Source organism: Bos mutus, chromosome 1, assembly GCF_027580195.1.
Source record: "Bos mutus isolate GX-2022 chromosome 1, NWIPB_WYAK_1.1, whole genome shotgun sequence".
Lineage (NCBI taxonomy): Eukaryota > Metazoa > Chordata > Mammalia > Artiodactyla > Bovidae > Bos > Bos mutus.
The window spans coordinates 143,423,321-143,567,499 of NC_091617.1; the positions used below are offsets into that span (position 1 = coordinate 143,423,321).

Below are 144,179 nucleotides of genomic sequence, written 5' to 3' on the forward strand. Positions count from 1 at the left end.
CTTCCTGTTGGTTATCTCTCTGTATATCATAATCAATAGTGTTTATATTATTATAACTAGTATAATATATAGTAGTGTTTATATGTCAGTCTCAGTCTCCAAGTTTATCCCTCACTCCCCTAACCCCTCGGGAACTATACGTTCATTTCCTACATCTGTGACTTTACTTCTGTTTTGTAAATAAGTTCCTTTGTACCCTTCTTTAAGATCCCAGACATAAGTGATGTCATACATTTGTCTTTCTTTGTCTGACTCACTTCGCTTAGGGTGACAGTCTCTGGGCCATCCATGCTGCAAACGGCATTACTTCATTCTTTTTTATGGCTGAGTAATATTCCAATGTGTATATGTGCCACGTCTTCTTTATGCGTTTCTCTATCAGTAAACGTTTCGGTTACTTCCATGTCCTGGCTATGATAAATGGTGCTGCAGTGAACAATGGGGTGCATGTGTTTTTTGGAATTATGGGTTCCTCTGGGTATATGCTTAGGAGTGGGATTGCTCAGTCGTATGGTAGTTCTATTTTTAATTTTTCAAAGAGCCTTCATATTGTTCTTCATAAAGGCTACACCAGTTTATACTCCTAACAACAGTGTGGGACGGTTCCCTAATAGTGGCTGCTATTTCCTGAGGCTGACTAAGGGCCTGAACATGTGTTATAACAAACTTAATGCTATGAAAACCCTAATGGACGCACTTAGGGGTCCCGTCTACAGGTGAAGAGTCTTCAGTGGCGGCACTCGGCACCATGTGGAACACAGACAGAAATAGTGACCTGAGCAGAGTCTCCGCCCCAGCCCTCTTTCCTGTGCAGAAGAGGCTGTTTTCACCCTAGGGTAGCCCTAGTCAGTGTGACTTTCTGTGACACATGAAAGTGTTCTACGTTAGCACGGCCCAGCCTGGTGGCTGTTGACCCTGTGTGGCCACTGAGCGTGTAAAACATGGCCAATGACACTGAGGAACTACAATGTTTACTAGTTAAGTTTAAAGAGCGTACCTGGCTGTGGCTGCCACGGCAGATGGCACAGCTGCAGAGGGTAAGTGCCCGGCGCTCAGGTTCCCAGAAGAATTGAAGAGACCCTCACACGCTCCTTTGTCTTAGCTCTGCCATGGCTCAGTATCTGGGGCCGGGCTCGTTAGACTAGGAACTGAGGAACGGGGAAAAGGATCAGGGTCTTTCTTACTCCCTTTATTCAAAGCTAATTATCTATAGGGAATTCCCTGGTGTCCCAGTGGTTAGGACTCTGCACGTTTTGCTGCTGAGGGCTCGGGTTCAATTCCTGGTCCAGGAACTAAGATTCCGAAAGCGATGCTCCTGGCCCCAAACAAGCAAAACCGTAAACATTTAAGTGCTCAAACACTGGTTTTACATGTTCGTTTATTTATTTATTATCTACTACATCCTTGTGGAACTCCCCCCTCAGGCCAGGCGTATCTGCTTATTTTAAGTCTATGCACTGGCTCTGGTTAAAGCGGCAGGCAGGCAGGACTGGAGATACAGACATTAATTAAATCATCACACAAATGCATCCTTAGAAACTCAAATAAAGGGAAAGTGCCAGGAGTCATGAATGCCTCTGACAAGGTCAGTGGATTCGTGTGAGGCATCAGAAACGCTCTTCTGCTGGCGCTCAAGTTCAGCTTGTGGAAGTGATGTTTTGGCTGAGAAGCTAAGAATGAATTAGAATCAACTGAGTGACAAGGAGGGAGAGTCATTCAGAGTGGAGGGAAATACATGAATAGTCCTGAGGTGTGCAGAGTGTGGCCGTGTTTAAGGAACTTTCAAGAAAGGGGCACTACTCCTTGTTCTGCTTTTAAAAAATAAGGGATATGGATTTGTAAAAAAAGAAAAAATACTGTATATATATGTGTGTGTATATACACGTGTATATGTGTGTGTGTCGAAAGAGAAACATCTCCTGATGACCGCTTTTTAAAGGCTTCAGATCAGATTGGGTATCGTGTTTTAACCACATTTTAAGATTAATGAGGGACTCGTAGAAGGGGTGAACACTTGCTACAACTATGCAGATTGTATAAATGTGCGATAAAACCATTTGTTTCTTTAAAAACAATAATAAAAAATAAATACAGGGACCTCGGGGAATTCCCTGGCAGTCCAGTGTTAGGGCTCAGAGCTTCATTGCCAGCTGCCGGGGATCCCCCGTGGTTAGGGAACTAAGATCCCACAAGCTGTGTGTGATGCAGCAAAAAAAAGAAAAAAAAACACCTGTTTGTTTGTTTGTTTGTTAATTAAAAAGAAAAGAAAAGGAGGGCTGGGCGAGGAGGGAGGCTGAAGCTTCCCAGGCCCTTCATCTCCCACATGGGGGCTTCTGACCTTTATCCTGAGACCAGGGGCTGCGTCCTGGGAGGGTTCAAGTAGAGGAGTGATGTGATTGGGAAATAAACTTAAAACCCAAACCAACCAGAAGAAGCTTGGCTTTTCACGAGGGCGACCTGTCCCCTGTCCTCCCGTCCTTCCCTCCTGGACACGGAGAGCTGGGCCGCCCCGGCGGCTGAGGGGTGCTGAGCAGCTCTGCCCTCTCGCTCTGCGTGTTCTCTCTGAGTGTTTCTGCTGTTCAGTAAATACTGGGCTTTTATAGAAACTGTCAGCAAACTGCACACTGCATTTTCCCTGCCTGGGGCCCAGAAGGCCTCGCACACTAGCAGGCTGTGCCGGAGCTGCGATGCCCAGAGGCCGCTCCTGGAGGACCGCTGGTCTAAAGACCACACAGGCCAGGCTGCAGCCTCGCTCTTACATCCAGGAACCTGAGCTGGACAGGCGCTTGTGCCGAGCCGGGGTGGGCGGGCTGGCTTTCGGCGTTCCCTTCTCTGGCCACCTGTCCACTGAGCCGTGCATCACTGACCGGCCCTCATGAGGGAGAGGGACAAGACAGAGAATTCACTCCGGTGGGAGAAAGGCAAGGAGAAGGAAAAGGAGAGAATAGGACTTTCGAGCGTGTTTGGACTTCACCTCGACGAGACTCCAACTGACTCCACAAAACAAATCCCTTACAGTCCTCTTCTTCCAAAATGAACTGATACTATACCTCCATCCCTGGCGCTGTGGAAAAGTTACCCATGTTTCTGGCTAACTCTCTTGACCTTGATGCTCAGCTCTGCCACTTACTGTGGGCGAGGTCAGTCAGCGCGCAGAGATCCCAAGTCCTCGTCCATGAGACAGGCTGAGATCCCGAGCCCTCGTCCGCGAGGCGGGCTAACAGCGCCTGTCGCAGGGCTGCGGGGCCGTGACGCAGTGTGCTTGGTTTGCTGAGAAACAGGCCCCAGCGGGGACTTTCCCTGGCAGTCCAGTGGTCAGTACTCTGCACGTCCACTGCAGTCAGGGCAGCTTCGATCTCTGGTCTGGGAACAAAGATCCCACAGCAAAAAAGAAAAAGACAGAAAAAGAGAAAGAGAAAGAAGCCCCGCTTGGTTATCTTCTGTAACACGTCTGTGTGACTCTCCCCCGGGACCCCGAGCTCCTCATGTGCAGAGAACCATCACTGGCCTCTCCCTCCAGCCCCGACTCCTGCAGGCGCTCAGGATATAAAGCCGAAGACTGAAGGGATCCTCTTCCCTCCCAGATCCTCAATCTTTTAATTTCCTACAACCTTTACTGTTTTTTACTTCCCTGGTGGCTCAGACGGTAAAGCGTCTGCCTACAATGCAGGAGACCTGGGTTCAGTCACTGGGTCGGGAAGATCCCCTGGAGAAGAAAATGGCACCCACCCCAGTGTTCTGGCTTGGAAAATCCCATGGACGTAGGAGCCTGGCAGGCTTCAGTCCACGGGGTCACAAAGAGTCGGACACGACTGAGCGCCTTCACTTTCACTTTTCACTTTACTGTTTATTTAGACATGCCTTGGGAAAATTAAACTATTGGATATACTGCCAGAAAGATATTTTCCTACAACATTTCTACCTACACATACACATATGTGTTTTAAATTACCTTTATTTTTAAACCAGTTTCAGGGTTACAGGAAAATTGAGCAGAAAGCACAGAGGCTTCCCACATGCCCCTCACTCTCTCCCGTGACTTATTAACATCTGCCGTTAGCCGGTGCCTTTGTTACAGCCGGTGTTGTATTATACATGATTATTGACAAAGCCGGTAGTTTAAAGTTTACTGTGCTGTGTAGTATATGAGTTGTTTTTTTAATTAACTAATTTTACTAATTCATTCATTTATTTGGCTGCACTGTGTCTTTGCTGCTCTCTGGAGGCTTTCTCTACAGGCAGTGAGCAGGGGCTACTCCTCGTTGAAGTGTCCGGGCTTCTCATCGCAACGGCTTCTTGGGACGCAGAGCACGGGTGCTTAGGCTCAGTGGTTGCAACTGCCAGACTCTAGAACAGAGTTCATACTGTTTATATTGATACATATTCTGAATTCATCACTTCAGTTCAGTCACTCAGTCGTGTCCGACTTTTTGTGACCCCATAGACTGCAGCATGCAAGGCCTCCCTGTCCATCACCAACTCCCGGAGTTTACCCAAACTCATGTCCATCAAGTCCTTGATGCCATCCAACCATCTCATCTTCTGTCGTCCCCTTCTCCCACCTTCAATCTTTCCTAGCATCAGGGTCTTTTCAAATGAGTCAGCTCTTCACATCAGGTGGCCAAAGTATTGCAGTTTTAGCTTCAGCATCAGTCCTTCCAATGAATATTCAGGACTGATTTCCTCTAGGAATGACTGCTTGGATCTTGCAGTCCAAGGGACTCTCAAGAGTCTTCTCCAACACCACAGTTCAAAAGCATCGATTCTTCAGCTCTCAGCTTTCTTTATGGTCCAACTCGAACAACCATACATGACTAGTTGAAAAGCCATAGCTTTGACTAGAGGGACCTTTGTTGGCAAAGTAATGTCTGCTCTTTAATATGCTGTCTAGGTTGGTCATAGCTCTTCTTCCAAGTAGCAAGCATCTTTTAATTTCATGGCTGCAGTCACCATCTGCAGTGATTTTGGAGCCCAAGAAATTAAAGGCTGTCACTGTTTCTATTGTTTCCCCATCAATTTACTATGAAGTCATGGGACCGGATGCCAAGATCTTCGTTTTCTGAATGTTGAGCTTTAAGCCAACTTTTTCACTCTCCTTTTTTACTTTCATTCAGAGGCTTTTTAGTTTTTCTTCACTTTCTGCCATAAGGGCGGTGTCATCTGCATATCTAAGGTTGATATTTCTCCCAGCAGTCTTGATTCCAGCTTGTGCTTCCTCCAGCCCAGCGTTTCTCATGATGTACTCTGCATATAAGTTAAATAAGCAGGGTGACAATATACAGCCTTGATGTACTCCTTTTCCTATTTAGAACCAGTCTGTTGTTCCATGTCCATTTCTAACTGTTGCTTCCTGACCTGCATATAGGTTTCTCAAGAGGCAGGTCAGGGGGTCTGGTATTCCCATCTCTTTCAGAATTTTCCACAGTTTATTGTGATCCACACAGTCAAAGGCTTTGGCATAGTCAATAAAGCAGAAATAGATGTTTTTCTGGAACTCTCTTGCTTTTTCGATGATCCAGCGGATGTTGACAATTTGATCTCTGGTTCCTCTGCCTTTTCTAAAACCAGCTTGAACATCTGGAAGTTCGAGGTTCATGTATTGCTGAAGCCTGGCTTGGAGAATTTTGAGCATTACTTTACTAGCGTGTGAGATGAGTGCAATTGTGCGGTAGTTTGAGCATTCTTTGGCATTGCCTTGCTTTGGGATTGGAATGAAAACTGACCTTTTCCAGTCCTGTGGCCACTGCTGAGTTTTCCAAATTTGCTGAAATATTGAGTGCAGCACTTTCACAGCATCATCTTTTAGGATTTGAAATATCTCAACAGGAATTCCATCACCTCCACTAGCTTTGTTCATAGTGATGCTTCCTAAGGCCCACTTGACTTCGAATTCCAGGATGTCTGGCTCTAGGTGAGTGATCACACCATCATGATTATCTGGGTCGTGAAGATCTTTTTTGTACAGTTTTTCTGTGTATTCTTGCCAGGTCTTCTTAATATCTTCTGCTTCTGTTAGGTCCATACTATTTCTGTCCTTTATTGAGCCCATCTTTGCATGAAATGTTCCCTTTTAATGTCTAATTTTCTTGAAGAGATCTCTAGTCTTTCCCATTCTGTTTCTTTGTATTGATTGCTGAGGAAGGTTTTCTTATCTCTCCTTGCTATTCTTTGGAACTCTGCATTCACATGGGTATATTTTTCCTCTTCTCCTTTGTTTTTCACTTCTCTTCTTTTCACAGCTATTTGTAAGGCCTCTCAGCAGCCATTTTGCTTTTTTGCATTTCTTTTTATTTGGTGTAGTCAATAAAGCAGAAGTAGATGTTTTTTTCTGGAACTCTCTTGCTTTTTCTATGATCCCATGGATGTTGTCAATTTGATCTCTGGTTCCTCTGCCTTTCTAAATCCAGCTTGAACATCTGGAAGTTTTTGATTCATGTACTGTTGAAGCCTGGCTTGGAGAATTTTGAGCATTATTTTGCTAGCGTGTGAGATGAGTACAATTGTGCATTCATCTGAATTTATGCACCTTGTCAATTATACATGCAATCTGAATTTATACACCTTGTCAATTATACATGTCGTACATATATTCTCCCTTTTATGGTGATATCTACATAATATTGTTTTCCAGTCCAAAACACAGATGAGTCTGCCTTTATTCATGTTTTCTTTCATGTTCTTTTATTTTTTATAGTTTTTTCATATGAATTTTTTCAAATTAATTTTTATGCATTAATTATGTAATTCTTTGCTAAGTTATCTTATTTTTTTGTTTATATTTGGGCAAACAGTACATGTTGTCATTTTAGAAGACACACACACGATACTTTCAAGAATATTAAAGCTTCAGATTCTGAATTGCTCTGCGTCATGCTCCCTGCCTGCTCCCTCTCTGCCTTTAGAATATCTGTTCATTGATTTGGCCGTTCTGGGCCTTGGTTCAGCATGTGGGATCTGGTTCCCTGACCAGGGATTGAACCCTGGCCCGTTGCGTTGGGAGCGCGGAGTCTTAGCGCTGGACCACCAGGGGAGTCCTCTACTCTCTACTTTAAGTTGCTTTTTAAACGTGTGTGTCTGTGTACATACGTGTGTACATATCTACATGGGTGTGTAGGTGAAGATGACATGGAGCCAGGTTGATGAGAAAAAGCAAGCACAGGAGGCCCGGAAGTGAGCAGAAAGAAACCGGCGAAAGCGTGTCGGGGGAGTGGATTCAATGGACGCACACAGGCCGAGGAGCGCGGGGGACTACAGAACATTCCCGAGTCAGTATTCATGATGACGGCAGGGGCCTGGTGAGCATCTGTGCTGTGCGGCGCTCAGTGCTGGGCAGATGTCGCTCATTTCACGTCAGTCAGCAAGGTTCTGAGAAGCACCTGCTTCAGCGCTGACAAAACTGGGATCCAGAATAGCAAGATGACCTCAGAGACCAGCCAGCCAGCAGCAAGCTGGGAGCTGAGTGCCGCCCCCGAGCCTTTGCCCTTTCCGCTCCATGTGTCGACTTTCCATGGCTGGACATCCATGTTCATGTTCATTGTGATGTTATTACAGCAAGCAAAACAGAAACAGCCACTTCCCTCGTTAGAGGTAAATGGTTAAATAACCTAGGTAGCGTCTTTATATTTGCTGTGGAGTATAATACAGCGTTAAAAAGAATGGGGCTTCCCTTGTGACTCAGCTGGTAAAGAATCCGCCTGCAATGCGGGAGACCTGGTTCAAGCCCTGGATCGGGAAGATCCCCTGGAGAAGGGAAAGGCCACCCACTCCAGTATTCTGGCCTGGAGAATCCCGTGGACTGTGTAGTCCGGTGGAGGGAAGTCCTTGATGGTTCAGTGATGAGGGCTCTGTGCTCTCACTGTCGCTTCCACAAGACATTCGGCCAAAAAAAAAAAAAAGAAATGGGGAAGGTTGGTAGGTACTGAGCTAAAAAATCATCACTGCCCACAAGTGACGGCAAACGTTTTTAGTTCAATACTATGATCATGTTGCAACCTTATTTTTTAAAATATACAAAGCAAAACCTCATGGAGTCTACAAGTGTATTCCTACACAATTCATCAGGCTGTACCTTTAGAATTTCTGCAACTGACCGTACACAAATTAAACCTAAATTTCAAAATAGATCATGTCTATGTTTTTAGGTACACATGTATGAAAATACCTAGAACCCAGCCTGGAATAAGTCACACCTAATTTTTGGCAGTAGTAACTTTGGGGGAAGAGAGACCTTTATTTTTCCTTTACATACTTCTGTATCTTATAAAAAGAAGTACATGTTTTCATTTTTCAATAAAAGAAATAACACAAAATAACCAGTTGATTATTAGACACAATGGACATGAGTTTGAGCAAACTCCGGGAGATAGTGAAGAACAGGGAAGCCTGGTGTGTTGCAGTTCATGGGGTTGCACAGAGCCGGACAGGACTTCAGTTCAGTTCAGTCACTCAGTCGTGTCCAACTCTTTGAGACCCCATGAACCACAGCACACCAGGCCTCCCTGTCCATCACCAACTCCTGGAGTTTACCCAAACCCATGTCCATCGAGTCGGTGATGCCATCCAACCATCTCATCCTCTGTCGTCCCCTTCAACTCCTGCCCTCAATCTTTCCCAGCATCTGGGTCTTTTCCAATGAGTCAGCTCTTCACATTAGGTGGCCAAAGTATTGGAGTTTCAGCTTCAACATCAGTCCTTCCAATGAACACTCAGGACTGATCTCCTTTAGGATGGACTGGTTGGATCTCCTTGCAGTCCAAGGGACTCTCAAGAGTCTTCTCCAACACCACAGTTCAAAAGCGTCAATTCTTCTGCACTCAGCTTTCTTCACAGTCTAACTCTCGCATCCATACATGACAGCTGGAAAAACTATAGCCTTGACTAGACGGACCTTTGTTGGCAAAATAATGTCTCTGCTTTTGAATATGCTATCTAGGTTGGTCATAACTTTCCTTCCAAGGAGTAAGCGTCTTTTAATTTCATGGCTGCAGTGACCATCTGCAGTGATTTTGGATTTAGTGAACAACAAAAACAGAACAGACAGCAAATATACTTCAGAAGAAAAGAAGCTACTGAGAATCCACGTGGATGCAGACCCATCTTTTCCCTTGCAGAGTATTTCAGGAGTATGTTTTCTCTAGTTTTGCCTCTGGAAATAAGCTGCTCTTAAGTTACTTTTGTAAGGAGGGTTTCCTACAACCCTAATCACCAGCAGGCTTGAGGGCTGCATGTGGAGATATGGAGAGATACCCGACCCCGCCCAGGGGCTGGAGCCCAGGGGGGCCAGGACTTGCTTGAAGGCGCCGCCCCAGAAACCTTCCCACCCGAACATGGCCTGGGGCGACGCGGCTGCTGGGAGTGCACACGTGCACACCTGCACATGTGGTGCGGATTAAAGAGCAACTGAAGGCCCAACTGAAAACAAAACAAACAAACAAAAATCCCCCCCAAAAAGTTGAAGGGACTTCCCTGGCAGTCCAGTCATTAAGATTTCTCCTTCCAGTGCAGGGAGCACAGTTTCTATCCCTGGCTGGTGAGCTAAAATCCCACGTGCCTTGCAGCCAAAACACCAAGACAGAAACAGTATTGGAACAAATGCAATAAAGACTTTAAAAATGTCCACATCCAAAAAAAAAAAAACCTTAAAGCAACCTAATTGAACAGTAAGAAATTCAGATTAAAATAACCAAATGCCATTTCTTCCTAAACCAGGAAAGAGTTAAGGAGGGGGTGAGGGTGCCAATGATGCCGAGGAAGCTACACGAGTTACCAGGAGCCAAAGCTAGACGGCACGTCGAACAGACGGCACGTCGGACAGACGGCACGTCGGACAGACGGCACGTCGGACAGACAGCACTTTGCCAACAAGGGTCCGTGTAGTCAAGGCTAGGGTTTCTCCAGTGGTCATGTATGGATGTGAGAGTTGGACTATAAAGAAAGCTGAGCAATGAAGAATTGATGCTTTTGAACTGTGGTGTTGGAGAAGACTCTTGAGAGTCCCTTGGACTGCAAGGAGATCCAACCAGTCCATCCTAAAGGAGATCAGTCTTGGGTGTTCATTGGAAGGACTGATGTTGAAGCTGAAACTCCAATACTTTGGCCACCTCATGCAAAGAGCTGACTCATTTGAAAAGCCCCTGACACTGGGAAAGATTGAGGGCAGGAGGAGAAGGGGACGACAGAGGATGAGATGGTTGGGTGGCATCACCAACTCAATGGACATGGGTTTGGGTGAACTCCATGAGTTGGTGATGGACAGGGAGGCCTGGTGTGCTGTGGTTCACGGGGTCTCAAAGAGTCGGACACGACTGAACGACTGAACTGAACTGAACTTGAAAGAGGTGGAGCTTGAAGGATTTTATCCCAAGAAGAAGGGCAAATCGGTCACAAGGCTCAGGGAGCAGGGTCAGCTCTGCGAGCTCCGAGGGGTTGCGCTGAGGAGCAGCCAGACTGGAGGGGGAAAGGGCGGTCCCCGCCCAGGGGGGGTCCTGCAGGTTGGGTGTTTTGTTGCCGAGAGGGGTGATCGCGGCGTGGAGGGGCCACGTGGGGAGTCGGGAGTGTGATCGCGGTCCTGAAGGGGAGGACAGGTGAGATGGTGGTGCCCGTGTCAGCTCGGGTTCAGTCAGTAACGCTGAAGCCCACGAGTGACGGAGTGAAGATTTTACTGTTGAAATCTGACCTTACACAGTTTGTGGAAGGAGCTGGGCACGCGGACCTCTGGGACAGGGAAGGGACAGAGGAGTCCCCGACAAGCCTGAGAAGCCGAGAAGGCCCAGCCGTGGAACAGGGATGCTGGCGGATGAGTCTGCGGGGAGCGTCCACCTTCAGGGCTCCAGAGGCAGGAGCTGCTGCGGATTCATCAGTGCTGAGAGAACCGGACAAACGGGATGCTGCCAGGCGCCTCTGCAACTGCGGTCGCCTCGCTGAGCCATCATGGTGCTCAGGGGCGGTGCCCCCAGGCTCCCTTCTCGCCAACCCTAATCTAGAACCACAGGGAAAGGGACCCAGGCCAACGTTGTCTCCAGCCTCAGCAAGTTAACGGTGGAAGGCAATTCTGGAGGAAATGTCAGTGTGTGCATGCTCAGTGGTGGCTGACTGTGACCCCATGGCCTGCAGCCCGCCAGGCTCCTCCGTCCATGGGCTTCTCCAGGCAAGGATTCTCCTCCTCCAGGGGATATTCCCGACCCAGGGATCGAACCCGAGTCTCCTGCATCTCCTGCGTTGGCAGGTGGATTCTTTACCACCACGCCACCTGGGAAGCCCAGAGGAAAGGTAGTGAGTTCCATTTTGGACGCGTAACTTTGGGTTGACTGGGATATGTGCCTGTAGTGATGTCAAGTAGGTAGCCAGGCTTGTCCAACCTTCAATATGCAAACAAGCTCCTCTTGGACTCCAGTTCCAATCCAGCTCAGGGTGAGAAAGTGGAATACACCTAGGGATTAACAACCTAGGAAACAGGACTTTCCTGGTGACCCAGAGGTTACAACTCCATGCTTCCACTGCAGGGAGGGCAGCTTCATAGAGCCTAAGAGCTACAGGTATCGGCCAGGGAGAAGGCAGCCTCAGGAAGCAAGCCCAGAAAAAGAGGGGTAGGCTATAACTTTCAAGCGAAGATTTGCAGCAGCAGGATGGAGCAGACAGGCCCTCCAGGACAGGGAGGAAGGCATGTCCCGGAGAGATGGCCCAAGATACCTTTTCCCTGAGTGGGAACACAACTTAATTGGCAGTCAGTTAACTGACATGAATTGATAGGCACTCCTTTCATTTTTTGGATCTGATCATGCAGGCATAAGGCAGTATATTCAGTGAATGATCCTTCTTTCAGAAATTTCAAAGACAAGTTTGTTAGTTAGCACAATTTGTGCCCTTATTGCTTCATAGTCCTTCAGAATCAGAGTCAGTTCTGACTGAGGTTCCAGATGATGCAGGAAACATTCCACACGAGGAGGTCTGTGACCAAGTCAGGGGACCGTCCCCCTGCCGTCAACAGCATCCCCATCACCCCACTCCTACGGTCACCATTGCCAGGCAGTTGGAGGGACAGGGGCCGCGGAACACTGGCGAAGAGAGGGCGAAGGAAGGTGGCGATCCCAGAGGAGCATGGAGGCGAACAGTGCTTTCAGGTAACTTTTTTTCCATTTGTATCGGATAACAAATGTAGTTAGTGAACAGTTATACCTGCAGTTTTCTTTTTCCTCCACTTTCTCAGTCATCAAACGAAACTGCGACTTCCTGGTAGACTATGTTCATGGACGAGTGCTATATTTGTCTGACTGCCTTATGCCAAGCGCTTCTGCTTCTCTGCCTTTCCTTTTTTGGCCATGCCACACAGCACGGGGGATCTTCTCTCACCAGTGACTGAACTGGTGCCCCTGCATCGGAAGCTCAGAGTCTGAACCACTGCACCGCCCGGAAGCGCCTCTTTTGTCTGCCCTTATTCTTTTCCTTAACAGTGTTTTTATCTATTTTTAATTTATTTTTGGCTGCACTGGGTCTCACTTCTGCCTGTGGGCTTTCGCTGCTGCAGTGAGTGGGAGCTGCTCTCTAGCCGCGAGCAAAGGCTTCTCCCTGAGGCGGCTTCAGTCACCGCAAAGCGCGGGCTCCAGGCGCTCCTAGCTGTGGCCCACGGGCTCAGCTGCCCAGCGGCAGGGGGTCTTCCCCGGCCGGGGATCAAACCCGTGTCCACTGGCTTAGCAGGCAGATTCTTAGGCACTGGGCCTCTGGGGACGTCCTCTCCACCCTTATTCTGCTCTTTCATGCTAGTAGTTCTCTCTGTCTGATGGTACCAGTTTCCATGATCCTTCAGTCATTGCCTGTTTCCATATGAGGCTATAAGCTCCATCGCAGACAATGCCTTTGTTCACCACTCTGTCCCGAGCAAATAAAACAGTCCCTGGCAAATGGCAGGCCCCTACTGCATGAACGAATGGGCATGTTGCTTTCCCAGAACGGCTCCGTGTGAGAGAGAGTTGTATCATGGCTATCCTCTGTAGATGGTCCAAACAGTTCAACGAGCCTCAGAAAAACTGTATTCTTTACATGAACATTATGCAATAATAGCAGTTAAAAGATACTTGGTATACATTTTGGTCAGAAGAGCTGAAAAGCTTTGCCGTTTTCCCGTACGTCTCTGCTTGCCTGTCCAGCTCCTTGGCTGGGCCCTCCTCCCGCTCCTGCCTGCTAACTGGTTGCCCCGTGGGTTTGCCTTGGAGCCCTTGCTGCTTTTCCTCAACTGAGTGTTTCTCGAGTCAGCTCAGCTGTCACGGGCCCCTTTCCCGCGCAGACGAAGGGCTGGGCCCTCGGTCGGGCCTCGTCACAGGGCTCTGCTCCGGCTCCAGCGGGCTGTCTGGTTCTCCGTATGAGCGTGTGGATGAGGCCACAGACTCCTCCCGTCGTCGCTGCAGGCCAGGACACCAGCTTGATCCTGCAGCCGGCCTGTGGTAGACACTGAAGAAGTGGATGTGAGCCGACTAAGTACTGAAGTGATGGGTGAGATTGATAGAACTGGAGGATGTGCTTTAAAATATTCTGGTAAAGAAATGAGTAAAATGAAATAATGTGTGGCTGAGGACACAGAAACGAGAGTGAAAAAATGTTAATAATGGTTGAAGTTGGCGACGGGGGCTCATTACATATTTCCATTCCTGCGTGTTGTTTAAATTTTCCATTAAAAAAGAAAAACAAAAATTGGTTGGTGAGGCAAAGCCAGGAGAGTTTGCTAATAGGCTAACAGATCAACGAGCATTTATGAGGTGAAAACTGGTGATTGAAGTGTTACCGTAGGGATGAGTGGCTACATCCAGCAGAGCTGTGCACGGCAGGGATTTAAGTACACATAGGAGGAGCAGCACATTAAATGCGCCTGCATGAGGTACATCTCCCACCCATTTTCCTGAGAATGCTTTAGTTAGGACAAAAGTATTTTAAACAATTATTATATCTCTTTACATTATATATATTATATAATATAATTATTTTATTATTAGGAAAAATTTAAGTACAAAAGTAATTACGCTCATACTTGAAACCACATTGCTAAGGCTCAAGCGCATACCTCCCCCGCCCGGATAAAGTATTATGCTGATTTCGCTATTTGTTCTTAGAGGTCTATCTGGCTTCCTAGAGATTTTGCCTAATTTCGCTCGGGCCTGCACAGGCCAGTCACCAGTTCCCTGGGTTGGTACTCTGTTTTGGAGGAGGAATCACAGAAAGAGCAATCAGAATATGTTAGATCAATATTAAATCTTGAGGAGTCAAAGCAAACTGCAAATTGCCTCATTTCAGGCCTGTAAATATCTTTCATCCTGTTCACAGAGTGTTTTGGAAAGCAAGGCAGTTGTACACGAGAAAACCAACAGCTGATTCAGAGTATGAAGTCCCACTGACATGGAAAAGAAAGCATTTTAAAAGGAAGAAGAAGAGACCATCAAAAGAAGTCTCTGAGAAACACTCTCTAGTGCAGGACTACAATGCGATGCTCACATTCCCCTGCTCCATTTGCAAGCGTGAGGTTGGCCTGCCTGGAGTTTTCTCCCACAAGAAGCAGCACATGGCTCTGAGCACGCTGGGCTTGCAGTGGACGGGAGGGAAGAAACCAGGGCTCTCAGCGATCATAGGCCAGAGACAGTCTGTCATTACTAAGCTGCTGTCATCTTTTGTGTTCAACGAGAAAACCTTGCAGAGCATTAATAATGCTTTTGAGCTACTGTGGAAGAGACAGATACCAGCATACTATAAGATTATGCAGAACATTTGCGAGAGCTCCATACATCCTCAAAAAATCGGTCACCTGTTAATTAAAGGAGCAGCTGTTTGCAAAGACAGGAATTCTACATGGAGAGTTGACATGAATAATAAATTCATTGTCATGAATAATTTTGGCAGTAAACCCAACGTGTGTTTTTTTGGTTTGTTTGATGGACATCACGGAGACTCAGCAGCCGACTTGACCTCAATGGAACTCCCAGTTTTACTACTCCATCAACTTTCCAGACTTGATCCTTCCTACCAGATGACTTCAGAAGAGCAAAAAGTAATCAATTCTTTCAACACAGTGTTTAGTGAAGACTACAGAGCTATAGAAGAGTCTTTCTCCTCCAAAAAGAAAAGGACAAAAGGAATGAAAAGCGTGTATGAGAACATACACAAAGCCTTTGCCAAAGCGTTCTGGAGAATGGACAGGCTTTTACGTCTTGGAAGGAGGGAAGCGTCCAGGGTCCGATGGAGTGGCTGTTCCGCAGTCACTTGCATACTGGAAAGCAGTGTTGAGAGTCCCGAAGCCAGGAGGTCTTGGGGAAGAATCAGTGACCTTGCTGCTTTGGCAGATAGGCACCTTTTCCCGGGGATGCCCCAAATCACCACTGGGGTGCTACACATCGCAAATGCTGGTATGTATATTGAATGTGGCAGACTACATCTTAATATGTTTTATTCCTGGCAGCAAAACCTCTCATGCTTCCAGAATTATCTGCTGATCTATTATTTAATGACTTTTTCATGCCTAGATATTTCATTGACCAGTTTAAGAAATGATCAACAACCACAGTTTAGATTCAGATTGCAGGCACAACATGAATTGTAATTATTTCTCAAAGAGGCGCATATGTGAAACAATGTGATCCAAATATGAAGTTTTCTAAATGGGGCAGTCACACAGCAGCTGATAAAGGCAAAGCGAATCTATTACACTTGCTTAATCTGAATGGAGCCAAAACATTTCCCACACTCCCCTCTTTGGGAGAGAGGACAGTTCTCTGAGTGGTGTTAATATAGCTGCTCAAAGTGGTCAGTTACTCCGCTAACTAACACATTTGCAAAGGTCATTCTTGTGCTTACTGGCCAGCCGCATCAGCTTCATCTTAGAGGAAACAGTCGTTCACGACTGTGTTATAGCTGTGGGTTTTTTCTTTTTTCATCTTTTTTTGCTGCACCACTTGGCATATGGGGATCTCAGTTGCCCAACCAGGGATCGAACTTGCGTCTCCTGCATTGGCAGGGGGAGTCCTAACCACTGGAACACCAGGCCAGCCCCTAGGCATATATATGCTTCTCCAAAAAATGTGGCTGGAGTCTTTTATTTCAAGAAGCAATTCTTTTAAACTTTTATTTTAATTTGTATTTATTCATGCGTTTATTTGTGGCTGTGCTGGGTCCTCTCTAGGTGCAGAGAGCAGGGCTGCCCTTCACTGGGCTGCCAGGCCGTCTCACGGCGTCGGTTTCTCTCGTTGCTGAGCTCATGCTCAGCAGTTGTGGCGATCGGGCCTACTTGCCTCACAGCATGTGGAATCCTCCCAGACCAGGGATCGAACCTGTGTCCCCTGCATTGGCAGGCAGATTCCCAACCGTGAGGGACGTCCAAGAAGCAACTCTTTCGACCTGCAGTCTAAAGTTCTAGCTAAGGAGCTTGCCAAAATGGAAAGCCTGGAGGTCAAAAAGTTTCAGCCAAGTTAACCTGAGTTCCATGAGATGCTTAACCAGGGTTCCGCCACCCTTTCCTGGGTAGAATTATTACTAATGACAATGTCCACTTATTTAATATTGAATATAGAGTGATTTCTCACATGGTCTTCCAAGAATTCTCATATCTAAGGATATCTAAGTACCGCTTTTAAAAAATACATATTTGACATGTAACATTCTGTCGGTTTAAGAGGTACGTGTTAATTTGATATTTTTATATTGTAACATGACTGCCATAGTAGCAATAATTACCACGTCTATCACATTACATAATTATCATTTCTTTTCAGTGGCTGGAAGTTCTAGTCTCTTCGCAAGTTTGACAATTAAAATATATATGTTCTCTCTCTTCCCAATACTGTGCATTCCATCTCTAGGACTGATTCACTGATAATTGTAAGTCTGGATCCTTAAACAACATTGGTTCTCTCTCTTTCTCAACCCCTGCCACCATTTCTAAGTGGTGTTGACTCGATTTTCCAGATGAGAGAATGGAAACTCGAGAGGTGAAATTATCTGTTTAAGGTGTCAGAGGTAATAGGAACTGGAGATGGAAATCAAGCTGCCTCTGAGGGGATTGTTCTAGAGCCTGAAGAGTCTAGGCCTCAGGGAGGAAGACTTTGACTCCAAAGCAGGGCTAGATAGACCCACCGAGACCACTACATGCCAAGGCCCCTGGAAGCTGGCCTGTTTCTGGCCTGGCTCTGGCTGTGTGCCCAAAATGAAGACTCCAAATTAAGCAAAACCAAGGAGGCAAGTGCGATGGCCAGTTTCCTTAGGGTCTTTGCCATTTCCCAGGTTCTACCCTGAGGTTCCAAAGTGCTTCAGAGCAGGTTTCCTTCAGGGGTGGAGGATTTTCAGGTTTCAGACTTACCTGGGAACTGACCCATATCCTTGGACTTGGGACCTCTGTTAGAATGTATCGTTTGATATCAGGGTTCTTGGAAAATGAAAGGAAAATTTATGAGATATTCAGTAAGGAGATGCCATCGTCAAATGTTGAGTTTACTCTGATTCATTATTTCCAAGCTCACTCACTGCTGTTTGGCAGGTTCTAGTCTTCAGGTCAAACATTTGTTGGCTCTAACTTACAGGAATTGTGTTGAATAATTGTGTTAAAATGTGTTAATTGTGCTAAAATGGTTTCATTTGAGCATCTTTCATTTTAATAGAAACAAGTAGATGAAAAAAATTCAACGAGTGAAAGGGAGGTCATGATTTATAATATAAAAGTGCTCCTAAAAGAAAGCAATTTAAGTGAGTTACAAAAACATAAATTTGGACACAAATTTATTAGGAGCATATTTTGTATTTTATAAAATATTACCTATAAAGCTAGCAAGGAAATTCATTTTTCTTTGTTTGAAATTTACCAAATACCAGTATCACCATTAACTCTGAAATTAAAACAAACAAAAAAACAAACCCACTTCACTTTATAGTGAAATGCAAATGTGGTGATAAAGCCACTGAATAAATGTTGAATTTGTGCATGTGGGAAGAGTCTTCAAAAGACATTCTTGGTTTTTTGTTCTTAGCACTTCTCATTTGCATTGCATTTTATAATTTCCCTTGGTACTCTTTTACTTCAATTAATCCCCATAGGATTAGAATACTAATAAACATATTGATATGGAAACATACACTTTTTTCATAATATCAAATAAACCACCAACTTTATGTTTTTAATTAACCACACTAGTCCTTATAAACATAAGGGATTTTCATTTGATCTCTTAGATCCTTTTCCCCAATACTTTCATTTTTAATAGCTCTGCTGACATATAATTCACAAAGCACAGAAGTCATCCAGGTAAAGTGCACGTCTCCGTGGTCTTTAGTACATTCGCTGGTAGAGTCCTTTCTCCCCAGCCTGTACTTTGAGTTTATTTGTCTTTGAATCAAGTGTCTTCTTAGACAGCTATAGTTGGATACTGCTTCTCTTTGTTCCCTGTGGCTGCTATTACAAATTTATCATAAACTTGGTGGCTTAAACTACAGAAATTTATTCTCTCAGGGTTCAAAACCTTCTGCCTCAGCATGACTGGCCCAATACCTTCACGGCAGCGCCCCTCCCGAGGGGGTGGGAAGGATCTGTTTCCCGTTTCCAGCTTCGGTCTGGCTGCCAGCATTCCCTAGATTTTGGTGTGCCTCCACATTTCCCTCTTCTGTGTCTATAGCCGAACCTCCCTCCTGGGATGGCATTTAGAGCCCACCCAGACAACCCCGTGTAAGCATCTCAGGGTCAGAGTCACATCCTCAGAGTCTTTGCCCTTTAGGTAACACTTCCAGGCTCCAGAAGTTAGGTTCTGATACCTCTGGGGACTTTATTCAGCCTGCTACTGGGCGTGTTCGTTTGTCGTTCCATTTTGCTGATCTTTCCCTTTTGATTCAAGTTAGTAATTCATTTAGATTTAATGTAATTAGTTGCAGGGTAGGATATATGTCAGATATTTTGCTGTTAGCTTTCTATCTCTTTTTCCTATCATTATTGCTTTCCTTTGTATTAGATATCGTCTAGTTTTCTATTTCGATTCCTGTGTTTCTCTTCCTGTATATTAAACAAATTTAGTGGCTATCCTGACGATTATAATAAAATCTTAAAAACAATTTGGCTTGGATTCATGCCAATTTAATTTCAAAAAGACGTATACAACATCTTTCCTCCAGGATAGCTCTGTTTCCTCCACCCTTCTTTGTACTTTATAGAATTACATCTTTACACACTACAAGCCTAAAAACGTTTTATAATTTTTGTCTCATGCAGGACAGGAGAAGAAGAGTGTTAAAAAGTAGTTTTTACTGTTTTATATTTAGCTATATACAGCTGTGCCTTGACAACATTATTTGAACGGTGTGGGTTTACTTCTATGCAAAACTTTTTCAATAGTAAATACCTATTACACAATCCACGGTTGGCTGAATCTGTGAATGTGCAGATATGGGGGCGGGGCTGGCTGTTGGACTTGAATATCCACAGATTTTGGTGGATCTTGAATACCCACAGATACATCTTCAGGGAGTCCCAGAACCAGTGCTCCCTGATCCTGAGAGACAACAGTAGTAACCTTTTTTTCTGCGGGTGGGTTCAACGTACAGTCCTGCGCTTTCATTTTAATCTGAAAGACTCCCGTTTTATTTCTCGTTCGGCAGATCTGCCGGTGGTGAATTCTCCTAGTCTTTGTTTACTTGGGAACATGTTACTTTCTTCACTGTTGAAAGGATAGTTTGCCTGTTGACTATGTTATGCCATTGCCATCTGGCGTCCGTGGTTTCTGATAAGACTGATTGTCGATCTTACTGAATTCCTTTGGCTGTAGGTAACGAGTCACTTTTCTCATGCTCTTTTCAATATTCTTTTTTCCTTTGTTTTTTGACAGTTTGATTATGACATGTTTCAGTACTGACCTCTAATTTATACTATTTTGAGTTTTTTGAGCTTCTTGGACCTTTTTATTCAAATTTGGGACATTTCTGGCCATTATGTCTTCAAACCTTCTTTCCCCACTCTCTCTTCTTTCAATTATGTGTATGTCGATGTACCTGGTGGTAACTCACAAGTCTCTGAGACTGTTCACGTTACTTCGTTCTTTCTTCCTTCTCTTCTTCAGACTGGATAACCTCAATTTATCAGTCAAATTTGCTGATTTTCTGCCAGTTCAAATCTGATTCTGAGTTCATTTTATTGAATTTTTCATTTAAGAAATTGTACTTTTCAACTCCAGAATTTTGATTTGCTTGTTATAATTGCCATCTCTTTATTGATAGTTTCTAATTTGGGGGAATCAGTGTTCTCATGCTTTCACTTTTAGCCATATTTCCCTTTAAACATATTTATACTTCTAAAACATTTGTTTTTTGGGGGGACTGTAATTCTAGTGCCTATAATTTCTCAGGGACAGTTTCTGCTGATTTATTTCTCTTCTGTGCATGGCCTGTGCTTTGACGTTCGTTGACTGTCTCCCTGTTCTGTTTTGTTTTTGTTGAAACGTGGATGTTCACATTCACACAGACGCCCTTCCTCGCCAGGCCGCTGGTGCTACTGGTTTGTGACTTTTAAGAACTAATTTTCTCATGTTGATGTATGGAAAAACAATACAATATTGTAAAGTAATTAACCTCCAATTAAAATAAGTAAATTTATATTAAAAAAAAAGAAACACAAGAATAGTTACAGAAATGCAAAAAAAAAAAAAGAAGGCACAGAAGTCGTGTAATGGTAATGTATGCTTTGTAAAGATCATAAAAAAAAAAAGAACTAATTTTCTAGAGTCTATATGCTGTGTCATGTGTAGACACAAAGTCTCTGCTTGGTTGGTCATGTTGCTACTGCTGCTAAGTCGCTTCAGTCGTGTCTGACTCTGTGTGACCCCATAGACGGCAGCCCACCAGGCTCCCCCGTCCCTGGGATTCTCCAGGCAAGAACACTGGAGTGGGGTGCCATTTCCTTCTCCAATGCACGAAAGTGAAAAGTGAAAGTGAAATTGCTCAGTCGTGGCCAGCTCTTAGCGACCCCATGGACCATCCCTGGGAGTCTCCAGGCAGGAGTACTGGAGTGGGTGCCACTGTTATTGTTCAGGCAACGGCACCCACTCCAGTACCCTTGCCTGGAAAATCCCATGGACGGAGGAGCCTGGTGGGCTGCAGTCCATGGGGTTTCGAAGAGTCGGACACGACTGAGCAACTTCACTTTCACTTTTCACTTTCATGCACTGGAGAAGGCAATGGCACCCCACTCCAGTGTTCTTGCCTGGAGAATCCCAGGGATGGGTAAGTCTGGTGAGCTGCCATCTATGGGGTCGCACAGAGTCGGACACGACTGAAGCGACTTAGCAGCAGCAAGAACTAGATGATGGTTTCCTTAAACACCTAGTACTAATACATATGGATTCCAGTCTTTCTGAGGGGGTATCTTTGTCTTGTAAACAATAGCAGGGGGTTTACAACGCTGCCTAAGCTTTTACTTCCTATTGAGGTCTGTCCTGAAGACCATCCACAGGTGAGTCGTCAGGGGCCGCTCGAGTCCCGGGCCGGCCCACAGCCTGCTGCGTGTGCGCCCTTTTCTATTTTTCCGGGGAATATATTTGAGCTTTTCAAAACCCTCTACAGAGTCTCATCATTCAGCTGTTTCTTACGCAGTTTACTGGGTGCTGGGATCAGTGCTTCAGGCAGCTGTGCTCTGAAACCGTTGCTGCTGATTCTTCTCAGCAAACACACTGCTAAGTCGCTCAGTTGTGTCCGACTCTTTGACTGTAGCCCACCAGCCTCCTCTGTCCACGGGATTCTCCAGGCAAGAATACTGGAGTAGGTTGCTATGCCTTCCTCCAGGGGATCTTCCCAACCTGGGGATCGAACTTGCATCTCTTTTATCTTCTGCATTGGCAGACAGATTTTTTCACCACTAACATCATTTGGGAAGCCTGGCAAACACACTGAGGGTCAGTTATTTGCACAGAGTAAGCTCTGAGTCAGATCAAATGATGACAAGATTTGAGAATGGAGCTTTCTTCAGGTAACTGCAAAAAGTCCAAATAGTGAGGTTTCTCTGAGGGTAGATTTTTAGGGAGGTCCAAAGCCATTCTTTCCCCTGTAGAGGCTTCTAGACTGGACTGTTGATTTTCATTATAAAACTTTTGGTTTTCAAGGCTACTGCAGAGCTGAAGAGAAAAGGTTTGGAGTAGGTCAAGTTACAAGGCCATAAACACTTCTGTTTTTATTAATACCTACTTTAAGCTGTCTCTCTTCAATAATGCTCAGCTTTTTGCAAGCCTTTGGTCAACTTCCGGCATTCTAGAAAAGTTGACTTTAACAGCTTTTCACAGTGCTCTCCGTCCTTTTACTGAGGAGCAGATTTTCAGAGATCCTTACTCTGCAATGGGCTTTCCTGGTGGCAGAGTGGTAAAGAGTCCACCTGCCATTGCAGGAGATGCAGGAGACTCAGGTTTGATCCCTGGGAAAGATCCCCTGGACTAGGAAATGACAACCTACTCCAGTACTCTTGCCTGGAAAACCTCATGCACAGAGGGTCCTGGTGGGTTATCGTCCTCGGGTTTGCAAAGAGTTGGACGTGACTGCGCACACATTCACTCACGTTACTCTGCAATAATCTAACGTTTTCTTCTGGGATATTGAATCTGCTGTTAATCATATCCAGTGCCTCTTTCGTGTTATTTCTTTATTTCTGGCCGTGCTGGGTCTTCGTTGCCGCACAGGCTTTTCTCAGCGGTGGTGCCTGGCTTCTCAGGCGGTGGCGTCTCTGGCAGAGCCTGGGCTCAGGCACGCAGGTGCTTGCAGGCTCCAGAGCACAAGCTCGGATGTTCCGGCGCGCAGGCTTGTTGCTCCACGGCCTGTGGGATCTTCTGGGACCAGGGATTAAATTCATGTCTCCTGCCTTGGCAGGCAGATTCTTTACCACTGAGCCACCAGGGAAACCCACATTTCATTTCATATTTTGTATTTTTTATCTTCAGAAGTTTGACTTTTGAAATTATCTTCCAGGCCTATGGGATTCCCTGGTGGCTCAGACAGTAGAGTTTGCCTCTGATGCTGGAGGCCTGAGTTCGAGCCCTGCGTCAGGAAGATCCCCTGGAGAAGGGAATGGCAATCTACTCCAGTATTCTTGCCTGGAAAGTCCCATGGACAGAGGAGCCTGGCGAAGTACAGTTCATAGGGTCACAGAGAGTCGGACATGACTGAGCAACTTCACTTTGACTTTCTTTCACTTTCCATGCCTATACGTAACTTCCTGAACAAATGCACTCCACTTACAACTTTGAGTTCTTCCTACTGATTCCAATATCTCTGTCAGTTCTGCATTGGTTTCAATGGATTTCTTGCTTTATTATGGGTAGTTATTTCCCAACTTATTTGCACGCTTTGTGTTCTAGTTTTTCAGGGCTGCCGTAACAAATTATTTTGAACTTGGCAGCTTAACACAACAAAACTCCCTTCTCTTACAGTTCTGGAGACTAGATGCTCCCAATCAAAGTGTTTCCAAGGCCGTGCTCCCCTGAATTCTCCAGGAAAGAGTTCTTCCTTGCCTCTTTCAGCTTCCACTGGGTCCAGGTACTTCTTGGCCTGTAGTTGCAAAAGTGAAAGTTAGTCGCACAGTCGTGTCCTACTCTGCAACCCCATGGACTGTAGCCTGTCCAGCTCCTCTGTCCATGGGATTCTCCAGGCAAGAATACTGGAGTGGGTTGCCATTCCCTTCTCCAGGATCTTCCTGACCCAGGGATCGAACCTGGGTCTCCTGCATTGTAGGCAGATTCCTTACCAACTGAGCCGGTAGGGAAGTCCCATACTCCCAGTATCTGGGCCAAAAACCAGTATCCCAGCCAAAAACTCTCCCGATATCTTCCTGTTTTCTGGGGGGAAGGGGCAGGCACTTGGCATGTGGGATGGGATCTTGGTTCCGCCACCAGGGAATGAGCCTGCACCCCCGCATCTGGAAGCAGTCTTAACCACTAGACTCCCGGGGAGATCCCTCTGTCTTTGCTGACTTTCTGCTCTTCTCCCTCTGTGTCTCTTCTATGACGATACTTTTTGGGTTTAGAATCAACTTGGATAATCCATCTCAAAACCCTAACTTAATTTCACTTGTAAAGATTTGTTTCCAAATAAAATCATATTCACAGGTCTTATAAGGGGGGTAGTATATGGGTTTTTTTTTTAACTTCCCGAGCTTTGTTCTAGGGTGGAGTTACTAGAAACATTTGATTGTTTCAGATTCTACTTTTACAATTTGTCAGATAAATTCAGAGCAATGTCTAATTCAGGTTGAGGCAAGCCCTTCCTCAGTACACTACTCAGTGACCCACAGGTGTTTTTCTAGTCTGACTGCTGTGTCCTCAGCCGAGTTTTGCTGATGGGTCTGATAGCTCTTTGCCAGTGCTGGGCCCGGGGCTTCCTCACACGCATGGATCAGGGCCTTGCTGACACCCGGGGACGCGTCTCTGCAGGCCCCTGGCCGTCTCTGAGCACCCTTCCCTCTGGTTCTTTCCCTGGTGAAGTCTGGCTGCCTTGGTCTCCCTGGACTCTCAGTTCTGTCTCCTCAACACAGATCAGAGGCTAAGTCCAGTTACTGTTACTGTATCTTGGCCGGAAGCAGAGAAATTCCCTATATTAATACTTGCGAGGATTTAACTGAGGCCTCTGTCATCTCGACTACACACTGACCACCGCCTGGTCCCTGCCTGTTAACACTGTCAATCTGACTTAAAACAATCAATTTGAGCATTTCCAGACTACAAATACACAAAGGTTGTGCTTCCAAATGCTTTGTGGTTCCCTTTCTTTCCTCCACCGTTCAGCATCGATTTTGAAATAGTTCATTTTTGTGGTAGTCTGGGAGGGTGGATGAGGGGCATATATTTCTGTTCGGTGTTTCAGTGAGGGCACGGTCGTCTGTGGCCCTAGCTTTGTTGGGAACCACTAGTCTCCCCAAGCTAAACAAGTCCTAGGCTTCGTTTCCTGTTCCGCAATCCTGTGGCAAGTCCAAGGCCACTCACTTAGCTCAGCAAGCACTCTCAGCTAAGGGCTGGCTTGCGCTCTTGGAACACTCTGGGGTTCAGGCGCTACAGCTTCTGTTCCTTCCTGATACTGAAGTGTTTTATGTATCTGCTATCCCAGTATCTTTGTCTGGATGATACATTCTTGCTCATCGTTCCTCTTAACGACTCGTTTCCTAGCGTCCTGGTGTGTCCTCCCGTGAGCTCACTCCAGGTGCAGAGACCAAGCGTGCCCTTGCCCACTACTGCCCCTCTGCTCAGCTCCTTTGCTTGCAGCGTCCTGCGTCTGGGGTGTCCCTTCACTCCCAGGTCCTCTCCTTTCTCATTTCATGACTGACACTGTGTTTGCAAATATTTTCATGTGTTGTGATTCTATCTAGAAATGATTGTTCTTAAAGATGGTTTAGTAAGTTTCTTTAAAAATTATTTCCAGCCCCATCTTTTCCCCTAAAACATAATTCAACTCCAGTCATCTTAAGCAGAAAAAAACAAAACAAAACAAAACAAAACACCGCATTCTTAAAAAACATTCACCTTTTGTAGACATTCCCTTCCCCACCTTCCTTTTTAAGGGGTGGGTTGGTGGTGGACTCATATATACACAACAAATATTTGACAGATGGTTGAGGATGAAGTGTTAAGTACTCTTTAGACTCCAGACGGAAAATGCTGAAGGTGAGTTTCGTGCTTACACATCTTACAAAAACAAAGGAATCTTTTTGGATGTACATTCAAAACTGTCTACTTAATAATTAAATGTCACTCAGAGAAATAAAGTAACTTAATGAAAGACACACGGACAAAATTGGGACTGATGTCCCATATGTCAGGTTCTGGTCCCAAGTCCTGCTTCTGAACCAAGCCGTCTTTTTATCCCGGGGCCCTCAGGCATACTAGGGACGCTTCCTTTTCATAAACTGGAGACACCCTGGTAGCTGCAGGGACAGCTACCTCCCTGCCTTTTGCATAACGAATACGCACACGGTCTTAAAAAGGCTCCCGTGTCCTCTCAAAGCAGTTAATTCCCATTTGACGAATGTCCCTGCACACGTGGCCTTCTAGTCCCCCTGCTCTATTTTGCTCTGAAGAGCACTGTCTCTCCAGCTATTGAAAGCTAGTAGGTTCCTGTCTAGGGATTTGAACTCTCCGTGTTGCTGGTTCACCGCACGTTGGGTGAGGGTCATCACAGTTCACCGCGTTCCTCATTTCCTCCAGGCTTCACAGGGGCCCTTCCTGAAAGGCAATCGTGCTCTCAAACTGCCAAACCTCGCTCTTCTCTTTTGCCTCAATTCTCCAAGACACGTGGACATTGAGGGTTATTTTTAAATCTCCCTCCAATTTCCTATTTTCCTTGAAGCTTTTTGCTCATTATTTCACTCTAGCTCTCAACAATGTAGTCAATGGCTTTCAGCAACTCCGTTTGCAGCTGACAGCTTAGCAGCCCAAGGTTCAGGAGATGCAAGTACCAGCTGCCCATCCACTTTCCATCCTGCGTGCCAGGAATACTCTTCCAGGGCCTGAGTAATCTTCCTTATCATCCCATATTTCCTGAGTTATACATAACAGTTGAGAAACAGCGGGTACCCCTCCTTCCTTCATGCAAAGTCACACAGGTAAGGCTGTGAGGTATTCAGAAGGCAGCAATGAATAAAGGAATTAAATAACTGTCAAAGGAATTAAACAACTCACTCATGCAAGTCAATGGCAGGACAAAACCTGAAGCCATTACTTGTGTACTCAATTTCTGAAAATTTATTTGTGCTGAGCTCAGGGATGTTCACAATAATAAAATCAACCAAAACGGCATTTCCTACTCTGTAGCACAACAATCAAAAAAAAAAAGGCAAACGGCAGTACGTATCTTTACCAAGCTCTCTGCACAGGCCACGAAAATCAAAACACCAATTATCCCCTTCCGCTGTAACGAGATAATCGTATTAAGTTCTTTTCAAACCACACAGAGGAGACAGTGCTTTTTGCTGAGTGAGCTCTGGCGCGCCACATGCAGATAACACATCCAGGAAGCCGGTGGATTCACTGTTGTGAGCCCCGTTTCAGAGCTCCGGTAGCACCGTTTCCGTGTGCAGGCACACAAAGAAACTTCCTAATGTAGAAGAGGGACTGAGCCATGTGTCCTGCTAACACAACGGTTCATTTACTTTGTCGGCACAATCATAATTTGCAACTAGCAAAAGCCAAGAATTATTTTACTGATTTATCTTCTGCAGGGTGTAAACAGAATGACCAGCAGAAAAGTTAACAGAAATCATTAATAACCAAACCACAAATAAATAGAAGAGGTCATGCAGTTTTGAAGACTATCGTTTACAGTTATCAAGTTTCCAAAATTGTCCACGTAATCATCTTTTGGTCCCATTCAGTAGCTATTATTATTATTAGGTACTATTATCTAATGCTTAGTAGATATTAGCAGTTTCCATTATGTAAATAAGCCAACAGGCTCCCTCTATGCCCGAGCTAATGCTTTACCAACTCAGGCTCTGTCCAGATTAGGGGTATGAAACTTACCCTCTGACACGTAAGACCCTTTACCTGAAGTATGAGGGGATTCGAAACTAGGGGCTGCAACAACAAAATTCTGACTCCAGGTACAGTACCATGCTTGAAATCAGAATATTTTAATGTAAGTTTTGCCTGTGATTCCAGGAATATTAATTCTCATAGGTATTATAAACATACAATTATGTTCCTAAAAACTTTGGGAAGATCAGTTTTTCCTAACAAATGAAAAACAAAAATTTCTTTTTTTGTATACCAAAGAAAAGTTTGGTAATACAACCATCCTTCAAACTGTCTCAAAGGATGACGTTTAAATTTTCTTAGGATTTCAATAAAACACACATGACAGGTTTGTCTGAACCATGAACAAACTGTAAGACCTCAGTTTTCAATCAAAGGGTTTAATGTTGGCTAAATGTTATCCACTTCACACACTAACGCCACATTATTTTCTCTTCCCAGGCCTGGCTGACTGAATTGTAACACACATAACAAACCCAGTAAGATGGATACTAACAGTGGCATTATAATTTTTTAATCATCCATACCTATAATATATTCAGGTTTTAAGTTTAACCAGTTAAAAAATTATCAAACTCCACTCCTAGAAAAAAAATCAGCTTGTGTTTTTAATTGAAAAGGCATTTATCAAAATATTAACAAAATGTCTGCTCTATGGAATATATATAGATTAGAAAAAAGTTTAATTCTTGATTCTATATATAATACTCAGAAGCTGCTTCATAAAAAGATCATTTTTCATTATCTGTAGTTTGTTGTTTCAATACTAAATATATTTTAAACACTAAGTTTGCTAAGAGGAATAAATGAGCCTTCCAGTTTGAAATCTGAATTACTATAAATCTAATAATGATGTGAATATTACATATATTTAAAAAAATTTTTTTAATGGCCTGCTTTCTGTCTATACTCTGGAACAAATTAATGACGTTAACAGTGTTTGATACAACGGGTTATAAATCTCTAGGACCAATTTTTAAACATCTTTTAGGTAATGTGCAAGCAGTCTTATGCAGAAATGGGAAAGGCTTCTGCTTAACCAAAGAGCACAGCACGCGGAACCTGGACGAGAGGAGGCGGGTGCTCCGGCAGGGTGCGGTCATCAGCGCCAACGCACCGCATGGCCTCCTCCAGGGGCAGACAACCACCACACGAGGGCTTGGCTTCCACGGGAATCTCAAGCTGAAAAGATTCATCATCCCAGCGCCTCAGACGGTTTCTGTGCCCATAGATGACTTGTGTCAGTTCCTTATCCTGGGCACCGACGGGCTCTGGGGAGTCCTGGACACGAAGGAGGTCACTGCGCTCGCCATGTCGGCTTTCCAAGCACACAGAGAAACACGGGGTCCTGCCACGGGGAACCAACCGTCACCACCCAGAGGGTCTCTGCTTTGCCCCATCAGTGAACAAACCACATCCAAATCAGAGACTAACATCCACATAGTGTTCCAGCGCAAATCTGGAGAACGGGCGTCAACTGGAAGTTCAGAAGAAAACCTGTCAGTTTCAAAACATTCTATTTGTGACCCTGAAAGTTCAGGACTGTCTCCACCAAAAAAGACTACTCGTGATCCCTGCAGTGAGGAAGGAACCGGCGGAATGACCAGTGTGGACAGAGAGCCGAAAGACTCAAGAGAAAGACAGGGAGGACCAGGCAGTCAGAGTTTCTACGAGGGCGCTGCCGCGTACGTCAGCCACGAGCTCGTCAACGCTGCTCTAGCGGCTGGCTCCAGAGACAGCATCACAGTCATGGTGATACTGCTCAGAGGAGCTGAGCATCAGCTGCTGCCATGAGCGCGCTGGCTACCCAGAGAAGCGAAGCATGGAGACAGTTCTTCAGGGAACCAGGTACCAGAACAATGCATCCATTTTTAAGAATGCAGTAAAGAAAATATAAAAGCAGATTTCAGGTAACACAATGCCATTTGTATATGTTCATGTGAAAAAAGAGAAGAACCAGTACTTGCTTTTTAATACCACTTTATTCCAACCTGAGCACCTCAATATAAAACTAAACACTGGTGAACTGTTCTCCTTACTAATTCTGAATTACTGTAAGTGTACAAGTTCCGCTAGCAGTTCAACACTTAAATAGATTAAATCATCTCTGACACAGGGTAGATTTCATATAATGAAAATGCCTAAAACAGTTAGTGCAATATACTGATCAAAATAAAATGAACTTTGGAAAACAAGGCTGCAAGATTGCTACTAACATATCCAATACTTATGTTACAAATTACTGGTACATTTTTTATAATGGTTCTAGCCAGGTAGGAACAATTGAAGCCCCTTCCTTTCAAAGGGGGAGAAAAGGAAAAAATTAGCTGTTTTAGTAACTGTACATTTTGTATACTTTTAAGCAACTCTTAAATATTACCGAAAAGTAATAAACATACATGGAGACTACAATGCAGAACCCTATTTACAGCGCAGCTGAAGAGCGGATTTAAAATAATCAAGCTTGAATGTACATAATTGTTAGTGCACTGACTATACTTATGTCCAAAGGGCACAAAGGCCCCTCCCTACACCCAAACAAGACCTATGTGATGGCCAGCAGTGATTACACAGAAATCACAGACACCTGGTTTGTTTCCTTTTTGCTGAAGAACTCACATATTTGAAGGGAACACTATCCTTTAAGATGCACTTTATTCCATTTTAAAAACAACAGGATCAGCTGTAATTTAGATGCCACTAACGTTCATCTTTTCCCACTGAAGATGTGGGACTGTTTCCTTGTGGCGAATTTGTTAAAATGTGGAATGTATACTTTAAATAAGGACACTAAGAGAAATTACAGGTTGCCTGGATATGGCAGCTAAGCATAAATATCTTTAGAACCTCCTTCCAGAGCAGAAGTTTTTTCTGAAAAGCCCAAATGAGTAAGTTCCAAATTTTTTTCACAGAACTGGCTGGTTCACTGTGGGTTCAGAGTCATTTGTCTACATCCCTGGAGAAGAGCAGTGAGCCCCGCTAACTTCCCAAGGAGACAGCCGTGCACACGGCTCCCCGCCACCACTGCCGAGACACGTTCAGAGGGCCGCACGCATGCCGCTAAAGATTAGGGTCAAAACACTGAAAATAATTCTGTATTAGAAACTTGACTATTGTTAAGTCTCTTCTTTTTGGAAGTCATACTGGGCTGGTTAAATGCTCCAATCCCACTCTTACTAACAGTTGGGAAGCAGAAGAACACTCGGGAGTTCACGCGGGAGGGCTAGTTACTACAGCACTGACCCCTGGCGGGCTGCGTGGGCTCGGTGAGGTCTACTCCTCTTCCTCTGGTAGAATGTGCTCCCGGATTCTGTGGTTCGCTCTTTGGCAACTTTTTAGCTGAGGGATAAATTATCAAACACAATCAGAATAGCTGTATTTAACTGTTTATATAGATTCATTTCACAATGCTAGAAAAGGTTATACTTTATTTCATAATTGCTGCTGCTGCTGAGTCGCTTCAGTCGTGTCCGACTCTGTGCGACCCCATGGACGGCAGCCCGCCAGGCTCCCCCGTCCCTGGGATTCTCCAGGCAAGAACTCTGGAGTGGGGTGCCATTTCCTTCTCCTCGTAATCACTAGTACTCCTGTTATTTAAAGGAAATCTGAAGTTATAAAGATAATAGCAGCCACCATGTTCATAACCAAGAAGCTCAGCTCCAGGACTTCCTTGGGGGTCCAGTGGTTAAGATTCCGAGCTCCCAATGCAGGGGCACGGATTTGATTCCTGGCTGCAGAACTAAGATCCCACAAGCCGCATGAGGCAGCCAAAACCCAAAACAGACAAGCTCAGCTCCGCCCGTCGGCACTCTCTGGACAGCCACACACTTTCCAGAACAAGTCAGGACAGAAAACACTGTCCGCTCAGTAGAATGTGTCCGCTACTGAGCAAATTATTACCCTAAATCATAGGAGACTGAGTCTCCTATTTTCTTCCTCGCTTATATACCTTCTACCTTCCAACGGTTATCCTCTGGCTTATTTTATCTTGTGGCTGATAAAGAATCCTAATCTGATTCATCAATAGCTCTGCCTGATATAAATGGACTTGATTCTGAAGGTACTATCTCAAAAAACCATTTTCCAATGTTGAGCCAGAAAAGCATGGCTGGCCACATTTGGACAAACCCCACAACTGCAGTTACATGTAGCGTCAGCTTTGCTAATTCTCCGCAGTGTGGGTCCCACTGATGAGAAACTACCTGCCAGAAGCAGTCGGCTTGGGTCTCAAGGATCCTCGCATGCTGGGATTTATGAAGCACCTCTAAGAGCACTGACCGTTCCTGTCGCCTCAGGGATGGCCCACCTTGGCAAGAATCCAGTTCAGCCTGAGCCATGGCTTGGGTCACACAAAAGCCAAACAGGCTCTACTTGGAAATGTAAATGCCTAGGTGTGTCCTGGGCCTTTCACCCTTTGTTGTAACATTTCACAACAGCACTAACCATCTTTAGAATCCCGTGGGCCACACTTCTCTAGCAATGGCTCCAGGAGTGGCAGGGTGGATGGTTAGCAAAAGGTTGCATTTCCAGTCAATGTATTTACAAACAAAGCCCCGCGAGGACAAAGGGGAGGCTGACGTTACAAACTTCATCATAATTAGCAACAAGTTGTTTTAGACTGAATGATCATTTCTCCCTTCAGCATACTTCTGCAAGGGCTTTTCAGAGAAGGCAATGGCACCCTACTCCAGTACTTGGCCTGGAAAATCCCATGGATGGAGGAGCCTGGAAGGCTGCAGTCCATGGGGTCATGAAGAGTCGGACATGACTGAGACTTCACTTTCACGCATTGGAGAAGGCAATGGCAACCCACTCCAGTGTTCTTGCCTGGAGAATCTCAGGGACGGGGGAGCCTGGTGGGCTGCCGTCTATGGGGTCACATGGAGTCGGACACGACTGAAGCGACTGAGCAGCAGCAGCAAGGGCTTTTTGTAATTAGATCTAAGTGAATAAGGGGCTGAAAGACATAAGCTGGAATGAGGAAACTTTAACTTATACTGGTTAATTTTTATTGTGTTAAGATAATCTAAAACATATCTTTGGGGAGTCTCAAAAGAAGTAGTCTCCTATCTTATTGAGTGCTGCAGCTCACCAATATGACCCTGAATCGATTAGGATTGTAAGAAGGTAAAAATCCTGAATGAAGTTAAGAAAGATGTATAATGAAAAAAACCACTGAAGACCTTATCACATTAAAAGCAGATGATAAATTTATTGTAGACTCTCCCACTAAACAAGTGTACTCTACTTGGTAAGTCAGATCAGTCACTCAGTCGTGTCCGACTCTTTGCGACCCCATGAATCCCAGCACGCCAGGCCTCAAGTCATGAAAAGCGCAAATATGAGTTCATTGTGTGATTTATTTAAGGGACAAATGGAGAGATCACAATTCAATTTACACTTGGGAGTTTCTTTCAAGGGAAAAAAATTCTAATTTCAGAAATGTAAACAAAAGCTCTAATACACAGACTACTTTCTGACTGAAAAAAAAATAATAACCTTATTAGCAAGCCTGAATAAAAGGTACAAATTAAATAAAGCCCATCTGGTGGAGTTTTAATAGCATCAGAAAGAAACGTTTAAAGTTCAGCCTGATTGGAGGGGCACATCATCTCTTAATTTCCTGTTATTAACTTTTCAGATGTGCTTTTGGGTGTGATTTGTTTCATTTATTAAAAAAGAAAAAAGGATATACTGTCACATAATCCCTCTTAACTATGCTAGTATTTCCCTAACAACCTGCAACCCTGAGTTTCTCAGGAAAATATTTTACATAGCAAATAGGCAAGGTTTTACTAAATGAAGCCACCATTAAACTCCCTCATCTAGGAAGAGAGTGTGACAGCATAGTGGCTCTCACTGGGTTTTCTTTAGCCTCTCAATCAGCTGTTAACTGGTTAATTTATGACTTCAATACCAGAGAAAATTAGGGATCCAGGATGTAGACACCCCAGGCGATAATCACTGCTGTGTACAGAGCTGCCGTAGGATGGCATGCGTGCTCGGCAGCAGACTGTGGGCGCCCTTCCCAGAGAGCTTGTGCCTTCAAACCACCAGCAGGCGGGGTGGTGTCAGTTACCCAGTTGTGTGCGACTCTCTGTGACCCCACGACTGCAGCCCTCCAGGCTCCTCTGTCCATGGGATTCTCTCCAGGCAAGAAGGCTGGAGTGGGTTGTCATTCCCTTCTCCAGAGGATCTTCCTGACCCAGGGATCGAGCCTGGGTCTCCTGCACTGCAGGCAGATTCTTTACCAGCTGAGCTACCAGCGAAGCCCCATACCAGAAGGCAAGGGTCAATAAAAATATTTTAATTGTTGTTACAAATAAGGGAAGCTTCCTTATTCCCACTAAACTTCATCACCTATAGTCAACAACTGCACAAGAGCGCATATCATTACTGACAGCTCTCAGAGGAAAGCCAAGGGCGCACTGCAGGGCCAGACGCCACGGAGGCGACGCCACGGAGGCGACAGAGACCGTGGGCGCTATTCTGCTCTCCTTCCTGGCCTCTGTGCCTCAAAGCTTTGAAATGTTCTCTGTTAAAGAATTTGCATTAAAACAATTTGTCAATCTGTATGTACAATGTACTTATCAGTGTTATACCTGTCAGTAATCAATGATTTAAAAAGAACTTGAAAAATAAAAACAATGCTCTGTTTAGGGCAAAGGAGAGAGGAGTTAATGATCAGTGAGAAAAAGCTCATTAAGACTGTATGTTGCACTGAAAACACTACTGAGCTTATCCCTCTTTTATATAAAAGTTATAATATAACCTAATACAAAAATGTATTTGTCCAAAATTTTCAGTGAAATCTTCAGAAAATCTACCTGCTCAAAGTTCAGGGTTTCAACTTACCTAGAAGAACCTTAACTAAACTGAAAGCACTGTAACCTAACGGTAATAAGTTTTCAAATTTAACAATATGCCTAACAAAGTAATGCTTCATGGAAAAAATCTAGCATAGTAGTATAATCATAAAAAAAAAAAAAGAATTTTTTTTTTTTTTTTTTTACAAAAAGAAGACTGTCAAACCAAATATGCCCCCAGTATAACTTGTTTTAACTATATTTACTGTGTGCAAAAAAAGCTAATCTTACCTATTGCCATGAATATTTCATTTACATTCATTGATGTTTTAGCTGATGTCTCCATAAATAATAAACTGTTATCATCCGCATAGGACTGTGCCTCCTGTTTGCGTAACAAAAAATGAGATAAATGAGATACTTTTACACATACTATTGCTATACCTCCCTTATTTTTGTTATTTAAAAAAACAGAAAAAAAATAAAAATAAAAAAATAAAAAAACAGGCTTCCTTAGTACAACTGTATAATAAGCAATTACTTATAGCTGAAACAAAGGTAAGGGTACTGCAGTTATAATTTCCTTTTCCTGCCTTAACTTCTCCCACCATCCCAGCCTACTTCATCTGGTCTCCCATGAAACCTGCTCTCAGATGACGAGTCTGAGGGAGGTGGTAGTGTCGTCACTGAGCGGCGTTTGACTCTTTGCCACCCCCTGGACTGTAGCCCGCCAGGCTCCTCCGTCCATGGGACTTTGCAAGCAAGAACACTGGAGCGGGTTGCCATTTCCTTCTCTGGGAGAAAGGGGAGGCCATTCTGTTCTAAATACCGTAAAACTCTCTTTGATCTCTATGGCAATTTCATTTTACTTATGCTCATTATATGCAATGAAGACAAAGGGAAACCCAATATTGAACACTGACTTCCACCGCTAAATGGTACCCTGTATTTCTTTAATCCTGGATGACTTCCACAAGCACTATTTTGAGTGTGTCATGAGTCATCTTTGAAAATCTTGTTACTACTTCACAGTGCCATGCTTTACCGTTTACTTGTGTTATTGTTTTTGAGCCTCATAGTTGTTGTGAAGAACCATCAGTCATCTTTCCAATTTGATAAAAAAAATACAATGAAGCTCCTTTGAAATGCTATGTGACAGGGCCACTTCTGACTCTAATGTGACTGCTCTGCCTGCGCCTCTGTGCTGAGGAGGTGACGATCTCAGAAAGAGCAGCAGATGACACCATACCTCACAGGGTTGTTACAGAATTAAGGGAAGCCACACGTGCGCACGCTCAGTCACTACCTAACGGAGCAAGAACCAGTGCTCTTTCTCCCATGTGAATCACTCCAACACCAAATAAGAAAATTATCCCATCACTGATCATATATGCACTTAGTGACCACACTTCTCTGGTAGAGAAGCTAAAGAGCGAGAGGATGGGAGATTCTAAAAACGTCTAACTAGAGACAGCTGCTTTATTTTAAATGACTTTTGCAGCAAGGAACATTCTTAATTAGATATATTAGAAAACATGCAAACTGGATTTTTAAAAAACTTTTATTTTTGAAGACCCTCTTAAGAACAACTACACAGGTGCATGTGACTATGTGGGCATGCATTATGTGTGCTGATACATATATACGTAAGTTTTTTAAAAGTTAGGAAGGATACTGAAGTGTATATGAGGGTTGGAGGGATTAGGGTAGGAGGCAATCATTTTTTCCTTTATATACTTCCATACTGTTTGTGAACAAATTACTTCTTTTGTAACTGTTCAAGGTCAACAAAAATCTTTGAATCAGCTTATATATTACAATTAAATAAAGATATTTTAAAATTCTTTATTGTGAGTTTCTTTACACATATGTGTGAAGATTCTTGGATATATGTAAATTTTCTTTTTTAAAAAATTTTATACTGGAATATAGTTGATTAAAAATGCTGTGCTAGTTTCAGGTAGACAGCAAAGTGATTCAGCTACATGGATATACATGTATCCGTTCTTTTTCAGATTCTTTTCCCATTTAAGTTGTTACATGGAGCAGTGTATGCCACACAGTACGTCCTTGTTGGTTATCCATTTTTAGACACAGCAGTGTGTACCTGTCCATCCCCAACTCACTATTCCTCCCCTACTGCCCCGTAACCATTAAGTTCATTCTTTAGGTCAGTCTGTGAGTCTGAGATCTTACCACCATGAGATTTAATTACACAGTATACCACATGTCTAATTATGAAGCACACCACACACCGTTGGTCTAAAATTCTCTATCATTTGTACAGTTCTAAAATTCAAGTGTGGACACAGAAGAAAAATATGCACCCACAAGTTAAATTCAGCATACCTGAAAGTCGACAGCTCTTTTATTTGCCAGATCGGCCTTGTTTCCTGATAAAGCTATTACAATGTTAGGACTGGCTTGCCTCTGAAGCTCTTTAACCCAGTTTTTGGCTCTGGCAAAGGACTCCTGGGAACAAAGAAACAGCTATTTGGCACAGGCTCAAAGAATAAGGAGCGTCTTTGTGAGATGAGGCTTTAAAGACTGTCCAATGTGACTCTTGGAAAGATTCTTAGGACTATTGTATTACTGAGACACTTTCATGTTTTTTAAAATCAGCTTTTCTATTTCATAAAAGCTATTTCTATTTCTGCTTTGGCAGAAATGTCATACTTGGCTAACAAAGCTTTAAAAAAATCTCTTCTGTAACTGAAATTCTGAATACTAGAAAACGGAGATTCAAACAAGTTTCAGTGCAGAATGCACCTCTACTCACCTCGTTCGTGATGTCGTACACGACTATGGCGGCCTGGGCGCCTCTGTAGTACATGGGCGCCAGGCTGTGGTACCGCTCTTGGCCAGCCGTATCCCATATTTCAAATTTTACTGTCGTGTCGTCAAGACATACCGTTTGAGTTAGAAAAGCAGCTGAAAGAAGAAAATGTCTGCAGTAAGTTTATCATTGTTCTCCTAATATTTTAATTTTACAGAAAACACCGGCAAGATCCATGCTTCAAAGCTAGATTCATAAATGCTTGCATATAAAACCTTTGTAATAAAATCACAGATTGAAAGTGCCTCTTACATTCTTAAAAAGTATAATATTAAATAACTTTAATACAGCTCTTAAGCTGTTTTTACAAACTGTGAATTTAAAACCTTTAAATTGTAAAATGATTTAAGAAATACACTGTTGATAGTGCTGAAACAATGGGGGGTGGTGGATGAGCAGGCCCGAAACTGCATCTGCACTGACAGCAGCCCCCAACCTCCTCCGCTCCCTCGGGGCTCCTGGCACGCCCTGGGAGTTCAGTGTCAGCTCATCATCACTAAATCAGTGTATTTCTTGTATTATCCCATCAAAGCATTATGAGACTTTAATTTCTGTAATTACCTCAACCTAGACTTAATTTATTAACAGACATTCAGCACCAACTCCTAGCTTTCATCCTTCACTTTATGGATTTTTGGATTTGTACTTTTTCATCTGTTTTTTTCTCAGATTTTAATAAGAAAGTAACATTTTACAATGATATTTTTGCTCTTAAAAAGATGGCTGATATATCTCACAAATAATTACTGTATCACTTATTTTCTGAGAATAATATGAAGTAAAATGTCTTTTATAAACAAGATTCTCCCAGCTCTAGAAATAAGCATCAGGAAAGACCACATGTATATTTATGAAAAACAAGAAACTGATTTGTAAGAGGTAAGTTATGAACAACTGAACTGTACTTCAAGGTACGGCTAACCCTAACCCTCACCTTTCAGGAGTAGTTAGCGGCACGAGAGGCCAACAAGACGACACCCAGCCGCTCCCCAGCGTGGGGGCCACAGGAGCACCCACAGTCCCCTCCTTCACGACCACGGTAACTAAACCCCGCTGCTCCATCATTCACACCAGTCGGTGTGCTTCTTCCTTTTCCTTTTAGCTCAAGGTGTATTCCATTCCTTCTCTGAAACTGGCATAGATTGAAGTTATAAAGTTTTCAAATACTCTGTCCTCCCATGTAAGAGATTATTCATTCCTGTAAATTGTAGCAGTTTATCTAGTGATGTCAATCTAAGAGATTTACTAGTTAATATCGCTATGCTGAATAAGTCTAATTTGATTTACATCGCATATATTAAACGTTACATACATTTTTCATGCTATTTTTATTAGGTCAACTGACTGCTGTGATGGCTTTAGTATCAACAACTATAATCTCAATTTTGCAACCATCGTAATAGAAATGTCTATTTTCAGCTAAATTCTATTAATAGTTCTGTGAATTCTCACAAGTGGCTAGTCATATTTAAAATATACGCCAGTGAAAACTACTTTTACCATACAAAATCAGCAATAATATTTTAAAAAATTCTGTATGTACAATGAAGGATACCAAAAAAGCACTATGTCACTTTTTCACAGAGATGAAAAGTTCTCATGCAGAATCAGTTTTAAAAACTTAAAAAAACTAAGTACTCCTTTTTAAATGAAAGGGATAAAAGGTAAGGAATGGATCACAAAATACAATCCCTTTCTCAAGGACAGTTTGATGCAACTTGAAAAAACTGGGTTATAATTTGCATTCAGACTTTTGTTGTCTCTGTTCCATAACCACAAAGTACAGTGATAACAAACAGATTCATTTACACTTTCATAAATCAACCCTAGGCTCAGGTAAAGAATTATGAATTATGCTGCCTTAAAGGAAATATAATCTGATTCTCCAACCAGTTAAAGATATCACAAAAGGCTACCAATCTTTTTTTATAAATGCATGTACAAAATGACAAAACACAGGAAAAACAAATTTCAGCTAATACATTAAAATAGTAACAACCCCATGACCAAGGAGTTTCTTTCAGAAATACAAAGCTATTACACCAATAGGATAAAAAAGAAAAATCAATATGTTATTTAAATAAACTATAAAAGGGCATCTGAGTCAATATTCCTAATATACACACAGAATTCTTCCTTAAAACAGATCAAGTGTCAATTTCATCCTTAAGCCTGAAACCAGCATTTTACTCAAAGCTCTTAGGCAATCTCTCTGAATTTAGAAGCCAGATATGAAAGTCAAGATCACAATTACATAATATCACTTCAGATATTCTTATAATAAATAACAAATTATTAGAAAGAGACATTATTTGGAAGAAGCAAGAAGACTGAAATGAAAATCCAAAGACACCAGCTAAAATAAAGCAGATAGTAAGTTCTTTAAATTGGCTGGAAAAGATCAAGGTAATTGCCTTACAATATACAAGCAACGACCAGATTTTCAGTGGTATGCTGGGAGACGACTTGACCCTATGAAATGAGCAAAGAACAAGTCATCAGCTCACTCCGCACCTCTCCGGGAGCCTTCCTCTATCACACCCTTCCAGGAGGCCCGGTCTTTGTGCTCCCAGAGCTCCCTGTGCGGACACGTTTCATACTTTCTATAATTACTGATGTACAGGATCTTTCTTTCTCCTAGACTGAGAGTTCCTTAAGAAACGATCTTTATTCTTGTCCATACCCAGTATCTAATATAAATCTCAGTTCATATAAATATTCAAAAAGCTTGCTGAATTTCATAACAGATATGTACAATTATTCTTGACTATTTTGACTAATTACAGTTTCCAAATAGGAAAAAATAGGTATTTTAAAAGGCCTCTCTCAAGTTATCATGTAACCAACACAACCTCAAACTACCAACAAGATCTTTTTAACTTAGTAACACCATATTGTTAACACGGTATGTTAAAAAGAGCGTGATTTGGGGGGAGGAGAGAAAGACCAATATTAGAGGCCAGTGGAACGATGTGAGTACAGTCACAAACGTGAGAACTATTTAAAAGTGCTGTGGTGCCACAAGAGCAGAAATACGGGACTAAAATAGCCCAGTATTATAAACATTATATACTGCATGACCATCAAGATTTCCCCAAATCCTCAAGTTTTTAAGGACTAACGAAGGATTTAACTTTAGTCAACCCAGTATAGATGATATCTTCAAATCCTCAGTGCTTCGAAAAGGACATTACTAGTCATTTTTAAAGTTGTAAAAATAAATTCTAGCACTCAAAACATAAACTACTTACATCAATCCTGTAGCAACATTAACCAACCACCAACTTACCTGAATCTGCAAAACCACTTTAATTTATCCAAAACATCTATTTTCTCACTAAGAACCATCACTTTCTTAGACCTCTTCAGTTTTCTCTTCACTTCCATCACCAGCACTAGCAGTTGGGTTTCTTTTCGGGCCCGTATTTCACAAAGAAACAGCTTTTATCACTTCTAGAGTTACTGTGTACGCGACGACAGAGGAAAACAAAGCTGCGCTGAGATGCGGGTGCCCGCCTGTCTAACGGGCCCCTCTGAGCTGACACGATCAGTTCCTGTGGCAAGCTTGGCGGCAGGCGACACTGCAGCCTCCGCCACACTACAGATTACTGAGTGACAGAGCCTGGGGTCAGCTGAGAGCAGGGGAAACTGTGAATCTTAAATCTGCAAAACCCCAAAGCGTGTAATGTGTAAGACCCCGATAAATAATAAGCAAGAAGGGGACACTGCAATACGCTGGGTGAGGGAAGACCGTCCCCATCGCAGCACTAACCAAACGTTAACAACGAGTAAGAAAGAATTCAAACTACAGTGAGTCCACACGACTAAACAGAGGCCAAAAGAGAAAAAGCACAGAACCAGTTATCGCCCCAATCCTCAACTTACTGTTTTACCAAACTGACAGAAAAGAAATTACTTTATTAGAACTGACCCAAAATCCTTAGATCTATCAGATTTGATTATATAAAAATTAAGGTCTTTAGGTTTGTAATTAAAACGTGTCACACATTCAAAACACAGGGGCAAACACATGTAGAAAAATTTCTACAGTGGATGCTATGAGCTTGATTTTTAATATGTAGAAACCTCATGTAAATCTTAAGAAAACGTATACATCAAAGATAAACGTGTAACAAAATTCACAAAAGCCATATAACATAGAAAAAAATCAGTATCACTAGTAATCAACAAATCTCAGAGCAAAAACAGTTAAATTTTATCCCTTAACTAAGCAAAACTGAAAAATGAAACTAAAGCAAGAGCACAGCAAGGACTCACGCTCTGGTGGAGATGCTGAGTAACTGTTCTGGAAATAATTCTGCCAACATGTGGCAGAGCCACGAAACACTCTTAGTTGTTACTGTAACATCTCATGGACTCTCTAAAGATGGTATGGGAGCAAAGAGGGTAGGGAAAACACACCTTTTAGGTGTGAAGTATTAATGGCTAGCACACACATGAAAAGATGCTTAACATCACTCATTATCAGAGAAATGCAAATCAAAACCACAATGAGGTTCCATCTCACACCAGTCAGAATGGCTGCCATCAAAAAGTCTACAAGCAATAAATGCTGGAGAGGGTGTGGAGAAAAGGGAACCTCTTACACTGTTGGTGGAATGCAAACTAGTACAGCCACTATGGAGAACAGTGTGGAGATTCCTTTAAAAACTGGAAATAGAACTGCCATATGACCCAGCAATCCCACTGCTGAGCATACACACGGAGGAAACCAGAATTGAAAGAGACACGTGTACCCCAATGTTCATCGCAGCACTGTTTATAATAGCCAGGACATGGAAGCAACCTAGATGTCCATTGGCAGATGAATGGATAAGAAAGCTGTGGTACATATACACAATGGAGTATTACTCAGCCATTAAAAAGAATACATTTGAGTCAGTTCTAATGAGGTGGATGAAACTGGGGCCCATTATACAGAGTGAAGTAAGTCAGAATAAAAAACACCAATACAGTATACTAACGCATATATATGGAATTTAGAAAGACGGTAACCATAACCCTGTATGCGAGACACCAAAAGAGACACAGATACACAGCACCGACTTTAGGACTCGGTGGGAGAGGGAGAGGGTAGAATGATTTGAGAGAATGGCACTGACACATGTACATCACCATATGTGAAAGAGATGACAAGTCCAAGTTCAATGCATGAAACGGCGCACTCAAAGCTGGTGCACTGGATGGCCTAGAGGGATGGGATGGGAGGGAGGTGGGTGGGGGGTTCAGGACGGGGGACACGTGCACCTGTGCCCGTGGCAGATTCATGTCAACGTATGGCCAAAACCACAATACTGTAAAGTAATTCTTCCAATTAAAATAAGTAAATTAATTTAAAAATAATGTATGAATGAAAGGCACTGACGGCTTGGCAAGTACTAAGAAGGAATTAAATTTAAAATTTACAAAATGACCTCTTAATTGTCAAAAAGCAAAATTATATACATGCTTTTTATATATCAATAGAAATACATACATACATATGTAAATGTCCTCCCTTAAATAAAACTTTCACTAAAGTGGTGGATTTGATGCCCTATTAAAACTAAAAGGCTATAGTAGTTAGAGACGGGAAGAGCTTTGTTCAGGATCTCAGATGTAGATCAGGGACTTGGGATCATAAAATCCAAGTTTAAGGTTGTTTGGAAGTGATGTGCAGGGGAAGCCCTAAAGGTTTTAGAGCCAAGTAAGTCAACGGTTGAGTCTGATGGATCTGGATCAAACTTCAGGGAGAAAGATGGCAAAAACTGACCAAGAACGAGGTATCAAAGTTACCTGTGAAGCCAGACACTGGTTTGCTGAGAAAAAGGGAATCAGTGGCCACTAGGGTCATAATAGAATGAATTTTATCAGACAGATGAACACTGACTTCAGATGATAAAATTGCACACACACAGGAATGTATGGATGGTTTAAAGCCAACAACAGAAAAAATAAAAGCTGAGGCCATTTTTATTTTCCATTAAAACTGCATGTGTATATAGGAGATTAGATTATAGAGCATTAGATTATAGAGCAAAGATGAGACAAAGCATTCACACAAGAGTTACAGTTCAACTAAGGCAAGGAAGAACTTAAGAAGGGATCAAAATAGACTGGGACAAAGAGGAAAGCACACACAGCAATTAAACTCAAACAGAAAACACTCCAGAAGAATGGCAAGGTAAGAAGTTTACTATCTAGATCATATATTAAAACACGGCAGGGACCTCCCTGGTGGTCCAGTGGTTAAGACTCCGCCTCCCAATGCAGGGACACGAGCTGGACCCTGTTCAGGGAAGCACGACTCCATACGCTCTGGGGCAACTAAGTCCGCAAGGCACAGCACAGACCCAGCGCAGCCAGAAGACAGCAGCGCTCCCCAAGGTGAACCCACTCTATGAGATGATCTAACACTCATCATACTGAGCTCGTTCTTAAACATCTGATAAGAGACTGATAAGGGACTGGGGCTTCCCTGGTGGCTCAGATGTAAAGAATCTGCCTGCGATGCAGAAGACCTGGGTTTGATTCCTGGGTCAGGAAAATCACCTGGAGGAGGGCATGGCAACCACTCCAGTATTCTGCCTGGAGAATCCCATGGACAGGGGAGCCTGGTGGCTACAATCCATGGTCACCAAGAGTTGGACACGACTGAGCCACTAACACTCATTTTCAAGGGGTTGGTATCCAGAATATACATAGAACTCCTACAACTTAGCAACAGACAAAAAAATCCAAACTACCCAGTTAAAAAAACGGACAAACAACTTTAATAAACATTTCTCCAGAGATATACAAATGGCCAGGAATTTCCTGGCAGTCCAGTGGTTAGAACTCAGGGCATTCACTGCTGGGGCCCAGGTTGGATCCCAGGTCAGGGAACTAAGATTCCACAAGCCACATGGCATGGCCAAAGCGGGGGAAAATAAACACACAAATGGCCAAGAAACACATGAAAAGATGTTCAACATCACTACTAGAAAAATGCAAATCAATACTACAAGATACCACTTCACACCCATTAGAATAGCTACTATCAAAACAGCAAAAAAAAAAAAAAAAAAAAAGAGTTCACAAAGAGGTAGAGAAATTGAAACCTTATGCACTCAAAGTGGGAATGTTAAACAGTGCAGCCACTGTGGAAAATGGTATAGAAATTCTTCAAAAATATTAAGCACAGAGTTACCATATGATCCAGCAATTCTACTTCCAGGATATGCTCAAAAGACGTGAAAGGTGTTTGTACACCAATATTCACAGCAGTGTTAATTCACAATAGGCAAAAGGTGGAAGAGACCAAAGAGTTCATCAAAGGATGGATGAGAAAGCAAAATATGGCACATGGAATATTATTTTCCCTTTAAAAATAAGGAAAAATCGACACCTTCACAAGATGGGTGAACCTTGATCACATACTAAGTGAACTGAGCCAGTCATAAAAGGGCACTATCATCTAATTTCTCATGTATGAGTGAGGTTCCTAGAGCAGTCAAATTCATCAACAGGATGGTATTGACAGGGGTGGGGGTGGGAAATAGGGCGTTACTGTTTAATGTGTAGGGTTGGGCGTGATGCCTGTACAACAACGCGAATGGACCTAACGCCAAATGTACCTTTAGAATGGTTAAAATTATACAAAATTTATTATGCATATCTTAACACAAATCATTCATGCAACATCTGAAGATAATTGCTGCCAAATGACTATAATCTTGGAGCACATAATGATACGTAAGGAAGAGTCTGCATGAAGTCATGCAGAATGAGGTAAAACACGCTAATCATCACTTTTTCTCTAACACTGTCTAGGAGGAAGATACACTTAAGACTAATTCATGTTAATTTTTTTCACAAATGACAAAACAGTAAAAGCAGCCAATGTGTTTTTTTATTTCACAATCATAGCCTGATGGTTATTCTTAAAGGACACTACTCTTCTAAGGGAATCTACTAGCCAGGACTGAGCTAGTCACATGTCCAGCTGAACAGGATCATATTAGACACCTACCAGCACACTAATGCTACTGTTTGCAAGTTAGTCGCAGGAGTTTGAACTTGGTTAGTATTAAGCTAGTGCACCACACCTGGTCACCTGAGATACAACCAGTGTTTGAACCCTCAAGGCTGACAGGCTGTGGTCACCACACCAAGGGGACTCACCAGACTGGGTGTGTGTAAAAATGCCGCCCCAAATACTAAACTAGGGGGCAGAATGGAGGCACAGAACACAAAGAGGAGCAGGGAAGAAATGGAAGAGACGTGAGAGAAGGGAGGAAAGGGGAGAGGCTGTTACAAGCTAGTAACCAGTGTCAGACAAGCTCCCCAACAAACACCAAAAGGAAAAGGTAATCAAACTAACTTAGCTTGGATACACGTCTATGAAAGACTTTTTTTTTTTTTACTTTTTGGCCGCATCGCATGGCTGCGGGATCTCAGTTCCCCAACCAGGGATGGAACCTACACTTCTTGCAGTGGGAGTGTGGAGTCTTAACTGTTGGACAGCCAGGCAAGTCCCTATGAAGGACAATTAACTTACGGACAACAGATACATTGCTGAATAATTTAAACAGTACTTTAAAAAAAATTCCTGCAGGGACTTCCGTGGCAATCCAGTGGTTAAGACTACATGTCCCCAATGCAGGGGGCACAGGTTTGATCCCTGGTCAGGGAACTGAGATCCCACATCAGGAACTCAAGAGTTCAAAGGAGAAACTACAAAAGCTGAAAAATCAGTAATTTTTCTTTGATCTGAAAAAGTGAGGTTACAAGGCAATCTCAGATCAGAGATCAGATCAGTCGCTCAGTCGTGTCCCACTCTTTGCAACCCCATGAATCACAGCACGCCAGGCCTCCCTGTCCATCACCAACTCCCGGAGTTCACTCAGACTCACGTCCATCGAGTCAGTGATGCCATCCAGCCATCTCATCCTCTGTCGTCCCCTTCTCCTCCTGCCCCCAATCCCTCCAAGCATCAGAGTCTTTTCCAATGAGTCAACTCTTCGCATGAGGTGGCCAAAGTACTGGAGTTTCAGCCTTAGCATCATTCCTTCCAAAGAAATCCCAGGGCTGATCTCCTTCAGAATGGACTGGTTGGATGTCCTTGCAGTCCAAGGGACTCTCAAGAGTCTTCTCCAACACCACAGTTCAAAAGCATCAATTCTTCGGTGCTCAGCCTTCTTCACAGTCCAACTCTCACATCCATACATGACCAATGGAAAAACCATAGCCTTGACTAGACGAACCTTTGTTGGCAAAGTAATGTCTCTGCTTTTGAATATGCTATCTAGGTTGGTCATAACTTTCCTTCCAAGGGGTAAGCATCTTTTAATTTCACGGCTGCAGTCACCATCTGTAGTGATTTTGGAGCCCAGAAAAATAAAGTCTGACACTGTTTCCACTCTTTCCCCATCTATTTCCCATGAAGTGATGGGACCGGATGCCATGATCTTCGTTTTCTGAATGTTGAGCTTTAAGCCAACTTTTTCACTCTCCACTTTCACTTTCATCAAGAGGCTTTTTAGTTCCTCTTCACTTTCTGCCATAAAGGTGGTGTCATCTGCATATCTGAGGTTATTGGTATTTCTCCCAGCAATCTTGATTCCAGCTTGTGTTTCTTCCAGTCCAGCGTTTCTCATGATGTACTCTGCATATAAGTTAAATAAACAGGGTGACAATATACAGCCTTGGCAAGGCAATCTACTGGCCCCAAACTGGAGAAACAAGACAGGCTGGTACAGAAAAGCATGGCATCTGAGCAGAGTCACCTGAGGAGACCAGCGCTGCTGCAGGAACTACCTGGTGAAACTGCTGGAGGCCAGCTGCCGACAAGCCTGAGTTACAACTCCAGCAGGACATCCCCTGGCGGCCTGGCGGCTGAGAACACGCTGCTGATGCTCAGCACGTGGGTTTGGTCCCTGGTCTGGGAAGATCCCATATGCCACGGAGCAACTAAGCCTGTGTGTCTCAGGCCTGTGCTCTGCACCTAGAGGTGCCACTGCAGTGAGAAGCCCAGCACCGCAGTGAGAAGCCACCCCCAATCACTGAACCTGGAAAAAGCCCACAAGAAGCAAGAGACCCAGAGCAACCATAAACAGACAAACTCCAGGAGAAGCCAGCAGGAAGGGAGGCACCACACTCCTGTGGGTTTGACAACCAGGAACTAGATTAGGCTCTCACAGTAAATATCAGAGAGAAATCCTCTCCTGCTTCTGGCAAGGTGAGGGGAAAGGAACCATTCTGAAATAGACGAGATCATCATGTTCTTAACAAAGCCCGTCCACATAAGAAACTAGCTGATCTGAGCATAACCTGTTGGGAGTATTATCAGACTCTTAACAGACCTGGAGAAGGAAATGGCAATCCACTGCAGTATCCTTGCCTGGAAAATTCCATGGACGAATGAGCCTGGCAGGCTACAGTCCATGGGGTCGCAAAGAGTCGGACACAACTGAGTGACTTCACTTTAACGGACCTGGAGAAAGAAATATCCAACTTAAGCCAGTTCTATCCTTCCACTTGGGAGAAAGGAAATTTCTAATTCCAGCCCATTCTAGCCATCCTGTCTTGTCTAAGGCAGGGGAGAAAAAAAAATGACCATTTGCTCAACAACTCTACCACGCTAGTAAAAGCATACTTACAGCAGTTGCTTTTACTTACTGTATCATATCCAGACAGCAAGAAAAAGTACAAGGCATACTAAAAGGCAAAAAACAGTTTGAAAAGACAGAAAAAGTATCAGAACCAGATCAGCAGCAGAAATGTTGGAATTAAAAGACTGGGAATTGGAAACAACTAGGATTAATGAGCTAAGAACCCTAATGTGAAGACATAATGCTGAGAACAGATGGGCAATGTCAGCAGAGAGATGGAGCTATGAAGGACCCCCAAAAGTGCAGAGATCAAAAATACTGTAACAGAAATAAAGAATGCCTCTGATGGACTTATAGGTCTTCCCTGGTGGCTCAGACAATAAAGCGTCTGCCTACAACACGGGAGACCCAGGTTCAATCCCTGGGTCGGGAAGATCCCCTGGAGAAGGAAATGGCAACCCACTCCAGTTCTCTTGCCTGGAGAATCCCATGGACGGAGGAGCCTGGGAGGCTACAGTCCATGGGGTCGCAAAGAGTCGGACACGACTGAGCAACTTCACTTCACTCCACTTCTGATGGACTACTCGGACGACTGGACACAGCTGAGCCAAGAACCTCAGACTTTGAGGTCTATCAACAGAACCCTCCGAAGCTGAAATGTAAAGAGAACCAAGACTAGAAAACATAGAACAAAATGTCCAAGAACTCTGGGACAACTACAAAAGGTGTATTACATTCATAATGGGAACATCGCAAGAAAAAGGAACAGAATACGTGAGGCAATAAAAACAGAATCTTCCCCAAATGATGTCAGACATCAGATTACATATCCAGGGAGCTCAGAGAACACTAAGAAAGATAAATGCTGAAAATTCTACACCCAGACCTATCATTTTCAAATGGCAGAAAATCAAAGGTAATGTGCAGGACAGTGCCCAGGCTATTTTGCAAAGGAGGCTTCTTCCCTCCTTCTCTTTGGTGATGTTCCTACTCCATTTGGTTCAAGAATCTAGCACTTAATAGTTCCCAGGCCTGAAAGAATCTACCAGACTTTTAAAACAATACTGGCCTTGAAAGTGACCTTTAATGCTTAGCAATAATCCTATCTAAGTGAGTTTAAAATAAAAGTTCTAGTATCTGAGAATTTTATAATAGAAGACTGGAAAAGGGCGAACTAAAGAAAGCAAGAAGAGACAGAGAAGACTAAAGTGAAAGTGAAGCCGCTCAGTCGTGTCCGACTCTTTGCGACCCCATGGATTGTAGCCCACCAGGCTCCTCCGTCCATGGGATTCTCCATGCAAGAGAACTGGAGTGGGTTGCCATTTCCTTCTCCAAACCCCAGAGTAGAAGTTCAGAAACCTATAAACCCAGATATAATTATCTATGCTAAGCAAGGCCCAAGGAAGTTGGGAATATCTATCTCTAAGGGAAGAAAAAAGTGATGAAAAGACCGAAATTCCTTTGATACCATAATCATTAAATTACTTTGATTCAGTAACCACATCTACACATTGATCTTACAGAAATAAGTCCAGAGGGGAAAAATTTCCAAGAATATATTCAATATTAGATGATTACCCAAAACAGCAAACAAAATGTAAACACTAAATGTCTAACAATCATGGTATGGTTAAAAAATAGATTACCAGTTACTAAAATAAATATGAATACAGAGATATAGAGTATTATCGCTAATAAAGGGAACAGGATACAGTCATATGATTACTACAACTGATTCTGTATAAAAATACCATGAAGTTATAGTTTACAGGAAATGGAAACATAATGGACTCTCAAATATGAAAAGATGCTTGACCTCATCCCTATTATGGGGAAAATGTACACTAAAAAATGCAGAGATCAATGCAAGTAAGAACAGCAAAGATCTATAAGCGTGAAAGTACCCTGAGCTACTGCAATAGGGGAACAGGCATTCTGTGCACTGCTGGGGAAGGCAGTGGGGAAAATGCATCAGAATTACAAAAGTATCTAACTTTTGACACAGCAATCAACTTCAAGAAATTTGTTACAAAAATACTTGGAATACATAAGAAATGACTATGATATTATTCACTGCAGCACTGTTAATACCCCAAAGTATAAAACTACTGTGCAAATCTGAACCTAGAACTGATAAAAAATATTCACAGGATCCATTCAATGGAATGTTGATATAGCCAAGAAAAATGAGGACATACTTCATAAAATGGTACAAAAAATCAGTGTATTTTCCAAGATGGCCACAAGATTTCAGCATATTCTTGTTAAAACATGACACTGGCTTTCTTTCCTCAAATCTGTACAAGCCTGTGATTTGAGCATCACTGATGCGATCTCTGAACTTCTGGGGGTAGGGCATAAAAAGCCACCCAGCCTCTGTCTGGTATCTTGGGGACATTCATGCTTGAATCCAGCGCCATGCTGTTGAGGAACCCAAACCAGGAGGCAGGCCATAGGCAGGTATTCTGGCCGACAGCCCGAGCTGAGCTCCCAGACATGCTGAGGTGACGCGAGCCCCAGGACTGACCCCCCGCCATCACATCAGAAAATCACCTAAGCCCACTCAACCCCCAGAACCAAGAGACAATAATTGTTTTAAATGACTAAGCTTTGGAGTCATTTGTTTCTGAACAACAGATAACTGGGACAGTAATAAGGAGAAAAATAAAAAGCATACTGCAGACAGTCTGACATGTTTTAGATTGCACAAAGTGGAGAAAACACAGATGTGAATGTAACAGTAACTTTTCAAGGACAGAGTAACACTCGGCTGCCCTGTGTGTGGTCGCTCAGGCTGTCTGACTCTCCGACCCTCTGGACTGTGGTCCACCAGGCTACCGTGTCCATGAGATGCTCCAGGCAAGGATACTGGAGCAGTCTGCCGTTTTACTCCTCAAGGGGGTCTTCCCAAACCAGGGATCGAACCCACTTCTCCTGTGTCTCCTGCACTGCAGGCGGGTTCTTCACCCGCTGAGCAAACAGGGAATCTCTGGAAAAAAAGAACCGAGTAGGCAGAAGATAGGAAGGAAACCACTTGAATTTTGACTCACAAGAACAAATTAATGAAATAAAAATGTGACACGTGGTTGACATAAAGATGGACACCGTGGCACTAACTCTGGAACATGAGTCATCTAAATTTTTATTTAAAATACTTTCACATCATTTTCTTTATAAATCGATACATAAGGGCGGTCTGCATCTGTCAAGTACCACACATTTAATTATAACAGAATGCTTACATCATTCATATCCTGACCCTAAACTTCGTGAATTCCAGAATACAGACTGCACAGAAGAAAGATCTGTCTTTAATCCCAACTGTCACTTAGGTGCAAAACCTCCGCTGTATCATTTTTGTTGCGTTAGTCTCCTTGTCTATAAAATCAGCATTTCCTCATAAAGCCATAGTAAGGTCTAGATGACACTATGGGAATGCCAATCCTATGAGTGCATCGTATAACATGTAACCAACTTTAAAATCACCTTACAAGGGATCCTAAAAATCACCCTGTGTCTCACAGAAGTCACATTTTCCTAAAATTTACAAATTACTTATGAATACAATAGATTACAAAGTTAGGATTCTCTAGGTTCTAATATACAAGGATAAATAACTTAAAAACATTTAAAAAAATTTCTTGGCCATACCACGTGGGACATGGGGTCTTAGTTCCCTGACTGGGGACTGAACCTGTGACCCTACAGTGGAGGCATTAAATCTTAACCACTGAGCCGCCAGGAAGTCCCTGAGTAACTATTTTATTTGACTGAGAAATGCTGATGATGTCTGGTAGTTACAGAGCGACTGAAGTCCCGTATCATCACGTAATTCTCTTCTTTTTGAATCCAAAGAGTGCCTGCTAGTAATACCTTCAACTTTGCCAACAGGAATACAGAACCATGAATGACTGACTCCTCATTCTGTTGTTACCCTTCCTCATCTGTATTACCAAAAAAAAGGGGTGAACACTGTTTACCAACACTTACCTCAAATATTGTTTTGCAACACTTGTAAAACATCAAGGATTATTTCTTATTTTCAAAATCCAGTATGTGACTTCATTCTCATCCTGAGAGATTTAGTAATTTGGTACCCAGAGTTCATGTTTAAATCAAAACAGCCAATGATCATATTCCAAAAGTCCCTGGAATAACTCCTGTTCTTTTCTCACTCTAATACATCCCTATTTGCCACTAGGAGGCCTGTTAACAAAAGGCTCTTGTGAGGACTCCAATGATGCTGTCGTGAGGTGAACCGGTTCAGCATGCATCATAAGGGAGAGTACACAGAAGGAGCGTCGGATCACTACAGTGAGAGACCCCAAGGGGGAAGGGTAACTTCGATTTCTAGGATTTAGCACAGTACTAGGAACTTGGTAAGTTTGTTGAATAAATGAATTTTCGAGAAGCTTGACAATCTTATTTGCCTGTATGTAACAGAATAAAAGCAGTAAATTAGTGAATCAACAGAGGTGGCTCACCATAGTTAGAGCTAATTGGCAAAATGATTCTGCCAAACAGCTCTGAACATTTCAGCAGCACCAAAGGGAATTAATGAATGAAGTAAGACAGGGCACAAACAGATATTCATGATCGCAAAATGTGAAACAAATTTTAAGAGGAAGAAAAAGTTTAACTGTATTGCTTGTTTCGTTTAATGTGGAGAAAGCACACTCTTAAAAAAAAAGAGTCTGCTCTAGAAGAACCCTCATCTAGCTCAATTCTCTCTCGTTTTACAGTGTGTAAATAGCACTCTTCTAAAACAAGGCCAGGACTGAAGCTAAGCTTATTGGTTCCTAACTCACAGCAATGTTTAAGTAGCCACTTATGATAACATCTAAAACCAGGACACTGGAGAATAACTGAAGTTAAGACTATTAAAATATTTTTGGTCAGAACTGGTACAAACATATAAAATATCAAATCTTTACTAACTTCTTCAAGTAATACAACCTATCTCAAATGCTGAATATATACTTTTTATAAGGAAACATTATTACACATAAAGACAATATTGTTTCACTTGAAGCCAAAAGATTAACTTCAAAAAATTTCAACTCTCACTGTAACAGAAAGAATAATGTATATTTCAAAAATCATTTTTCTCATGAATTGAAAATGATACACTGGTGGTTTGTTTCCAGGTCTTCTATCCTTTCTCAAAAGTACTTTTAACTGAAAACAATATGCAGATGCCTTTGCTTGGATAACCATGAATGATGTGGTCACTCACCAAGAGCCACATCCTGAAGTGGGAAGTCAAGTGGGCCTTAGGAAGCTATACTATGAACAAAGCTAGTGGAGCTGACGGAATTTTCGTCAAGCAATTTAAAATCCTAAAAGATGATGCTGTGACAGTGCTGCACTCAATATGTCAGCAAATTTGGAAAACTCAGCAGGGGCCACAGGACTGGAAAAGGTCAGTTTTCATTCCAATCCCAAAGAAAGGCAATGCAAAGAATGTTCAAACTACTGCACAATTGCACTCATCTCACACACTAGCAAAGTAATGCTCAAAATTCTCCAAGCTAGGCCTCAACAGTACACGAACTGAGAACTTCCAGATGTGCAAGCTGGATTTAGAAAAGGCAGAGGAACCAGAGATCAAACTGCCAACATCCACTGGATCACCAATAAAGCAAGAGAATTCCAGAAAAACATCTACTTCTGCTTCAATGACTATGCTAAATTTAGCCTCTGAATGTGCGGATCACAACAAACTGGAACATTCTTAAAGAGATGGGAATACCAGACCACCTTACCTGCCTCCTGAGAAACCTGTACACAGGTCAGGAAGCAACAGTTAGAACTGGACATGGAACAGCAGACTGATTTCAAATCGGAAAAGGAGTACGTCAAGGCTGTGTATTGTCACCCTGTTTATTTAACTTCTATGCAGAGTACATCATGAGTAACGCTGGGCTGGAGGAAGCACAAGCTGGAATCAAGACTGCTGGGAGAAATACCAATAACCTCAGATATGCAGATACCACCACCCTTATGGCAGAAAGTGAAGAGGAACTAAAGAGCCTCTTGATGAGGGTGAAAGGAGAGTGAAAAGGCTGGCTAAAAACTCAACATTCAAAAAACTAAGATCATGGCATCCTGTCCCATCACTTCACGGCAAATAGGTAAAAAGTGGAAACTGTAGATTTTATTTTCTTGTGGAAAAATCACTGTGGACAGCAATTGCAGCCACAAAATTAAAAGATATTTGCTCCTTGGAAGAAAAGTTATGACAAACCTAGACATCGTACTAAAAAGCAGACATCATTTTGCTGACAAAGGCCCATATGGTCAAGGCTATGGTTTTTCCAGTCATCACGTATGGATCTGAGAGTTGGACTATAAAGAAAGCTGAATGCTGCAGAATTGATGTGTTCTTTTTTTTTTTTTTTTTAGAATTGATGCTTTCGAACTGTGGTGCTGGAGAAGACTCTTGAGAGTCCCTTGGACTACAGGGAGATCAAACCAGTCAATCTTAAAGGAAATCAACCCTGAATATTCATTGGAAGGAATGATGCTGAAGCCCCAATACTCTGGCCACTTGCTGTGAAGAGAAAGACTCTGATACTGGGAAAGATTGAGGGCAGGAGAAGAGGATGACAGAGGATGAGAGGGTTGGATGGCATCACCGACTCAATGACATTAGTTTAAGCAAACTCTAGGAGACTGTAAAGAACAGGAAAGCCTGGTGTGCTGCAGTCCATGGAGTCAGACACGACTTGGCAACTGAATATAATGCAGATGCAAAAAGATAAAGAAGCAAACAAATGTACAGATTACAATTACACAAACAAGTCTTTCTTAAGGCTCACAAGTGAAGGGCAATAGTGGAAAGCTTACTACAGGAAAAACACAAGTTATTCCAATTCACATTTTCTAGCTGCCTTTTCTTTCTCAGTTTAGGAAGCAACTTTAGTATCTACATACATGTAGTATTCTATTTAACTGTGTAATTTCTCCCTCTAAGAAAATGTCCATAAATAACTTAGTTGACATGGGGAGCAGGCATTTAATGCAACGTATATGACTAACCACTTGTGTGAAAACCAGAAAATGCTGGGGTAGTTAAGCAAGAATTTACCATACAGAATTTAAAGAAACATAGTTGTATTAATAAATGCTATCTACTTGAAGTCCATTTTTAGGAAGGCTAAAATTTAGGAAGCAGTTGCTCATAAAGCATCTTTTTTACATCTTATTTGCTCTTACAATCTTCAATAAGAAATTTCCAAGAGAAGAAAATCTGGACATAAAATTCTTTAACACTGTCAAATCCTAAAATGCTATGCACTTGGTAGAACAGTCACAATTCTCAAGTAATGCCATGTCATGACAATACCAGAAAAATATCAACAGTAATAAAAATGACTCAGCAAAAAGTAATAGTGGTGACAAGGTAATAGCTAACATTTAATAAAAAAACCTGTCAAATTTAGGAGGTATTATTTTCATTCCATATTAAGAGTAAATAAAGCTGGGTATGATTTGTGTGAGATGACGTAGCTGGTATGTGCTGGAGCTAGAATTTTAAATCAAACAATGTGGATACAGTCTGTCCCCAGGCCACACCCCTTTCTTAACCACAACGCTTCACTCCATAAACTGGTAAGGTAAGGTAAAACCAACAACAGTATCTTTGAAACTAACTTTGTTTTTCTTAATTTTTAATAATAACTTTTGCCCCATTAGATGTTTTGAATCTGAAAAGAAAAACAAGTCCTGGTAGCCAGGTAGAGGAAATTGGACAGATATTAAATAAAGTATAAACTTTGTCCTTCTAGTAAAAAAAAAAGTCCTGAAATAATTATGTAAACATTCTCTTTAGGGTTAATAACTGCTTCAAACAGCTTTAAACAGAGGGCACTTATTTTGTCTGTTTCGTGAATAACCAGTCCCTGACTACCTACGGCAACAGAGGGGAGCAGCCTCAGTACAGACAACTGAAGACGCTGGTTATTTAACTCCTTTAAGTAAAGACAAGGCAGAGTATCCTTGATGGACAGGGAAGGACCATGGTTTTTGAAAGAGGCCTAGCAGATTAACGTAACCAGTATACAACACTTGTGATCCTCAAACTGGAGTAGTTGACGAACAGCATGGTTTTTTTTTTTAATCCTACAACAATCAGTTTAAAAAAAAAAGCAATTATTCCATTTACTGATTGTGATATCAAACGTTTCTCTCTCAAAAAGAAGAGTCGAAAGACTGCATGCTTTTTCATTGTACATTTTAAACTGGCTCCGATTTACCCTGATGATCCACTTGCTTATAAACAGCATGCGAAAGTCTTTTTAAAAACAAGTATATTTTTGACACAAGGAATTCCCTAGAAATCTTTGAAGTCTTTAGGTGTTCAAGTTGTTAAGTGGAAGATGGCCAGCCCTATCACCCAACAAGTATTTCCTGAAGAGCTTCTGAGGCTCCAGATGAGACAAGAAGGGAGGCAACCACCTGAGCCTAAAACGCCCCGCACACCTTAGGGCTCGTCTCAAATGGCAGGAGCACAAATGTCACGCAGCCTTTAACTCCCGCCATAAGCTAGAACTCCCCAAAGCACTAAACCCAGCACCCAACTACCCATCTCATTATGAGAGCTAGAGAATCAAGGGGCAGGGGCGGGGATATAGGGAGACAACATGGATTCTTGTTTTCTTAAATCAAGCCATCGTGTATAAGAACCACCACAAAAAGTGAAGACATCTTAATGTTCTTGATCACTATAAGGTTCTAGAATATACAAATTCAAGAGTACAGTATATATTCCACCTTACAATGCAATTAGAGAGGGAAATTTTAAGTGAGCTCTTACATGTTACTAAACATAAATAGTTAAGTCTAAAATAAAGAATAGATGAAACATAAAAACATCTGGCCAGGTTCATTTTTAGATAACTCCTCCCACACATAAGCCAAACAAAAATACACATTACCTACAAGTTATAGATCTTAAACAACTCAAACCTTGAAATCCTTAGATGCTTCTAGTCCTTCAGAGTGAAGAGCTGTTTAGCGAAGAGCATAAAAGAACAGTGTTCACTCTGTAAACAAGTTAATACATCTTATGCCTTAAACACGTTAATTATCTTTCAAAAACAAACAAAAAACCAGGACTAATATGTGGTCAACATAATAAAAAGGTATTCAATAACCATTAAGACAGAAACTTGGATGTAAATTCCTTCTAAAGGTGGTTAAAAAAGCCAGACTCAATCTGTACAAGCACAAAGTATTAGAAGTTTTACGTGTGAGAATGAAAACTTTTTGACAATTTCATTAATGAAATGTAAACAATCTAATTGGTATTAAATGGAAACAGATTATATACACACACTCATACACACATATCAAAGGATATGTATATTTATGATGCATTGACACGGGGTTAAACTTTTCTTTTAAATGTCCTTCTTGAGATGTCATTAGGAAAATGTACTCTTAGAAGGTAATTGGGAGTATCCATAATAAAAACAAAAATTCTACTCTTGGGCTACATTTACCAGGACTTGAGTTCTTTACTACAGTACTTCACTGCTTTTGTTATTTTAATATGCACTGTGAAGGCAGGGAGGGTAAGAATATATCAAGTCCCAAACATATTTTGGCCCAGGTGTTTAGCCTACAATGCACGTGTATTTTGAGAAATGCTGCAAGCAACAATCACTTGCCAAAAAGTAGTTATAATAATTAACCTTTTGTACCAGGTGAAGGTGGGTGGGCAGAGTCTTGAAAGTCTTTAAAATTTTTCCTAAGACTTTAGGGTGTCCCTGGGTGGGTGTCCCTGGTGGCTCAGCTGGTAATCTGCCTGCAATTCAGGAGACCTTGGGTTCAATGCCTGGGTCTGCAAGATCCCCTGAAGAAAGGAATGGCTACCCACTCTTTCTTCTTGCCTGGAGAATTCCACGATAGAGGAGCCTGGTGGGCTACAGTCCATGGGAACTCGAAGAGCCAGACACAACTGAGTGACTAATATACTATGTGGATGTGGACTAGTTACTTCTGGTCCAATTTGTTTTCTGGAGGAGGCTAAAGCTTGAGAGGTGATATTTCATTACTAAACCACATATACACAGATACATTAACAAGGAAACAACAAAGAATGTGTGATATACTGTTCAACACAAGTTTTAAAGATACCAAGATTTCTGAATCAAAATAAAAAACTCATGTAAAGGACTGTATTTTTGATGCTCATTCATTATAAATAAATATGAAGTATTAACAATAAAATAGAATCACACTGTAACATGACACCCAAACACTGGGGCTGGCTGTCACTCGTTACACTGCTGGTCTGTTAAATAGGAAATAGCCGTTGTCCACTGTATTTCCTACAGAAAAGTCAGAAGATAGCCGAGTTTTGTAATTTATGTTAAAGGAATAATCTGAAATCATAAATATAATTCTCAGTGTACTTACTTGAGATCATATATTCAATGCACAGCATAAGTTATGCTTTTAAAAGATGGACTCCCAAGAAGTTGCTACATGCCAAAGAATATCTGCCTTACGTATTTCAGAAGTTAAAAAAAGTATTTGACTTTTTAAAATATGAGGTTAAAAATATATTCGTGAACCTGAAAAAATATGGTCCTGCTTAATTACACATCTCTTGCAAAATAGTGTCAATCTTAAAGCTGTGTGGTTCCTCTGACATTACCTAATTCAAAAGCTTCATTTGACACATTAAGCAGGACCAAAAAGGGCTTTGCTATACCCAGCTGCTGCTGCTATAGTCGTGTCCAGACTCTGTGCGACCCCACAGATGGCAGCCCACCAGGCTACCCCGTCCCGGGATTCTCCAGGCAAGAACACTGGAGTGGGTTGCCATTTCCTTCTCCAATGCATGAAAGTGAAAAGTGAAAGTGAAGTTGCTCAGTTGTGTCCAACTCTTAGCGACCCCATGGACTGCAGCCCACCAGGCTCCTCCGTCCATGGGATTTTCCAGGCAAGAGTTCAGGGATCTCGCTTCTCATCTCTTCCCAGTACGGCACTGCTGGCTGTGTCCTCTTGGTCCCGCACGTTTCTTCCCCTTAGCGTGAACACCGTCCCTGTAAGCAGTGTTGATGTCACCTCTTTCCCCTTTTCTTTCACTTTCTCTCCAGGTCTCATTTCCCTTTCATGTCTCTCTTCATTAATCACTCACTTCTTCTCTTCCCTCACCCTAGGAGCATTCTTAAACATATTTAATAAAATGTAACTAATTTTGCCAATCAGTGTAATTTGTAAATAGTCCAGTTATTTAGAATTTTAATCGTAACTCTTTTCCTCTTTACTTTTACTATTTTCACCATTCATTCTAAAGCCAACACAATTCAGCAGACATCGGATAATTTGAAAACACTTTTAAACAGTATCAAGAAAGATACCAATCAAATCTGAGACTTGGGACACTGATTCTACTCATGTTTGCATCTGTATTTTATCATCTTGGAGATAACCAGGAAATCAAAATATTAAAACACATTATTTTATCAAAAAATCAAGCTATAAAGTTTGAGTCTGCAGCTCAGCTCTTTTACTCACTCTGTGACCTATTTATTACCCATCATCATACAATCAGAACTGCAAAATCTTATTTGTCAATGTATGAGTCAATTAAATGAAGAAACGATAAAAGAAAATCTCACCCCCAATGGTACTCTCTTGAAATTCATGAAACTGGCCCTTCACAAAACGAAGCACAAGGCTTGATTTGCCAACAGCAGACTCTCCCAGAAGTACTAGTTTGAACTGGCATATTTTATTTCCAGTATTTGGCCCGTTGGGTCTTGTTGCTCCTCGATTAGCCATGTCCAAATTTGAAAGAAGTCCCTAATTTCAGTTTCTTAAATGAACTTCCAGGACGCAAGGTGTCAATTCTTTTCTTTCTGGAGGTAAAGAAACCTGTTAAAAAAAAAAACAAATATGAAGTAATTAAAAATACAAATCAGCATAACAAAGCAAACCTCATATTATCACTTTAAAATTTTGCCTGTAACACAGCAATACATGACAATTATAGCCTCTACTGGACACTGTCATTTACTTTAATTCACTGCCTTGATTAATAAGTAAAGGTATGAGCTTTGAGCCTAAAATCATTCTGTAATTTTTAAGGCTCTGTAAACATTTTAAACCTAACCTTTACTAAAGACTCAACTTTGTGCCAGATGGTTTTAATTACTTAACATAGCCACTCAACAATCCTGTAATGTTACCTATTTCAATCCTTAAAAAATAAGGAAACAGGCATAGAAAGGTTAGGTGACTTGACTGAGGTCACACAGTTACTGTGACAGAGCTTCAACAGAGCTGAGTTTCAACCCATGCAAACTGAAAGGTGACTAGTTCTGGTTCTGGAACTAGATTACTTAGGTTAAAACGGTTTTGAGTAAAATTAAGTCAATTAAGGGAAAAATCTTAGAGCTTAAAACAGTTAAGTTCAATAAAAGTCAGCCATTATTATTTGAAGGCTCCTTTTAAATGGCACATGCTTTTTATTTAATGGTAACGGGAGCAATATTTTAAGTAGATCTATGTCTGGTGGCTAAAGGATTTAATACTGTATTCTCACGTTCTCAAATACATCATTCGTGCAAGTGTTAACCGCGGTTCTCCGTATGGTGAGTGAATTAGTGTCTTATTTACTTATACTCTTGTAGTTTTGGGGCTAACAATTAAACGTGTCATTATTTTCTATTTAACACACTAACAAAAAACTAGCCTAAAGCACAACTTCTAAGTCTTCTTTTATTATTTAATAATGATAATTCTCAAAGATATTAGCAAACTTTTAAAATATTATTTTCCAAGCTACTCACAAATCAATTGTAGTAGCTTTCTCCTACTTTTAATCAAAATCTGACCATGTGCTTAATAACATTAAATATGATTCTCCTTTTCAAGTCACTGTTAGATTTCATTTAGGTACCTCTTAAGAAATTTGTCTTGCCCATGAAATGAGTTTATACAAGAATCTCTCTTAACAATGAACTCATTAATAAACGTATCTATGAGACCATACATCAAGACAATAAAATCACCTCTACTTTATCTAAACGGCAGCACTGAAGACCTCTTATCTTTCAGTAATACATATTGTACCTAAAATATTTACAAATGAAATAATAGATCTGAGTTGCTCCCAAACAATGGGGGTATAAACAAAACAAGATAACTGAAGCTAGTTGATGGGTTCATTATACTATTCTTCCTACTTCTGCATAAAGAATTTTCTGTGATTAAAAAAATGCTCCAATCTCACATCTATCCTCCCACCACTCCCAAACACACTCCATTTGGGGATCTAATTCGATACAGCTATACTAATTTCTGCTGGAGCAACTGCTTTCATTTCAAACTCTTTACTCCAGAATATCCAGTTTTCATAACTGCTGTGAGAAGAGAATATACACGTAAAATATTTCTGATACAGTGGTCAACACACAGCAGCGACTGAAAACAGGCAATTACAGAGCCCCTTTGATGGAATGACGACCGAACATCAAGAGAATGCAAGTAAACTGAAAGTGCACCAACAGACTTCACGTATCACACAACGCAACTGAGACACCTCCAGCTTTACCTACAGAACAGCAAACTGAATCACTCATCAAGGACAACATGCTCTGAATTCCTACAGTCCTGCCTAAACTTCAGGGAAAACATCAGATGCTCATTAAAGGGGGAAAAAAGAGATTTAGCTTTGGTTATAGTTCCAAGGACCTCAAACAAAAACATTAACTAAATCTAATTATGAATACAGTTAGCATTACATTAAGGTTAAAAGCTATATTTTGTAATATTCATTTGTATTCATTACAAACTTTTGTTTCCCAAAACCAAAGATTTTGCAGAAAATGCATTTTAAATCTTTTGAAAATAACTGCTATTCTGTAGTTAAAGTCCTTCTGGGTACTCTCTGATCAAAACTGAATTCATGACAGCAGCTAACATTTACTAGGCATTTATTTTATGCCAATCACCATTCCACGAATTAGGCTTACAGCAACCCTAAGAAGCTCTTACGATCCCCGTTTTAAATTAAGAATCAAGTTTCTGAACTGCCCGGAATTATCGCAGTTGTGTCCATGTGGGTTTTTTCCCCCACTAGTTATGTGAAAGGCAACTGATTGGACACTTAGGCTCCACTTCAGCAAAAAACAAAAACCAAGTATGTGAATTATGACGTTCAGAGCTTAAAAAGTCTGCAAGTCTTCAGAGAATAGCCAGTTTGCAGGGAGGCGAACAGCAGAGCACGCTCAAAGGGCTCTACCGTCTGAGGGCTTCGGCGGCCTAGCTGTGTCGGGCTGCTTTCAAGCCGCACTTACCTTCCAGAGCTGAGACAAGAGCCCCTAGACAGCCGGGCTCCCCGGGCCGCCGCCTCCCTCCATTACCCGGCTCGGGGAGCCGGGGTGGGCGGAGCTCCCCGAATTCACACCTGCCAGAGGCCCAGGTTCCTCTTCGGGGAACACCTGAACCACCGGCAGCAGCTCCGACCGGCCAACAGGCAGGCCCGCCGGCCCGCGCGCATCCCTCCCCTCTCCTCCCCGAACCCAGCCCGACTCCGGCCGCGGACCCCTACCCGGCTGCCGGGACGGGGCAGCGGCGCCGCGGCCTCCGGGCCGCTCTCGGGGCGCCATCTTGAGAAGGGAACTGGGTGACACCCGCCGCTCCCTCGGCCGGCCCCCAAACCCTGGCCTCCGGGACCCCTTCAGGGGGCCACCGCGGCCGCCGGGCGAGACGCCTCTTCCGGCGGCTTTCCGGTCCCGGGCCCCGGCGCGAGCAGGAAGGCTGGGGGCCCCTGTGACCCCAGACCCGCGGACCACTCGGGCTCTGACCCGCTTCGCGGGCGGAAGGCTGGCGGGGCTACCTGGGCTCGCAGCGCGCGGACCTGTGGCGCTGAAGCTCCGGCTGCAGGTTCCAGACGCAGCCCAGGCAGGGCCTGAAGCAGCAGCGGCGGCGGCGCGTCCTCGAGTCGCTCCGCTCCCCTCAGACTGGACGGTGCGGGGATCGCGCCGCGGTGCCGCCCCCGTCGGGCTCCGTCCCCGCCTCTCCGCTCCGCCTTCCCCTTTCCTTTCTCCTCCTCCTCCGCCGCCGCCGCCGCCCGGCGCTCGAGCTCCCACTGATTCTTCCTCCTCCTCCCTCCTCCCCTCAGGCCTGCCGCCGGCTCCTCCGCGAACCAAAACACAAACACTCCAGTCCCAGCGCGAGAGCCACTTCCGCCGCCGGGCGCCGGCCTCGCCGCCACGTCGCCGCACGTAGCGAGGAGCGCCCCTCCGTCACTTCCGCCGTCGCCCGCCCGCTCGCTCCGTCCGCGCCCCCGCCCGCGCTCAGAGCCCTCCCTGGCGGGGCGGAGCCTCTGGGTCACGTGATCCCGCCCGCCGCGGGGCGGCTCCAGCCGCGGGCCACCTCCCACCCCCGGAGGCCCCTGCGCGCGAGGCCATTGTTGTTCGGCTGGATGCTTAGGCCTCCTTTGGTCCGTGGGCCGGGAACGGCGGGGAGCGCCTGTTTAGCTGCCCTGCTTTCGAGGGCACCTTGGAGAGCTCGGGCCGAAGTAGGGCGCGGTGTCCCCTGTCCCTTACCCTGCAGCACCGACTCTGCTAGGTCGGCAGACTTTTCTGGCAGAGAGAGCCTCCTGACGCGCGTCTTTGCGGGTGGATGGGTGGGTGAAGGCTGGTGAGGGGCATTTACTCCGGGGAGGAGGGTGTGACCCAGAGGTGTCTTCTTAGGCGGGGAGGTCTTCCATAATAACCTGCTTTCCCGAGAGTTTTACCAGTTTTTAGTGGAGAAGGGCACGTTATGAAATAATAGGTAGCTTTTACGGAGAATTCCCTGTCATGGGTTACTGTCTGTACTAAATTCTAAACAGGAATTAATCCATTTTTCTTCCTGCGCTAGGAGGCTTTAACTCTGAGACTAGCATGGTTGTCCGACTTCTGCTTTGGAATATGACCTCCACGGAGTGGTCTCGCTGCTGTCTAGCACAGTGACTGACAGCCTCAAGTCTCCAGTCATGTTTGTGGAATTCATGAATGTGCCCTGCCTGTTTAACTGGTAAAGAATTCGAGGCACGGAGATTGTGTAACTTGTCCAGAATCACGGCGGAGTAGGTGCTGAAATCGTCTTTAAATTGCAGACTGGCTCAGAGCCTGAGTTCTTAAGCACAGTTCCATTAAATAACCCAAGACATGCATCAGCTTCCTTTGCAGGAAGTTAGAGAACTAACATGTTTGCCAGGAGGGAAGGGATAGGGAGTTTGGAATGGACATGTGCACGCTGCTATATTTTAAACGCACAACCAGCAAGCACCTGCTGTGTAGGGCAGGGAGCTCTGCTCAATGTGAGATGGCAGCCCCGCTGGGAGGGGAGTTCGGAGGCGAGGGCGTGTTCACCATTGAGTCCTCTCAGGCTTTTTGAAACGCCAGGGACTGTAACCTGCCAGGCTTCTCTGTCCATGGAATGTTCCAGGCAAGGAGACTGGAGTAGGTTGCCATTTCCTTCTCCAGGGCCTCTTCCGGACCCAGGGATCAAATACGAGTTTCTTGAGTCTCCTGCATTGGCAGGTGGATTCTTCACCACTGTGACGCCTGAGAAGCCCCTCTGGGGAGAATGAATACACAAGTATGTATGGCTGAGTCCCACTTGAAACTATCGCCAACATTGTTAATTGGCTGTACTCCAGTATAAAATAAAAAGTTAAAAAAAATTGTTTCACTACAATCTCAGACAGTCTGGGCATCTGAAACCAAAACAAAAATCCTTTTGGAATTTGGTAGAGTGTTAAATCGATTTTTCCTCAGGATGAGGGTTGTTTTTTTTTTCAGTTTGCTGTTTATTATTTATAGCCCTGTTGTGAGGACATCAGTATTGACTGTCTGACAGCTGGGATTACGGACAAATCTTTCTTCAGTGCCACCTGTATTCTGGAATTGGTAGTTTAGGGTCAGGATATGCATGATGTAAGCATTCTATTATAAAATGTGTTGTACTTGACAGATACAGAACACCCTTATGTATTGATTTATAAGGAAAATAAGATGAAAGTATTTTTAAATAAAAGTTCAAGTCACTCATGTTCCAAAGTTGGCGCCACTGTCTTCATTTTTATGCCATCCACACGTATCACAGTTTTATGTTGTCATTAGTTTGTTCTTGGGAATCAAAAGTCAAATGATTTATGTTGAAAAGCCTAACTCCTGTGTTCTGACTACTTAGTTCTTTTTCCAGTTCTTTTTCCTAGAGGTAGTGTTGTTTGTTTTTGCAAAGTTACTGTTATATTCAATTCTATATATTTTCTCCATTTTATGCAATCTAAAACATATCAGATTCTCTGCGATATACTTTTTATTTTTCTCTTTATTACTGTCCAAGTTATCTATTGTTCAGAAACAAATGACTCCAAAGCTTAGTCATTTAAAAAATTATTGTCTCTTGGTTCTGGGGGTTGAGTGGGCTTAGGTGATTTTCTTATGTGATGGCGGGGGGTCAGTCCTGGGGCTCGCGTCACCTCAGCATGTCTGGGAGCTCAGCTCGGGCTGTCGGCCAGAATACCTGCCTATGGCCTGCCTCCTGGTTTTGGTTTCCTCACAGCATGTTGCTGGGTTCAAGCATGAATGTCCCCAAGATACCAGGCAGAGGCTGGGTGGCTTTTTATGACCTACCCCCAGAATTTCACAGAGATAGTAGTGATGCTCAAGTCACAGACTTGTACAGATTTGAGGAAAGAAAGCCAGTGTCATGTTTTAACAAGAATATGCATGAAATCTTGTGGCCATCTTGGAAAATACACTGAGTTTTCTAATCATTTTATGAAAAGTGTCCTCATTTTTCTTGGCTATATCAGCAGTCTATTGAATGAAACATCAATAGTTTTATCAATTCTAGTTTCAGATTTGCACAGTTTCATATTTTGGGGTGTTAGTGCTGCAGTGCTGGATAAAGCACAAATTGGAATCAAGATTGCCGGAAGTATCAATAACCTCAGGTAAGCAGATGACACGACCCACACAGCAGAAAGTGAAGAGGAACTAAAGAGCCTCTTGATGAAAATCAAAGAGGGGAGTGAAAAAGTTGGGTTAAAGCTCAACGTTCAAAAAACTAAGATCATGGCATCTGATCCCATCACTTCATGGCAAATAGATGGGGAAACAGTGACTGATTTTATTTTCTTGGGCTCCAAAATCACTGAGGATGGTGACAGCAGCCATGAAAGCAAAAGACACTTGCTTCTTGGAAGCTCCTTGGAAGAAAATCTAATACCTAGGCAGTGTATTAAAAAGCAGACATCGCTTTGCTGACAGGTCCCTATAGTCAAAGCTATGGTTTTTCCAGCAGTCATGTACGGATGTGAGTTGGACCATAAAAAAGGCTGAGTGCCAAAGAATCGATGCTTTTGAACTGTGGTGTTGGAGAAGACTCTTGAGAGTCCCTTGGACTGCAAGGAGATCCAACCAGTCCATTCTGAAGGAGATCAGCCCTGAATATTCATTGGAAGGACTGATACTGAAGCTGAAGCTCCAATACTCTGGCCACCTGATGGGAAGAGCTGACTCACTGGAAAAGACCCTGATGCTGGGGAAGATTGAAGGCAGGAGGAGAAGGGGCAGCAGAGGATGAGATGGTTGGGTGGCATCACCAACTCGATGGACATGGGCTTGAGCAAGCTCTGGCAAGTGATGGAGGACAGGGTAGCCTGTGTGCTGCAGTGACGGGTTCACACAGAGCCAGACACGACTGAATAACTGAACAACAGCAAAGTGCTGCAGTGAATAATTTAATTCATAAGTCATTTTTCATGTATTTCTGTAACAAGTTTCTCCAAGTTGATTGCTGTTAAAAGTTACATACTTTGTAATTCTGATACATTTTTCCACACTGCCCTCCAACCAGCAATGCATGAAATGTCTGTTACCCTATTTCACTAACTCGAGGTAGTGTCATACTTGTAGATCTTTGCCATTCTTACATACATTGATCTCTGCATTTTTTGGTGTACATTTTTTCACATAATAGGGGTGAAGTCAATCATTGTTTACATTTTCTGTGAACTATAACCATGGTATTATATAGAATCATTTGCAGTAATCATACTATTGTATTTGTTTCATTTATTAATGATAATATCTCTGTATTGTATTCATATTTATTTTAGAGATCCCCTGGAGTAGGAAATGGTAACTCACCCCAATATTCTTGCCTAGAACATTCCATGGACAGAGGAGCCTGGCGGGCTACAGTCCATGAAGTCACAGAGTCGGAAACGACTGAGTGACTAAGCATGCACACACGCACTCGTGTATTTGGGCTAAGGTACCCTGTGGGTGCTCAGGCAGCATTTTGCAGTGAAGGTCATTTGAATCCTTGAGCAGCCAGTCTTTCAGATCAGCTCCCCAGTTACTAACCCTGAGAGCATTATGTGTCATATGTAAATGGTGTCTGTGGCACTTTATCCCCAGAGGTGGTTCCAATACGGTGTGTTAGTCATGGTGATACCTGTTGAACAGTCCTGGGAAGAATCAGGAAATAGGATATGTCATATTAATTTTGGCAAATCAACAGTATGTCCAAAACGAGAGCTCTGCATCCCAAACGTGATTCTGCTTGATGACTGGTATTCACAGCCTCTCAGTCACCTAGACCTGAAAAAGTAGAATCATTTTCAGCTCTTCATGTCCATTCTATCAGCCAAAATTCTCTAATCCCCAAATCTGAGCTATATTCCCAAAGCCTGGGCCATGAAAGTATTCATATAAACTGGAGTTAATGCATACGCCTGCCTTTTCAATCCACTCCTACTCAGAAATATTCAGTTGCTACACAGAGTTTAGCAAAGTTCTTCAACTCTGGTCCCAGCCCATGTTTCTTTCATTCTAAGCGGCCCCTCCTCCCAATACTTGCCTTGTGCCCCAATCGTACCATCTGCTCTGCGATCGCCATTTTTCATTTTGGCATCTTTGATCACTTTTTTCTCTGCGTCTGGAATATCATGCCCTCTCATCACTCAGGTCTCACCTTGGCCAGGTTGCAGGCTCCTTTGGATGGCATCTGAGGATTCTTCTACTGGAGCGATTTTATTCCTGTAATTTCATGGTACTTTACTCTCTATAATAGTTCTGATATCTGTCTGCATTTTATTTTACAGTTAGAAAGTGTCTGCCTAGACTTTCCTCCTTAGGCTTTCATTCCCATTAGGATTTTAAGGTTCTTAGGGCCAGGACCATAATTTATTCATGATTTCAATTCCTCGCAGAGGAACTTTGAAACAACAGGGACCACCAAAATATTTGTGAACTTAATTACTTTTTTTTGGCAGTGCCACATGGCTTGTGGGATCTTAGTTCCCCAACCAGAAATCAAACCCGGCCCTTGGCAGTGAGAGCACCAAGTCCTAACCACTGGACCACCAAGGAGCTCCTGAGTTTAATTACGTTTGGACTGGGGAACATCTGACTTAAGAAGACCTCGCAGGCAATACGTGGATGCCGAAATTTATTCATTGTTAAGAACTCCCCATCGTTGTTCTAGGCTATTGCTTCCTTATTCATTTCTTTTTACTGATTTTGTCTATTAATTCACCTCCTTCATGAGGGAATTTCCTGGCAGTCTGATCATTCAGTTCAGTTCAGTTCAGTTGCTCAGTCGTGTCCGACTCTTTGTGACCCCATGAATCGCAGCACGCCAGGCCTCCTTGTCCATCACCATCTCCCGGAGTTCACTCAAACTCATCATGTCCATTGAGTCAGTGATGCCATCCAGCCATCTCATCCTCTGTCGTCCCTTTTCCTCCTGCCCCCAATCCTTCCCAGCATCAGAGTCTTTTCCAATAAGTCAACTCTTCGCATAAGATGGCCAAAGTACTGGAGTTTCAGCTTTAGCATCATTCCTTCCAAAGAACACCCAGGGTTGATCTACTTTAGAATGGACTGGTTGGATCTCCTTGCAGTCCAAGGGACTCTCAAGTCTTCTCCAACACCACAGTTCAAAAGCATCAATTCTTCGGCGCTCAGCTTTCTTCACAGTCCAACTCTCACATCCATACATGACCACTGGAAAAACCCTAGCCTTGACTAGACGGACCTTTGTTGGCAAAGTAATGTCTCAGCTTTTCAATATGCTATCTAGGTTGGCCATAACTTTTCTTCCAAGGAGTAAGCATTAGAACTCCTCGTTTTCACTACTGGGGCCCATGTTCAATGTTCTGGGAACTAAGACCAGCAAGCCACAGGCCATGGCCAAAAAAAAAAACAACACCTCACTTCATTCATGAATACATTCCCTAGTATTTTATAGTTTAGCCATAATGTTTGCCTGGGGAAGTGCTGCTCAGTGGCTGGCACTTCTAAGGTGCAGTGGTAATCTGGGAGAGCTGGGAATGCCACACTAAGGCTTTGCCCTCGTACTACCACTCACAATATGCTGTGCGTGTTTCCTAACCCAGGATACCTGAGGAGGACAGATAATTGGATACATTTTTGTATTAAATGTAAGATCCTACCAGTTGATAACATTTCTCAAGGAAGCTACAAAATGGATAGAGCCTAAATACAGTCATACAGAACTCAGCACGGCGTTCGAGGGCTGCCTTTGCCCCCAAACCTCTAAACACGGACTGGAGAACTCCCAGTACCTTGCGTCTCTAAACCATCCACAACATTCCATGTCTTCTTCCTTCCCCTCCAGGAAATCTGTCTTCCCTTGATCGTGTAGCTGAAGAATGACTCTTTGCATAGATAGTGAGGAATGATAACGTTTGCTTTTAACTGGGACAGTTTGGAGAAAAAAAACGAAAGGTAATTCTGACAGAAGGCATTGCAGGCCTGGTGGCAAGGCAGTGAGAAAAAAGTGGGAACCTGAGCTGCTCAGGCTTCAAAAGCTCGTGTGTCTGCAGGGCACCTGCAGCCTCAGCTCAGTGTCACCCGCCAGGGGGTTGCTGAACCTACTGATTCTAAAGGGGCTTCCCTCCACAGCACAGTGTTCCATTTTCTCCATAACACTCTTCACTCATCTTGTGAAATGACCTCATTCATTGGTTTACTTGGTGGTTATCTATCCCTTATTGTGGTTGTTTAGTTGAAAAGCTGTGTTCGACTCCTTTGGGACCCCGTGGACTGTAGCACACCAGGCTCCTCTGTCCATGGGATTTCCCAGGCAAGAATACTAGAGTGGGTTGCCATTTCCTTCTCCAGAGGATCTTCCTGACCCAAGGATCGAACCCAGGACTCTTGAATTGTGGGCAGATTCTTACCAGCAGAGCCACCAGGGAAGCCCCCAGTATATGTAGAACATGACAAATATTCAAATACGCATTCATTAAATCTTGAAAGAGTTTAAAGAAAATCCCATATGTAAGTTTGAGTTTGCCACATTATTTTTAAAATCCAATATTCGGGGCTTCGCTGGTGGTCCAGTGGTTGGGAGTCCATCTGCCATCGCAGATGACACCAGATTCGATCCCTGGTCCAGGAAGATCCTACATGCCTCTGGGAGGCTAAGCCTGAGCCACAACTACTGAGCCCTGGAGCCTGTGCTCTGCAACAAGAGAAGCCCTTCCAATGAGAAGCCCTCGCATCGCCACTGGAGAGTAGCCCCACTCACTGCACCTGGAGAGATGCCACACACGACGGAGACCCAGTGCAGCCAAAGATCACTAAATAAATTTAAAAATCCATCATGCATTATTGTATAACTCATTCCAAGCTTTAATATATTTACTTGAAATACTCTTTAAAGTACAGTTATTGAAGTGTAAGTCACACTTTTAAGATGGTCCTTACCACAGCTGCCAAACGTAACTTCACAGATTTTTTTTAAAGGAGTTCTTAAGCACTGAGAGAACTACATGCAGTTCGCAGGTACTTTCACAAGCCAGGACGTAAAACAGGCGCTCTCCACCAGAGAGAGGGCTGTTCATTCCTTGAACAGGCCCTGTCGACAGTGAAGTCAACAGGCCCGCAGCGGGGAGGAGACCCCTGGCTGAACCAACCCTGAGGGGACCGCCTTGTGAGAAGTTGGGCATCATGTGCTCTAGAGCCCAGAACCACATATTTCAAGTAATTTTCTTGCCCTCCAGTCTTCTAAAGAGGGGTGGAAGGAGAGGGTAAGAGAGGAGGCAAGGATAAGGGAGAAAGAATGAGGAGAGATAGGGGAGAGGAGGGAAGAGAAGGGCGTGGCTCGCGCACAGAGCTGCGCTCCAAGCCCCGCCCCCGTTTCCCAGGTAACCGGGTAAACAGACCTTGCCTCCTCTTCCCTGCGAACCCCGCTAGGTGTTGAACGGGCAGGGACCCAGGGTGGAGATGTGCTCTTTTCTGAGAGTGCCGTCCCCCAAAGGGTTGGAGCCCTCCAAGGGGTTAGGAGCTCCCCTCCAGCCCGGTACAGCTTACCCCTCAGAGATGAGTGCCCTTGGACCGGGAATGACGGTGTCTGGGAGGAAATCTCCCCTGAGCATGGAGGTGGGACTCGCCCCGGAAGGAAAGGATGACTTAGAAGAGAGGAGAGTCTTCATGGGAACAACATCTCCCACGGAGCTGGGGCTCAGAGTGGGCTTAGGAAAAGATTTCCCATGTAGTAAGACATATGAGGAGAGGATGGCATCACCAGAAATAAGATCTCCATCAAGCAAGGGGCTTGAACTGAGATTGAAAAGACAGAATATTTCTAGGACCGTCATGGATGGGAGTAATTTAGGAGTCCACAGGGTCTCAGCCTCACAGGAAACAAAACCTCCTCTGAGTGCGTTGCCCGGAAGAGTGGGTTTAGAAAAGGAGCGTTTTCTGGCAGGGTATTGTCCAGGAAGGGTAACACAGCCTCCACTGGGCCAGGGGTGTGAAAGTCCACAGGCTTCAGGGGGCAGGAGATGTCCTGTGACTGGTGACCCTGAAGGGTTCGGGGCGTCAGTGAGCAAGCTACCGGCTTTGGGGATGGAGTGTAGAGGGGAACTGGGAGGAGAGTCCGCCTGTGTGGTGATGAAGCCCAGCGCAGAGACAGAGCCTCCTGTGGAGGTGGACGTGGGGCTCACCCGCCCGGAGGAGCCGGCTGAAATGGAGTCTCCAGAGCCCCAGATGGGCTTGGTGATGGAACCTCCTGCATGGCAGTTGGCCCAACAACCTGAGGAGCAAAGGGAAGCTGAGAACACTGAACCAGGAGTAGAACCTCCAGATCGCATCAGACCCATATACTCTGGGAAAGTTTTTGATCGGATGCCTTGCTGGCCAAGTGTAAGTTTTTTTCCTAACACTTTCCCCCTTTCTTCTTTGACTTACATTCCATCCCTCAGTCTGCACCTTCTCAATCTTCTTTCTCCAGTACATGTTGTATCCTAGTATTCACGTAGCTTTTTTCAGAAACATTTTTCTTTTTCCATTCATTATTCTGTGACTTATTTGTTCTTTCAGTTAAGACTTGTGACCATTATGCTGGGTCCAGGGCACTAACAAATGAAAAGCACGTGGTCCCTACCCTGTGGGTTTAGGTTGTCACTCCAATGATGAAGACGATAACTAAACAAATATTATGTAGATATCTATATGAATAGAAAACAAATGTGATTCTTCCTTAATAGAGGTTCACTGTAAACATGGAGCTCAATGGAAAATTTGGACAGTTTTGTTTGGAGGAGATGGCAAAGTCTTTACAGAGCTAGTAGTACTGGAGCTTATTTAGAAAGGGGACTTCCTTGGCCGTCCAGTGGTTAAGACTGTGACCCCAGTGCAGGGGTCATGGGTTCAATCCCAGGTTGGAGAATTAAGATCCTGCATGGACTGTAAGGAGATCAAACCAGTCCATCCTAAAGGAAATCAGTCCTGAATATTCATTGGAAGGACTGATGCTGAAGCTGAAACTCCAATACTTTGGCCGCCTGATGCGAAGAACTGACTCATTTGAAAAGACCCTGATGCTGGGAAAGATAGAAGGTGGGAGGAGAAGGTGACTACAAAGGATGAGATGGTTGGATGGCATCACTAACTCAATGGACATGAGTTTGAGTAAACTCCAGGAGTTGGTGATGGACAGGGAAGCCGGGCATGCTGCAGTCCATGGGGTCACAGTTGGACATGACTGAGTGCCTGAACTGAGTCCTTAAAAAAATGTGTCAGTATTTGTCAGTTGGGAAAAAGGGTTGAGGCACCTTGAGCCAAGAACGGCATACAGCATGGCCAAAACTTCTTGAGTCGGGAGATATAAGCAATTCTGTTTAGCCAGCATAGCGGTAGGAGATGAAGAAGAAATCGAAAGGTCCACAACGCAGGAGTAGAACACGTGGGGAGAGAGCAATGGTGGGTCTTCATGAGGGAGGAAATAAAGACAGTTTGCTTTTTGTAAAGATATATGTGTTATCAATAATAATGGTGGACTGGGAGGGAAAGATATTGAATAGTTAGGCTATTTCAAGGTAATGATGGCCTGAAAGTAATGCGGAGTTAGAAAGAATGGATAGGAAAGAGCCATTCTGAGAAGCTTTCAGGAGACGGTATTGTTAAGAATTGCCATCCAGTTGTGGATCTATGTGGTGAAAGACAGGGAAGTTGATGGACAACTTAGGAGTTTCTCTGTTGATAATGAGACATCTTCCGGTTTGGTGGCCCATGAGTATCTGGTGAACACCTGGAGCTTGCAGTCCTGAGTGTGAGACATCTGGAGGGTGCCAGATGAAACAGCCAGGGAGACAGCTGGAGCCCTGGGTGGGGGTAGGACGAGAAGGTCTGGGCAGGAACCTTGGGGAACCTGTGAGACTGTCAGAAGAAGGAATGTCAGCTAGGTAATTGTTTTATTTTCTTATTTTTTAAACATTTTGGCCTTGCCGTGTGGCATGTGGGATCTTAGTTCCCCTACCAGGGATGGAACCTGCCCCTCCAGTGGAAGCGTGGGGTCTTAACCACCGAATCACCAGAGGTGTCCCAACTGCATGAGTTCTTGAGGACAAGGATTTTCTCATATTTATCGCATAGCTTCATGGCATATCACAATGCCCAGCTTATAGTGGCCATTCAGTAAATATATGTTTGATAAATAGGAGGAGGGCTGGATGAGTGAGTGGGATAGAAGGAAAAGACAAGTTGAAGAGGGTGGTATTGAGGAACAGAAAGGGAGCACCCTTAAAATGTTCGGGAATAAAGGAGAGATAGGAGAACACAGTTTCGCTGAACTGGTCACAGGGATTCTGCAGAATTTTCTCTTTCTGCATCTGCAGACTTCTGTTCCCCTTGGGGCTCAGGGCGTTCTTTTGCCTCGGACCCCTTTACTCTCTGGTTCCCTCGCTGGGTTTCCCCAGCCACTCTCGTCTCACTTGGCCGTGCCTGCTTCTCCTTTCTGGATGGGTTCTGCAGTCTACGGCTTCAGACCTGACCTCACGTAGGAGCGGAGACCAGCTTCCGGTTTCCGATACAGGCAATTCTAAAACCCCTGCTTCCTCCTCCCTTTCACATCCTCCTTTCTAAATGTGAAAGGATAGGGACGAGAGCTTCAAGGAGAAAGTGACCAGCAGTGTTAAAAACGTCTGCGATAGGGGAAATAGAATAAAGATAAACCAGCTTTGGACATTCAGGGAACTAGTGACATTGTTAGAATTCAGATTCCAGTATACTGAAGAGTGAAATTAGAATTAGAGAAGAGTATTGTGAATTTTTTTTCCCCTGAAGAAGTGTGGCAGTGAAGGGAATGGAGTAAGGATTCGTTTAGGGATACATTTGTTTAGTGGATCGGGAGGGGAGTTTGAGATAACTCCAAGGAGCTGATGAGCCTACCCTAGGTAGGCAGGAGGGAGTGAAAATGGGACCACAGGCAAGAGGAGAGATGAGTTAAGACTAGAAATGAGACTCCTTTAAAAATACACCTGTAAATATTAAAATATCCGGGGTTTCCTTGGTGGCCCAGTGGTTAAGACTTTGCCTTCCAAGATAGGGGGTGTGGGTTCCATCCCTGGTCAGGGAGCTGAGATCTCACATGCCTTGTGGCCAAAAAAGCCAAAACATAAAACAGAAACAGTACTGTAACAAATCAATAAAGACTTAAAAAATGGTCCACATCAAAAAAATCTTAAAAAAATTGAAATACTTACTTTCAGTATAAAACAAAGATAATAACACGGAAAATTGAGAAAACAGGAATGGAAACACACATAAGCTCATTACCGTAACACTTGTACTGGCGGAGAAGGCAATGGCACCCACTCCAGTACTCTTACTTAGAAAATCCCATGGATGGAGGAGCCTGGTGGGCTGCAGTCCATGGGGTCGCTAAGAGTCGGACACGACTGAGCGACTTAGCAGCAGCAGCAGCGTGCCTACTGGCACTTCATTGCATTCACATTAGTCAACAGTTATTGGTGGCTTTACTATATCTACATTGCCACCCATGTTGCTTTGCAGGGATCGACTCTTTACAAGTGATGAAAATGAGGTGAATTAGATAATCTGGCCAAAGTCTTACAGCTAATAAGTGGTAACCTCAGGATTTGAAGTCACAACTTCCAATTTAAGGGTATAAGTTTTTGTGGCTTCCCTGGCAGTCCAGTGGTTAAGACTCTACCCTTCCAATGTAAGGGGTGAAGGTTCAATTCCTGGTCAGGGAACTAAGCTCCCACATGCCATGTGGCGTGGCTAGAAAAAAAGAATCTGAGTTCTATACTGTACTATACTTCCTGTAACATTTTTATCCAAATTAATTTTCATGTAGTTGTTAACAGCAAGCATTAAAACTGTCTTTATTTTCACTTATTACTATTTAATACATTTTCAGAGTTGTTACAAAGAATTTTTTAGTGATTAAAAAAAGATTTCTTTAAGTTGATATGTGATTCTTTAGCCAATTCCTTCCCTCACTTTTTGGACAAAAGATTCAGTTCGGTTCAGTTCAGTTGCTCAGTCGTGTCCGACTCTTTGCCATCCCATGAATTGCAGCATACCAGGCCTCCCTGTCCATCACCAACTCCCAGAGTTCACTCAGACTCACGTCAGTCGAGTCAGTGATGCCATCCAGCCATCTCATCCTCTGTCGTCCCCTTCTCCTCCTGCCCCCAATCCCTCCCAGCATCAGAGTCTTTTCCAATGAGTTAACTCTTTGCATGAGGTGGCCAAAGTACTGGAGTTTCAGCCTTAGCATCATTCCTTCCAAAGAAATCCCAGGGTTGATCTCCTTCAGAATGGACTGGTTGGGTCTCCTTGCAGTCCAAGGGACTCTCAAGAGTCTTCTCCAACACCACAGTTCAAAAGCATCAATTCTTCGGTGCTCAGCTTTCTTCACAGTCCAACTCTCACATCCATACATGACCACTGGAAAAACCATAGCCTTGACTAGACGGACCTTTGTTGGCAAAGTAATGTCTCTGCTTTTCAATATGCTATCTAGGTTGGTCATAACTTTTCTTCCAAGAAGTAAGCGTCTTTTAATTTCATGGCTGCAGTCACCATCTGCAGTGATTTTGGAGCCCCCCAAAATAAAGTCTGACACTGTTTCCACTGTTTCCCCATCTATTTCCCATGAAGCGACGGGACCAGATGCCATGATCTTTGTTTTCTGAATATTGAGCTTTAAGCCAACTTTTTCACTCTCCACTTTCACTTTCATCAAGAGGCTTTTGAGTTCCTCTTCACTTTCTGCCATAAGGGTGGTGTCATCTGCATATCTGAGGTTATTGATATTTCTCCCAGCAATCTTGATTCCAGCTTGTGCTTCTTCCAGCCCAGCGTTTCTCATGATGTACTCTGCATATAAGTTAAATAAGCAGGGTGACAATATACAGCCTTGACATACTCCTTTTCCTATTTGGAACCAGTCTGTTGTTCCATGTCCAGTTCTAACTGTTGCTTCCTGACCTACAGGATTATTTCCCCACTGTTTTTCTGTAAAAATAGTCTATGAAATTCTTTAGGTATTATATGTCTTAGAATATTTCCTTAGGATAGAGTCTCAGGAGAAGTCAAAGGATGAATCTTTTTCTGGTTCTTATTGCCAAATCACTTCCTGTAAGATTGTACCACTGAATTTTAAAAATTAATAATGATTTGTAAGGCATTGTTTTAATTCAAATTTATTTGATTTATAACAAGACTAAAAGCTGTTTCGTATGGTTGTTTTCATTTTTTAAAAAAATCCTTACATCTGGTCATCTTGCTGAGCTCTAATTGGTCTTTATTGCTTCCTGTTTCTTTTGGATTTACTGGGCAGATGATCATATTGACGCTGTGGCCTTTCCTTCTTTGATGTTTACAATTGTCACTTTAATTTCCTATCTCACTACACTTCCTATGATCAATAATAGAATATAGAAAGTCTGTTTTCAGACTTTAATGGGAATGATTCTAATGGTTCACCATTAAGTATTATATTTGTAATATCCATCCCCAGTTTGCTAAGTATGTTTAAAAATCAGGAATAGAACTTGAGCTATGAAGAGCCTTCTCTGTATTTGTTGAAATACATCTTTTCTGAATTAGCATGGTTAATTTTATAATAGTGAACCATCTTCATATATTTGGGCTGAGCCCTACTTGGTTGTAATGTATTATTATTATTATATACTCTTGGATTTTATTTCCCAGATATTTACTAGGATTTTTGTATCAGTTTTTGTTCAGTTGCTAAGTCATGTCTGACTTTGCGACCCCATGGACTGCAGCACGCCAGGCCTCCCTGTCCATCGCCAACTCCCGGAGCTTACTCAAACCCTTGTCCATGGAGTTGGTGATGCCATCCAACCATCTCATCCTCTGGCGTCCCCTTCTCCTCCTGCCCTTAATCTTTCCCAGCATCAGGGTCTTTTCAAATGAGTCAGCTCTTTGCATCAGGTGGCTATAGTATTGGAGCTTCAGCTTCAGCATCAGTCCTTCCAATGAAAATTCAAGGTTGATTTCCTTTAGGATGGACTGGTTTGATCTCCTTGCAGTCCAGTTGGACAGAGTTTTCCTTTTTGTGTTATCTTTCTCTAAGTTTGGTGTTAAGGTAATGCTAATATGTGAAAAGGATTGGGAAGCCTTCCATATTTTCATTTTCTTTATATTTGCAACAGTTTAGATATTATGCATATTGTCTACTTCTTGTAGACTTTGTAGAACTCATGTAGCTGAAAGGAAAAGAACAGGGGATCCCCAGTGTGCTCCCCGAGGGGTGGGATGGGGAAGCATTTGATGCCCTTGAGTTCATCCAGCCTCAGAGGAGGGAGGAAGTGCACGTGGATGGGGTCAAAACCCATGTTCAAGTTTGGCAGTGAGGACAGCTCAGATGGAAAAATCTAGCTGCTGAGCCTGCTGAAACCAGCCCCTGAAGACACCTGCTTTCCATCAGGCCATTCCAGTGTCCGGGGGAGGGACTCGTCTCTGTAAGGACTCCCATCCTGTGGCAGCAGGCGAAGGTCTGCCCTGACGGATTACGAGACTCCCGGGCCCTTCTTGTCCTGAGCGACTAGTACACTGAGCTCTGAAGTACAAAGAGGAGAAAGGAAGGAACTTTACAAAGAAAAGTTTAAAAAAGACTCTGTTGTCTACAATGACTAGACAGTATGTTAGGTGCTGCTGCTGCTGCTAAGTCACTTCAGTCGTGTCCGACTTTGTGCGACCCCATAGACGGCAGCCCACCAGGCTCCCTGGGATTCTCCAAGCAAGAACACTGGAGCGGGTTGCCATTTCCTTCTCCAGTGCATGAAAGGGAAATGTGAAAGTGAAGTCGCTCAGTCATGTCCGACTCTTCGAGACCCCATGGACTGCAGCCCACCAGGCTCCTCCATCCATGGGATTTTCCAGGCAAGAGTACTGGAGTGGGGTGCCATTGCCTTCTCCTGTTAGGTGCTAGGGCTGTGCAAAGATGAGAAATGATTCAGTACCTGCTTCCAAACACTTACAACCCAGGGTCTTGTGACCAACAAACCAATGATTTTACACTGTGGTAAACGTCGTGCAAAGAGATGCCTTTTTCCCTTCTTGTTCTACACTAAGAGAAAGTGAAAGTGAAAGTGAAAGTGTTACTTGCTTAGTCATGTCTGACTCTGCAATCCCTTAGTCATGTCTGACTCTGCAATCCCAGGAATTGTAGCCTGCCAGGCTCCTCTGTCCATGGAACTCTTCAGGCAAGAATACTGGAGGGGGTAGCCATGCCCTTCTCCAGGGGATCTTCCTGACCCAGAGATTGAACCTGGGTCTCACGTGTTGTAGGCAGATTCTTTACCATCTGAGCCACAAGCGGAGCCCCTGATGGCTATTCAGGGAGTGGGTAGAGGCAAAAGGGTTACCCATTTGTAAATCTTATGAGAAACTGATAATCGTGCAAACCCTGGTACTCAAAAACAAGTCACAGGGCTTCTCTGGTGGCTCAGTGGTAAAAGAGTCTGCCTGCCAATGCAGGAGACACAGGTTCAATCCCTGGTCCGGGAGGATCCCATATGCCAAGGAGCAAGTAAGCCCACGAGCCACAGCTATTGGGCCTGTGCTCTGGAGCCCGGGAACTGCAGCTACTGAGCCCACGTGCAGCAAGTACTGAAGGCCCAGCCCAGAGGCCGTTCACTGCAACGAGAGAGGCCACTGCAGTGAGAAGTCTGCACCGCAGCTAGAGAGTAACGCCTCTCACTGCACCTAGAGGAAAGCCCAGCACAGCCAAAAATAAATACATAAATAAAAAATTTTTTTTGAACTCCTAATTTTTGTCTGAATTTGCAAAGAGCCAATTTGGGCAGAATTCTCAGAAGTGGATGGTTTCATTTGCATCATGGGTTCAGGGTCTAATGGGCAGAAAGATTGATGCTCTCACTCCTCTTTTTTGATGAGATGTTCAGAGTTAGGGATAGTGATCTATGAGTAAGACAGTGATCTTGACGAAGGGAGACATGGAACCCTTGTATTAGCCTACCCTGCATTCGGAGAGTGGACGACTATGGGCTGGTGGATCTTTCACAGCTGAAAATGGTCTTGTATCAACCTTTCTGAGTTGACCTGAATCTTGGGAACCAATGACGTGAAGTGACAGGGGGACTTGGTCCCTGAAACCTGTGTTTTTGAGGGCTGACTGACAAGGTGGCCAAGTGAGGTGGCCCGGGTGTGGCAAGGACGGAGTGCAGAGCTGGTCAGCGGGCTGGGAGTTTGTTTGCACACAGAGAGCCTGAGCAGGAAGGCAAAGACAGGATGGTAGGAGCCAGGCTTCTTACTGGCAGAGAAACAAGTCACAAATACAAAAATGAGAAGGTGGAAGGAATCCTGCTGTGTGACTTGTAATTGGAGGTGTCAGTGGAAACTCATGGTATATCTGCATATCTATATCTAGATAGCTTTACATTTGTAGAGCTTTATTTATTTATAGGGCTTCCCTGGTAGCTCAGCTGGTAAAGTATCCGCCTGCAATGCAGGAGACCCTGGTTTGATTCCTGGGTTAGGAAGCTCCCCTGGAGAAACGATAGGCTACCTGCTCCAGTATTCATTAGCTTCCCCAGTGGCTCAGATGGTGAAGAATCTGCCTGCAATGTGGAAGATCTGGGTTTGATCCCTGGGTTTGGAAGATCCCCTGGAGGAGGGCATAACAACCCACTCTACTATTCTTGCCTGGAGAATCCCCATGGACAGAGGAGCCTGGTGGGCTACGGTCCATGGGGTCACAGAGTCAGACATGACTGAGCAACTAACCACACACTACGGTTATATCTATATCTATATCTATATCCTTGTCAATGTCTAAGCTAGATACATTTAATTAAATAGAATATTGTAGAACTGATATAGCTGCGAGTGTGTGGGGGAGTGCATATATCTCCCATTTCCTAACTTCATCCTCTAAGAGGATCTGGAAGTAATGTTTATCTCGTAGCAATGAGCACACCAGAACCTGGATCTTGATTTCTAAACATCATTCTCTATTAAAGGGAATCAGGACTCTGGGGGAATGAGGACTCTAGGGCTGGTGTATTATAATATGAACTTGGAACACTTTTGAGAGCCAAAAAGTAAGAAAACGCTCAAAGAATATTGCAGGTATCTCAAAGTGGTGCAGAAACAAGTCTGAAAGGGCTCCTGGAGGAGTTCCACCGAACTATTATACTTTGAGCACTCAATACCATTGCTACTGAATAAAGGGGAAGGGGGGAGGGATAACTTCGGAGTATGGAATTCAGATACACACAGTGCCAGGCATAAAACAGACAAACAAGGACCTGCTGATAGCACAGCCAACTGTAGCCAGTGCCCTGGAACAACCTATTATGGAAAACAATGAAGTGAAATTTATACATAAAAAGGAATTTATTGAAAATTTCTTTATGAATTGAACATCCATAAGCATTTTATGAATTGAAAATAGTTAATTTATATACATGAACTGAATCACTTTGCTGTAACACAATATTGTAAATCAACTACTTCAATTAAAAATTGCCATTGAATAAAATAGAAATCCATGTACTTAATACGGATATAAAAACATGAATGATTAAATAAATAGTAAGGAAAGAGAGTTTCCTTTCAGTTTAATTCCAGTTAATAAATGTAGATGAAATGATGGAATTAAAAAATGACAATTTGGCAACCATCACAGTAGCAATGGTTTAGACAAGAATCATCAGCAGATGTTAGAACAGGAGGTAAAAGTTTAGGGACTTCCCTGGCGATCCAGTGGTTAAGCAGCTGCCCTTCCACTGCAGGGGTGGCCAGGTGGGGCTGGCGAGGGGGCAGGTTCGATCCCTGGTTGGGGAACTAAGATCCCACGTGCCCTGTGGAGTGCCAGGTTTAGTGAGGGACTGCATATTTTCAAAGAATATTTTTTTAATTTGTAGTAGATCCACAGTGTGTTAATTTCTGCTTTATTGCAAAGTTACTCAGTTATAAATGTATGCAGTCTTCTTTATATTCTCTTCCATTGTGGGTTATCACAGGATATCGAGTACAGTTCCTGTGCCATACAGTAGGGCCTTGTTTATCCGTTCTACAGGATAATTATTGATGACAAACTTTACCGAGGAGAAACCTAGCAGGCTTTATTCTTTAGGGAGCAAAGCTGACCCCACCAGTCAGCGGACAAATTGACCGCGTTTGCTCCCTGAGGAAAAACACAGCGTTCTTTCTGTGATGTCCCTGACAAACATGTATAACTTTAATCATAAGAGAACACTAGTCAGACCCAAACTGAGGCACAACGAACAAAATAACTGGCCTACACTCAAAAAACGTCAAGGTCACAAAAGACAAGAGAACATTAGGAACCGTTCCCAACAGAAGAAGACAGAGGAGACGGGAGACGTAAAGGCCGTGCGCGTGTGCTGGGCGCCGCGGCACCGGGGCCTGACCGCCTGGGGGCCCGCTGGGCAGGGGGCGTAGCGGCAGGGGCGCCGGCTGACCGCCTTGCCCCGGGTGGCTGCGGCGTTCCTTCTGCAGGCTGCGCTCCCGGCGACACAGCCTGGCAGGGACCCTAGAGCAGGCCGGTTTGCCCGACGCAGACCCCGGGACCACGCCCTGGCCTTGCCCGAGTGTTCCCAGAGCCGTGCTGTGATCCAAGGCTCTTCCTTCCTAACGCCTCCCCCTGCCCTCCCTTCACAGGGAACCTCCCTGCCCACCCTGCGCCCCCCGCTCCCCCCATCTGTCACAGATGTTCTTCTGCTTCTCAGAGGAACCAACCAGTCATCGCTCTGCCCCTGGGTTTGCTCCCTCTGCTGGGGCCCCTGGCGTTTGAATGAGGTCTTTACAGTAAATACTCTCCTGAGTTTTGTGGCCTGTAGTATTTTTTTTTAAGATAATAAACCACGAGGAAAAAGAAAATAAAAGAGGAGACAGCAGTTTTAAAATTATCAACATGTTTTGGAAAATAGGAAGATGGCGATATGGCCACTGATTTTGCATGCGGAGGTGAAATCTGCCAGAAATCAGGTAGTCATTTCTACCTGAAATGATCCTATTTGCCTGGAAAAAGCCCCGAGAAGCTCAGCCCGCGCAATCAGATGTAGTAAAGCTGGTCCCCTCCTTCGCCCCCGTCTCCCACGATTCCCACCTCTCCGCGCCAGCTCGTGCTCCCTGCTACCGGAACCGTGGATTTATTTTCCCAGAGTGGCTTTTGGAATCAAAAGACACCAAGCTGAAGATAAGGCAGGGGCCAGAAAGGAAACTCGCACCTTCTGTCTGCGGTTTCCCCAGCGCAGCCCGGGCGGCCAGAGGCAGGGTGGGGACCACCCTCTCAGCAGCAGGCAGGGTGGAGAGACGGGGCATAGCGGATCAGAGGAGAGACCTGCTTGGGTTCAATATCCGCCGGTATGTGAGCCGAGTAACCCTGTCGCTCAGCCTCACCGTGCCTCCGTTTGCTCACGACGGGGATGATAACAGCATCTACCTCCTGGAAATCATCCCGAAGTGAACTAACACGCAGGAAGCCCTGAGAACAGCACAACATAGATGCTGTGCTTTACAATCGGATTTCCACCGTTACTATTCTCTGGAAATTCTGAACTCTACTGAGGACTCTACTGAGATAAAGGCAGCCTCGTCATCTGATCGCTTTACAGGAAAGTCCAAGACTCAACAAGCCCTGTAACACAGCCATCTCTGGGGAGCCGGAAACTGGGTGAGGATCAGAGGCCAGCTTGAAGGGAGGGGCCAAAACAAGCAAACAGAAGACCCAGACAGAACAGGGAAAAGGTAAGCCCACAGGAAGTTAGTCCAGAAGTAAAAGAGGTTGCACTTGTAAGACAAGATTGGAACCTTTAAACGAACAGCCAAGGAAGAAGGAAGAACATTTTAGAACATAATATAAGGTATTTGGATAGTCTAAATAAACATTTAGCAGAGGATTGGAGGATGCAGTCAAAGACATCTCCTAGACATGAACGCAAATGCCCTGGAGGCAAAAGGGAGAGCCTCAAAGTGGATCATTGTCCTGTTTCTCAGGTTGGGGGGTCACTAGTACCAGCTGAGCACCCCCCCCCCGACTTTAGAGCTGGGGAGGAGAACTTAAGGTGGCCATCACAGTTGCTCCTATTTTTCAGTCTGTTTCTGGCTGCCCCGGGTCTCCGTGGCTGCACGAAGGCGTTCTCTGCTGCAGTGAGCAGGGCTGCTCTCTGGCCCCGGTGCAGCTCCTTGCCGGGAGCACGGGCCCCGGGCCTGTGGTTGCACAGCTGAGGTGCCCGGCTCCGCTGCTCCAAGGCGCCTGGGATCTTCCTGAGCCAGGGCTCCAATCCGTGTCTCCGGCATTGGCAGGTGGATTAGCAAACACGGAACCACCAGGGAAGTCCCTGCTCCTGTGTTCTGGCCTGGCTCTGCATACACTTCAGGCTCATTTTTATTTCTAGCGCTCCTGTAGCTGTTTGCCTTCTATTTGACATTGTTTATAGACTTTTTGATGACCCCTCATTGCTTTCTTTTGCTTAATAAAGCAATACATACTAAAATATTGAGAAAACAACACAGAAGAAAATAAAAGCATGTGTAAGTTCACCACTGCAGCCATGAAATGAAGACACTTGCTCCTTAAAAGGAAAGCTATGACGAATCTAGACAGTGTATTAAAAAACAGAGACCTCACTTTGCTGACAAAGGTCTGTCTAGTCAGAACTATGGTTTTTCCAGTGGTCGTGTATGAATGTGAGAGTTGGACCATAAAGAAGGCTGAGCACCGAAGAAAGCACCAAAAGCACCAAATACTTTCGAATTTTGGTGTTGGAGAAGACTCTTGAGAGTCCCTTGGACTGCAAGGAGATCCAACCAGTCCATCCTAAAGGAGATCAGTCCTGAATAATCATTGGAAAGACTGGTGCTGAAACTGAAACTCCAATATTTTTGCCACCTGATGCGAAGAATTGACCCATTGGAAACGACCCTGATGGTGGGAAAGATTGAAAGCAAAAGGGGAAGGGACGACAGAGGATGAGGTGGTTAGATAGCATCACCAACTCAACGGACATGAGTTGCAGCAAACTCCGGGAGATTGTGAAGGACAGAGGAGCCTGGTGTGCTGCAGTCCACGGGGGTCTCGAAATCAGACACGACTGAGTGACTCAACAACAACAAAAAGAAACGTCACCACTCAGAAATGGCAATCACAGCTCACAACTTGTTGTCTCTGCGTTATGTGCGTATTGCCAACAGAGATGTGAGTCTGTGAATTTGTACAATACAAATTTATATCTCTGTTTTAAATTCATGTTGTCTCATGAGCATTTAAAATGGTTTATATACATGGTTATATACATGGAATGGTTTAAACCATTCCACGATAGCATATCATTTGAAAGTAACATATTTTATTTAACCATTTGCCTATTGTTGCATATTTAGCAGTTTATTTATACAATTAAGACTGAAGTTCATTTTGTTTGTCTCTTACTGCGCCACTTGAGAAATCACACAACAGATTTTCACCAAACTTGGGGAGTATGTTTGGGATGCGCTCAAATACACAGATTCAAAATGTAGGCTATGAAGAAAAGAGTATATTCATGTCTTGGAACTTGACAGAGAAACGATAGGGAAGGGAAAATAATTTTCCTTCTACCTTTCTGAGCTCTAGGCTAGAACCTTCTGTGACGAAAGACATTAACAAGAGAAAGACAAACATGTTTATTAACATGTATACCTCATATGTACACGGAAAAAACCCAGGAAAACGGAGGAAGCCCAAGATAGCTCAAGACACCACTTTAAGTACCATTTAGCTAAGACAAAAAAAAGATGTTAACAGAGAACTATTTCAGGATCCTGTGATAAAGCATAATGGAAAAGAATATTTTAATAAATATGTATAACTTAGTGCTTTTGCTGTACAGCAGAAACTAACACAACATTGTAAATCAACTATACTTCAATTTTAAAAAAAGTTAATGTAACTATGAGAAAAACAAAAAAGAATTGGTGCCAAAAGAAGGCCAGCTGCGGCAGGTTACCAGGGAGGGCGTGGTAAGCAAGGGGAAGGCTTATTACACAGCTTACACTGGTATCTTCGCCATTGATAAGAGTGTCTGGACATTTAGATTCAAACTTCTCTTCCTCATACAGGGGAGGAGACATGTTTACAGTGATGTCTTTTGCAAAATGCATGCAATCCTTACAAAAGGGCAACTTCTACTCCATTTTCAGAGCTTCTCTCGTGTCTGCTATCTATTAAAGTGATTGGTTCAATGTAATCCTTATGCCAAAGAGGCATGTTTGGGGGTGGCGAGTTCTGCATCCTTCATACCTCAAGCTGATGCGCAGTCATCCTTGAGAACGACTGAAGTAAGCAGAGCTCTGTGACTGGCGGAGATGGACACATGTGTTACGATGACTCCACAGACGGAAATCAGATACGATGGCTTCCATCTTTGTGCCCCCGATCAAGTGACCTGAGGACGTCCAAACCTGATTATAGCCACTGATCTGGGGTCACACTGCTTTCCAAGTGGGCAGCTCTGGGAGGATAGCAAGGGTGTTTTTGTCCAATGAAATGTTTGCATGATGGAAACCTGGAACATCTGCTGTCAAACACCCGAAGGGAAGTGGATGAGGGACAAGCAGACTCAGGCCATGGACGGATGGGCCTGTCAGTCCAGCCGTCCTTCCTTCTGTCTCTCTAACCGTCTGTCATCTGGACAGTAGCTGCCCTGGGTCTCCCCAGCTTTATGAAGTAATCTTTCCATTAAATATTTAAAAGAATGGCTGGCACTCATGTAACATGTATAGTAAGAGAAACTTTATGTTCCCTGATACTGCTGGGATTTCTTATAATTTCCAGCTGAATTAAAAAATTACTTGTATCTCAAAATTAAAGGAAATGGAAAAGGTCACATATGTCTCCTCTCTTTTTCCCACCCTCTTCAGCTCAAGTTAGAGCACAGTCCCTCTCCTTTTTCACACAGGACTCTTCTCCCTTTGTGCAGTTATAAGTAGAATTTACTCCAGGTCTGGCATTAAGGCTGGGCTGTGTGTCACTGGCCAGTTCTCATCCTGGGTCCCTGGCCTCTGACCTCACTGTTTCATCTTTCCCTCCATTCACTTTTGCTCAATTTTTCTTTCCTTTCTTCCTATTTTATTTTATTTATTTATTTTTTTTGTGCCATACCATGCAGCATGAAGGATCTTAGTGTCCCAACAAGGGATCACACTTGTACCCCTGTGTTGGGAGCACAGAGCCCTGACCAGTGGACCATCAGGCAAATCTCCTCTCAATCTGACTAGTCATCTCCCTTAATCCTTCCTTAGTCTATCCCATCAGGAGTTCCTACTTGCTTTGTTGTTGTTGCTTTAGTCGCTCAGGTGTGTCCAACACTTTTGCAACCCCACAGACTGTAGCCCGCAAGGCAAGAATACTGGAGTGGGTTGCCATTTCCTTCTGCAGGGGCTCTTCCTTACCCAGGGATAGAATCTGCCTCTCCTGCATTGGCAGGCAAATTCTTAACCACTGAGCCAGGAGGGAAGCCCCATTCTTTGGCAAAGCAGTTAAATTCTCTGTCTGAGCATGTCTGTGGGCACCCTCTTTTGCACTCAGATGTCATCAAGATACTCTCTTAATCTTGTTGGTTCTCCTTCTAAGAGGAATTCTGCAGTTAACATTCATCTTCATAAAAAACTCCCACGTATTCATCTGTATCCATCTGTCTGTGTTGTCACCCAGCCATCCCTCATTTATCTGATCAGTCTACTTCTGTACAGTCATCCCTCCACCCAACTCTCAGCCTCTCTGCTTTTCACCGATTCTCCCCAGCCCCCTCCAGAGACCTAGAACACTCTTACGGGAAGTTTCTTTCTCTCGGTTTTTTAAAGAGAAACTTATGCTTTGCAAAAATAGCTATCAGCTGCCTTGAAATGATAAAGGGGAAATAGATACGAGATGCATGGCTGGGAACAAGCAGTTATAATCTTTGCTTGGGCAAGAGAAGGACAGATAAGACCCAGATTAGAAATAAGTGAACAAAGCCAAGTGAGGTTAGGACCATTCACAGAAGGAGCTTGGCCGGGGGTGGGGGGACACGTTCTTATATATCAAAAGCCAGGGTGTTGGCGGAAATATACCCGTAATGCAAGCACACGCATGCACACTCAGAAATGCTTATTGTTTGTGTTTAGCTTGAATTCGGTCACAGCCCCACTGTACTGATGATAATAAAGTGAAAGTGAAGTCGCTCAGTCGTGTCCGACTCTTTGCGATCCTGTGGACTGTAGCCTACCAGGCTCCTCCGTCCATGGGATCTTTTCAGGCAAGAGTACTGGAGTGGGTTGCCATTTCCTTCCCCAGGGGATTTTCCTGAGCCAGGGACTGAACCCAGGTCTCCTGCATTGCAGGCATATGGTTTACGCTCTGAGCCACCAGGGAAGCCCGTGATGATAGGACAGCTGATACTTAACCTGTGAACTGTGGCAAGGTATTTCTGAGAGTGGAGTCCCTTAGCAGGCTGCAGAGTTCAGAAACTGCAAAAAAAAAAAAAAAAAAAAAAAAAAAACTCAAAATATACATAGCGCCTAATGTTTGTATTTTACCTCAGGATGGTTTTAGATCTGGTATTTGTTTTTCCTGTTTTTCTTTTTGTGTTAAGTAGTTGAAGTGTTAGAAGCATAGGCCAAATTGGAAATACATTGCTTTCTTCAAAACACCCTCCCTGTACCTTCACAATGACCTATTACTGCTCTTCTCTCCTTAGGCAGGGAAAGTTCTTCCGATTGGATACAGAGCTGCAACCTGCTTGACGGAAAGATTCCCCAGGGTGAGTGTTTTCAACATGCATTTGTGTGAATCTAAGATAAACAGCATTCTACATTCCTTATGAGAGTTGCATAACTTTAATGTGGTCCATTTGGTTTTTTTTTTTTTTTTTTTACTATAAGACCTTCTGTTGAGTGTGAATGAGGAAATGAAAATCCCAGGCTTACAATTTCCAGCTCTATGAAAACTACTGGAGTTTTCCATTTATTTAGATTGGAAATAGTCTTTTATGGTATTCTTCCTAACCTAAATACTTCCCGGTTGCTTTCTAAATGTGACTTATTTTTATTGGAGTATAGCTGATTTCTGATGATTTCTGATGTTCTGTTAGTTTCAGGAACACAGCAAAGTGAATCATTTATATATATATATACCTATATCCACTCTTTCTTAGGTTCTTCCATGAAGGTAGAGTTCCCTGTGCTGTACAGTAGGTTCTTACTGGTTACCTATTTTATATATAGCAGTGTGTATACGTTAATCCCAACTCCTAATTTATCCTCCACCTCCTTTCCCCTTTGGTAACCATAATTCTACATCTGTGACTCTTTCTGCTTTGTAGATAAGTTCATTTTATCATTTTTCTAGATTTCAGATATAAGGCATATCATGATATCTGTCTTTTTCTGTCTGACTTACTTCACTCAGTGTGATAATCTAGTGTGATATTTTCTAGATATAAGGCATATCACGATATCTGTCTTTCTCTGACTGACTTCACTCAGTGTGATAATCGAGTGTGACATTTCCTAGACATAAGGCATATCACGATACCTGTCTTTCTCTGACTGACTTCACTCAGTGTGATAACCGAGTGTGACATTTCCTAGACATAAGGCATATCATGATACCTGTCTTTCTCTGATCTGATACCTGTCTTTCTCTGACTGACTTCACTCAGTGACATTTGATCATGATACCTGTCTTTCTCTGACTGACTTCACTCAGTGTGATAACCTAGTGTGACATTTCCTAGACATAAGGCATATCATGATACCGTCTTTTTCCTGAGACTCGTGAGGTGACATTTCCTAGACATAAGGCATATCATGATACCTGTCTTTCTCTGACTGACTTCACTCAGTGTGATAACCTAGTGTGACATTTCCTAGACATAAGGCATATCATGATATCTGTCTTTCTCTGACTGACTTCACTCATAATCAGTGTATTTCCTAGACATAAGGCATATCAGATACCTGACATTTCCTAGTGTGACATTTCCTAGACATAAGGCATATCACGATACCTGTCTTTCTCTGACTGACTTCACTCAGTGTGATAATCGAGTGTGACATTTCCTAGACATAAGGCATATCACGATACCTGTCTTTCTCTGACTGACTTCACTCAGTGTGATAACCGAGTGTGACATTTCCTAGACATAAGGCATGACGATATCTGTCTTTCTCTGACTGACTTCACTCAGTGTGATAATCTAGTGTGACATTTCTCTGAGATATACCTAGTGTGACATTTCATGATATCTGATATCTGTCTTTCTGACTGACTTCACTCAGTGTGATGTGATAATTTCCTCTACCTGTGTGACATTTCACTCAGATATAAGGCATATTACTTCACTCAGTGTGATAACCGAGTGTGACATTTCCTAGATACCTGTCTTTCTGACTGACTGACTTGATAATCTAGTGTGACATTTCAGTATGATAACCTGTCTCTGAGTGACATGACATCACGATACCTGTCTTTCTCATTTCTCAGTGTGATAAAGTGCACATAAGGCACGATACCTGTCTTTCTCTGACTGACTTCACTCAGTGTGATAACCGAGTGTGACGTTTCCTAGACATAAGGCATATCACGATACCTGTCTCTCTCTGACTGACTTCACTCAGTGTGATAACCGAGTGTGACATTTCCTAGACATAAGGCATATCACGATACCTGTCTTTCTCTGACTGACTGACTTCACTCAGTGTGATAACCGAGTGTGACATTTCCCAGACATAAGGCACATCACGATACCTGTCTTTCTCTGACTGACTTCACTCAGTGTGATAACCTAGTGTGACATTTTCTAGATATAAGGCATATCACGATATCTGTCTTTCTCTGACTGACTTCTTCAGTGTGATAATCAGTGTGTCTAGACATAAGGCATATCACATTTTCTCTGACTGACTTCACTCAGTGTGATAATCGAGTGTGACATATGATACCTGTCTTTCTCTGACTGACTTCACTCAGTGTGATAACCGAGTGTGACATCTCCTAGACGTAAGGCACACCACGACGCCTGTCTCTCTCTGACTGACTCTGTGTGACAATCTCTAGGCCTATCCATGCTGCTGCAGCTAAAGATAACTTGGAAAATATGGTGTTTATTTCCATTAAACAACTTTCAAGATGCTTTATTACTGGGTGCTGGAGCTCCCCAGTACTTGTTATACTCACGTAATGAAAGATGTTCCTTGATTGGTATAGATCTGTCTTGCTGATATCAATCAACTGTATTGATGATTCATTCTATTTTCTTCTCTCACTGTTGACAGCTAATGACCCCACCTGAGGCAAAAAAATTTTTCAACTTCAGATACCCACCTGCTGGAGCCGAAAGAGTATTTTACGGCAGAGCAAATGATCCTCAAATCGCACCTTCCTTGACACACGGAATAAGGTCGAAAATTTCGATACCGGTAACTTCTTCTCTGTTTTTCCCTGTATGTTATTCACTTCCAAGGGGGAAAAATGCATAAATGAAGTGTTAGTGAAATCATCACTTCCAACCTCCCTCCCGCTCTTAATGAAAAATCCAAGCAGCAGTAGGCAAGACAGTGAGTGCGGGAAAGTCAACGGCGTAAGCTCCAGACTGCGTATTGTCCCCTTGGATGATACAAGCTGAGCCGCACTTCATTTTCCCACGGTAAAAAGGGGTGGGCTTCCCCGATAGCTCAGCCGGTTAAGAATCCGCCTGCAATGCAGGAGTCCCCAGTTCGATTCCTGAGTCAGGAGGATCCCCTGGCGAACAATTCCTGAGTCGGGAAGATCCCCTGGAGAAGGCCGAGGCTACCCACTCCAATATTCTTGGCTTCCCTGGTGGCTCAGCTGGTAAAGAATCTGCCTACAATATGGGAGACCTGGGTTCGATCCCTGGGTTGGGAAGATCCCCTGGAGAAGGGAAAGGCTACCCATTCCAGTGTTCTGGCCTGGAGAATCCCAGTCCAGAGTCGGACACGACTGAGCACTAACACTTGCACTTTCATGGTAAAGAGAGGTGCTGTCAAGGTTCAGTAAAGCATGGCGAGGACAGAGGCTGGGTGCCGCTGGAGACCTCAGCGCGCTGGTGCGGGCGCTGTGTGCACCCGGGGTGTCCGTGTTATCTGCTCCGGACTGAACAGACAGTCCCGGGGCAGAAGGCCAGCTCTTGCAACTGCAGGAAGCCTGTGGGGCTCTCGTGGCTCTTGTGCTCATCATTCCCACTCCTCTGGAATATTCGAGCTGCGAACCAAGGAGATGCCCTCATAAACACTTTAGCCTCAGTGAAAAGTCACGTTTTGACGCGTTTAAGCTGCACAGTCCCAGTGTGATGGTGGGTTTGAAGGTGAGCCAAGGCAACGATCATGAAATGCTTTTCCACTTTCATATTCTCTGCTCCCTGGCTGTTGAGTTTCAATGTTCAGATTTCTTTCTTTTTGGTTGTTACATCTTTGCTTTGTATGACTTCTTTAGGCAAAGGTATTGATCAACCCACAGCCTATAACAACGTTTCAACAGAAAATGAAAGATAAAAAGGAGTCAGTATATTTTAGCAATCAACGGGCACCGTTAGGAAAATCTCATGATCAGACACCAGGATTGCCTAAAGGCCTGGACATACTCAATACGACATTTGGGACGGCAATCGTCAGAGGTAGTGAAAATAAGGGGTGGGAGGGAGTGGATAAAATGTTTTCTTAGAAAATGGGATTCAGTATCCTGTTGGGGTTTATTTAGTGCTGGTGCAGATGATGTCAAGAATGAAAGACAGGATCATAGCAAGAAAGTTACTTTTAGACCCAGAGGCCTTCGAGTGTGTCAAGGCCGTGTGTTCAGGCCGTGAGTTCAGGGTTTGGAGAGGAGGTTCAGGGCGCAGAGCAGAGATGGAGCAGATACAGGAAACAGACTCAGGAACGCCGATGCTAGGACCAGCTGTGAGGGCGGCCATCCTTCCTCCTGGGCACCTACTGATGGGTTTTATTTCCACCAAGGCCTCTGATATGCTTGTAACTCTCAACTCTTTTTTAAAATTTTCTTTTTAAATTGAAGAACAGTTGATGTACAAATGTTTTGTTGATTCCTGCTGTACAGCAAGCTGACTCGGTTGTGCATGTAGATACATTCTTTTTTGTGTTCTTTTCCATCGTGGTTTACCCCAGGAGCTTGGATATAGCTGCCTGTGACATGCGACAGGACTTTGTTCCTTATCCAACCTGTTGTAGCAGCTCGCATCTGCTAATCCGAAACTCCCAATGCTTCCCTCCCCCAGACCCCTCGCCCTTGTCTGTTCCCTAGGTCTGCGTATAACTCTCAACTCTTTATGAAACTCGGTTTCATACAATAGACCACGGAACAGATAAGTTTGCTGAATGCTGTGTACAACACTCATTCATACCGGTCCACGATGTGTACTTGCTTACTAAGCGAACAGGCAGCATCAGGGCAGACTCCTCTCTCATCTGGAGAGGGGGTGGCACATGTATCTCCATGGCTGTCTCTCCTCTGCCTCCCTGCCTCTTGCCCCTTGGGTACTGTCCTGTAAACCTTCTCACTCTCTGCCTTTTTAGGTCCCTTACCCTCCCCCTCCAGATATCATTACAGGGGACCTCAAACTCTGTCTTTTTAGCATCCTGCTGAGAGAGGTGCTTCTCTCTTTGTCTTTCTGCATCCGCTGAGGCTTTGCTCCAGGAACCTTATCTTTCTTACCAAAAGGTCCATTAGGATGTTTTTCCGTTCACATAGTAGTATCTGTTCTGGAGATAAATTATGCCTTTGTCTTTGAAGGCAAAATCTGCAGTTGTACTTTATTATCACATATAAAGTTAAAATTTGTTAATATTTGAAATATTAAAAATGTATTTTAGAAGAGGTCATTTAAAGATGAATAAAAAAGCTGTGTGTAATAAATACATCAGTAGTTTCCAAAATAACTCTATGGAATTGATTTCAGTATTTCAGTAAATTTACAACTTTAGAAACAATAAAAAAATAGAAGAGGTAAAATATCTTTTTTCCTTTTACATAGGTTAAAAATTGTATTTAAGCAGACAGAACATTATGGAATTACGGTACTTATAACTGCTCTCTAGGATTAGTTCATTTAATATGAAAAGTACTCACTTATGTATGTAGTAAAAGGAATGCTCCAGAACATGTGTATGTGCATTAATAGGTGTAATGGTTCCTACATCAGAAGAGAAGTACTGCTTTACAGGATTATTCTGAGCAGGACCACCTTCCAATATTCTTAACGGTTTGTTTACAGACCCCAATTCTTGGCATACAGTCCAAAAGAAAGAAAACACCTCAATATGTTGTTAGATACAAAGAGAAAACTGCAAATGGAATTATATTTAAAAATCATTACAGGAAACAATAAAGACAAAATAATTCGCTGTATATAAAGCCAGGAACTACCAGTCCTGGGAAAGCAGCTATTCAACAAAGACCTCCTAGCTCTAGGTTTGGGGCCAGAAGGAAGAAGAGTATCTTCCCGATGCCAGTGATTTCCCTGGCACCTTGGGCCAGTTCAAAGATGGATATTCGCAGCTACAGATTCAGGATGCGCGCTATAGTCTATAGCTGCCCCAATTTGCATCAAGGCATCCCCACAGGGCACCAGGGCTTATGAAGCTGATTTGTGATTCAAATTTGCCTAGATCATCTTGGAAGTCTGGAGCAAACTAAAACAAAAATTATCCTGAGATTCTCAAAACTGGGAAATTAATTGGGCTTGGCATGTGGCTCAGGACGACCAAAGTGGTTAACATTCTTCAGAACTCTAGGGAGGGAGCCTGTTCAAGTGGGGGTCCCTGAGACCGTAAGGCCTGGGCTGCTCCCGTCTCGGCCGTCAGTCTCTGTGTTGCTGGCTCCGTGCCCCTGTAACTTATGCACTCAGTACACCTAGATTGTCATATGCTCTAGTCAGTTTAAATGTTACAAAGAGATGAAAAGTAGCTTAAAACTGATTTCATTCATTCTTTCTTCAGAAACATCCGCTAGAGATATGGTGAATCCACCGAAACCCTATAAAGAGGTATTTGAAGAAGCACAGGCAGGCCATGATCTGTATGTTGTATCTCACAACGATTATTTTGTGGGTAAGTTTCCTCTGGTGTAAAACAGGAGAATATGACACTCAGACTTGTGAAGAGGGATAGGGAGATGATGAGGTTAAAGATGAAATGCCTGGTTGTGCTATAGAATAATTCTAGTAATGCATGCTAAGTCACTTCAGTCCTGTCTGACTCTGTGTGACCCTATGGACTGGGGCCTGCCAAGCTCCTCTCTCTGTCCATGGAGATTCTCCAGACTAGAAGACCAGAGTGAGAGGCCATGCACTCCTCCAGGGGATCTTCGGACCCAGGGATTGAACCCACGTCTCCTTTTGTCTCCTGCATCGGCAGGCGGGTTCTTTACCGCTAGCAACATCTGGGAAGCCCAACTTATAAGCTTACAAACCCTGATAGCTGGGCACATATACCCTTTTAATATGTGTGAAAGTGTATATCATTAAAACAACAAAAAGAAACAGTGAAGATGAAATGTTATGTAGTCTAATCCTGTGTGAGTGGATTTAGGCTTAAAAAAATACCATTCTTATTCAAATATCAAGATTATTCTAAGTGCTTCACTTTATATGAGGAATATTAGTTACTGGTCAAGTGTAGAAATTTTCAGATCATGAAGTTTAAGGCATTGCTTACCACTGATTATCTTTCAGACCTTGAATATTTTACTTATCATCATCTATTTTAAATTTCTTAAATAGGTAGGGATGATAATGTTGTGCGGATGAAGTGAGTGCCTGCAAAATACCAAGCATGGTGTCTGGAACATAGGTAGGGCTCAGTAATACTAGTGTTAGCATTAAGTGATTGTGACTAAAAGTAGCTTATTATTAGAACTGGGGCTTCCCAGGTGCCGACGGTGGTAAAGAAAACCTGCCTGCCAATGCTGGAGACATAAGAGACGTGGGTTCAATCCCTGGGTCAGGAAGATCCCCTGGAGGAGGAAATGGTAACACACTCCAGTATTCTTGCCTGGGAAACCCCATGGATGGAGGAGCCTGGTGGGCCCCAGTCCACACGGTCACAAAGAGTCAGACAGGACTGAAGCGACTCAGCTTGCGTTACTAGAATTATTCTATAGCATAACCAAAAGGCATTGGATGTTTAAGTGCTGTAAGTTACAAGTTAATTGTTGACCTGTGTGAGCTAAGTAGAATTTTGATCTAACAGAGGATTGAGAATTAGACTCTAATACTGGTCCTGAGATCAGCCCTGGGATTTCTTTGGAGGGAATGATGCTGAAGCTGAAACTCCAGTACTTTGGCCACCTCATGCGAAGAGTTGATTCATTGGAAAAGACTCTGATGCTGGGAGGGATTGGGGGCAGGAGGGAAAGGGGACGACAGAGGATGAGATGGCTGGATGGCATCACTGACTCGATGGACGTGAGTCTGAGTGAACTCCGGGAGTTGGTGATGGACAGGAGGCCTGGAGTGCTGCAATTCATGGGGTCACAAAGAGTCAGACATGACTGAGCAACTGAACTGAACTGAACACATCCTGAGAATGGAGAAGGGCATGGCAAGCCCACTCCAGTATTCCTGCCTGGGAAATACCATGGACAGAGGAGCCTGGTGGGCTCCAGTCCAGGGGCCTGCAAAGAGAGGAACATGACTGAGCAACTGGGCACACTCTCATGTCCTGAGAGGGTGGATGGGTTGCGCCTGATTCACCAACTGGTCAACTGCCGAGGTCCAGCCCCAGCTGATCCAGGGTATTCGAAGGGGAGATGGCTTCGGCGAGTACACTGGCTTTAATTAGATATTAATTAGAGATATAAAGAGTAATAGGATGAGGATAGCTCAGTAGGAAAATTCAGTGGAGAAAAGAGGCTGAGTAGCTTGGTTTACGCGGGAAACCAATAAAACTTCAAGACAAGAAGCTTGCACCACTTACGTAGGCTGCAGGCGTCCTTCCGTTCTCCCGAAGGAGAGGAGACACTGAGGCCTCCCCAGTCGGATCTTAGAAGCCCAGGCATAATTAGTAAGCATGGCGGGTTCTGTGCTCCAGATGGAGACTCAGCCAGAGTTTGAGAGAGAGAGCGACATGGGGAGACCAGTATTTTGAGAAACTGATCCCAATTCTTTATTTTCCATGGTCTACTTTTATACACTGAGATGTTATGCAAAAGTCACATGGGGTCAGCAGTCCTGACTTTTATCAAAGTCAGGTGCTTCACACAAATGTATACAGAGGTCTTAGGGGTGTTACATCATCTTCTGGCCAGGGGGGCCTGCTGACAATTTATGACCCTCTCCTTGTGACAGCGGTCAGTCAACCAGGACACTTATTTCTCCAGGTGTGATTATTCTTAAAAAAGACTCCACCTTCCGAAGGTACCAGATAAAGTTACATTCCTATAGGGCGAGGGTGTAGTGGGTATTTAATTAAGGAAAGAATTTACTTAGCCTAAGGTCTAACATGATTAATATCAAAGGTTAATACTTATTTCTTCTATATATTCATTAATGTGTGTAAGGGCAGGGGATGTGGAAACTTGGCAGTAAACATTGGCTCAACAAATGAAAAACCCTTCACCAATACAATTTCTAATCAGCTCACTATACTTATACTAATAGTTTTCTAACTTCTCTAAAGAACCTGTTTTTAGAAGGTTTAAAGCATCTCGTGCCTCTCACGGTTGGGAGGCTGTGAGCAATCACATGTGGCCGGACAAGCCTGTCAGGCAGGCTAGAGAACCTTCAGAGGAGTTTGTAGGTTGAAACACTCCTGTTACACCCAGGAATTATTATTAACTGGAGCTCTAAGTTAACTCCTTTTCCGAAAGAGGTGGTGGGGGACAGCCCCCCGTAAAGTCAGAGGTGTAGGTGAGAGCACAAAGTAGTAAAGTAGGCAGGCTCTAGTTATGGGGGTAGATGCTCGAGGATTTCCAGGGGGACTCCTGAGGCTCGATCCCACCTTTGCGTATGTCGAGCCTCCTTCCTCATGACCTTTGCCACGGGTGGAGGTCCTCACGCCGGCTCCCTGCAGTCAACCTCAGTTAGAAGTGAGACTCGCTCTTCCGGGCGGTAGGGGCCCCCCTCTCTGTCTTACTTTTCTCCCCACGGCCCTTGGATCCTCTTCCTCTTGAACCTCCTCTACAGCTGGGGCTGTCTCCCAGGCCCTCTGCTCCCATGCGAGGCTTCTCTTGGTCTCTGCGGGTCGTTACATGGACCCCGGGCCCCGGGTTGGCTCCGTCTTCACCGTGCTCCGGACTCTGGGCATACGCGCTCCGGACCCGGACCCTGGGTGGGCTCCACCGTCAGGCGCTCCGGACCCCGGGCCCCAGGTTGGCTCCATCTTCACTGTGCTCTGGACCGGGCCCTGGGCGGGCTCCACCCTCCCGCCCCACCCCGGCTCCTGGCCTCGGAAGGCCTCTCTCCCGCCCGTTGCACCCCCACTTCCCTGGTTCTCTCTCCTTTTCCTCCCTCTCGTCTTTTGCCTTTATTCTTCCTTCCCTCTATTTATTGTGAAAATATTTTATTGCTTTTTGGAAAAAGTTTAGCATCAATAGTACTGTCTAATCCAATGCCGTTTAACTGTTTTAAAAAGAACCGTATCAATGAATATATATAGGGACAACCTTTTAGGAGACATCTAAAAAGCAGAAGATATTAAGAAGAGACGGCAGGAATACACAGAAGAACTGTACAAAAAAGATCTTCATGACCGAGATAATCACGATGGTGTGATTACTCACCTAGAGCCAGACATCCTGGAATGTGAAGTCAAGTGGGCTTTAGAAAGCATCACTACGAACAAAGCTAGTGGAGGTGATGGAATTCCAGTTGAGCTATTCCAAATCCTGAAAGATGATGCTGTGAAAGTGCTGCACTCAATATGCCAGCAATTTTGGAAAACTCAGCAGTGGCCATAGGACTGGAAAAGGTCAGTTTTCATTCCAATCCCAAAGAAAGGCAATGCCAAAGAATGCTCAAACTACCGCACAATTGCAGTCATCTCACACGCTAGTAAAGTAATGCTCAAAATTCTCCAAGCCAGGCTTCAGCAATACGTGACCCGTAAACTTCCAGATGTTCAACCTGGATTTAGAAAAGGCAGAGGAACCAGACATCAAATTGCCAACATCCGCTGGATCATGGAAAAAGCAAGAGAGTTCCAGAAAAACATCTATTTCTGCTTTATTGACTATGCCAAAGCCTTTGACTGTATGGATCACAATAAACTGGGAAAAATTCTGAAAGAGATGGGAATACCAGACCACCTGACCTGCCTCTTGAGAAACCTGTATGCAGGTCAGGAAGCAACAGTTAGAACTGGACATGGAACAACAGACTGGTTCCAAATAGGAAAAGGAGTACGTCAAGGCTGTATATCGTCACCCTGCTTATTTAACTTATATGCAGAGTACATCATGAGAAACGCTGGGCTGGAAGAAACACAAGCTGGAATCAAGATTGCTGGGAGAAATGTCAAAAACCTCAGATATGCAGATGACACCACCCTTATGGCAGAAAGTGAAGAGGAACTAAAGAGCCTCTTGATGAAAGTGAAAGAGAAGAGTGAAAAAGTTGGCTTAAAGCTCAACATTCAGAAAACAAAGACCATGGCATCCAGTCCCATCACTTCATGGGAAATAGATGGGGAAACAGTGGAAACAGTGTCAGACTTTATTTTTTTGTGCTCCAAAATCACTGCAGATGGTGACTGTAGCCATGAAATTAAAAGACACATACTCCTTGGAAGGAACGTTATGACCAACCTGGATCGCATATTGAAAAGCAGAGACATTATTTTGCCATTAGACATTACTTTGTCCGTCTAGTCAAGGCTATGGTTTTTCCAGTGGTCATGTATGGATGTGAGAGTTGAACTGTGAAGAAAGCTGAGCACCGAAGAATTGATGCTTTTGACCTGTGATATTGGAGCAGACTCTTGAGAGTCCCTTGGACTGCAAGGAGATCCAAAAGGAGATCCGTCCTGAAGGAGATCAGTCCTGGGTGTTCATTGAAAGGACTGATGCTAAAGCTGAAACTCCAGTACTTTGGCCACTTCATGCAAAGAGTTGACTCATTGGAAGAGACTGATGCTTGGAGGGATTGGGGGCAGGAGGAGAAGGGGAAGGCAGAGGATGAGATGGCTGGATGGCAACACCAACTCGATGGAGATGAGTTTGGGTGGACTCTGGGCGTTGGTGATGGACAGGGAGGCCTGGCGTGCTGTGATTTGTGGGGTTGCAAAGAGTCGGAGATGACTGAGAGACTGAACTGAAAATACCTTTAGCAGTTGGATGAAACTGAGTATAGATTTTAAAAATATTTAATTATGCATTTAATTGAGGTGTTGTTTAGTTATGATGTGTTAGTGTGTGGAGCGCAGCAAAGTGCTTCAGCCATACACACGTCGGCTCTTTCCCACTATGTCTTATTACAGGGAATTCAGTATATTTCCCAGTGCTGTGCAGCAGGACCTTGTTGTTCGTCCATAATATATATAATATATAATTTGCATCTGCGGGTCCCAAACTCTCAATCCAGTGTTTTTTTATATTTAGAAAAGCTCTCATGGACTATAACATGGCTGAAATTATTTTCATTTTTTGATTTTTATAAAAGTTTCACTAGCCTCTTGAAAAGAAATAGAATCCAATCCTTTATCTGTTTTTACAGAGAATGAAAGTGTTTCATTTTTTATTATAAAATGTAAAATAATTGTTGAATGTAAATATCATGGAAAAAGGGAGAAAAAATAAATGTAACCCTGAAATCCCATTAACCAGAGGTCACCACACCTGATATACCAAGCATCTTTCTAAGCCCATCCACTGAGCTATTGTCTTCAGTTAAATGTGATAGTAATCTCCAGTCTTTTGGGGAAGCTGCTGTATGCATTTAAATTTTTTTACTTAAAATGATGTGTCAAGGACACAATTAATGACGACCTCTTTAAGTATACCTAATTTAAATTATTACTAAAGTTGTATTTTCTTTTATAAAATGCAAGCTGCATAGGGACTTCCTTGGCAGTCCAATGGTTAAGATTCCCAGCTTCCACTGCAAGGGGTGTGGGTTTGATCCCATCTCAGGGGGCTAAGATCCCACATGCCTCGCAGAGTGGCCAAAAAATTAAAAAAAAAAAAAATCCAGGCTACATAGAAATGTATAAAATACAAAGAAAATCTTCTAAAATCCCCAGTCACAGACGATAGTTTGATGTATGTTTTTCTTTGCCGTTCAGAGAGGAGTGTATGTGTTTATGCTTGTCTTTTCAGGTCAGTTACCAATATTATATTTTTCAGTGTTATAGAAATGTATTGTTCATCTATTTTTGTGAACACGGTTCGCTTCTTTAAGACTCAGCCCTGGTTTCTGAAGCTCTGACTCTCAGAGCCCGCCGCCCGCTGAATCGCGCCCAGCCCGCCCTCGCGCCCGCCGCGCCCGCTGGGTGTGAGACTCCCATCCCCGCATCCTCCCCAGTGACGAGCTTTGCCAATCTTTAGTTTCTGCTCAACTGAGAGACGAATTGTGACTGCGTACTATTTTGCTTCCATCATTTGGGTCACTAGTGAGACTGAATAGCTTTTTCCTTATCATTTCATAAGCTTTTGTGTGCATGCATGCTCAGCCGTGTCTGACTCTTTGCAGCTCCCTGGACTGTGGCCTGCCAGGCTGCTCTGACCAGTAACCTTCTAGCTCACCTCTGGTTTCAGTCTTGCTTTCTTATCTATAAATAGAGAACTAACACCACATCATACTTGAAAAAAATACAGTATTAGATCTTAAAGACCTCCCTGCTGGGTTCTCAGCCCTCAATCACCCTTCAAATGCCTCTGCGATTAAGTGATTATAATGAAATGTGAGGGTTGTAATGCAAATCTTAGTGAGAGCAACTCTAAAATACCAGCCTCTCGGGGCTTCCCCGGTGGTCCAGGCTAAGACTGGGGCTCCCTCTGCGGGAAGTAGGGGCGGGAACAGTAAGAGAGCGACCTCTCAGATCTAGGCGGCCAAACGCCCCGCAGCACTTCCCCTGATCTTCAGAATCTCTTTAACGTCGATGGGCCTGAATTCTGCATTTGTATGTCGTTCTCTACATCATCTTTCTACTTTCCGAGAATCTACTCAAGGAACTCTCGCTCCACCGTCTCCCAGCTCTCGTGGGAGAGTGCCTCTGTCATCTGTTGGGAGTTCCTGCGCTGTTACAGTTTCCCGCGCTGTTAGGGTTTCACTCTTTCTCCCACTGGCATATTCCTTGTTACTGAGAACATCATGTGCCTCTTGCATAAAGCTGTGTTGCTTAAGTCAGAAGTCTTCCCTTTTCTTGTCTTAGGAGAAGCAAAGAATCGGAAGTATGACCCGTCAAGTTTTCATAGATTTCACTTGTATGGGATCCCAACACCACATTTTAATGATGGACGAAATATGGCAAAAACTTTACACTGGCTTCATGAGCTACAAATGTAAGTATGTTGTGTCTTGGAACAAGTGTTAGATAAATGGCATATAGACTTAAAAAGTAATTAAATTTGTTTTTTTAAGGGGAAAGGCATTGACATGGTTCAAACATAAATATAATATAAAAAGATACACAGTGATATGTCTTCTAAACTATCCAGTTCCCCCAAGATCACCATGATACTGGTTTTTTGTTTGTCTGTTTTTGACCATGTGGCTTGCAGGGTCTTATTCCCCCACCAGGGATCGAGCCCAGGCCTCTTGCTGTGGAAGCACAGAGTTCTAACCACTGGACAGGCAGGGAATTCCTTGTGTGTGATTCTGAAGTTACTTCATGCCTTTTCAGCAGATAAGAGGACTTCCCTGGTGGCTCAGACACTAAAGCATCTGCCTACAATGCAGGAGACCCAGGTTCAATCCCTGGGTTGGGAAGATCTCCTGGAGAAGGAAGTGGCAACCCACTCCAGTATTTTTGCCTGGAGAATCCCATGGACGGAGGAGCCTGATAGGCTACAGTCCATGGGGTCGCAAAGAGTCAGACATGACTCAGCAACTTCACTTTTAGCAGATCAGAAGACATACATGCTTTTTTTTTATCTGTGGGACCCACCCTACTACGTTCCTTAAAGATCGTGGACTTCGGGTAGACTGTCTCTACAAGGACAGCGTGTAACTGACATGTCATCTATCCTTCAGCTTCCTTTAGTAGTTAGGTGGGCACCTGAGCGTCTGCCTGAACTCTTACAAACTGCGACCTGTTTACACTTGCATTCTACACTTGACTACTTTCCTAAGATATTAAAATAAGTTTCCTTAGTTTTGCGTTTCCTGTTTTATATCTAAGGCAACAAACAAAGTAAAAGCCTCTATTTCCTACTATGCTGAAAAACATCAGAGGATTGAAAATGCTGGTGTAGTGGGTTAAATAGTGGCCTTCAAAGATGTCCATGTTCTAATTCCAAGAACCTGTGATGGTTATCTTCTATGGGAAAAGGGTCCTTGTAAATGCAATTCAGTGAAAGCTCTTGAGATCATGTTGGATGATCTGTGCATGTGTGCTAAGTTGCTTTAGTCATGTCTGACTCTTTGCGTACTGCAGCCCTCCAGGCTCCTGTGTCTGTGGGATTCTCCAGGCAAGAATATCGGAGTGGGTTGCTGTGCCCTCCTCCAGGGGATCTTCCCCACCCAGGGATGGAACCTGGGTCTCCCATGTCTCCTGCACTGGCAGGCAGGTTCTTAACCACTAGCACCGCCTGGGAAGCCCTGGATGATCTGGGTGGGGCCAACACCCAGTAGCAAGTGTCCTAAAAAGGGAAAGGCTGGGGGAGACCCCACGTCCAAGGTAAGAGAAACCCAAGTAAGACGGTAGGTGCTGTGAGAGGGCATCGGAGGGCAGACACACTGAAACCATAATCACAGAAAACTAGTCAATCTGATCATATGGACCACAGCCTTGTCTAACTCAATGAAACTAAGCCATGCTGTGTGGGGCCACCCAAGATGGGTGGGTCATGGTGGAGAGATCTGACAGAAATGTGGTCCACTGGAGAAGGGAATGGTAAACCACTTCAGTATTCTTGCCTTGAGAACCCCATGAACAGTATGAAAAGGCAAAAAGATAGGACACTGAAAGAGGAACTCCCCAGGTCAGTAGGTGCCCAATATACTACTGGAGATCAGTGGAGAAATAACTCCAGAAAGAATGAAGGGATGGAGCCAAAGCAAAAACAATACCCAGTTGTGGATGTGACTGGTGATAGAAGCAAAGTCCAATGCTGTAAAGAGCAATATTGCATAGGAACCTGGAATGTCAGGTCCATGAATCAAGGCAAATTGGAAGTGGTCAGACAGGAGATGGCAAGAGTGAACGTTGACATTCTAGGAATCAGCAAACTAACGTGGACTGGAATGGGTGAATTTAACTCAGATGACAATTATATCTACTACTGTGGGCAAGAATCCCTTAGAAGAAATGGAGTAGCCATCATAGTCAACAATAGAGTCCAAAATGCAGTACTTGGATGCAATCTCAAAAGTGACAGAATGGTTTCTGCTTGTTTCCAAGGCAAACCATTCAATATCACGGTAATCCAAACCTATGCCCCAACCAGTAATGCTGAAGAAGCTGAAGTTGAACGGTTCTATGAAGACCTACAAGACCTTTTAGAACTAATACCCAAAAAAGATGTCCTTTTCATTATAGGGGACTGGAATGCAAAGGTAGGAAGTCAAGAAACACCTGGAGTAACAGGCAAATTTGGCCTTGGAGTATGGAATGAAGCAGGGCAAAGGCTAATGGAGTTTTGCCAAGAGAATGCACTGGTCATAGCAAACACCCTCTTCCAACAACACAAGAGAAGACTCTACACATGGACATCACCAGATGGTCAATACCAAAATCAGATTGATTATATTCGTTGCAGCCAAAGATGGAGAAGCTCTATACAGTCAACAAAAACAAGACAGGGAGCTGACTGTGGCTCAGACCATGAACTCCTTATTGCCAAATTCAGACTTAAATTGAAGAAAGTAGGGAAAACCACTAGACCATTCAGGTATGGCCTAAATCAAATCCCTTATGATTATACAGTGGAAGTGAGAAATAGATTTAAGGGCCTGGATCTGATAGATAGAGTGCCTGATGAACTATGGATGGAGATTCGTGACCTTGTACAGGAGACAGGGATCAAGACCATCCCCATGGAAAAGAAATGCAAAAAAGCAAAATGGCTGTCTGGGGAGGCCTTACAAATAGCTGTGAAAAGAAGAGAAGTGAAAAGCAAAGGAGAAAAGGAAAGATATAAGCATCTGAATGCAGAGTTCCAAAGAATAGCAAGGAGAGATAAGAAAGCCTTCCTCGGCGATCAGTGCAAATAAATAGAGGAAAATAACAGAATGGGAAAGACTAGAGATCGCTTCAAGAAAATTAGAGATGCCAAGGGAACATTTCATGCAAAGATGGGCTTGTTAAAGGACAGAAATAGTATGGACCTAACAGAAGCAGAAGATATTAAGAAGAGGTGGCAAGAATACACAGAAGAATTGTACTAAAAAGATCTTTATGACCAAGATAATCATGATGGTGTGATCACTCACCTAGAGCCAGACATCCTGGAATGCGAAGACAAGTGGGCCTTAGAAAGCATCACTACGAACAAAGCTAGTGGAGGTGATGGAATTCCAGTTGAGCTATTCCAAATCATGAAAGATGATGCTGTGAAAGTGCTGCACTCAATATGCCAGCAATTTTGGAAAATTCAGCAGTGGCCACAGGACTGGAAAATGTCAGTTTTCATTCCAATCCCAAAGCAAGGCAATGCCAAAGAATGCTCAAACTACTGCACAATTGCAGTCATCTCACACGCTAGTAAAGTAATGCTCAAAATTTTCCTAGCCAGGCTTCAGCAATATGTGAACCATGAACTTCCAGATGTTCAAGCTGGTTTTAGAAAAGGCAGAGGAACCAGACATCAAATTGCCAACATCCGCTGGATCATGGAAAAAGCAAGAGAGTTCCAGAAAAACATCTATTTCTGCTATATTGACTATGCCAAAGTCTTTGACTGTGTGGATCACAATAAACTGTGGAAAATTCTGAAAGAGATGGGAATACCAGACCACCTGACCTGCCTCTTGAGAAACCTGTATGCAGGTCAGGAAGCAACAGTTAGAACTGGAGACGGAACAACAGACTGGTTCCAAATAGGAAAAGAGGTATGTCAAGGCTGTATATTGTCACCCTGCTTATTTAACTTATATGCAGAGTACATCATGGGAAATGCTGGGCTGGAAGAAACACAAGCTGGAATCAAGATTGCCAGGAGAAATATCAATAACCTCAGATATGCAGATGACACCACCCTTATGGCAGCAAGTGAAGAGGAACTAAAGAGCCTCTTGATGAAAGTGAAAAAAGAAGAGTGAAAAAGTTGGCTTAAAGCTCAACATTCAGAAAACGAAGATCATGGCATCTGGTCCCATCACTTCATGGGAAATAGATGGGGAAACAGTGGAAACAGTGTCAGACTTTATTTTCTGGGACTCCCAAATCACTGCAGATGGTGACTGCAGCCATGAAATTAAAAGACACTTACTCCTTGGAAGGAAAGTTATGACCAACCTGGATAGCATATTGAAAAGCAGAGACATTACTTTGCCAACGTCTGTCTAGTGAAGGCTATGGTTTTTCCTGTGGTCATGTATGGATATGAGAGTTGGACTGTAAAGAAGGCTGAGTGCCGAAGAATTGATGCTTTTGAACTGTGGTGTTGGAGAAGACTCTTGAGAGTCCCTTGAACTGCAAGGAGATCCAAAAGGCGATCCATCCTAAGGGAGATCGGTCCTTGGTGTTCACTGGAAGGATTGATGCTAAAGCTGAAACTCCAATACTTTGGCCACCTCATGCAAAGAGTTGACTCATTGGAAAAGACTCTGATGCTGGGAGGGATTGGGGGCAGGAGGAGAAGGGGACAACAGAGGATGAGATGGCTGGATGGCATCACCGACTCAATGGAGATGAGTTTGGTTGGACTCCAGGAGTTGGTGATAATCAGGGAGGCCTGGTGTGCTGTGATTCATGGGGTTGCAAAGAGTCAGAGACGACTGAGCGACTGAACTGAACTGAGGGAGATTTAAGACAGAAGAAGAGAAGACATATGGAGGAGGACCTGATGTGAAGATGGAAGAGACGGGAATGATGTGGAGTCAAGCCAACGAAGGTCAAAAAATGCTGGCGGCCTCCAGATGTTGGAGGAAGCGATGAACAGGTTCTGCCCAGAGCCTTTGGGGGGCATGTGGCCTCGCTGTCACTTTGATCTCAGAGTTCTGGCCTCTTGATCTGTGAGAGCATACGTGTCTACTGTTTTAAGCCACAAGCTTGTGGTCATTTGTTCTCGCAACCCCAGGAAATGAATATACTGGACCTGCATTCCTATACATTCAGTGGTGGGAGGGGATTTGTTTTGCCCTCTGCCCTCTGTTTAAAAAACATTTTTTTGCGTTTATAATTTTTTGACTAATTTTTAGTGGCGTATTGTCGACTTACAGTCTGTGTTAGTTTCAGGTGTACAGCAGAGTGAGTCCCTTACACATACCCCCACACGTAGATTCTTGTTTGTTTAAGATCCTTTTCTAGTAGGTCGTTGGAGAGGGCTGAGTAGAGCTCCCTGTGCTGCACGGCAGGTCCTTCTCAGTCCCCAGTTTATAGGCGGTGGTGTGTGTGTGTCAGTCCCACTTTCCCCTTGGTGACGTTCAGTTTGTTTCCTCCATCTGCTTCCCAGGTGGTGCTAGTGGTGAAGAAAGTGAAAATGAAAGTCGCTCAGTGGTGTCAGACTCTTTCCGACCCCGTGGACTATACAGTCCATGGAATTCTCCAGACCAGAGTGCTGGAGTGGGTATAGAACCTGCCTACAAATGCAGGAGACATAAGAAATGTGGGTTCGATCCCTGGATCGGGAAGATCCCCTGGAGGAGAGCATGGCAACCCACTCCAATATTCGTGCCTGGAGAATCCCACTGAAACAGGAGGCTGCAAGCTACTGTCCATGGGGTCACAGAGAGTCAGACACGACTGGAGCGACCTAGCATGCAAGCTCCATCTGTGACTCCACTTCTGTTTGGTGAGTAAGTTCATTTGTACCGAGTTTGCGAGCCTCTCTGCCCTCTTTAAAGAATACACTGCCCTCCTCCAAAGTTCCACAGGCCCCGGAGGGCATACACTTTGCCTTCCCCCAGACACCCAATCTGCCTCGCTCACTTGCTTGTCTGATAGCTGTGATGGCAGCTCCCAGTTATAGAGGCAAAGTGCTAAGTACTTTATATATGATTAATTTGATCCTACCAGCAACTCCAGGAGGTAGGTGTACTATAATTTTTAGCCTTTCCATTTTATAGATGAAGAAACTGACGTACAGAGAAGTTAAATCCTGTGCCCGAGGTCACGCAGGGAGGTGCCAGGGGTAGGGCTGAAACCAGCAGTGTCTCTCCAGAGGCTGCCCTTACCACTGCACCGAGGCTGTAGGCGCTGACTCTGTGATTGCAGGCCTGAAACTGGGATTCCCATTCTTCCACTCCCTTATTACTTAATATATGAGTTTCTGTTATTTGAATTATTCAAAGCAATAATGGTAAAGCACAAAGAGAAGAAACTCTTTCCTGGGTAGCCTTTCCCTTCTCCAGAGGATCTTCCCGAGCCACAGATCGAACCCTGGTCTCCTGCATGGCAGGCCTTTTATATCATCTGAACCACCAGGGAAGCGCGTCCATATTTTACAAAAACCATAGGAGACAGTGTTTTTTTTTTTTTTTTTTTTTAGGATATAGAAGAGCTCCTAAAACAAACATTCATTAATTTATTACTATTAAAGTGGTTAAAACATACATAAAGGGAAACATGAAAAAATTATTTAAATACTTGACTAGATCAGTTCAGTCATTTCAGTTCAGTCGCTCAGTCGTGTCTGACTCTTTGCGACCCCATGGACTGCAGCACGCCAGGCCTCCCTGTCCATCACCAACTCCCGGAGTTTACTCAAACTCATGTCCATTGAGTCAGTGATGCCATCCAACCATCTCATCCTCTGTTGTCCCCTTCTCTTCCTGCCCTCAGTCTTTCCCAGCATCAGGGTCTTTTCAGTGAGTCAGTTCTTTGCATCAGGTGGGCAAAGTATTGGAGTTCCAGCTTCAGCATCAGTCCTTCCAGTGAATATTCAGGACTGATTTCCTTTAGGATGGACTGGTTGGATCTCCTTGCAGTCCCAGGGACTTCTCCAACACCACAAGAGTCTTCTCCAACACCACAGTTCAAAAGCATCAATTTTTTGGCGCTCAGCTTTCTTTATGGTCCAACTCTCATATCCATACATGACTACTGGAAAAATGATAACTTTGGCTATATGGACCTTTGTCTATAAAGTAATGTCTCTACTTTTTAATATGCTGTCTAGGTTGGGCATAGCTTTTCTTGCAAGGAGTAAGCGTCTTTTAATTTCATGGCTGCAATCACCATCTGCAGTGATTTTATAGCCCAAGAAAATAAAGTCTCTCACTGTTTCCATTGTTTCCCCATCTATTTGTCATGAAGTGATGGGACCAGATGTCATCATCTTAGTTTTTTTAATGTTGAATTTTAAGGCAGCTTTTTCACTCTCCTCTTTGACTCTCATCAAGAGGCTCTTTAGTTCTTCTTCGCCTTCTGCCATAAGGGTGGTGTCATCTGCATATCTGAGGTTATTGATATTTCTCCCGGCAATCTTGATTCCAGCTTGTGCTTGGAGTTAAGCATATTCATTTACAGCTCATTTTTTTGTTTCTACCTTCTTCTTTTTCGTGTCATTTATTTTTAATTGAAGTTTAGAAAGAAAGAAAGTGAAATCGCTGAGTTGTGTCCGACTCTTTGCGACTTCATGGACCTGTAGCCCGCCAGGCTCCTCGGTCCATGGGATTCTCCAGGCAAGAGTACTGGAGTGGGGTGCCAGACCTTCTCCAGGGGATCTTACTGACCCAGGGATCAAGCCGGGGTCTCCGGCACTGCTGGCAGAGTCTTTACCGTCTGAGCCCCCGGGGAGCCCAGCTGAAGCATGGTTGGTTCATAGTGTTATGTTAGTCTCAGGTACTCAACAAAGGGACTCAGTGACACATAAATATGTGCGCATATAAAATATACATTCTTTCAGACTCTTTTCTATTGAAAGTTATTAGAAGGTATGGGGTATGGCTCCCTGTGCTACACAGGGCCTACAGTGTAGCATCGGGAACTATATTACCTGTTATTTATACTGGTTACCTATTTTGAATATAGTACGTAGTATGTATATGGCAATCCCCAGTTCCTCATTTATACCCCCGTTCCCCTTTGGCCACTGTTAAGCTTGTCTTCTGTGTCTGTGAGCCTATTTCTGTTTTGCTCACGTCTTAATGTGCTGTGCACTATTCAACGTACATTTGCCTTACTCTTAACTTTTAAGAGTTACTGGGGATATATACTTTTAAGGGATAAGTTCCTTCATAAAATTACCCGTATCTATATTCTGCTTATGACCTCTGGTCAGAAGAATCAGTTAAAATCTAGAAATGATAGACTCGTGTGTGTGTGTGTGTGTGAGTGGCACACAGACTTGACTGGTGAGGGAATGCGGTGAGGTGTGTCGTGATTACAGCTGTTGATTCTCTGACATGCACGGCTGCTCACAAATAGTTCCTGATTCTCCCAGCAACATGTTTTAGGCAGTGTTAGGCTGAGATGCGAGGGCTGCGTGGCTTAGAATCCTCCTTGTTGCCATCTGGCATGCTCCTATCAAGCCCTTGGAGCTGGTTTCAGATTGTTCACTTTATACGCTCAAAATATGGCCTTCAAACGGCCTTTGATTTATTCTGACTTTCCCCCATTGTTCTTTTTCTCTCTTTTGAACTAATGGGAAGTAAATAAAGAAATAAGAGATGAATTACGTTATCTTTCATCTTTTGTTTCTCCACAGTGTCGTTCTTCTGCAGAAGTTTTTTCAGCCCTGTATTTCTCCAGCACAGGAAATAGTTTTAAAAGCAAAAGGAGTTTAAGAATTTTAAGTTCACTGTTTTTAGTCTTAGCAAAACAATAGAGGTTTATTAATTTTAATGCTATTAAATAGTGGTGGTGTAATTTTACAGTTCTCAAAAGAAATTCTTACTCATTTAATCACAATGGTGGAAGTAGTGAAATTATATTACAGAAAATGAGCAAAATCAAATCAAATCACCCATAATCCTGTCACCTTAATTCAGCCTTTATTATCTTTTTCATTTATTTCTTTCTACTGTGGCTTCCTGTGTTGATTTTTGCATACCTTTTGTTTTGTTTTTGCATAACTTTAATCAGAGTGCAATTCCATTTTATATCCTGTTTTGGCTCTTAACATAAAATAATTTTATATGGCTGTGTATTCTTACTAAACAACATTTAGAATGCACACAGAGTGTGTTCTTGTTAATGTGACGTGATTAATCACCTTCCAGGACTGAACACTCAGATTCTTTTCTTTTTTTCCCCTTATAGTCAGTGAGACTACAAGCATTTTTATAAATATAATTTTTTCAGACTTTTAATTTTGTGGATTATCTCCTTATGATTGGTTTTCAGATGTGGATAAGAGGGTGAATATTTTTATGCTTTTTGAGTCATACTGCCAAAATATTTCTAAAAGAATTATCATCACTTGCTCTAGCAATCTGCAAGTGTTTTGCCATACTATTTGCCAATGTTAGATATTCTTTCTTTCTCTCTCTATATATAGATATGTATTTAAATATGTACTATGTTAAACATGATATTTTGTTGTTCTTTTTATTTCTTTTGTTACTGTAGAGTATAAGTTCTCCATATATTTGCTTACTAGTTGTAAGTTGCTTATATCCTTTGGTTATTAATTTCTTTAATGCTTACTTTTCTGTTATAAATCTTAGGAGTTATATGAATGATATTAACACTTTGGTTTTGTTTACTGAAAAATTTGTGTTACTTTTAAATCAAAATTTTGTATTCCATTACTTATCTTTACAAAGGAATATACATGATAAAAGGTTGAACACATAAAGCTTTCTTTTTAGCATATACTTTCTTTTGAAATTGGATTTAGTTTTTGATGATCCAAATGATCATGGCATTTTGCATAATGTACTCTGCATATGAGTTAAATAAGCAGGGTGGCAACATAGAGAGCCTTAACAATACACAATACTCCTTTCCCAATTTGGAACCAGTCTGTTGTTCCATATCAAGTTCTAACTGTTGCTTTTTGACCAGCATACATATTTCCCAGGAGGCAGGTGAGGTGGTCTGGTATTCCCATCGCTTTAAGAATTTTCCATAGTTTGTTGTGATCCATACAGTCAAAGGCGTTTGCATAGTCAGTTAAGCAGAAGCAAATATTTTTCTGGAACTCTCGTGCTTTTTTGATGATCCAACTGATGTTGGCAAATTGATCTCTGTTCCTCTGCCTTTTCTAAATCCAGCTTGAACATCTGGAAGTTCACGGTTCATGCACTTTTGAAGCCTGGCTGGGAGAATTTTGAGCATTAGTTTGCTAGTATTTGAGATGAGTGCAATTGTGCAGTAGCTTGAGCATTCTTTGGCATTGACTTTCTTAGGGATTGGAATGAAAACTGACCTTTTCCAGTCCTGTGGCCACTGCTGAGTTTTCCAAATTTGCTGACATATTGAGTGCAGCACTTTCACAGCATCATCTTTTAGGATTTGAAATAGCTCAGCTGGAATTTCATCACCTCCTCTAGCTTTGTTCATAGTGATGCTTCCTAAGGCCCACTTGTCTTCTCGTTCCAGGATGTCTGGCTCTAGGTGAGTGATCGCACCATCGTGATTATCTGAGTCATGAGGATCTTTTTTGTATAGTTTCTCTGTGTATTCTTGCCATCTCTTCTTAATATCTTCTTCTTCTGTTAGGTCCATACCATTTCTGTCCTTTATTGAGCCCATCTTTGCTTGAAATGTTCCCTTGCTACCTCTAATTTTCCTGAAGAGATCTCAAACACAGCTTTGGCTCCGTCTCTGGGTGCTGGTGTGCACAAGGTTTGTTGAGTCCTCCAAGTGTCTCTGTTGGGTATGGGGTTTGATTCGAAACATGATTTCACCCCTCCTACTGTCTTGCTGGGGCTTCTCATGTGCTCTTGGATGTGCGGTATCTTTTTTTGCTGGGATCCAACATTCTCCTGTCAACGGTTTTTCAGCAGTGAGTTGTAATTTTGGAGTTCTTGCAGGAGATGACTGCACGTCCTTCTACTCCGCCACACCTTTCTGCTCCTTGTTTCTGGTGAGCTGGAGTTTGCTGCTCAGGTTGGACTCAGCCCGGGTTCCGCGTCTCTGGCTGGCCAGGGAGGAGCCCGCAGAGGAGCACTGGTCTGAGCGGGCAGGTGCGGGGTCGGCGGGCACCAGGGAAGCAGGGCTCTGGGCTGGATCAGCGCCGCTGGGGAGGGCCACGCTGGGCTGAAAGTGCCGCGCCAGGAGACCGAGCTGCGCACCACCTCCGACTCGCTCTCCTTCTAAAATGACCAGTTTCACTCTCCAGAGTATGGATGAAGCCAGGCTGGATGAAGCACAAGCTGGGATCAAGATTGCTGGGAGAAATATCAGTAACCTCAGATATGCAGGTGACACCACCCTTATGGCAGAAAATGAAGAACTAAAGAACCTCTTGATGAAAGTGAAAGAGGAGAGTGAAAAAGTTGGCTTAAGACTCAACATTCAGAAAACTAAGATCATGGCATCCGGTCCCATCACTTCATGGCAGATAGATGGGGAAACAGTGAGAGACTTTAATTTTGGGAGCTCCAAAATCACTGCAGATAGTGACTGCAGCTATGAAATTAAAAGACACATGCTTCTTGGAAGAAAAGCTTGACCAACCTAGATAGCATATTAAAAAGCAGAGACATTACTTTGCCAACAAAGGTCCGTGTAGTCAAGGCTATGGTTTTTCCAGAGGTCATGTATGGATGTGAAAGTTGGACCACAAAGAAAGCTGAGTGTTGAAAAATTGATGCTTTTGAACTGTGGTGTTGGAGAAGACTCTTGAGAGTCCCTTGGACTGCAAGGAAATCCAACCAGTCCATGCTAAGGGAAATCAGTCCTGAATATTCACTGGAAGGACCGATGTTGAAGCTGAAACTCCAATACTTTGGCCACATGATGTGAAGAACTGACTCATTGGAAAAGACCCTGATGCTGGGAAAGATTGAAGGCGAGAGGAGCAGGGGTTGACAGAGGATGAGATGGGTGGATGGCATCACCGACTCCATGGAAATGAGTTTGAGCAAGCTCCGGGAGTTGGTGATGGACAGGGAAGCCTGGCATGATGCAGTCCATGGGGCTGCAAAGAGTCGGAGACGACTGCGTGCGACTGAAATGAGTTGCACTGACCCAAATAAAACTATGGTATTCTTCACTATATGTATATTTGGTAGCCAATAATACTTTGGGTAATACACACACCTGACAATTTTCTAATTTTATAGGAAAAGAGGAGCTAAGATTGTATCCAAGAGAGTTGATGATTTCAAAGAAAAGTTTCAACATAGACTTGGAAGAGTTTTAGATCCGTAAGTTCATGAGTAACTTAAAACTGATGATGTTTTTGGATCAAATTTACAAAGTACTCCTGTCATAAATTTTGCTTTGTGTTCTATTAGAGTCTATCAGTTGAATAAGAATCATCCTTTTGTGTTAATCAGGGAACCCTGTTAGCCTCCTAAGAGCTTGGGGTTCCAGAAAAGTACTGAGTCTCCAAAAGGGAGAGGGCATTTGGAAAAGAAAGAGGAAGAATTTTATATAAACCTTTATTTCTAGGATCTCAGAAATTTAACTTACTGTGTTACGTTTTCCTCTCCTCTCTCTCTCTCGAGAGAGAGTATGTTTGTATACATGCATGCTTCCATAATTCTACTTTGGGACCATGTTCTGTTTTTTCTTTTTCCATCTGGGCCTTTTCACTGAAAGCCAGTGAAAGCATTCAGCCGTTGCTAATGTGAGTTGGAGATTAGAGAAAAGATCTGTTGGAGAACTTCTGTTTGATCTTTATAGTTTGGTTATAGGAGAAAATATAGGTGATTAAAAACGTATGGAAAACATATTTTAAATTCCAGGGATGCCATGTGGTGGGAATTTTCACTAAAGAAACTTTTTTCTTTGATAGCATTGCGGAAACAATGAATGTTCCCCCAGACCACACATTTGGGGCTTGTCTCCGTCCTGAGGACTATGGTAAATATACAGTTTTTTTTTCAAAAGCAAACAGACAAAATCCTGCCCCCCCCCACCCCACTGCCCAAATTATGCAGTGAAGTTCACCATCTCCTTCTCTCAAAGCTTCCAATTTTAAAGGCTTAAAATATTATATTAACATTAATGAGAACAATTTGTAGCACAAGAAAGAAGCAACATTGTCCTATTATATTTGAAACAGGTACAGTTTAAAGTCCTGGTAATGAATTCCTTAAGTGTAGTTAAGGCTTAGAATTTTATTTAGAATATAAATAAAGCCTATATTAAACAATCAAAAGTGAACTGAGGCAACTTTTTAATGAATTCAAATATCGTACCGGATCCTTGCACTCAAAATGTGGTTGCAGACAGGCAGTGTTGGTGTCCCCGTAAGGCTCTTAGAGGTGCAGACTCCCGGGTTCTACCCTCAGACCTCCTGGATCAGAAATGGCATTTTCACAACATTCCCAGATGAACTGTAGGGGCATTCAGGTTCCAGAAAGCACTGTACAACCACACACTGAAGAACCACTCTTCCCACCAGGCGATCAACGAAACAGTCTGTGAAGAAGTGGAAGAAACTTACCAGGGTCTTGTCTTTAGTGGTGCTAAGTGAGCTCAGTAGCAGCCTTCCCCAGGCAAAACTATTTGAAAGCTTATTAGGATTGAGCTGTATATTAGTGGTTTTCAAAATATAGTTTGCAGTCTACCTGCATTAAAATCACCCATAGAGTTATAGAGTTTATTAAATATGGATTCCTGGGACCCATGCCCAGATAATTCTGATTCAGTAGGCTCTCAAGTACACACTACGGAGAAGGCAATGGCACCCCACTCCAGTACTTTTGCCTGGAAAATCCCATGGATGGAGGAGCCTGGTAGGCTGCAGTCCATGGGGTCATTAAGAGTCGAACAGGACTGAGCGAGTTCACTTTCACTTTCCACTTTCATGCATTGGAGAAGGAAATGGCAACCCGCTCCAGTGTTCTTGCCTGGAAAATCCCAGGGACGGTGGAGCCTGATGGGCTGCCGTCTATGGGGTCGCACAGAGTCAGACATGACTGAAGCGACTTAGCAGCCGCAGCAGCAGCAAGTACACTAAATTATAGGAACCTCCCAGGTGGCTGGTAAAGAACCCATGTGCCAATGCAGGAGACAGAAGAGACATGGGTTTGATCCCTGGAGGAGGGCATGGCAATCCACCCCAGTATTCTTGCCTGGAGAATCCCATGGACAGAGGAGCCTGGGGGGCTATACAGCTCATAGGGTTGCAAAGAATCAGACACGACTGAAACGACTTAGAACACGCACTGAAAGGGTGTTAGCTAAAGTCTGCTCACTAACAAGTAAAATAAATACTTATTTGCTAATGCAACATGATGTTCTAAGCATGGTGAGTCACCACAGTAGGAGATCATACTTTGTTTAGATCAACTGTTATGTGTTTAATGGATGTCTGCCCATCTTAGAGGCTCTGGTAAGGAGTGATTTAGGAAATCCATCAGTTAGTCTGAAAAACAAGTAGATAATCATGGTCAGCTGCCTACTGGAGGGCAGTTTCATGCTGGGGGTGCCCCAGCTTGCTGTCTGTTTGGTGCCTGGGGTCTTGTGCACAGTGCATTGTTTTCCAGGTATTTATAGCATGAATCAATGAATCCAACACATAGTTTATCATGCTGAGAGTGAAACACAGACAAAGTTTCTAATGCCCTCCTCCAGGGATTGAACCTGTGTCTCTTCTGTCTTCTGCATTGGCACGTGGGTTCTTTACCACTAGGGCCACCTGGGAAGTTCCTAAAATTTAGTGTACATGAGAGCCTATCGAATCAGAATTATCTGGGCATGGATCCCAGGAACCGGCATATCTAATAAACTCTATGGGTGATTTTAATGCAGTTGAGCTACGTGATAAATTGAGTGACAAGATAGTGTTATAAAATGAAAATGAAGAACACCGCCATTAATAGTTTATAAAGTATGTATGTGTCAGCAGCAGCCTTGGCAGCATACGCTGTAACTGGGAAAGAGGACTCAGTCCTCTCTGGACTTTTCACGGAGCTCACGGATGCACACAGACTAACCCTAACTGTCCCTTGTGACTGCTGTTAGGGTTAATTCACGGTGTCTGTTCTGCGGAAAGTTTCAGGGTCTGCCTGCTTCTGAGGACACGTAGGTTTTTCTACTGGATCTGGATTACTCCCTTCCTCTTGCTTGGGGAAATAAAGGCAACGACACAAAGAATGCCTCATCCCCGGGCCTGGGGTTGTTGGTTCTGTTAATGTGCCTCTGGGAAGAGGGCCCGGGCTGCGTGCAGCTCCCAGAATGCACCCGGGCAGGGGTGACTGAGGGTACACCCAGGGCAGGCGGGCAGCGGGGCATCACGGGAGCTGGTGGGGCAGGGTGCATCACGGGAGCTGGTCGAGGGCAGGGTGCATCATGGGAGCTGGTGGGGCAGGGTGCATCACGGGAGCTGGTGGGGCAGGGTGCATCACGGGAGCTGGTCGTGGGCAGGGGGCCGCCGCGGAGCTGGCCTGGCTTCTCTCACGTCCTTGGTGTGGTGGTGAAGGCGTTAGTCTCTCCGAGGGCCAGAGCTTGTACTCCGGATTTCAGCTCTTCAGCGATGGGTCTTGAGTAGTCTTCAGTGATTTGCCATGAGCTTCATAAGTATTCTCCCAGGGCCGGGCTGGAAGAGAGTGTCAGCCTGTGTCTCACCCACAGGCTGACCATTCAATAGTTATTTTTGGATGTTAATGTAGATGGAAGGCCTCTCAAGATAAAAACAAAAAACAAAACCAACTCAACCAAGGGCCGTCTTGTGGAAAAGCCGGGGAGCAGGGCTTCCTTATACAGAACAGCCCCCAGGGGATTGACATCAGGGGAAGAAATGTGGAGGGGAAGAGCAGCCATGCTTATTTGTCAGAAATCACCCCTCACCCAACCACTTCGATTGCCTCTCCAAGAGCCTTACTCGGGTTTTGCCCACTTTAGGATGGTCTGATGGACGCTGACTCCATTTCAGATTATCTTCGTCTGAGCACTTGCCCTGTTTCTGAAACCAGCACTGGTGGCAGGCATTCACGCATACGAGTAAGGGTCTACCCTTAGAAAGGAGGCTTTTATCAGAATATGCAGGATTAACTCCTGACTTTATAATAAACTTAGAGGTGCTACTAACACCTATTAAAAGAGACCCTCGAGAGACCCTAATAATATAAAGCCTTGCACAAAGTAGGTGTAAATATTAGTTGCTTTGAAGTGCAGGCAAATTTGCAATTTTTTCAGTTTTTAAACATTGAAGTATAGTTGATTTAAAATATTTCTGCTGTATAAGCACAGTGATACAATTATGTGTATATACACACATATATATGTATATATTTAAAATTCTCCGTTGTGGTCTGTCACAGGGTTCTGACCAGACTTCCCTGTGCTGTATAGTCGGGCCTTGTTGTGCATCCACCCTATGTATAATAGTTTGCACCTGCCGATCCCAACCCGTCCCTCCCCACCTCGCCCTGGGCACAGCCCATCTGTTCTCTGTGTTTGTGATTCTATTTCTGTTTCATGGGTAGGTTAGTTTGTGTCATATTTTAGGTTCCTCATACAAATGGTATCAGACGGGGTTTGTCTTTCTCCTTCTGACTTACATCACTTAGTATGATAATCTCTGGTTGCATCCATCAGTGTTGCAATTTAAATTAACCTACCCAGGATATCACAGCCAGTTGCCAGTAAAAGCAGGAAGGGTGGGGTAGAGGCCATGGGGGAAAAGAACAGAGGGAGAGGTTTCTTCTGGTGACATCCACCAAACCATCATATCTGAAGCAACATGGTCGCCTCTTGTTTGATGTCTGTCACCATAAACATGCCAAGGAATGGGGTTTAGAGGCAGTGTGAATATACTTTGTGTCATAATTCAACAAAGTTCCTTTAAATCATGAAAGAAAAGTGAAAGCAAGGCTGGGCTCTGGGGGTTGCAGCTGGTGGATTGGAGGGGTTGTTACTGGCGGTTGTGGGTCAGGACTCGGTTAATGGACTGTGGATGGAGGCAGGTCTCCCGTGCTGGTCACAGAGAAGCAGGACTGAGAAGTGGAGACTTGATGAGCAGAGTGAAGGCGGAATGGAAACTCACACTAAGGAGGAGCAGGGAACTCGTGCCCAGCTTTCACAAGGCTTCCCAGGGGTCCAGTGGCCCGAAGGCACACAGAGTGACCGGCACATGGAATCAGCCCCAGCTTTCAGATCTCGGCCTTGTAGACAAATGTCTACATTTGTCTGCCTGTCTCTTTAGACAGGCAAGAGCTTTGCTGTCTTAAGAGAGGACTTGATAGCTGAGTGGGCTCATGATTCTCTCATAAAATTCATTTATTCAGATTTTTTTCATTGAATGGAGAAGTGGCATATAGCAGAAGTATTCATTTTCATCAATTACTGTGTACACTTTTTCTTTTTTTAATACAAAAGGGTTTTCTGTCATGCTGCTTGATAGTCTTGGCGTTAGGTCTTTTCATTCACAGGAGTTGCTAGGTCTCTCTCTCTTTTAGGATGTGAATAATAGTGACAGACTTTACATTCAGATAAAAGACTTTTCTTTCCCTCTTCAATAGGAGTTGGTGATCTCATCCACAGAAGGCTTCCGGGGGAGTATCTGCGAGGCAAGGACAGGCAGCGAGGCCTCGTAGCAGCAGTGCGGCACCACTTGAAGAAAGTTAACTACCAGAACTTTGACACTCTGCTGGCAGCCTTCAGGCACTATGACAAGGCCAGTAGTGAAGGGGAGAGTTTTGGTCTATGCGTGGGCTTACAGGTCCAGCAGGCTGGTGTAGATCAGGATCACATTTGCCGTACACCAGAAACTAATACGACGTCGTGAATCAACTATTTACACGGGCGTGTAAAACTGTTTACTAAAATAGGTGGTGGTGGGCTGGATTTGATCTTGGCTCCCCTGGTGGCTCAGATGGTAAAGAATCTGCCTGCAATGTAGGAGACCCAGGTTCAATCCCTAGGTCAGGAAGATCCCCTGGAGAAAGGAATGGCTACCCACTTCATTATTCTCGCCGGGAGAACTCTATGGACAGAGGAGACTGGCGGACTATAGTCCATGAGATTGCAAAGAGTTGGACATGACTGAGTAACTCACACACACCCACACCCACACACACACACGTACAGGACATAGTTCCCTGTGCTGTACAGTAAGTCCCTGTTGTTTATCTACTTTCTATATAGTAGCTTGTTAATCCCCAGCCCCTGATTTATCCCTCCCCCGCCTCCTCTCCCCTTTGGTAGCCATAAGTTTGTTCTCTTTGTCTGTGAGTCTGTTTCTCTTTGGTGGATAAGCTCATCTGTGTCGTGTTTTAGATTCCACATATAAGTGGCATCATACTGTACTTCTCTTTTTCTGCCTGACTTACTTTAGTTGGTATAATCATCTCTAGGCCCATCCATGTTGCTGCAGATGGCACTGTTTCATTCTTTTTCCGTGGCTCAGTGGCATTGCACTGTACGCGCACACCGCACCTTCATCCACTCCTCTGTTGATGGACGCTTAGGTGGTTCCCACGTCCTGGCTGCTGTAGACAGTGCTGCGGTGAACACTGGGGTACATGCATCTTTTTGAATTAGAGTTGCCTCTGGTATATGCCCAGGAGTGGGATTGCCAGAGTACATGCATGTGCCCATGTGTTTTAAGTATCGTCTGTGGCTGATTTGCAGCTACACATGCAGAGTAGTGCATCAGAGACTGAATAGACTTTTTGGCCCTTGTCAGAAAAAGTTTGCTGACTCCTGGAATTGATCTGTGTTGTCAAAATAAGGTTCTTTAACCACCAGCATTGTTACTTGGGGAGATACTAGAAATGCACTTTCTAAGGCCCACCTCACACATACTGAATTAGGAACTTGGGATTGGGGTCTAGTGATTGTGTTCTAACAAACTCCTCAGTGATTCTGCTGTGTGTTCAGGTTTGAGAACCACTCTTAAAGATCATTAAACTGGAGTGTGCTGGGAACGTGGGGGATGGACAGTCTCTGCCTCACTCTGAACTTGCACACATGGTACCACCAGTCTGGTCTCAGTCAAGCTTAGAACACGTCTTCCCACGGGGATCAGGTGTGGTTTCAGTGTTTGAGAGAGCAAGGTCATTCCATTTTCAAGCTACTCTAAAAATTTTATGCTTTGAACAAATCAGATCGATGTGGGGCTGTGTAATTACCCGACATCATTTTAGGCCATCTCAGCATTTACCAAGCTGCACCGCCTTTGGCTTGCACTTAGGAGTCCTACTACACCAATGTGAAACGTGGCAGACTTTGTATTCGTATGCCCATGCGGCTGTTATTTTCGTCACATACATCCTTCTTATAAGGAAACCCAGTCTTTCTAGAGCAAATAACCATGCTTTGTGTAAGTATCTGGTTCGTTCTTACCTCTTGTGCAGCATGAATTTTGTACTGATTGTACATAACTTTTTGTCTTGGCCACCAGCAAGCGTAGAGCCAACCCAGAGAAACACGTCTAGTTTGTGAACGTGATCTGACAGCATACATTCTGTGCGCTCTTCTGGCTTCAGGTTTCATCTTATTTCATTCCAAATTTATTTTTCTCTTTGCCTTGATTTCTTTTTTTTTTTTTTTGCTCTCTTTGTACTTATTTTTCTAGGCAGCTTCAAAACCATTTTAGAATGAGTCTAAAACAGACAAATAAAAGCTCATAAAGAAAGCTGTGATGATGTAACACTTCATCATCTTGACAGAAGAAAAGAAAGAACAGAATGATTTTAGTTTATCTCAAAGGGAAAAGATGATATTCTTATCTCCCTTCTGATGTTGAGTACAGTTTTAGGAAAGTGACACTTCACACTTTTTATTTTATAAAAAAATCTTGATCACTCATTGGCTAATTCATTTTAAGCCCGTTCATTTTATTTTAGATTAGGGGGTCTGTGTGTCTGTGGTGTACTGATGAATAAAACGTGGGTTAAATATCTCATTTAAGTTTATACTAATTATGTTGGGACAAATGCCAGTCATCAACATTTCTCACAAAGTTGTGTTTAAAGAAAGTATTCAGCTGTTTCTCTGATTTTTAATAAAGTCTGATCGCTATCTACAGGTAATTTAAAAAGTATTCTTTAGAATTAAATGCACAGGTGGAAACATATATGTTTTAAAAATTTTTATTGAAGTATAGTTGTTTTCCAATGTTGTGTTTGTTTCTGCTGTATAGCAAAGTGAATCAGCTATTAATCTAATCTAATATATATATTATATATATATATATATCCCTTCTTTTTGGATTTCCTTCCCATTTAGGTCACCACAAAGCACTGAGTAGAGTTCCCTGTGCTGCACAGTAGCTTCTCATTAGTTATCTATTTTATCCATGGTACCAATAGTGTAAATGTGTCAATCTTAATCTCCCAATTCATCCCCCTCCCCTCTTGGTATCGATACGTTTGTCCTCGGTGTCTGTGTCTATATGTCTGCTTTGCAAATAAGTTCATCTGCACTATTTTTCTAGATTCCACATAAAAGCGATATTATACAGTATTTGTTCTTCTCTTTCTGACTTACTTCACTCTGTATGACATCTCTACGTCCATCCACATCTTTGCAAATGGCACTGTTTCATTTCTGAACAAGTCTATTTTTAACTGTATTGAACTCCAAGTATCTAGATGATGACACTGGAGAATCCACACGCTAGTGACGTGAATAAGGGGACTTGCAGGATGCGCAGTGCTCTCCTTTCTGAAAATTCTTCATTTTACATGTAATTATAGGCAAGACGATCATCTTAATAGCTGTTGATTATTTTAGTGAACCACCAGGCACATTCCTTATGATAAAATTAAATTAAGCAGGGAGAAAATTACTGAGAATTCTTCAATGCTGATACACCTTTTAAATAGTTAACTGTTAACATGCACGGCACAGAGCTCAGGGTCCTTGAGGAGCTTTTTTCTGCAAGGGTAATATGATGGGGGTCTTCCTGGTGCAGCTGTAGGATGGTTTTTGATTGTTTGAATCTTATATTGTTGAGTGCCCAGATTTAATTTAATTGAGAAGCAAAACAAAACAGAACAAATAAACTGTGATTTCTTAAATGAATCTTCTTGGCTTAGAGGATTAATTCTGTTATTTGCTGAACACTCATAGTACATCAAATATTATTCCAGATAATGTGCAGGCTTTTTACTCAGGGAATGTAAAATCTAGAAGGGAAAAAAAAAGAAACACAAAGACTCATCATGTCCAAGAATGTCACAGCAGAGTCTTAGATTTTCAAAATTTGTATGTGTAATTCCAACTCCTTTTATTCTAATTATTATCCAGGAAGTAGCTGAGATGGGAAGATTCCTTTTAGGGAACAGTTCCGTCAGTGACAACATAGGTCTACTCAGATGTGTGAGCCAGGAGCTGGGGAGGAAGGGAGATGGCTTTGAGAAGGCAGTCCCAAGGCTCAGCCGTGGGTGCCTGGGGGCAGGGAGGGCTCACTGAGTGTCTGGACTGACGGCTCATCGCTGAGGAGCCTCTGTGCTCTAAGCCGTGCCACCGCCAGGCTGAAAATGGGCCGGAAGGCAGAGCGCATGACTCAGATGCACTCCATGGGCCGCGCTCCTGTGACTGGAGCTGGCTCACTGGCCTGAAATAGCGACTCCATGACTTGAAGACGTGTCAGCAGCGACAGGCGCCGCCAGCAGCTCTGGGAGGGGACACAGGTTCACGTCGTCAGTGTGGCCGGAGCGGGGGCAGTGCCTCGTGCGCGGCGCGTCTCTCGCCGCGAGACAAACGGGTCCGCTGGCGGCCGGAGTCGCGAGTTCGGCATGTGGTGGCAGCCTCTGCTCAGGCCGGTGGCTTTACTTGGCTCCCAGTCTGATGGTAACTGTACTGCCATGTCTGGTGCAAGGACGGATCCCGGCAGTGACGGTGGCCCCCTGGGTGGTTCAGGCTCCATCTGAAGCTTGATTCCAGCCATCCTTACAGGAGGATGGACCCTCATCACGGGCAGCTGTATGAATTAATTGGATGGTTCACTCAGCAGCTGTGATTTGTTTCCATGGTTTTCTTTTTTAAAAATTTCTATTGGGGTAGAGTTGATTTATAATGTGTTAGTTTCAGGTGTTAACGTGTTCAGGTTGGAGGAGGAAATGGCACCCCACTCCAGTGTTCTTGCCTGGAGAATCCCAGGGACAGAGGAGCCTAGTGGGCTGCCATCTATGGGGTCACACAGAGTCGGACACGACTGAGGCGACTTAGCAGCTTAGCAGCAGCAGCAGTGTCAGCTGTACAGCAAAGTGAATCAATTATACACAGTCACGTATCCACTCGTTTTTAGATTCCTTTCCACATAGGCCATTACAGAGGACTGAGTAGAGTTCCCTGTGCTATGTAGTAGGTCCTTATTATCTATGTTATATGCAGTAGTAAATTCAAGTTCAATCCCTGGGTCGGGAAGACCCTTGGAGGAGGGCATGGCAACCCCCTCCAGTATTCTTGCCTGGACAGTGGAGCCTGGCGGGCTACAGTCCACAGGGTCACAAAGAGTCAGACATGACAGGAGTGACTTGGCACACACACAGTGTGTATGTCATTCTCAGTCCCCAGTTTATCTCTTTGCCTCCATCACCTGGGAACCAAAAGTTGGTTTTCTACATTCCTGACTCTACTTCTGTTTTGTAAATAAGTTCATTTGTAGCTCCTCCTTTTGTTTAGATACCACATATAAGTGGTATCATATATTTGTCTTTCTGTGTCTGATTCACTTCACTCAGTATGACAATCTCTAGGCCCATCCATGCTGCTACAAACATGGCATTATTTTGTTCTTTTTTGTTGCTGAGCAATATCCCATTGAATATATGTGCCATAGATTCTTTATCCATTCCTCTGTTGATCTATAGATCTCTGACTCGAAAAGACGTGTCTTTAATCTTCCAATCTGTAGTTTTCCATGTGGCAACCAAAACACTGGCAACAATTCAAGAGTCAGCAAAAATATACAGGTTCAAGGGGAGTGCTGGCTGGAACCATGAAAATAAACTTGAGTTCCACCAACCGATGGAGAAGGAAATGGCTACTCACTCCAGTACTCTTGGCTGGAAAAATCCCATGAACAGGAGGAGCCTGATAGGCTGCTAAGAGTCAGACATGACTGAATGACTTCACTTTCACGCATTGGAGAAGGAAATGGCAACCCACTCCAGAGTTCTTGCCTGGAGAATCCCAGGGACGGGGGAGCCTGGTGGGCTGCTGTCTCTGGGGTCGCACAGAGTCGGACATGACTGAGGCGACTCAGCAGCAGCAGCAGTCCACCCACCGAGGAGAGTGACTGCTTGTTTTGCTCCTTCATAGCTCTCACTGAGGTTGAAAGCCACAGCAGACCAGTGAGGACCCTGGGTTTCAGGTTCATGAAACCCTTATTCATAGAGACTTGCAGTTCAAAGGGTCTTGAGAGCTGTGAGGCCCCAAAGGTCCTAGCTTGTCTCCCTGTGGCTTCTGGTCAGAAGGGCCAGAACATGCCCCAGACGGGTATGGAGAGCAGCAACACAATTATGCATCCAGCAGTGGAAGCCACAGAAATGATGCACCTGGAACCTTCCTTCTCCATTTTGAACAAACCCTGCCTAACCCCCACCAGCGGATTCCTGACACCTCTGCTTGTTACAGACTGAGTGAGATGAGAGCTTTGGCACCCACAGCCTATGAAGCCATAGCAGTTTGAGTCCCTGCCCCCTGAAGTTGCACAGATACCTCTGGCCGGTAGTCCCCCTGGGGACGAGGGGACTTTGGCTCACCCCTCACACCTTTGGCTCAACGTCCTCCGTGTTTTTGCTGACTGTATAGAGCTTCTCCATCTTTGGCTGCAAAGGATATAATCACTCTGATTTCGGTGTTGACCATCTGGTGACGTCCACGTGTAGGACTTTGTCCATGTGAGCAGACTTTGGCTTACACCAAGTCAACGTCCTCCTTAGAACAGCTGGGTTTTGAGTGTGGGGAGGGAGAAATAAAGGATGCAGAGGCAGAAGTGGCTCTGTCCTTGGTAAGAAGCATTTATTTTCATTATCACCACCATCTATTTTAGTTTGGGGGACCCTTGATTCAACAGCCATCCCCCTGGTCCCCCCATTGCTTTTGTTAGGACTGTGGGGTCTGCATTTTTTGTTGACTTGGGCATGCAGCAGAGAATTTCATAAAGCAGTCTGCTTTATCCAGGACATTGCAGTTCCCTGCCAAGATAATATATTTTACATCCTAATTCTGTTTCAACAGAAGGGTTAGGATCGTTATCCAGGCCTGTGGGTCTAGCTGCAGGAATTTATCTAGAATTCATCTGGAATTCACTGGGTCAGTTTCTCATTTTCCAAGGGATTGCCTTCGTGAGCATTGTGACTCCAACTCTGGGCCTAGGAGCCGAATGCTAGTCAGTGAGTCACTCATGGTTTCCCTTGGGAGTTTATCTATCTCAGGGAAGTCTCTCCAGAGGGCAAAGCTCCCTTGTGGCAGCTGGCAGGGAGGCTTGGACCTTTCACAGTCAGCGGGCAGGTGTATTTAAGGTGGGCTTGACAGGCTGCAGCAGGGCTAAGTGGTAAGACGCCCGGCTCTGGCCATTCCTCCTTAACAAGCATCCCATGCTCCAGGTCCTCACCCCTCGAAGTGTAGCCAGTTTTGCCTACTACTACTAAGTCACTTCAGTTGTGTCCAACTCTGTGCGACCCCATAGATGGCAGCCCACCAGGCTCCACCGTCCCTGGGATTCTCCAGGCAAGAACACTGGAGTGGGCTGCCATTTCCTTCTCCAATTCATGAAAGTGAAAAGTGAAAGCGAAGTCGCTGTTGTGTCCGACTCTTCGAGACCCCATGGACTGCAGCCTACCAGGCTCCTCTGTCCATGGGATTTTCCAGGCAAGAGTATTGGAGTGGGGTGCCAGTGCCTTCTCCAAGTTCTGCCTACAGCCTTTCTAAATTTCCCTTTCCTGCTTTGCAGCTCACCTTAAGTGCTTCTGTCTTTAACTGTTGTCTGAAACTGGTGGAAACTGCCCCTCTTGCCCAGGGGAGTGTTAATAGCTAGAGTGCGGCGGGATCTTAGATCCTTGACCAGGAATTGAACCCATGTTCCCTTCAATGGAAGAAGTGTGGAGTCTTAACTGCTCACTGTGCCGCCAGGGAGTTCCCCAGAGGCAGCTGTCTTTGAACCCACCTCCCTGTGCTTGGCCTGCATCCACTTGCCACTTTCTCCTCTTTATCAGGCAGTGGCCTGGAGGACCATGGGCTGCCCAGTTGGAACCAGAGGTTTTCAAAGCTTTGGAAGCATGGAAAGTTGTAGGACGTTGTGGGAAGTATACAGTGCTGGTCACATGAGATGTCCAGCGTGGATCATGCTTGGGCCTATTCCACCAGAGTGTAGGCAGCATGATTTAAAGACAAAGATCCTAAAATGAACAAAGGGTTGAAATTACTGGGTACATATCAGATGGACACAATGAGGACCAATCTCGCTTAAAGACTGACTCTTCTTATGTGAAAAAAAAAAAAAAATAGGGGGCTTCCCTGGTGGCTCAGACAGTAAAGCGTCTGCCTGCAATGTGGGAGACCCGTGTTGGATTCCTGGGTCAGGAAGATCCCCTGGAGAAGGAAATGGCAATCCACTCCAGCACTCTTGCCTGGAAAATCCCATGGACGGAGGAGCCTGAGAGGCTACAGTCCATGGGGTCGCAAAGAGTCGGACAAGACCGAGCGACTAGCAACTACTACGTGAAAAATAAGACAGATTCTTGGAATTTATGTGATAGACTTTTTTTTTCTCAAGGGAAATAACAGACATTGCCCACTTCCGCTCTTGAAGACAATGCTCACATCACCTTTTCTTGCTTTGTGTCTAACAGAAGGGAGATGGGGCGATAGACAAAGCTGAGCTTCAGGAAGCGTGTGACCAGGCCCACTTGCACTTAGACGAGAAGCTCCTGGACCAGCTATTTGAATACTGTGATGTGGATAAAGACGGGCTGATTAACTACCTCGAATTTGTGAATTTTCTTACCTGGAAAGATAAAACCCCCCTTAAAGAGTATGAAGAGAGGGTCCTCATTAAAGGTATTTAATTTTTGAAGGTTTGCTAAATTCTTAAATGTACTTACATGTTTTCTTTGTCCTGGGAGTTCAACTCTTGTCAACTTTAATATTATGTATTTAAAAATATGCACATATATACATATTTCTTTTTCATGCATAGAATATAAGTGGAAGGACAGGAAAGAATCTGATAACATTTATTATATCTGGGGAGGTGAGGTAGGGATAGGTTGCTAAGGGACAGTCTATGTTTTGTTATCTCTTGAGTTTGGAACTGTATTACTTACTCAAAAGAAAACAATTATGAGCAAAGCAATTTACACAGAAACCCAAAATATGAAAGAGGGTTCCTAAGAAAGATGTTTGAAAACCATATTCTTAGAGAAATTAGCTTCCCTTCCCTGGAAAAGTCAATTGTAAAATAGAATTTGATCTTTTACATTTTGTAAGAAAAGGACAACCCTAATCTTGACTTTTATTCAAACATTTTCATGTTTACATAATATCTTCCTGCATCACTAACCACATATAGATATATACATATGTAGGAATTAATTTGTGCATGCGTGTATGGAAATATTTTAAAATAGCTAAAATCATAGTGAATGTACCATTTTTATTTGGCTTAAAAAACACTTAGGTCTCCAATTTCTATGGAACGAAGAGATACTTTCACGATTTCTGTAAACTTCATTTTCAGTTCCTTCACACTGATGTATTGTAAATTACTAAACCATTTCCTCACTGTCTAAAACTTAGGTTATTTCCAAATATTTCAAGGGTAATATGAGTGACCATATAACGATTACCATCTTTCAGAAGGTTTCTGTTTCTATCTCATTTCTTATGAATGTCATTTTGGTCCCAGAAGTAACTGTTTTCATTTTGCCTTTTTCAATGATTCTACCCATTTGCAATTTTATCAGTCAAGACTGTGAGAAGGTTTTACTCTAATCTAGCTACCATTGAGTGTTATTTCAAACATTCTGGTAATTTAGTTGTTATATAATGACACCTCATTTGCTTTAATTTTCAAGTCTGGTTTATTAGAGATGATTACCTTTTAAAAGGTTGTTTGCATTTTTATCTGCTCTTGGAATATCTCTCCCTCTAAAAAGTTTTCACTTTTATTTCTGCAAAGCCAATGCCACATTTTGGGCTTTATTGAGGATGGGTGCCCTTACCAGTTTCTGGGACGGTTTTTCTACTCTATCCACTAGATGGAGAGCAGGAAGATCTTTTCTACCTAATGAAGCTTCTTATAAAAAACAGCTCGCCCCTAGTCCTCTCAGAAATAAGCAGAGGGTGACAGTATTCTTTCTTGGCACAACTCATGAAGTAGTGGGGAAAGCAGAAGCCTGTTTTCAAACCAGATGGTTCCTCAAATTGTTTCTGGTTTTGGGGTCCTGACTTCAGCAGCCCATTTCAGTGGAGGTTTTGGGGTTTTTCCTCTTTCCTTTTCTTCTAAGATAGTGGCTGAAGGGTCAGTCAGCAGGGGCTCAGGAATGGTCTGTCCCAGTGTTGTCGGCTAGAGAAAAGGGGTTGAGTTCTTCAAGGAGCTGGCTTTCTGGAAGTTTTCTAAAAACTTGTCATACTTGTTCCGGATTTCTGCCTTTAGGAGGAGCGGTGCGAGAAGGGGATTAGAGGATCTGGAACCCGGGGCCTGATGCTTTCGGGGCCACGGCCGCAGGAGCTGAGGGAGGGACGGGCCTCAGGTGTCTCCCGGTCCCGAGCGGCCGCCGGGCGCCGCCCGCCCTCGCGCCCCGCCCCTCGGCTTCTCCCGCCCCGTCCCTCGGCTCCTCCCGCCCCGCCCCTCGGCTCCTCCCGCCCCGCCCCTCGGCCCCTCCAGCCCCGCCCCTCGGCCCCTCCAGCCCCGCCCCTCGGCTCCTCCCGCGCGGGCGACCGCGCGCCCCCTGGCGCAGGCGGCGCACTTCCGGTCCGGGGGACGCTGCGTCAGGACTGAGTCCTCTGCCGCGCAGCTGCCTCCGCGGAGCGCGGCTGCGGGAGAGGCCGAGTCTTAGCATGAGAGCCGCACCTCAGGGTTTTCTTTTGTACGCTGACTTGGAGGGGGCTATTTGTAGAACTGGGCGCGCACAGCGAGTTCTCCTCGCTTCTCCAAATTCGCAGTGCGTGGCGTCCCCCCGCCGCGACCCACTCCAAATACGTCTTCTCTTACCTTTCCCAGGGCATAGTCCTAGGAACAGCTCTGGTAATCCTGTGTTCGAGTCAAATATGAAAATGAGCTCTAATTTTTAAAAAAAGGAAAGAAAAAATGTTTTCTGTTTTCTTTTGGTGTTTCAGACTTAAAACTTTATTCTAGAGTGAAATGAGCAGGGTGGTGAATAGAAATATTAGACGTTGTTCACATCTCCTGGTGTATGAACTTGTGCTTCCAGAGCGAGTCCTGGTGTCAGTGAAGTGTCTGCACCAGCTCAGCCTCCCTTTTCACCAGCAAGAAGAGACTAACTGCGAAAACTCACCTTGCTACAGGGCGAGCCCTGGGTTGTAACTTTGTCCTGTACTTTTCCCCCGTTTTCCTTTGTTTGAAGGTAGAAAAGCGGATTGTGCAAACCCTGCTGAGGCTAATGTAGAAGAATCTGAACCAGCTCTCCTGTTAAAGCCTGAAGATATTGTCTTAAAAGAACCAGGGAGCTCAGAAAAGACTCTTCGGACACTTCTGAGGCCAAACGATAAAGTTTCTAATCACTACAAGACGACTTCTTCCGAGATCAGTGCGGTCGTAGGCGCTGTTCCTTCCACTTGTAAGTTTGTTACCTTATATGCTGAGTTTTAAAAGGAGCAGCAAACGCAGAAGGATCTGTCCTTGGCTGTCCCCAGCCTCCATTAGGCACTTACTTTCTCAAAGCCTAGGACCTTTCATTCAACTCTGTGTTTTAAGCCCTCAGAGGGGCTTACTAGATAGAGGCTGAATTGAGCTAATGTTCATGGTGCCCCAAGTGAAATGATTGTCTCTGTAATAATGAAATTGAAACCATGATAGCTCAGAACCCCGAATGTTAGATACTGTCAGAATTCAGAATTCAGCAAGTGGTAGGAGACTTTTTTTGGCTGCACCATGAAGCACGTGGGGTTTTATTTTCCTGACCAGGGGTCACACTGATGCCCCCACATTGAGAGCCTGGAGTCTTAACCACTGGACCACCAGGGGAGTCCCAAGTGGTGGGAGACTTAAATCAAGTGATTCTTAGCTAAAAACAGATTTCCCCTCAGAATTTGAGGAGCTGTTAGAGAACAGTTCCTTCGTTTTCATTCTCCATCTGTTAATCTGCTAGGGCTGTCGCAACAAATACCACAAACTGAATGGTTAAACAGCAGAAATTGATCGTCTCTTTTTTGGATTTCCTTCCTGTTTAGGTCACCACTCAGATCCGCTTTGCTGTTGCAGTAGAAACTGACACAGTGTTGTAAAGCCACTGTATTGCAATAAAAATCAATTTAAATTAAAAAAAAAGAAAAACAGAAATTTGTGATTCCACGATGGCCAGATGTGTGAGATCAGGGTGTTGTCAGGCTGGCTTCCTTCTGAGGCTGTGAGGGGCCTTTTCTCCAGGCCCGTCCTGGCTTCTGGGTGTGTGTTGGCAGTCTTTGGTGCTGCTCGCTTTCTGCTGCGTCACCCCAATCTCTGCCTTCCCCTTCATGTGGTTTTCTCCCGTGTGAGTGTCTCTGCCCCCGCGTCCCCTTTTTATAAGAACTCCAGGCATATTGGACCAAGGGTCCGTCCTTCTCCAGTATGACCACATTGTAATTATTCTCGCAGTGACCCTATTTCCAAATAAGGTCACCTCTTGAGGTACTAGGGTTAGGACTTTAACATTAGAGTCTGGGGAGGATACAATTCAACTCATAGACCCCGGAATCTCAGTACCAATCATGATGAATGCTGGTTATTTAGAAAGGCTCTTTTATGTCGGTTAAGATCCCTTTTTTGGAGTAAGGCCATGATTAAGGATTTACACGTTTTTCTTTACTGGATTTCATAGACACACTTTATATTCTGTTGTGATGAGATCTCACTGTTCTCTGTGGAATAGTCCTGTCCAACAGAAATACAATCATCGTCATGTATTTAAAATTTTTTAGTAGCCACATTAAGAAAAAGAAACAAGTGCAATTAACTTTAATAGTATATTGGGAATTCCCTGGCAGCCCAGTGGCTAGGACTCAGTGCTGTCTCAGCTGTGGCCCAGATTCAATACCTGGTTAGGGAACTAAGATCCTGAGAGCCGCATGGAGCAGCCAAAAGTGTTCTTTTAAATAGTACATATTGTACTATTGTATGTACATATAGTACACAGTGTGTATCTCCAAAGCATTGCCATCTCAACAAGGAATCAGTATAAGATGGCTAATTAAATGTTCCACATTCTTTCTTTGGGTACTGCCTAAATCTTTGAAATTGTGTGTTTTACACTCACAGCACATCTCAGTTTGGACTGGCCACATTTCCAGTGCTCAGTGGCAGCTGCTATATTTAGAATGTCTGTTTTTCCCCTCGATTGATGTCCTAGGTTACCCCACATATGGCGTTCCAACCATTCGGTCGGATATTCCTGCCCCCCTAATTCGCCGAGTCAGCGACAGGACCAGTTACGGTGAGGAGGGAAATGCCTACTCACTGCTGCATCCTACCATCTTTGCCCAGAAAGGGGTCTTTGAAAGGGACTTCTTCAAGACCAGATCCAAACAAGAGGTACCGCATGGGATTTCAAAAGGGTTGAAAGAAAGGCCAACTTTACATTGGCACACAAAGATGGAAAGGTTTATTTGTTTGAGCTTTTGTATTATAAAAGTCATCAGGAGCCCCTCAGATTAGGATTCCTGAGGATCATGTGCGATTTGGTTGTGATATTTGGTACAATTCTTCAAGTAGAACTTACTCTGATAAGAGGCATTTCACTCATGTTACATATTTACCATGACCTATGTCTAAAAAGAAAAATGTTTTCCTAACATTCAACATTCTTCTTTGTTGAGTAAAAGCAAAGAGGCCCAGGAGTTCCCTGGTGGTCCAGTGGTTAAGAATCCGCCTGCCAATGCAGGGGACGTGGGTTCCATCACTGGTGGGGAGATTCCACATGCCAGGAGGCATCTAAGCCCGCACACCGCAGCTGCTGGCCCGCGCTCTGCAGCCCACACTCCATGACGAGAACAGCCCCCGCACCGCGACTGGAGAGGAGACCTGCCCACTGCACCTGGCGAAAGCCCACATGCAGCAGCGAAGACCCGGCACAGCCAAAGATAATTTTTTTTAAAAAGCAAAGATGCTCAGTCCCTTCCTTGTGTGAGTCTCCCTGTGGTCGTGGGTCTCCAAAAACCACAGAGTACGTGTGAGGAGGGCCCCTCTGCCTTCTCGGTGAGCTGTTATCTCAGGTGATCGCAACAAGCCCTGATTTAAAATGTTCTGCCCTGTTCTCGTGTGTCCGCCCAACATGTGTCTCATTTTTTTCACTTGGAAAACGTGGTCGTCACACCCCAGGTGATTTTCTTCCTACGTTGGGTTTCAAGCAGGTGCAACCAGCTAGGCCAGAATAGGCACTGGGGTTCTGAGGGCTGAGAAGTAATAGCAGGTCTGGGTCAGAGCAGCCCGTCTGGATCTGCCATTGTGGAAGGCGAGTTGTGATCTAGGGAGCAACGCCTTCTTTGAACTCTCAGATCCAGAGCTGGGAATGATGTGAACAGACCTACGATGCTTTCCAGGACTTCAGATGAAGGGTCCCTCACTTACAAACTCGCAGACTTAGTAATATTCATTGCAGCGATTCATCCCCACTGAAAGGGGTTGGGCAGAAAGACAGGATGATGCTTACTGGGTGGTCCCAAAGAAGGGACCCTCGATCCAGCACAGAGACGGTGGAGAGGAGACACGCACAGACTATATTTTCTCTTCCCTCAGTCACTCTAAAGGGCCTATGAAATAGGCTGTCAGGGCTGACAAAACAAATGAGAATCTCCTGCTTGTTTCCTGATGCTTAAAATTCTTTTAACTAAAAAAAAAAAATTCTTTTAACCAGTAAGTTTATCTCATGATTCTAGGTAGAAAGTAAGAACCCAGAGGCTTGCACAAATAGTATTCCAACCAAATGATATTCTAGAAAAGGCAAAGCCATGGAGAAGTAAGAAGACCAGTGTGCCAGAGGCTTGGAGGGAAGATGGGGGATAAATGTCTGTAGCACAGAGGATCTTTAAGGCAGTATGATACCATAATGGAGCTCCCCTAGTAGCTCAGATGGTAAAGAATCCGCCTGTAATGCAGGAGACCCGGATTTGGTCCCTGGGTCAGGAAGATCCCCTGGAGAAGGAAATGGCAACCCACTCCAGTACTCTTTCTTGCCTGGAGAATTCTATGGACGGAGGAGCCTGCTGGGCTACAGTCCATGGGGTCGTAAAGAGATACCATAATGGTGTGTGCTAAATCGCTTCAGCCGTGTCCGACTCTGCGACCCTATGCACTGTTGTTCGCTGGACTCCTCTGTCCACGGGATTCTCCAAGCAAGATAGTGGAGTGGATTGCCATTCCCTTCTGCAGGGGATCTTCAGGATCCAGGGATCGAACTCTCGCCTCTTTTGTCTCCTGCATTGGCTGGCGAGTTCTTCACTCTACCGCCACCTAATGGTGGATAGACGTCATTATACATCTGTCAATATCCATAGGTTACGCAACAGAGAGTGAACGCCTTAGCGTGAACTGTGGGCTTCAGTTAAATACACTGTATCAGTACTGGCTCATCACTTGTAACAAATACACTGCACTTAATGCGGTGTTTCTTGTGGGCCTGGGATAAAGACTCTGTACTTTGAATGCACCAGGGGTTTGATCTCTGTCTGGGAAATAAAATCCCACATGCCATGTGGCATAGCCAAAAAAAGAAAGAAAAAGATATTAATAGGGGCTTCCCTGGTGTTCCAGTGGTTCAGAATCCTGCCAACGCAGGGGACACGGGTTCAATTCCTAGTTCAGGAAGATCCCACATGCAGTGAACAGCTAAGCCTGAGAGCCAGGACTACTGAGCTCCCGAGCCTGAAAGCCACAGTTACTGAGCCTGTGCTCTGGAGCCTGGGGCTGCACCTACCGGACTCACGTGTCACAGCTACCGAACCCCACGTGCCCTGCAGCCCAAGCTCCATCACAAGAGAGATCCCCTCACTGAGAAGCCAGCACACCGCAAGCAGAGAAAGCCCTTGCACAGCAACGAAGACCCAGCACGGCTGCAAATAAACAAGCTTTTAAAAAGAATTAGTATGTATACACAATGGAGTATTACTCAGCCATTAAAAAGAATACATTTGAATCAGTTCTAATGAGGTGGATGAAACCGGAGCCTATTATACAGAGTGAAGTAAGCCAGAAAGAAAAACACCAGTACAGTATACTAACGCATATATATGGAATTTAGAAAGATGGTAACAATAACCGTGTATACGAGACAGCAAAAGAGACACTGATGTATAGAACAGTCTTATGGACTCTATGGGAGAGGGAGAGGGTGGGAAGATTTGGGAGAATGACATTGAAACATGTATAATATCATGTATGAAACGAGTCGCCAGTCCAGGTTTGATGCACGATACTGGATGCTTGGGCCTGGTGCACTGGGACGACCCAGAGGAATGGTATGGGGAGGGAGGAGGGAGGAGGGTTCAGGATGGGGAACACATGTATACCTGTGGCGGATTCATTTTGATATTTGGCAAAACCAATACAATATTGTAAAGTTTAAAAAAAAAGAATTAGTAATAAGGGAAATGGGGGTGCAAGTGATGGGGCATATGGGAGCTCTCTGTAATTTCTGCAGTTTTTCTAGAAACCTAAAACTGCTCTAAGAAAAGTTTATTAAAAAAAAAAAAGGACCTTGAGGCCTGGTTGGAGAACAGCATCACCCTGAGAATAGATGTGTATGCTCAGTCGCTCAGCTCAGTTGTGTCCGACTCTTTGTGACCCCATGGACTGTAGCCTGCCAGACTCCTGTGTCCATGGGATTCTCCAGGCAAGAATACTGGAGCCGGTTGCCATTTCCTTCTCCGGGGATCTTCCCGACCTGGGGATGGAACCTGAGTCTCCTGCATCTCCTGCATTGGCAGGCAGATTCTTTACCACTAGCGCCACCTGGGAAGCCCTTAGAATAGATGGGTTTCTGTTGGCTCATCAATACACAAGATGGAGTAGAAATGCCTCCCAAGGAGCAGGGCAGGAAGCCGCGGAGGAGGTCTGGGATGCCCAAGACCCCTCCTAGGCGCACTCTGCAGGGACGTCCCTTCCCCGCCGCTGGGTGGGAACAGAAGCTGTGCCGGCCTTGAGTCACCTCTGCTGTAGCTGCCCCTGCTGGCAGCCCTGCTCTTCTGAATCTCGAGTATGGTTGATTTTACTGCTAATTTCCCACAAGATACATCACGTCCATGGGACCTTTTAGTTGTTAGGGTTCCATTCAGGAGGTGTGTTCAGCAGCGGGGCCATTTCCTTGGCTTTCCTGTTCACCGTCTGACCTTTCTTTCCATCTCCTTCTTTGCTTCCCTCCTGTGTGTTTTCTAGTAAACGCTTTTCCTCTTTTAGTTTCATCCCCCAGATCTTTTCTCCTCTCACTCACTCTAATACTTCTTCCCACCGCTTGCTCTTCTCTCTCCCTTCTGTAGTGAATGCTTTTCCTCTTTTAGTTTCATCCCCCAGATCTTTTCTCCTCTCACTCACTCTAATACTTCTTCCCACCGCTTGCTCTTCTCTCTCCCTTCTGTGTTTCCCGTGGACCATATAAACCCTGTCCCTCCCCTTCCCTTCTCCCTTTTACTGTCTGTCACTGCAGAGAGATGACTAATAAAGTTTCCCGGTTTTCAGTATACTCAGGTTTTTCTTTTTTTGGCCATGCTCCATGCCTTGTGGGATCTCAGTCCCCAGACCAGGGATGGAACCCAGGCCTGAGTCCTAAGCACTGGACTGCCAGGGAATTCCAACATGCTCAGGTTTCAGTCTGCTCACTTGCTCAAGCTTGCTCTCTCTCTCTGACATTTGCATACCCACAAGTATGGTTAAAGTTTACAGCAGGCCAGTTAGAGATGTTTCATGAATGTTCTTATTTTTTAAAAAGAGAAACTAATATGCTAGGGGTTTAGATAACACATAAGGGGTTACGGGCATGGAAGTCAAATCTAGTGAGGCAGCCATCTTTGACTGTTTTACTCTTTCTCCTTGAATTTGGCTGTCTTTATTTAAAAATTTTAAATTTATTTTTTACTTATCTGTGGATCGAACCCACACCCCCTGCATTGGAAGCTCAGAGTTTTGACCACTGGCATGCCCGAGAAGTCCCTGGCTGCCTCCCTTTAACGTGATCAGAAACACTAGACTTGAAAGGAGCTTTGTTATTGGCTAGTACAGCTGAGCACCCTCATATTCATTCATGTTTACAAAATGATTCCTGAACTGACAGGCCTGGAATTTTGGTATGTGCTTATTATATGCAACAAGCACACACACAGACACATATCCACACATCCACATCCACACACTTTTTAAGGGATAAATGTCCATAGTCTTAGATATTACCAAGATCTTTTAAAAAATACAGACTAAAATACCCATAAATCTTGGTCTGACTTCAATGTTTTCCCCCCCTAGATTTCAGAGATATTATGTAACATTGGTGTCAAGCTTTCTGAGGATGAATTTGAAAACGTATGGAATCTTGCATCAAAAAAACACCACAGAGGAGAAGTTTGTGTTGAGAACATCAGAAGTGTCCTGGATGAGTTACAACATGCAGACCGAGCCAAGTGCAAAGCGGCCACGTGATCTTTATGGGGTTCATTTAGATCGAAGAATTGCTACATCTGTGTTCACCTAATGTGTTCAGTCCATTGTGGTTTTAGATACTATAATTCAGCAATCACTGTGGTGGGGCTCATATGCCTGGATGCATTGCTAATAAATTCGATTTTGAATTATAAAATTTATTTTCTTGTTTCCTATAAAGCACCAAAGAACTTGACAAGCACCAGGAGTTAACCTTTAACTGCACCCAGGGTGTAGCTCTTCTAGAATATATTGGAAGTTTGTCCGTGTTTAGTGTACTTAAGGATTCTCAGCATTCTGGTGGGTGCTCTGAGATTCAAAGTCTGGTTTGTGACACCAGGTTCATGAGATTTTGCCTTCAGCATTTTGCTGTTTTTCTCTGTAGGCGTCACTATGACACAGCTGAAGCTTGATGGGCTTTTATGTCTCTGTCAACATCTGAGGAAAACAGATTTAATTACAAGGAGCGGATTCAGGGAGAAAAAACTTGACTTCAAAAAGACAATGGCTGGTGGCTTTTCACATCTATGTCCAGAAAAGCATACTCTCCTTGAAGTATCTGAAGAGGACACAGCTGACCACAGTGTTAGATATGTAGTTCTAGAGAGCTGTTAGTAGCAAACTGCGAAGAATCATTCCCTCCCTTATGCCTCATCTCTTTTAAAATTTTAATTGATTAATTAGTGTTTGGTGGGGCTGGGTCTTCGTTGCTCTGCACGAAGCAGAGCTGGGCTTTCTCCAGCTGTGATCGAGGGCGGCCCTCTAGTTGCGTGCATGCAGCCTCTTTGCAGTGAGAGGGATCTAGAGTGCTCTCACGGGCCCTGTCGTTGGCGGCGGTGGGTCCCAGAGTGTGTGCTCAGGGGTGGTGGCCCAGGGGTTTAGCTGCTACTGGCGTATCGAATCTTCCTGGACCAGGGGCTGAACCCGCGTCCCCGGCACTGGCAGCTGGATTCTTGTTCACTGCGGCACCAGAGCTGTTTGCTTTGGCTCTCTGATGTGCAGATGTGATGTGGGAGGCTGGATGAGCTCCAGGTGGTGATGGGAGTGTGATCTAGGCTGGCTGTGCTCTCTGCATCAGGAGAGCACCAGGGTGGGTTGAACCCATGACAGAGGCTTTCTCAGTAATATCTCTTGATGAGTTGAATGATCGATAACATGTATTCTACCTTGACCTTTTGTTGCTTGCTTTTTTGTCTGTTAGTCTAAAACATGACTCTTTAACTTAGATATTGTGGATATGCTGTAGTCTGTTGTTGCTGTTCAGTCGCTCAGTCGTCTTGGACTCTTTGTAACCCCATGGACTGTGTGTGCATGCCAGGCTTCCCTGTCCTCCACTATCTCCTGGAGTTTGCTTAAATTCTTGTCCATTGAGTTGGTGATGCTACCTGACCATCTCATCCTCTGTCAGCCTCTTCTCCTTCTGCCCTCAATCTTTCCCAGCATCAGGGTCTTTTCCAGTGAGTCAGCTCTTCACACCAGGTGACCAAAGTAGTGGAGCTTCAGCTTCAGCATCAGTCCTTCCAATGGATATTCAGGGTTGATTTCCTTTACAATTGACTGGTTTGATCTCCTTGCAGTTCAAGGGACTCTGAAGAGTCTTCTCTAGTTCAAAAGCATCAATTCTTCAGCACTCAGCCTTCTTTATTGTCCAGCTCTCACAGCCGTACGTGACTCCTGGGAACACCATAGCTTTGACTATACAGACCTTTGTCTGCAAAGTGACGTCTTTGCCCTTTAACACCCTGTCTACGTTTGTTCATAGCTTTTCTTTCAAGGAGCAATTGTCTTCTAATTTCATGGCTGCAGTCACCATGTGCAGTGATGGTGAGCTACATTTCTTACCTTTGGCTATAATCAGAAGGTATGAAGAACTGTAACCTCAATCAAGTTTCATGCCTTCGTGATTTCTAATTCATTGTTAATGTCTTTTCTGCCTTTTGCTACAGTGACACCTTTTTCCTAAATTGTATTGCATCAGGGATTGAGCGCTGATTTCTTGATTCCCATTTGCAGAGATCGTGGTCCCTAGTGTGACCTACTCTTCACGTCCTTATGCTTCTCTGACTACAAAGTGTTTTATTTGTTTTTAAAGCTTTATTTTTATGTATTTATTTATCTTTGCCTGTGCCGGGTCTCCATTGCTGAGCTGGGGCCGCTCTTTGTTGTGGTGTGCGGGCTTCTCATCGAGGTGGCCTCTCTTGCAGAGCGCAGGCTCTGGGTGCTTGGGCCTCAGTGGTCGCAGCCCCTGGGCCCCAGAGCGCAGGGTTTGTTGCTCCGCAGCACATGGGATCTTCCTGGAGGAGGGATCATACCCGGGTCTTCTGCCTTGGCAGGCAGATTCTTCACCACTGAGCCACCGGGGAAGCCCTGAAAAGTGTTTTCAGTCAGTTCAGTCACTCAGTCGTGTTCGACTCTTGGCGACCCCATGAATCGCAGCACGCCAGGCCTCCCTGTCCATCACCAACTCCTGGAGTTCACTGAGACTCTCATCCATCGAGTCAGTGATGCCATCCAGCCATCTCATCCTCTGTCGTCCCCTTCTCCTCCTGCCCCCAATCCCTCCCAGCATCAGAGTCTTTTCCAATGAGTCAACTCTTCGCATGAGGTGGCCAAAGTACTGGAGTTTCAGCTTTAGCATCATTCCTTCCAAAGAAATCCCAGGGCTGATCTCCTTCAGAATGGACTGGTTGGATCTCCTTGCAGTCCAAGGGACTCTCAAGAGTCTTCTCCGACACCACAGTTCAAAAGCATCAATTCTTTGGCGCTCAGCCTTCTTCACAGTGCAACTCTCACATCCATACATGACCACTGGAAAAACCATAGCCTTGACTAGATGGACCTTTGTTGGCAAAGTAATGTCTCTGCTTTTGAATATGCTGTCTAGGTTGGTCATAACTTTTTTTCCAAGCCAGAGTGAGGTACTCCGCCCGTGACAAAGGTCATGAGGAAGGAGGCTCGACATACGCAAAGGTGGGATCGAGCCTCAGGAGTCCCCCTGGAACTCCTCGAGCATCTACCCCCATTACCAGAGCCTGCCTACTTTACTACTTTGTGCTCTTACCTACACCTCTGACTTTACGGCGGGCTGTCCCCCACCACTTCTTTCGGAGAAGGAGTTAACCTAGAGCTCCAGTCAATAAAAACTCTTGGGTGTGACAAGAGTGTTTTAACCTACAAACTCCTCTGAAGGTTCTCTAGCCTGCCTGACAGGCTCCTCCGGCCACATGTGATTGCTCACAGCCTCCCAACCGTGAGAGGCACAAGATGCTTTAAACCCTCTAAAAACAGGTTCTTTAGAGAAGTTAGAAAACTATAAGTATAAGTATAGTGGGCTAATTAGAAATTGTGTTGGTGAAGGGTTTTTCATTTGTTGAGCCAATGTTTGTTGCTAAGTCTCCATATCCCCTGCCCTTACACACATTAATGAATATATAGAAGGAATAAGTATTAACCTTTGATATTAATCATGTTAGACCTTAGGCTAAGTAAATTCTTTCCTTAACTAAAATCCACTACACCCTCACCCTGTAGGAATGTAACTTTATTTGGGTGGTGTCTGTTTTGAGACTAATCAGCCCTGGAGAAGTAAGTGTCCTGACTGACTGACCGCTATCACAAGGAGAGGGTCGTAAATTGTCAGCAGGCCCCCCCTGGCCAGAAGATGATGTAACACCCCTCAGACCTCTGTATACATTTGTGTGAAGCACCTGACTTTAATAAAAGTCAGGACTGCTGTCCCCACGTGACTTTTGTATAACATCTCAGTGTATAAAAACAGACTCTGGAAAATAAAGAATTGGGATCAGTTTTAGAAATACTGGTCTCCCCATGTCGCTCTCTCTCTCACTCTGGTTGAGTCTCCATCTGGAGCGCGGAACCCACCATGCTTACTAATTATGCCTGGGCTTCTAAGATCCGACCGGGGAGGCCTCAGTGTCTCCTCTCCTTCGGGAGAACGGAAGGACGCCTGCGGCCTACGTAAGTGGTGCAAACTTCTTGTCTTGAAGTTTTATTGGTCTCCCGCGTAAACCAAGCTACTCAGCCTCTTTTCTCCACTGAATTTTCCTACTGAGCTATCCTTATTCTATTACTCTTTATATCTTTAATTAATATCTAATTGAAGCTATTGTATCCTGATCCTCGCCTATGCCGTCTCTCCTTCGAATACCCTGGATCAGCCGGGGCTGGTCCCCGGCAAGTAAGCGCCTTTTAATTTCATGGTTGCAGTCACCATCTGCAGTGATTTTAGAGCCCCCCAAAATAAAGTCTGACACTGTTTCCACTGTTTCCCCATCTATTTCCCATGAAGTGATGGGACCAGATGCCATGATCTTCGTTTTCCGAATGTTGAGTTTTAAGCCAACTTTTTCACTCTCCTCTTTCACCTTCATCAGGAGGCTTTTTAGTTCATCACTGCAGCCATGAAAAGTGTTTTAAAGCTTAGCAATTTTGGTTCATCAATCATTCCCCTTCTGAGGAGCAAATTGGGAGCGTTAGACATGATTGGTGTGAATAATAAGTCTGTCACCCACTGCATCTGTGACTGGGAGACTCCGACCCTACGAAGCTCTGGCGTCTTACTCACAAAAGGGAAGTAACAAAGGCCTTCCCTACCAGCCTGTAAGCTGGTTTCATGGCTATGGAGCTCGTAGGCACCGCTGTAGCTCAGGAAATACCATCGGAAGGCCTGCGTTTAGGTTGTAGCTCATCTCACCCGCTCCTAAGCAGCCCTCTGTCCCCACCTGCTCACGGGATCTTTACGGTGGCCTCTCGGCTTTGTCCGCATCCTCACGATTCTCGTTTTCCTTAACTAGGCGTCCGTGGTTGATTTTTTTTTTTTTTTTGTATTTTTTGTGTTTTTATTGATTTATTTTTTATTGAAGAATGATTTGATTTTGACAGATTCAACAATTCCCCTTGGCCTACTGCTCTAGGTAATTCAGAGTACCTATCATGGCCAGTCTGTCACTTTACTATATGCTTTGAGCAGAGCACCTCATTCTATTTTTTTTTTTAATATGCACACTCATACAGTCTGCTGGGATTTTTTTGTTGTGAACATATTGACTCTAAAGATTAATTGGGAGAACTGACATTTCGATAATGTTGTGACTTCCAAACAATAAATATGGTCCATCATACATTTATTTAGCTTTTATTTCGGTAAACACTTTATAGCTCTCCATTTTCTTAGATTTATTTTAATTTTTTATTAAAATTTTTAAAGAATTTATAAAAGTAAAAAATTGTAAAAACCCTATATACCTATGTTGTAGATTAAAATATTTTTAACACTTTGATAGTTTTATTCCATCTATTCCCCCTATCATTTCATGGTTTTAGTTTTTCATGATAATGTTGTGACTTCCAAACAATAAATATGGTATATCCATGCATACTAAGTTTTTCTTTATCTCAGTAAACACTTTTTAGTTTTTCATATATATGCTTTGGGGGGACACACCGTGAAACTTGTGGGATCTTAGTTCTCCAACCAGGAATTGAGCCGAGACCCTGGCAGTGAAAGCAACAAACTCCAGCCTTCCATGTTGAGACGCTGTACATCTTCTGTCAGATTTGTTTCTGTGGTTTTTGTTTTACTACTGTGATAAATTCTATCAGCTTTTAAATAGATTTGTGACATGTATTTATGTACATTAAAATCTACTCTTTTAAAGTATGCAAGTCTATGAATGTTGACAAATGCACGGGGGTGTGCAACCACCATCACAGACAAAACACAGGCGCGTCGTGCCACTTCTCAGAATGTTGTCCTTCCCCTTCCTACTCGGCCCTACAACAGCTGGTCTGCTTTTTGTCCTGTAGTGTCACCTTTTTCAAAATGTCCTATCGGGGGACTCATGGAGATTGTAGCCAGCCTCTGAGAGCAGCTTGCTTCACTTAGTACAATGCTTCTGAGATCCATCCGCGTCACTGCGTGGATCAGCACTGCAATCTTTTTAGCCCTGAGTGGTTTTCCACCGTGTGGACAGGCTATAATTTGTCTATCCATTCACAGTTAAAGACATGTCTTGAGTTGTTTCCAGTTTTTGGCAAGTCTGGAAAAAGCTGCCATGGATAGTCATGTACTGGTTATCTTTGTACATGCACAAAGATAAGTTTTCATTCCTCTTGGAGAAATACCTGTGGCAAGTGTATGTTTAATTTTACGAGAAGCTGAAAATGTGTTTCCAGGATGGCCACAGCAGCTTGTGTTATCACCAGCAGTTTGAGGAGTTCTAGTGCGCCCTAGTGCTGTCAGTTTTCCTCTTTGTGAAGTGTAGTCATCCTGCTTGGTGCATAGTAACAGCACATTGTGGTTTTAGTCTGCGTTTCTGTGATAACGACGTTAAGCATCTTTCACCCTCATTGTTCGTGCCAATACCTTTTTGGTGAAGTGTCTATTCTAATATGTTGCCTTTTTATTCTTTAAAAATTGACTTGTTTTCTTATTATTAAATTTTGAGAGTTTAAAAAATGTATACTGGATACAAGTTCCTTA

At 43.9% G+C, this 144,179-nt stretch overlaps 3 protein-coding genes across 8 annotated transcripts; 2 read left to right on the forward strand and 1 right to left on the reverse strand.

Annotated features, from left to right (window-relative positions):
• The first annotated feature begins 10,588 nt into the window (after positions 1-10,588).
• Positions 10,589-29,315, forward strand: PP2D1 (protein phosphatase 2C like domain containing 1). The gene is made up of 4 exons (XM_070364420.1): positions 10,589-10,910; positions 13,280-13,436; positions 14,281-15,383; positions 28,495-29,315. The coding sequence occupies exons 1-4, from the start codon at positions 10,589-10,591 to the stop codon at positions 29,295-29,297; spliced, it is 2,385 nt and encodes a 794-aa protein (XP_070220521.1). The 3' UTR covers positions 29,298-29,315.
• A 151-nt stretch (positions 29,316-29,466) lies between these two features.
• On the reverse strand, positions 29,467-62,945 carry RAB5A (RAB5A, member RAS oncogene family). 2 transcript variants are annotated; one of them, XM_070376957.1, is made up of 6 exons: positions 62,619-62,945; positions 59,374-59,629; positions 37,089-37,240; positions 36,659-36,781; positions 34,601-34,694; positions 29,467-30,842 (listed from the first exon to the last, which is right to left on the reverse strand). In XM_070376957.1, exons 2-6 carry the CDS (start codon positions 59,534-59,536, stop codon positions 30,727-30,729), a joined length of 648 nt encoding a protein of 215 aa, XP_070233058.1. In that variant the 5' UTR covers positions 59,537-59,629; positions 62,619-62,945; the 3' UTR covers positions 29,467-30,726. The 2 variants fall into 2 exon arrangements, with proteins under 2 accessions (XP_070233058.1, XP_070233048.1); XM_070376947.1 differs by having other exon boundaries at positions 62,598-62,944.
• Positions 62,946-70,986: 8,041 nt separating this feature from the next.
• On the forward strand, positions 70,987-138,511 carry EFHB (EF-hand domain family member B). 5 transcript variants are annotated; one of them, XM_005906656.2, is made up of 13 exons: positions 70,987-71,940; positions 88,287-88,349; positions 90,865-91,008; positions 92,042-92,222; positions 94,558-94,668; positions 101,926-102,055; positions 114,051-114,134; positions 114,728-114,795; positions 119,403-119,557; positions 127,689-127,896; positions 130,425-130,637; positions 132,405-132,586; positions 137,504-138,511. In XM_005906656.2, the coding sequence occupies exons 1-13, from the start codon at positions 71,020-71,022 to the stop codon at positions 137,675-137,677; spliced, it is 2,634 nt and encodes an 877-aa protein (XP_005906718.2). In that variant the 5' UTR covers positions 70,987-71,019; the 3' UTR covers positions 137,678-138,511. The 5 variants fall into 5 exon arrangements, with proteins under 5 accessions (XP_005906718.2, XP_070233079.1, XP_070233073.1 ...); XM_070376978.1 differs by having other exon boundaries at positions 132,405-132,488; positions 137,504-137,568; XM_070376972.1 differs by lacking the exon at positions 114,051-114,134 and having other exon boundaries at positions 137,504-138,510.
• Positions 138,512-144,179: the final 5,668 nt, after the last annotated feature.

What these genes read in the sequence shown, in the direction of transcription:
- RAB5A (XM_070376957.1), bottom strand. Translation starts at nt 59,536, where the DNA reads ATGGCTAATCGAGGAGCAACAAGACCCAACGGGCCAAATACTGGAAAT. An exon ending in AAAGAGCTGTCGACTTTCAG is followed by an intron (nt 34,695 to 36,658) that starts GTATGCTGAATT and finishes TTACGCAAACAG; the next exon opens with GAGGCACAGTCCTATGCGGA. An exon ending in TGAAATATTCATGGCAATAG is followed by an intron (nt 30,843 to 34,600) that starts GTAAGATTAGCT and finishes TTTATCCCTCAG; the next exon opens with CTAAAAAGTTGCCAAAGAGC.
- PP2D1 (XM_070364420.1), top strand. Translation starts at nt 10,589, where the DNA reads ATGGTGGTGCCCGTGTCAGCTCGGGTTCAGTCAGTAACGCTGAAGCCC. An exon ending in CAGGCGCCTCTGCAACTGCG is followed by an intron (nt 10,911 to 13,279) that starts GTCGCCTCGCTG and finishes TTTCCCGCGCAG; the next exon opens with ACGAAGGGCTGGGCCCTCGG. An exon ending in GCTACACATCGCAAATGCTG is followed by an intron (nt 15,384 to 28,494) that starts GTATGTATATTG and finishes AACATCTTTTAG; the next exon opens with GTAATGTGCAAGCAGTCTTA.
- EFHB (XM_005906656.2), top strand. Translation starts at nt 71,020, where the DNA reads ATGTGCTCTTTTCTGAGAGTGCCGTCCCCCAAAGGGTTGGAGCCCTCC. An exon ending in TCACAACGATTATTTTGTGG is followed by an intron (nt 94,669 to 101,925) that starts GTAAGTTTCCTC and finishes TTCTTGTCTTAG; the next exon opens with GAGAAGCAAAGAATCGGAAG. An exon ending in TGGCTTCATGAGCTACAAAT is followed by an intron (nt 102,056 to 114,050) that starts GTAAGTATGTTG and finishes CTAATTTTATAG; the next exon opens with GAAAAGAGGAGCTAAGATTG.